Source organism: Silurus aristotelis, assembly GCF_946808225.1.
Source record: "Silurus aristotelis genome assembly, chromosome: 18".
NCBI classification, from domain to species: domain Eukaryota; kingdom Metazoa; phylum Chordata; class Actinopteri; order Siluriformes; family Siluridae; genus Silurus; species Silurus aristotelis.
In genome coordinates this window covers 8,750,245-8,874,959 of record NC_139591.1, presented here as the reverse complement: position 1 = coordinate 8,874,959, position 124,715 = coordinate 8,750,245, and the positions used below count along the sequence as shown (strand labels likewise).

Genomic DNA, 124,715 nt, shown 5'->3' with positions numbered 1-124,715 from the left:
ACTGTTATAATGACAGCTGAAACAATTAATTATAATTATTATATTAAAATATTTTTGTATATTTTTCCAACTATCGATAAAAAGGAACACACAGACAGGCTACAAAGTTTTGACTTATAGCTCTACAGAGCTGTAATACAAGCTTTTCACGTGTGTCAAGGATGTGTAAAGCTTGATAAATTAAAATTGCTCTGTGTTGATACTGGGTGTGTTCAAATTTCATAGTTAACTAATCACGACATGGTCTTGCTCATGAGAAACAAGTTTCAACATTTTAAGTACATTTGCATATACATACACACTCACACACCAGCACATATGTATTAGTGCACTTTATACTCTTTAAACTCCTATTACAATTTGACTCTTAGCCATCAGCACAAGACAGATAGTACCTTAGTCCAACCCATGTTTATTACTCAACATGTGAATTACTCAGGACAGCATGAGTAACCACCCCATACTGTAACACAGGGGACTGCTCATTCAGTGGAAAAATTTACTAATCACAGTCTAATATTTCATCCAAACCTTAGTCAGTGTCTAGAAAACTGGATTAGTAGTAATGTCTTTAATTGCAAGTGTGTTACTCTGTTACAGCAGTAGTGGAGTGTCTCTTGGTCATGTCTCCATACCAATACCTTCGTTAATTAATTAAATAATACACTCTAAGTGGTATTCCAGTACATCTTGTAGTCATTTCACACATGTATTCACACCAAGGGGAATTTGGAAGTTGCCGAACCTACCAGCATGATTGTGTGACAGTAGAATGAGCACAATGCAGAGATTAACATGGGCATGGAGAGAACATGCAAAGCTGTGAATTCTGCGAATAACCCAAGAATCGATTTCAGGACTGATATAAATGAGTGTATCTCATTTCAAGTCCAGTGTGTAATGGTAAAAGGCGTCAGGAGTATACTAACATTAATAAAAAGAAAAGAAAAAAACAAAATGACAATTTTATAATAATGTTAGCTTCAAGCCACAGAGCATGAATTGATTCCTCACATATCTAGGGTTCGGGATCTTAAGTTCACGATACTTCTCAAACTTACTAGCTGCTGTTGGAACTGGAACTGTTGAAGAAAGTGTTGATTCTATGCTATAGCCTTGACTATTTTACTAGTATGAGTAGTTTATTTTTGTGATTCAGGCAACAACAATTCAAAAACAATAATCCAGTAAGATGACAAAGTGCTGTAAAGGAAATTGTTAAGAAGTCAATAAAGAAGGCATAGACCGATCTGTGATTCTTGTGTGGACAAGGAGCATTCATCCTCTTGGCAGATGTTTTTTAAATTCAAACAATGCTACAGCCATCTGCAGCCTAGAGCCAAATTGCCCCTTCTCTCTGGGTGGGAGGGATGGCATACTCTCTGTCTTGTCAATCACTGTTATAACAGCCAACTGCAGCTGTCTGAGCTCATGTATGTGGAAGAGGGTAGGTGGCAATTTCTTTAGAGTCTATTTCGCTACCTTGTAATAACCCGTGAGTAGCAGGTCTGAAAGCTATGGCTGGCTTCACATATCTCAGAGCAAGCATGGCAAATCTTCACCATACCCAGTTACCAGTTAGTAGCTGTTTTGCTATAGGGAGAACTGGCTGTTGGATGGGAATGGACAAATTGGATCTAAAATTAGAGAAAATGTCAAATTCAAATACTACTGTGGAGGGTCTGATAATGGTTGAGTATTTCTTTATATATTTGAGTGGCATGATAGAGAATTGGGTTACATGAAATTGTTTTTTGAATATGTATGAATGCCTTAGCCATGCTAGTCCATATAACAGTGGAGGTGGCAACTCATAACCCACTTCTACAGTGCCATTTCATGTATCCAATTCTTATCTCACTGCCCAACCCTGCTTTTATTTTCTATCTTACATTCCATATGTGACTGCAAACTGAATTGCACAGTATGATTTCTAGCTGATTGTGACCACACATTGAGAGTACATGTTCCTCTTATGTATGACAAATTTTTTTTTTCTTTGTAAGTTTGCCTTCATGAACATCAGGCTTAGAATTTAGAATCAAGATTTGAGCGAATGTGTGTGTTTGCACATGCATAAAGTTTTACAAAAGCTTTGCCTGAAAGAAATGATAGTAATGTTTGAAAGTGCTTTCCTTCCTTCTATACTTTCTGTCTGTTGCAAGGTTTCTCTGTGAGGAGTTTAGCCTTAAGCAGAAAACTGCCATTAAAGGTCACATACCTTTACGCAACACTAGATGCAAACAGCTATGCAGATTATGATGATTGTACACCTCAACGAAATATAGTCGTGACATGAAGACTTGTTTCAATTGCATATGATTATAAACCATTATTTTATCATTTTATTCCGTAACACTGTTGAATGCAAAATCCTGAGTGGACAGAACAGATCTGACAGTGGCTGTAAATCATTTACAGGTTTGAATAAATTCTGATTATTTAATTTTTTCTATAATAACTGCAAATTCAGAGACTTGTATGGAGGATGCATTACAATAATCCAAATCTAACTAATAATAAACCTATCAATCTTTGTATCAATGCTATCGTTACAGTAATGCTATTTAACATTAAAGACCATGCTCATTTTGGTTTGCATTTGATATTATTAAGGAAAACTATTTTATTTTATTGTCAATGTGGTAAAGATTTGCCATAAGCATTTGTAACAAATCTGTTTCCTTTACGGGAAAGTCCTCGGAGCAGTGCTTTCTTCTTTCTCTTCATCATTAGAATCTGTATGCTTTATTCACATTTAAAAGAGAAAAAAAGATGTTAAAGGAATAATTATTTATACCAGCACCTTGACAAATGGATTTTCCATAACAGTTAATGTAACTATAAACAGACAAAAAGTATAGCATGTCATAAAAAAACATTGTTGGCAACTTGCTGTGGAATCAGAGGAATAATTATATATGAACACTAGAAATATTTTCATACACCCTGTTATTCTTTACATAAACATTAAATAGAAAGTGTGTGTGTGTGTGTGTGTGTGTGTGTGTGTGTGTGTGTGTGTGTGTGTGTGTGTGCAAGGGAATGGGAGGCCTTTTCTTTTTCCACATCATTTCTTAATGGGGTTTAATTTGTTCCTTGGACTGGAGTTGTGAGAGCTTTGATGTAAATTGCTGTATTGGAACACTATACACACACAAGCTGGGCTTTTTGCCTAATGATGCTTACCTCCTCTGTCCTTTCTTTGTTTCTTTGTTTTTTTCTGACCCTGCATTTTTTATTAAAGATCTCTCCGTGCATGAGGGGACTGAAGTGGGGTTTCCTGCTTCAAACCTTCATTACTATATTATTACACACTTATTACTATGAATGTGGCTGTTTAGGGCTCATCTGTCAGGTGTACAAAGTTAAAGTTAAAATTGTGCAATGCACCTCCATGCAGAGAAACAGATTAATCATGAATCTGTTAGGAGAGTGAGACTTAAATACAGTGGGATTTTCTACTAAGCAGTTTAGTAAAAAGCTAGACATATACTAAACAAGCCCCTCAAGCTTATCAGTGTATTATCCTGGGTATATGTATCTGCAACAAAATACTTATCTTTAGTCCCAGAGGATTTTTTTGCTGAAGGCTTTTTCTTTGCTATCTCTGGAGACTTAATAATTATCCTTTCTTGTTTGTCATTTCGGTGTCAGCATTGTCAAACGTTCCTTCTAAATTCCTCAGGAGATACGCAGTCACGCAGAAATATGAAACATGAGATTTTTTCTGAAATTCGCAAAAAGTCTATGCTTGACACTGACAGGTTTTAAACATACAAACACTTGATGAAACACTGTAATGCTGCACCATGCTGTATGTTGGCACTACCACAAGTTTTTGCATATTATTCACTGGGTATGTAACTTAGTTAAGTTTACAAGTATTGACTGAAGAGCGACCTTGATTAAACAGAGTTAAAAACCTCTCTTCCCAGTGTAATTAAAATGCAAAGCTTACAATGCTTAGTGTTCGATCCCTGGTTCAGTCCTGCACTCAGGTTATTCTGTGGTATTTTATGTCCTCACACATATTTTGGTTTCCTTCATTTTTCTAGATGCAGGACATTTACATTTTTGGCATATAGCGCTGAGAAATTGCTCAAGGGCCCAGCAGTGGCAGCTTGGTGGTACTGGAATTTGGACCCCTGACTTTCTGATCAGAAATCCAATTAGCTACATTTACATTTACATAGCTACATAGATGCCCTTATCCAGAGCGACTTACAACTGAGCAGAGGAGGGTAAGGGCCCAGCAATGGCAGCTTGGTAGTGAAACCTTTGAACCTTTAACTCTCATCAGCTACCATTATGTAAGCTACCGTTTCCTACCGCTTGCACAATAGTGTTCTTCTTATCGGTTACAACTGGACATCATACATCAAGAGACAATTCTAGATCTGTTCAAATACATATTATATCAAATCACACCACTGAATCATAACACAATACAGTGTGTGACTTTTATGAACTGCAGAAGACACATATGGCTTATATTGGAATACTGAGGTCTTTTGTCTCATGAGAAAAACCTTATAGACTCTATCAGTATCTAAGGTTTCTATAAATATAACAAGATATTATTTCAGATTTTTCTCCTTTGCATCATTTAGATGTATTTGTTTTAAAATAGTCACATTTTTTAAAATACCCTTCCACCATTACCCTTTGGAGGACAAAATAATCTATGTTCACAATGTGCTTCAAAAACATGATGTTTTTCTTTTCATCACATTCTTTTCATTTTTTTTTTTTTTTTTATGCACTTGCAATGAATCACAAACAATAGTCCCTTTTTAACCTCCAGGTGGGTCATTTATCCTTGCCTTTGGTCAAGCAGGTGATGCGTCTCCAAAATAAATATGCATGCATTCGATCCAGGTGGCCTCGGGCAGAATGAGCCAACCTTGCTCAGGGATGAAAAGGTGAGAGCAGACCTGCTAGACAGCTCACTCCTACCTGTCTGCCTCTCTCGCTGTATTTCTGTACATCCCAACAAGAGTGTGCCAAGTGTGCACGTCTGGCTGCCTAAAAGGAGTTGTGCGTTATGTTGGTCCTCAAGATAAATACACACTTCCTCACGGTAATTGGGACACTGATGGATCTGGGTGGTCAGCTGCCAGCTTAATTGAGAGGCCATGCCACGATTTGCCTTTGATCCTGTTTCCCACAGGCTGTAACCTGCCTGGTGTGTGTGTATTTGATGTGTATGCCTGTGTGTTTCGCTCTCTTTGACTGTCTGGTCATTTGGTGCTTTATCGGGATCTGTAAATGTCTGTGTTTTGGAAGATTCCAGTAGAGATATTTTTCCTATTGTATAAAAAAAGGACAAAAAGGATTCGTTATTAGATATGAAAACATTTCACATATATAGTAATACAAGGTGTGTGTGAATGTGTGTGTGTGAGAGAGAGAGAGAGAGAGAGAGAGAGAGAGAGAGAGAGAGAGGAGAGAGAGAGAGAGAGAGAGAGAGGTCTTGCAGTCTTCCTTAAAGTGTGGTTGGTTCTTGATAAGATGACAGGTAGGAGACCAGGTGTGGAAACAGTGCTATAGGATTGTACACATACACATGCATACACACACATACCCTCAATGTGCAGGCTCAAACATATGTAGATAACATTTAATACTTCCCATAAGCCCATATTTTGCACAGGGAAGGTACTGAATGTGTGTGTGTGTGTGTGTGTGTGTGTGTGTGTGTGTGTGTGTGTGTGTGTGTGTGTGTGTGTGTGTGTGTGTGTGCAAGCACCAGACACCAGAGGAGAATTGCAGCCCAAATGAATAAACCATGTCAGTCACTAGCACAAAGAGCACTGCAGACCTCAACACTTTTTCTGAGAGACAGAGAGATAGACAGAGACAGGCAGAAGGAGGTATGGAAGAGAGAAAATAGTTTCTTTTCTCGCTTCATCTCAGAGTCTCCTCAATCCACTTTATATTCATCAATAGACTATAGGCTGCCCTTTTCACCCCCCATCAGAATTATAGAGTGGTGAAAATACAGTAAGACAGATTCTGATAGAGATGCACTAATGTAGTCATTACACATGCCTGATTGTTTTGGTGGCTGCTTGAGAATTTGGACCGATGACAAAAAAAAAAAAAAAATGCATGATAACATTTGTTCTAGGCAACTATCTGTACTGCATTGTGCAATAAAATAGGATGAGGTGGACTGCTAGACAAAGGCCCACACTCAGATTCCCAGTAACATTAAGCCTGGATAGACCAAAACCAAAAAAACTATATGTGGTATAATGTTGCAAGCTTTTTGTGTTTTCTGTTTTTCCAGCAACCAAAAATGATATTACATTTACATTTCGGGTTTTTTTTTTGTTAAAGGCATTGTTATAAAATTTTTTTTTTATAAATATTAAACATATACATACAGCAGGTATGAACCATAGCATGTTTTGATGTAATCTTTAGCTAGAGTTTCCTTACAGTTCATACTGATTTAAAAATAAATAAATAGCTTTAATGGGAAAATCCAGGAAAGTATCAAGTTTAAACAGAGAGGGCATTGATTGGTTCAGATTTTAATAATAAAAAGCAAAAACATTACTGATGAAAAACAGGTCAGTATTTCTATAGACTATACTGCAAGTGTTCTGGTAATCTGCTTTATATATGTGTTCTCTCTCTTTCTCTCTTTCTCTCTTTCTCTCTCTCTCTCTCTCTCTCTCTCTCTCTCTCTCTCTCTCTCCCTATATATATATATATATATATATATATATATATATATATATATATATATATATATATATATATATATATATATATATATAGTATATATACAGTGTGTATATATATATATATATATATATATATATATATATATATATATATATATATATATATATATATATATATATATACATATAAACAATATATACATATAAAGAGTGTGTAGATATCTGTGTGCAGAAGATATGCATAGAATATATGTACAGAATGTGAAAAAGAGGTTGAGTAACAACATGCACTGTTCAGAATAGCATTTTGAAGGTAAATCCTGCAGTTTGAGTCATTCTTGTGTGTGCAAGTCTTTACACGCTGAACTGTCACTGCACACACGGAGATTGACTGGTGTTTATGCGGTGTGAATTTTAGCACTCATTCTTCAGTGTATTGTCTTTTAAAGCCAACCTGCTGGTTCAGGGACAGCTTTTTTCCATCCACCATCACACTACTGAACTCTACACTACACCGCTAATTCACCACAAAACAAACACTGTATATAACCTCTGTACTATACATGTACATATTACATAGTATATCTTTTACTCCTCATTACATCAGCACTATTTTTATGTGTATACTTATATCATTACTGTACATTCTGCCCAACATTTCATTCATTTGTGTATATAACCTGTGTGTGTATATATATTTACATATATATATATATATATATACAGTGAGGAAAATAAGTATTTGAACACCCTGCTATTTTGCAAGTTCTCCCACTTAGAAATCATGGAGGGGTCTGAAATTGTCATCGTAGGTGCATGTCCACTGTGAGAGACATAATCTAAAAAAAAAAATCCAGAAATCACAATATATGATTTTTAAACTATTTATTTGTATGATACAGCTGCAAATAAGTATTTGAACACCTGTCGATCAGCTAGAATTCTGACCCTCAAAGACCTGTTAGTCTGCCTTTAAAATGTCCACCTCCACTACATTTATTATCCTAAATTAGATGCACCTGTTTGAGGTCGTTGGCTGCATAAAGACACCTGTCCACCCCATACAATCGGTAAGAATCCAACTACTAACATGGCCAAGACCAAAGAGCTGTCCAAAGACACTAGAGACAAAATTGTACACCTCCACAAGGCTGGAAAGGGATACAGGGAAATTGCCAAGCAGCTTGGTGAAAAAAGGTCCACTGTTGGAGCAATCATTAGAAAATAGAAGAAGCTAAACATGACTGTCAATCTTCCTCAGACTGGGGCTCCATGCAAGAACTCACCTCATGGGGTCTCATAGATCCTAAGGAAGGTGAGAAATCAGCCCAGAACTACACGGGAGGAGCTGGTCAATGACCTGAAAAGAGCTGGGACCACCGTTTCCAAGGTTACTGTTGGTAATACACTAAGACGTCATGGTTTGAAATCATGCATGGCACGGAAGGTTCCCCTGCTTAAACCAGCACATGTCCAGGCACGTCTTAAGTTTGCCAATGACCATTTGGATGATCCAGAGGAGTCATGGGAGAAAGTCATGTGGTCAGATGAGACCAAAATAGAACTTTTGGGTCATAATTCCACTAAACGTGTTTGGAGGAAGAAGAATGATGAGTACCATCCCAAGAACACCATCCCTACTGTGAAGCATGGGGGTGGTAGCATCATGCTTTGGGGGTGTTTTTCTGCACATGGGACAGGGTGACTGCACTGTATTAAGGAGAGGATGACCGGGGCCATGTATTGCGAGATTTTGGGGAACAACCTCCTTCCCTCAGTTAGAGCATTGAAGATGGGTCGAGGCTGGGTCTTCCAACATGACAATGACCCGAAGCACACAGCCAGGATAACCAAGGAGTGGCTCTGTAAGAAGCATATCAAGGTTCTGGCGTGGCCTAGCCAGTCTCCAGACCTAAACCCAATAGAGAATCTTTGGAGGGAGCTCAAACTCCGTGTTTCTCAGCGACAGGCCAGAAACCTGACTGATCTAGAGAAGATCTGTGTGGAGGAGTGGGCCAAAATCCCCCCTGCAGTGTGTGCAAACCTGGTGAAAAACTACAGGAAACATTTGACCTCTGTAATTGCAAACAAAGGCTCCTGTACCAAATATTAACATTGACTTTCTCAGGTGTTCAAATACTTATTTGCAGCTGTATCATACAAATAAATTGTTAAAAAATCATATATTGTGATTTCTGGATTTTTTTTTTTAGATTATGTCTCTCACAGTGGACATGCACCTACGATGACAATTTCAGACCCCTCCATGATTTCTAAGTGGGAGAACTTGCAAAATAGCAGGGTGTTCAAATACTTATTTTCCTCACTGTATATATATATATATATATATATATATATATATATATATATATATATATATATATTTATATATAGTAGACTGTTTATTCGACTTGTACTCTAAATTGATGTCCACACATCTCTGCACTGTTAATGCCTTTGTATTTATTTACTTCACATATGTTTACATATTATCACTATAACTTGCTGTAAATATGCCATATATTTATTTGCACTTTTGCACGACTGCTACATTCTGCACTTCTGGTAGATGCCAAACTGCATTTCGTTGCTATGTACCTGTACTATGCAATGACAATAAAGTTGTATCAATCTATCTATCTATTTATGCCCCCTTTTCACATGGATATAATGCGCCTCGCGTGCTGGAATGTCACCCACGCCTAGGTGCCTGGAAGGTGTGTCTTTCTTGTCACTGTGGTGTATAGCGGAAGTGAATCTCAATCAAGCCTGGAACAGTGTACATACAGGCTGCAAGGTGGTTTCTGACTAAAACCTTGTTTTTAGAGTTCATGTGATTTTGACTTTCAGATTAGCATATGAAACAATTGTTTGTCAATAGCATGTTTTGTTGAAAACGCCCTTTTTTGGCTGCTTGTGTGCCACTGTTAATGACACTAAGTTCTGAGTTTAACAGTACCAGTCCAGCCTGCTTTATTGCCATAGAGTAAAGCTCTTTAATTCGACATGAATAGCCTGAGCACAATGTAGAGGCCTCAGACCGAATACACAAAAGTAACAGATCTAGCTTGCTTTGTCATTATAAGACCAAGGATGGCAGAAAATTATAGTCCTGAATGTAGGATAGCAATTCATGATTCCTCCATTTTAACCCTTTAACAGATTTGACAGGTCTGGGCAGGTTAAACCCAGAGTCTTTTTTCTTTAGCAACTATTTACCTTTGTTTATTTCACAGTATTTGCATTCACACTAACAAACAAAAAAGTTCCTTGTGTCTTCGTCTCTTGTGGGCAAACTGTTGTCACATGCAGATGTAGTTCCACTTAGCAACAGTTGAAGCTCTATATAAAATGTTAATGCATTTTTAATGCACAAATTACACAAACGAATGTGGTAATGCAATAATTAAAATGAAAATGAGATTCAATATAGTATTGCTGATCTATTTTGAAAGTTAACTTTCCAGCTTCATACACTAAACAGAGGCACAAATAATCTCTGCTACTTCCTGTCATAGTTTCTTTTTCTCCACAATGCTTCTATTTACAATTAATAAGAGGAAAATTGGTATATGACAGGGTATAAGATAAAACCAGTTTTATAACTTTTGCATTCATTTTTGGGGAGTGACACATTAAATGGGAATTGCATGTTTGAGTTGGAGGTTTAAAAATACAAAACATGATCTTACTTCTGTCGCCTCTGTCTTTTTTTTTTTTACTATTTGTACTTCATTTTACTTGCAACTATTTTAGTACCATTTCTACATTGTACCCAAATTGTGCACTGTGCTCTCCCAGCATTGCAATTCCACTTATATTATCTTTTATATATAGAGCAGTTATCTCTATTGATGAACAGAAATGTCCATAGGCATACCTCTGGGGCGTGTGTGTGTGTGTGTGTGTGTGTGTGTGTGTGTGTGTGTGTGTGTGTGTGTTTGTGTTCATAACAGCTAAGGGCTAGAAAAGGGTTCCCTCCCTGGAATCTTCTTTCTGTTTGCAGTGAAACTCAACAGAGTGAAATATGCTTAAAGCATTCGAAATTCTTAGCATTGCTACATCGACTGCATTACGTGTGACGTCTGTAATTGGGTGTTAATTCAGGTTTTGTCATTGGCAGCAGTCCAAAATGTCCTGCTCTCTCAGCCAACCATGAAAACAACTGATCAGTGCTCCTAGACATCCAATGGTTACTCATTTACCAGCAGTTACTGTAACAATAATAGCGTTTGTTCTAGCCATGACTGATCCCGCCAGGTTCCTGTGGTTTAAAATGCATAGGCCTGTGAGAGAATAATGTTTTCCCACGCCCTAACCATTTGGAGATAAGAAAACAGCTATGATAATGTGATCAGCTGGCTTAAAGATATCCCTTTACCTACTTGAATACAGCATGAAAACGAGGGAGGTCTTTGAAAAAAGAGGTAGCCATCCGTGAAGTGTGTCTGTATTTGTGCATGGTTTTTACCTGGATGGACCTTCTGATAAAGTTCTCTTGTTACTTCAGTGGAACAGAAGATTTTTAAATGCAAAGTTTAGTCTAAGGGGGGGAGTCACGTGATCCGGAGGCAAAGTGCCAGACTGCATGCTGGCAGTCGTTTCTCGATCCAGAGGACGTGAGACTGGAGAGGGGGAGTAAAGAAGAAGGAGAGAAAGAGGGGGAGGAGAGAGGAGGGAGGAGCAAGAGAACAAGTGAGTGAGTGAGAGAGGGAAACACACACACACACACACACACACACCCTCTACTCACCAGCGGATAGACTACTATACTCTACACATGGTTGGAGAAACAAGAGTAACACAGTGGAGATAGAAAAAGAGGAAGAAAAGGAGGAATCTCAGCTCATGGTGGAATCTACAGATTTACCTGGACTCCTGAGGATCTACATGACCTGCAGTTCTTTCTTTCATAAAAGAGGCATAGGAGCTGCAGTTCTTGGACTTGTAGAGGTACTCACAAGTCATAAATTGATTTTATTTATAGGTGCTTCCTTGGTTTCTTTAGAAATAATGCTTTTTTATTTTTTATTTTGATGTAACTATAACTACCATTTGTTTGTGAAAGAGAGAAAGAGAGAGCCGGACCACACATTTTGTTATCTTAAAACTGTTTCACATTGTTCTTAAAGCTTCCCTAATAGTGATTACTACCTTTGTTGGACAACTGGTGTCTTTGTGTGTGTGTGTGTGTGTGTGTGTGTGTGTGTGTGTGTGTGTGTGTGTGTGTGTGTGTGTGTGTGGCCAACATTGTTTTGGGTGGAGGTGCGGGTCTTTGAACCAAACTGCCTTGTGGTCGTAAAGCCCCTGCCTCCAGACGGAGGTGTTAGAGATGAGTAGAGGGGGAGCATGATCATCTGTCTCTTTCTTGTGTGCAGTAAGACGTGGATTCAGTGGAGTGAGATCTAGCATTTGTCTCGCTCAATTCCACGTGAACTTTTTCTTTTTTTTAATTGTATTGCCAGAGAATGACGGGGCTTGTGAGTCTGTACTGGAAGTGTTGTGTTTATCTGAACCTGTCAAAACTGCAGCCATCCCAGAACTCTGACCTTCAGCGTGTGTGGCTCTGGTCTAAGTTATTTCTTCCCCCTTAAAGTGGATAAGTTATTTGGACAGTTGCTTTTAAATATTTCACAATATTTCCAAACGGAATTGTAACTCAGAACTCGAACAGAGTGTGGAGAGAGAAAGAGGAGGATGAGATGATGTAAAAGGAAGTCACACTGGGAGGGATGGAGGGTTTTGTGTAGGAAACGGAAAGATGAGAAAACCGAAGATCAGGAAGGAAATAAAACCAGAGAGTAAGTTGTGGGAATAGAAGACAGGGGTCAGAAGATGAGGATCATGTGAATTCAGAGAGAAGGCGGGAGACACGACTATGCTTTTGCTGGGGTCAGTAGGTCGCTGATGTATGTCTCGGCTGTGCAGTGTCATTGCAGGCATCCAGACACCCCAAGGGCAGCGAGAGTGGGATATTTGATTTCAGGGCTATTTTTATTCGTATTTTTCTTCTGATCCTTTTATAGAGTACGAATGACAATCACAGGAAGTCACTGACCACAACTGTCAATAGTGCTTATTAGAGTTGTGTTTATGACTCCTGGGCTTACTATATCTGTAATTTCTTTGTTTTTAAACACCCATTATTAAGCCATTTGAAGTGCAAACTATGATGGGAAGAAAATGATGAAAGTGTGTGTGTGTGTGAGGGGGGTGACTATAAGACACACAGGAGTGAAAGAAACGGAAAATGAATGCACGAGAAAGACAAAAGAGTGATAGGGAGAATGTGTGGAGGAGAAAGAAAGAGGCTTGCTCCTAGACTTTAAGCATGTTCTGTCCTCGCACTCTACTTCTGAATGGAATTGCTTAGTGTGCACTGTGGTGGAGGAGAGCCAACCCAAACAAAGACCTGCTGCCTCTCTTCCACTTCACACCGAGGAGAGTTAAGAGACAATGAGCCACAATTCTGTGTGTGTGTTAGAGAGAGATAGAAAGCCTGTGTGTGTGTCTGTGTGCTAACTGTGTACTGCTGACTCTGGTTTTAGTATTTGGCTCTGTTTGGGTAGCTTCTTTTAGAAAGTCCCTTCTCTTTATCACACTACAGTTTCCCTGGTGTTGTGACACACACAGACGCATATCTTACTGTCCTTGTGAGGACATTCCACTGACATACTTATTAATGCACATCATTAGTGCTACCCTAATACACCTAACCCAACCATAACCTCAATGACCAAAAGGAAACATTTTTTTTTTCTTTCAACCAAATTGACATGCTTACACACACAAAACCGTGATCTTTGTTGTGATTTCTGGTTCCCGGCATGATAGCAACAGTTACCCACACACCCACACATATACACTGTAGACAGAAGATTACGCTCAGCAAGCACACTTCTTGCCTTCCAAATGGTTGGCGTTATCAGCTCTTTTCTATCACAGTCACAACTCATTGTGGCTCAGTCTGGATGTCTGACTCGGTGCTTTAAACACGTTTTCTTCAAATGGAGATTATCTGAGGAATTGGGTTGTATTTTATCAGAGTTGTCCATGTGACTGGTGCAAATTGAAAAGCATGTTGAGATAAGGTTAAGGCTAGATTTTTATTTTTCTGACAAACCGGATTGAACAGGCTGTCTAGAGAAATTTAGATGAATGCCAATGCATTAATGTGTATATGTTAATAATTTATTTATTTTTCTTGCTCCACATGATGAAACATGCTTGAACTTTTATTAGAAAAATTAAAAAAGGTTAAAGATGTGCTAACTCGGTTACAGTCAGGGCTGTGTGTAGTGGTTGGGTATAAGTATTATCCAGCTGGTGTAATACAAGGGTCAGTGGAAATAGCTTCCAAATATAGCGATGTGTGTGTTGTGTGTAAAAGAGACACAGATGCTCTATTCTAAGTGCACAGAAACCCTGAAGCGACTTCACTCGAGCTTTCTGCCCCAGCGGAGAAGGGTGCATTGGGGTGCACTGTGGGGGTGGTAAGAGGTTGTAGTAGCACGTGAATGTAGGTGTGTGGGTGTGTTTGTGTGAATGAATGAGGGGTTGGATAGTGCGACTTAAATGGGTCGTAGCATTGCCCCAGCATGTCTAACGCACACCTTAATGAAGTCAATGAGAGACCATGCTGTGTATGTCTGTATGAGAGAGAAAGAGACTTTATAGTGACCTAGTTTTTCACACTGCTTTTATGCCACAGTCACTCTGTATTATGTTTCCCAACTGCAGATAAATTGACATCCCGAAAGATAGACGTTGATTCTAACTATAAATAATATTTTATACAAATGAACATGCTGCAATCAAATGAAATCAATAATGCAGCCTTTATTATGTTATCTAGTTCAAATTTCCTCCTTTATCCTTTATCTGCTCCATGAATGAATGAGTTGCACATGTTATGTGCTTCCTTTCCTCCCCTGCTGCTTCCTCCTCTCTTAAGCTAATGTGTGTCTTCCTAATGCCCTGTGTCCCCCCCTGCTTAACTATTAGCATAGGGGTAGATAGCTGTTTAAACAAAATCACCCATTGGGGGGAGCAGGAGAGGAGGAAAAGGGGAGGAGGGGGCAAGAGGGAGGGGGTCTAGGAGGATGGGACCCTTTTTTGGGGGGCGGGGTGGGACATTTGAAACAGGACCCACAAATTTGTTTTCTCATTTTTTCCATGCAATGCAATGTCTAATTAATGCCCTCTCTTTACATCCCTTCACTCGTCCCTCATGTTTCTTTCTTTGTCTTATTCCTCGTGTTTTGAGAAAAGATGGTGGTATGTGAAGTCTATATATATATATATATATATATATATATATATATATATATATATATATATATATATATATATATCCCCATAGGAACAGCAAAATCTTGACGAAGACATTCATTTGTACTTTTATTGTAGTATTGTGTGAGTTTGTGTGTGTTCTTCCATTCCACCAGAATCTTGCAATGCTATTTGTCTAATTTTACTGGTACATACAAGTAAAACTATCTGGCAAGGCAGATTCACTCTGAAAGTTTAGAGTAAATGGACAACACACACAGAAGCTGTAATTGCTCTTTTAAAGAGCTATTATAACTGCTGGGATTAGTGCACTCCTGAGTAGTCCTACATTGACCAAAACAAAGACTGTAACCAATTTCTCTGTCCTCAGCTGAATCACCTTTTCATCAATTTCACACCTAAACACACATATTGGGGTGATTTTTTTCACAATCCAAAAGTAGATTCTGTATTTTTGTCAAAGTGAATATAAAAAATAATTGTGAGTGTTTGTATCAGCAATTGTTTCTTTGTCCGAGTTGCTGTTTTGTGGTTTATATTGGCTGCAAAAGTTTCATTTTGCTTCTGCCAAAGAGTTTAGTACATGCATTGAATGTAAAACTTGTCAGATGTCTGTTGACTTATCAATTGGCTACCTAATTAAAATTTATTTTAATACCTTAAAATAAAATCTAGCTCGTCAAGCAGACAACAGTTATTACACAATAACAGTTGCCTAGTAATTTGTAATATACTGATCTTACATCACCATGAGCCCTTGCTTAGTTTTTCTCACACCCCTTTGTAACAGACTTTGCATTAGCGAAGACAGGCTCAGGCGAGGAGCTTCAAACAAACAAATGGGCCATGATACTCAGGTGCTATGGCAGTTTGGTGACAGAAGTCAACGTATGACACTCACAAGAAGCACATAGAAGGGAAAAATCAGGTCTCTGAATGTGTGAGAGTGTGTGCGTACAGTGAAAAGTGTGCTGATGAGGTTCTTTTCCACTCGGCTGCCTCTCAGTACAATGTGAAATGATGAACTCCAGAGTAAAAGGTATTTAACCCACTCACACATGGGAGTATGTCTGTGATCAAGCAGCCTTCGCTGTCTTTCGTCACAATCATTTTGGTAACCTGCAAAGGAAATCAGATCACTGAATGGAAAGGTTCAAGAGGTAGCCTGTTTTGCTTCTCAGCCTACATGCTTTGAGGCATTCCTATTGTTTGTGCTCATGCACCTTTTTTGTATGTGTTTCCCCTTTGGGCTGGATCCTGCTGACCTGGGAGAGCCTTTTCTTCCCAGTGCATTATGTGTCCTTGCACTGGAACTTGACACAATCCCCCCACAGCACTGGGACTGCAGTGGGACATGTGCCTTCCATCCAGCATCCAGCACCTGATCAAACATTTTGCCAAAATTGTCATTCTGTGTCCTGAGGCAAGAGGCTGGAAGTCATAAAGGCCACAACGCCTATGTTTTAGAACCTGAAGTGGACTTCCTCATTTTCAGCCAGCGGTTTATGCAAATTATGCAAAGAACTTCAAAGTTTGATCTCTTTTTTTTTGCGCATATAAATTATTATGAAAATCGAATGCCAGATAATTCATTAGGGAGAAAACTTTAGCAGCTGTACCATTAGCAGAAAGGGTTTATCATTTTTTTAAGTTACAGTTCTGGATTTAAATATGTATCTTGCTTGGTATTTTATATTAAGTGCTTAAGGCATGTTTGATATAATTTTTATTATATTAAATCATGGGTTTAGAATTTATATAAACTACCAAAAATATACCAAATGTTTTGGGAACGTTTTCTACTAGCTATCATCAACATTACAACTCTGAGAACTTTTGGTTCCTAGAATGTTTAATCAGTCAAATGTTCTTGACTCAAAAATCTTTTTACATATATAAATATTACTGCAACATATTTAGCTTTAGTAACACAATCCTATTTTCCAATATTGTGTGATAAACATTTTAAGAGTATTGTTGAGTAAATAGATATTGAATTACTATTGTACCTGATTTCCATTACATTACATCCAAACCTTCTTAGAACCCACTGAATAAATGATAAAACTAATGGTACAGAGCTAATGTTCTCTATTAACCAATCACTTCAAACAAATTCACAAACAAATTCATGAGTTCCTTATGAGTGTATATATTTTTGAGTGTGTGCGGACTCTAACCTGTTCTTAATTTGTTGATAAAACCAACAGTGTGTGAATTGCAAGTTTTTGGCTGACACATACCCAGGATCTGTGCCTGCTGTATGGGATCACTGTTTAGAGGTGAAGTGGGAGAGGTGTGTATGTGTGCAATGATGTGTGGGATGCATGGTTTTATATAGAAATGAGAGTGTGAGTGTGAGGAGACTTTCTGTAAACTAGTGGTGTCTATTACATTGTAAGAAATAATGTATTTGCAAGCATATTGTCACTGACAATGTTTATACATCAGCAGTACAGCAAACCTAATACCGTAGTGAATTGTTGTAGTTGAACACACACACACACACACACACACACACACACACACACACACACACACACACACACACACACACACACACACACACACACACACACACACACAGAGATGAACAGATAAGTCTGGCTGCCCTCTTTTCTCCACTGGTGTGTAATGTTAGGAGGAGTGTGTTGTGATTCAAACCTACTCTTAGCTCTCGTTGCAGAATGCATTTAAAAGCATGAACCGAAAATGTCTGGCTGCCAAAACAGTTGAAGTTTGTAAGTAAAAACAATATCCTCTGATGGCTGTTGCTATTTAGGAAAAGGTTGCGTCTCTTTGAACAATGGCACACTGGATCTTGTCTTAAATTTTGTCCATAAAGGCCACTCTTGAAACTCTTAAAACTCTATAACTCTTTGAACATTTGGCTGTCTCTACGAACATTTGATTTGTGTGTGTGTGTGTGTGTGTGTGTGTGTGTGTGTGAGAGAGAGAGAGAGAGAGAGAGAGAGAGTGTGTGTGTGTCTGTGTGTGATGTGATGTGTGGGGGGGACTTCATTGTTTGTGTGTGACATTCTAAGCTTCTCCAGGGCCAAAACAAAAGGTGCAGTCTTACACCTTCTTCTCCGCCTTTTCCTCTCCTTTCTTCTCTTTTACATGCAGTTTGTTAGCAGACAGTGCATGTTGACCCAGGTGCAGCAGAACGGGAGAACCCTCATTCCTCCTCTTTAAAATGCTCCCTCTGAACCCTCCGCCCACCCCACCATCTTGTCTGGTCTTGCCAGGGCTTGTATAAACCCAGCCCATCAGCTGTGGAAAATTCTATGATCTGCCCTCAGGTGTGTTAGGTGTGTCCATGTGAACCCCCAACCCCCTTCTGTCAGTCTCGTGAATGAGAGCCTAGTAGCAAAATGTAGGCCTGAAGCTACTACAGTGTGAACTTACGTAAGTGTGTTCCTCAGGTTATGATCATTTTATGCATGAATACAGGTCCAGTGCACAACTTAGAACAAAAGAGATGAAAATATGATTAAAATAATACACATTTATTTTAGCTAGAATTTAGTCACTGAAGGCATTGGAACTTTACATTTTCTTCTCTAACTTTGCTTCCTCTTTTGAATCACAGCTCCAGGCCTTCGACATTAATCCTGAACTTGAGTTAGTGTCTCTGTGGAGTTTCGCATGTTTTCATTGTGTTTCCTTTGCGCTCTCTGGTCTCCTCCAACTTTATTAACTTGTGTGAATAAGTGTGTGAATGTGTGTACATATTGCCCTGCAATGGGAGGGTGTCCCATCTAGCACAGATTTCCACTTTACACTCTTTGTTCCTATTAAAGGGTCTGGACCCACCACTTATTACCACTTATCGTGGTAGATAAAACAGTTACTTAAGATAAATGAATGAATAAATGTTTAAAAACATTGTACGAGGTGGTGTCAAAAAGTTTAGAGACTAGCTCTGTTAGCAAGAAAGTACTTTCTTTATCTACGTTTACACACTATCACCTTTAAAATAGTCCCCTTGCACCTCTTGATCCCAGCGTTCCTGAAACTTCTGGAATGTGTCCTGGAAGTCTTCTTTTCGGAGCATGTCAACATCTTCTGCTGTTCGTGCTGGAACAGGATTGAGCTGGATCTTTGGAAAGAGGGCAAAGTCCAAAGTGAGATGTAGTTTCTGGAGAGAAACTCATGTGGTCAGAATAGCACCGGTTGCACCAGCTCCTGATGTACACACAATGATGTCTTTTGTCACACTGACTAATGAAGGTCAGTGCTCCCTGTGACTGTGTGTGCAGCCTTGTGCTGCCATCTGCTGGCTTGTTACAAAACTAGTCTCCAAACTTTTTGATTTTCAGTTATGTTACTGGCAAAAAGTTCCCTGGTGGTCTAGTGGTTAGGATGCGGCGCTCTCACCGCTGCAGCCCGGGTTCGATCCCCGGTCAGGGAACCGACCCCAGCCATTAGGGTTGCACAAGCCTTAGTGCCTGTCCCAAGCCCGAATAAGTGGGAAGGGTTGCGTTAGGAAGGGTATCCAGCGTAAAAACATGTGCCAAATCAAACATGCAGATGATCCGCTGTGGGGACCCCTAACGGGAGAAGCCGAAAGAAAGTTTTTAGTTATGTTCCTGGCAAAATTAAATAATAGTTCACTCAAAAATATAAGTATTATTCAGATTTTACTCTAGTAATACCTCTCATTGGTAGTGTGATTTGTTATATTAGTGAAACTAGAAGAATATTATAAACAGAGCAATGCTGTTTTATTACTGAAGCATAGTCTAAACTTGCAAGAGATGTATTTTAGGCATGTTTATCTTTTATCTGGTACTGTTTATTATAGAGCAGGTGTTTCAGCACTTGCATCTTTTCTTGTATCTGAACCTATATTTGGCCTAAATAGAATTTAGAATAACTTGGGAGAAAAAAAATCAACATCCTTAGATGAGGATACATCAAAACATGCAGCATTAACTCACTAACAAAAAGTTGGCCACCATTTTACCAAATTTATTATTTTATATCCCAATAACGAACCTTTACTGATTTATTAAAGGTTACTTCAGCCAATTCTGATACTTCTAAGTATTCTGAAGTAAAATAAATTAGTAGTGGCTTGCATTAGCGAGTAACTGCATGTTTTTTTTCTGCTGAATGTGATGTGAAAAGCTGCCTTAGGCATTGTCCTGAGACTGAAGCTAAATCCTATTACTAAAAACTGGCACAGATATAAACTTAAAAAGTCAAAAGGAGAGAAATCTCTTAGTCATTCTCTGCATTGTTCTTTATTTATGTTTAATCTTTGACAGTATTACTGTTGTTGTGGTTATATAACTGTCTGGATAACATGAATTACAGTAATATTTTTAAAAGCTAGCCTTTTATCCTCTCGCTGATTTGGGTTTGTTATCCAGAGAGCTGCAGTGTGCTGCGTAAACACTCATAATAGCAGCTGATTAAGCTGTGTCTGCATCATTCCCACTCATGGTCTAACTCTGTGTAAGACCTGTTCCATTTCTCCACAATTAAATTTTTTTAGCGTGTTTTGAGGTGCGTTTGACATGCTGGCTTAGTAGGCAATGAGGCTTGTAAAAGAAAAAAAAAAGAAAATAAATATATGATAATATATATCATTTGATAAAAATGCATTCAAACTAGAATCTCAGTGCTGTTGCCTTTGTTGATGTATTAAACCTGTCAGACGGCTCCCGTGTCTCAGTCGGTGTCTCCCTGTTCGAGTGTGTATCTCTGTGTGTGTATGTGTGTCTCATGCTGCAGGGCTTTGTTCAGGCGTGTCAGTGGGAGAGTGTTAATGATAAGTTCCCTTAGCCAAACTGCTTCTCGCTGAACAGCCGAAGGGCCCATCTGTGCTCCCACTGCAATTCCCCCCAACGCACACCGTGTGCACTCTTCCTCTCCTGCATATCATCACTCTATCACTCTCAAAATCAGAGGACAGAAATAATCCCCATTCTCACACCATTTCTCCCTACTTCACTGCCTGCAACCAGGTAATCATCATCTAGTCGTGTGTGTAAAAACACAGTAGGTGAATGTGTGTGCAAGGGATGTAGATATGGGTTTTACTAAACTAGGCATATTCATAAATGCTTTCAAAGCAGCTTTACACAAGTCAGGAATAGAATTAGATCAAACTATTTGGCACGATCAGTTACAGAAAGCAGAATTGAGCTTTGCATAGACATGCAGCAGAAAATAACCACCAAAAAGGCACAGCATTTAAAAGTTGATTTAACTCACTTACCCTTCAGATCTAAAGAATGAGGCTTTTCAGTACACAGACTGCACATTGACAGCACAAGGACCTAAAACAGACCTTAAATCTAGGTATCAGATTGTAAACCCATTAATTTAATTCTCTGTAGCTTAGTCTTAGTGATGGACTTTTAGCTGATGAGTTCTTGTCATAGAAAGAAGCCTATTTAACAATTGAATTGTGTCCTTTGTTGTGTTTATCTCTTTATAATACTAACAATAGTGTAATACTGGGTATACAACAATATAATTCTAAACACCATAAGTACTATAAATACATTTCATTTGTTTCTTGCCTTTAATATATATATATATACAGTACAGATCAAACGTTTGGACACACCTTCTCATTCAAAGAGTTTTCTTTATTTTCATGACTATGAAAATTGTAGATTCACACTGAAGGCATCAAAACTATGAATTAACACACGTGGAATTATATATGGAATTATATACATAACAAAAAAGTGTGAAACAACTGAAAAATTTCATATTCTAAGTTCTTCAAAGTAGCCACCTTTTGCTTTGATTACTGCTTTGCACACTCTTGGCATTCTCTTGATAAACTTCAAGAGGTAGTCACCTGAAATGGTCTTCCAACAGTCTTGAAGGAGTTCCTCGAGAGATGCTTGGCACTTGTGGGCCCTTTTGCCTTCACTCTGCGGTCCAGCTCACCCCTAAACCATCTCGATTGGGTTCAGGTTCGATGACTGTGGAGGCCACTCTCCTTCTTGGTCAAATAGCCCTTAATGCCTTCAGTGTGACTCTACAATTTTCATAGTCATGAAAATAAAGAAAACTCTTTGAATGAGAAGGTGTGTCCAAACTTTTGGTCTGTACTGTGTATATATATATATATATATATATATATATATATATATATATATATATATATATATATATATATATATATATATAATATTTAATATTTGTCATTAGCATTTACTATTTCATAAGTCATTAGATAAAGCAATAAAGAATGCATAAAATTGTAACTACTAAATTGTGCAGTGTGTGGCAGCTTTGTGACTGGTTCGATTTTGAACTCAAGCCATCCCAGTAGGTAGACTGGCTTATATAAATTGCAATAGGTCTTAATGAGTGTGTGCATGGTACCATGTGATAGACTAGTATGACAGAGTTCCTTGGGTCAAGCTTAATGCCTGTCATTATAAGCACTAAGGGAGCAGGGAGCCATGCAGTTTAATCTATGGTAAGCCCACGACTGGAGAGGTCACCTGATGAGTCTGACTTTGAAGTGCCTGCAGTTCAGTTGAATCCTAAACCCCTCAGAGGGAATATAAATCAGAGATACAAGTGTAAAGATGGGATAGAGTGCCGAGAAGTATGTTTAAAATGCTTCTTTTACTGAATGAGCACCCAGGAATTTGCATATTAGTGCAAAGATATTTAATTTTCTATATGTGACCTATGCATAAATATACTCTATTACTAAAACCCACTAAAATGTATGATTCATCATAATGTTCACGTTTCATAACGGTAAGAACTGTGAATCCAGATTCTGTAACAGGATTGCTGGGCTCAATGCCATAATACACACAGAAACATGCAATAAGCAAAGTCACACATTAATCGGCACACATTTACACCTAACTGGCAAAGTCATTCCACTGATTTGCTTGACTTTGGGAGATGGGAGGAAACTGAAGAACACCGGAGTACATGTAACATTTCACATACACAAACTGAGCTCAATAATTTATTTTGATACTGGTGATACTAGCTAATGGTTGCTGTTCACATCTGATATTAATAAGAGGTCAATGAGAGTGTACGATGACATGCATGGCTTTGAAGCAGTGCATGTGCAGACATGGAGGAGGTAGGAGTCTGCTGGTTTTATTAGGAGAAATGGACAGTTAGTGTATAGAAACCACCCTAGACCCCCCTAGTCACTATATCAAAATTCTTTAAACCTGTCCACATGCTAATGGTTTGGATTCGCTTCAATGCAAGTTTCATTTACAACAAAGATGACACAGGCTAATGCTTAGTAATCTGTAATGATAGAAGCCTTTATGTTGCCTCATGTGGTATGTACACTCAGCAAAATCCCCAATGTTTATTTAAGATAATATTAAATTGCGCAAGACTGTGGACTGTATACCCAAACAAATTGAATATACTATTAACATGTGTAGCTTGTATTAGGATGGAATTTCTTCTCCACATCTCCAAGCTAGAAAACTGTCTACTTAAGCTGGTCTTAGATTTGGTGTGTCATACACATACCACCTAGTTCACTCAGATTAATCATCTTCGGTTCCAGTTGATTCAAGATGGAAATGTTGTGGTGGTGTTGTGCCATACATAGAGTTTGCCAGTCAATGAGGCTTGAATAGGGAAAATGGAAACATTAATTCACCAGAACCAGCGCTGATAAGCTTGCTGTGAACGAGCCAAGACTTGAGATACTGGAAGCTCTCTCTTTCACTCACTCACTCACTCACTCTCTCTCTCTCTCTCTCTCTCTCTCTCTCTCTCTCTCTCTCTCTCTTTCTCTCTCTCTCTCTCTCTCTCTCTCTCTCTCTCTCTCTCTCTCTCTCTCACTTTCTTTCTTTCTCTCTTTTGCTCAACTTCTCTCCCTTAACCCCATCTTTTCTTGTCAGCTTTGGGATTTTAGCTGTTCTCATCTTTACTCTAAGCTTTGCTAAGAACAATGACTCTCTATACTCCTCCCTATTCCAAGGCTTTTGCTTAAGTTGGGAATCCGACGAGGAATGTGGGAAGCACACAAACCTGAAGGCTTTAGGTGTAACAGAGATTTAGAAGTGAAACCAGATAGTGTGAGACTGCCTGTGATTGTTACGTGTACAATCAGAAATGTTCCACTTTTCTTACCCAAAGCCCACCTTAAATAGCAATATTATTACCAATATAATTTATTCACTGATAGTATTGCAATTGCAATGTACTCTTTAAAAGGGAGTGCACCCTCCTAAAAAAAAGTGCAACATATTTAAGGGAACTTGCCACACCTTCTTCCTCTTGCTTTATTTCCCATGCCGGTACAGTTTAGTATTTTACAACTTTCACAATCTTTATCAGAGCGCACCACACCCACACCCTCACCCACAACAGCGATTTGCTAAACGTTACGGCCTGACAGTAAAATAGCAGAAGATTGATGAGTCATCTCACCAATGTTGTTTGAGGTGCCGGAGAATGGCAGTGACGTTGTGTATACACAGCACTGAAAAGATCGGGTTTGTGGGTGTTTGGATAGTTTCAGGTTAATGCTGGCAACAAGGTTAAATGCTCAAATATATGCATTCAAACCTGCCTGGCTTTCACCTACTGTGTTTTTACCCCAAATTCTATTAACACACTTAAATTATTTTATTATTGCATTTTTCATTTTCACTGTTTTACAAGTGGGATCATAAAAGTATATTATGAATGGATTAAACAGGTGACTGATTGAGCGAGATAGGCAGCTATAGCAGGAACGACTATGTTTTCTCATGTTGGGGCAGGTTTGGCTAAAGGGAAACTGCACCTAGTTGGAGTTTAGGAAACAAAAGAGCCGGTGCTGTCACAAACAGAGAAAGGAAAGAAGACGTTAGAACAGAAGGAAATAAAACCTGATACCTGTGAGCTCTGGGGGCATGGGCGTGCGCGCATGCGTGCGCATGTGTGTGTGTGCAGAGGAGGTGAAATGATAAATGTCGTTTGGGGGGGATTGTGGCAGGAGCAGTTGGTGTGTACCCTGTTCTTTTTAGGTCGTCAATGCAACAGACAAAGCATATAATGTTCGGGTGTTTAAAAAGCCAAACCTCTCATTTATTTTGTTTCTAACGTTATTATGCAGGAATTTCCAGATTCTGGACAAAAATTGCATTTGAATTGGGATTTCCGATGGACTGGGCATATGTAGGTAACTTTGCATCAGACATTCTAAAAATTCCAATGTATTCAAAAATATGTTCAATTCCTTTCCTATCATATCAAGATACCTGTTTGGATCGAAATGAATACATATGTAGTGATATGATGTTGCCTGGTGTATATCATTTTAGAGATTTTTATATTTTATTTTAATGAGATTTTATTCTAAGTTCAAAAAAATATACTGGAAACATGATTGAGAATGTTAAGACACATCAAAGACTTGGGGATCCATGAAATTACAGAGCAACAAAGGATCTTTGAGGATGGATTTAGACTGTACATAATGTCAACAATCTGCTACAATGACTCAGGTCTACAGTTTGCATTTGATCACTTATCACTGCACACCTTAACATTGTTAAACTGTAATAATTGGACATTTGGTGCCACCCAGATGAGGTTGGGTTCCCTCTTGACTCTGGTTCCTCTTAAGGTTATTTCCTTATGCCATATCAGGGAGTTTTTTCTTGCCACAGTCACCATTAGGGACAAACATACAATAATACAAACAATCTTATTCATTATTTCAACCATATTATCTGTGTAAAGCTGCTTCGAGAAAATGTCCATTGTTGAAAGTGCTATACTAATAAAAATTAATTGAATTGAAAAATAAAATAGAAAAGGATTCAGTATAATAATCTACTGTAGGTCAAAGTAATGGTATGCTATGTTCTCATATGATACGGAGGTGATTTATGTTGGTCACAATTGAGTTAAAATATCCTAATCTTTGTGTTTTAATGTGCGATTATAATGGCGCAAATTAGTGCCAAATTTGTGAAAGTAACAACCAGTAACGCATGCATATTTCTTCAAATTTCTAATTTCTTAAATTGGTTTGAAAAACACTCTCTGCTTTCTAACCTCAACAAATGATTGCAGATGAGCTTTACTTCCCAATACATTAACACAATGTGTAGTCTTTAATGACTCAGCACTATAACATGCAGCCATGTGCGTCCTGATCGTCATTTTGTCTCTGCTCCCTCAATTAGACTAAAAGTGCCTTGCTTTGTACAGACCCTGAATTACTGACTCCAGCTGAGAGAACAAAAGAACACCCAGTCTCTCTCTCTCTCTCTGTCTATCTTTCTTCCCACTGTTTTCTCTTTCTTCTGTACTAGTGGGCTTAGGGGAGTTCTCTAGCCCCACTCATTGCCTGGGGCCTTAAGCAGAGCAACTTAAAACGAAAGCCTAAGCACTTGACTAACTGGAGCTGAAGTAGATGTGGGAATATGCAGTACCGTCTTCATCTTCATCTCCCCCACAGCAATTCTTCCTCTTTCGTTTGGGCTTTTTTTTTTTTTTCTCTGCATCCTTTCTCATTTTATCACTTCTCTCTACATTCGTCGCTGTGAGCCGGCTCTTACAACCGAATAAAAGGGAGGATTATAATAACTGTGAGTTTGCAGCTTTTTCCTGGCTGCTAAGAAACCTGTCTGAATGATTCATATCCAGGGCTGTTGCTAATTTGTTTATTTCCATGCAGTTGAGGCAACTACAGGATGTAAGGGAACATTTAGGGAAGAGTACTGAAGAGTCTCTATTTTTGGCTAAGCTCTGTATTGATCCGAGGTTGCAGCTGGAGTGCAGAGGTACTATGAGGAGGAATGAAGAGCTGGAGGGAAACATTGACCTCCACTCGAGCTGGGGAGGGGCAGGGATGACCTCGTCTCAAACCCCCCCCTACATTACTCCACATGGAGTCTATTCTGCTCACAAAATATGCCATCAGATACGGGGGAGGGGCTGCTGGAGTCATTCATTTCCATTATCCCATTATCCTGCGCTCTTTCTCCCCACAGCCTGTAGAAGCAGACTGCTGAATTTTGAGTCGGGTGATCATCATGTTCCCTTGAAATGGAACCAGAGAAAGAAAAGGGGGAGGCAGAGGCTTTGCCAAAACAACAAATGACTTGTTACTGATGACGCATTTCATTTTAATTATAAATGTGCAATGCCTTCTTTTTCTTCGTGTTGTATAAGGATGATTTGGGTGGATTCCGGTTTGTTCTTCCTTGATAGGAAGGAAAGGAGGCTGATTCAGTGTGTGATGACATACTCTACAGCTCTGGTGCATTTCTGTAGGAGGTGGTAATATGTGTCTATGTCTGTTTGTGTGTGTGTGTGTGTGTGTGTGTGTGTTAATAGCAGACTTCAGATCAGCACCTCCTACACTATAAGCAGGAGGTAGGCCTCCTACTATGTGCCTGATATTAAAGTTTCAGAAAGCTACTTCATGGCTGTTTTCAGGAAAGGTAGCATACATGGCAAGCTGTCATGAAAACAGAAGATTTCTCTTTCTCTGCATTTCTCTCTTATCCTTTTTACATTCTTCTTTTCTTCGCTACAGAGCTCAGTTCAGGATTGAAGCTGACACGTTTGCCCTATTCAGACTTGATAATAGAATCCGTCTCGGATGATCGGATCACTGACAGACAGCACTAAATATAGGTATGAACAGAGTCAATTGCATCATGTGATCCAATCACTCAGACCTGTAGTTATCGCTGTCCGATTTTGATCCGATCATCCGAGACAGACAACCGCATCTCATATTCACACCTGGTATTTTCCGGCTCATTAATGAATGTTTTCAGGAAAACCTTTTTTTAAAAACAGATGTAAAATCAGTATCCCTCATGCCAAATTACCAAACGCTAGCCATTATCAAACGATGAAGTAAAATCAAGTGTTTATTTGTAGGTGTTGAATGTCCTTTCCTCATTAAATAGTCGGCAATCATATCGGCTGATAAAAGCTTTGCACCCACAGTCAGCTTTGTTGCCTTTCATGTAACTTTTGTTCATCTAATCACCTTTCATGTACTTAAAATAAATGCAGACGGAAACAACAAGCAAAATGAGAGGAAAATATAACCTAAATAAAGCTTTAATTTAGTGCCCACACAAGCGGTCCTTATTAGCAACTCTAATAAACCTTGCACAGGGATTAATACTCAAATATACTGTATACAATTACACTGTGTGCCTTTTTCTATAAACAGCCTTTTTTAGAATGGGCATTTCAGGAGTGTAAAGCTTTTTTCTAGAGATATCTTGTTTTCTGAAAATTTAGTGTGCTCACAAGTTTAGTGTGCTCACATCTGGCATTTGTCTACAACGGACTACAAATCTTTAACATTGATATTTGATGGCTATAAACATACAGATAAACTCAAAATATTATCCTTCAGCACCTTATATTGGAGCCCAGTCTCACAGCATTTTGTGTGATATAGTCACAAAATTTAATCTATTGATATATTTATATTATATAATCTATATATATTTTGGTGCCTCCGCCACTTTTTCTTTCTGCCACTGGGTACCACAGACACTGTATTGTTTTTTTTCTTATTCTCATGCTTTTCAACATTCCATCCAGTCAAAATACAATAAATATATTCGTAAACCCTACCCTACCAGTAACCCTATTTTTTCTGCCTTATTCTCTGATAAAAATGGGGGGAAAAGATTACATTTGGCATTTCTGTCAGCATTACCTATGATCCTAAGCCTCCATTGATATGGAGACAGAGCCAGACGGAGCCTGTTGTGCTGAGTGACACAAACAAGAGGGAAATTCGTGTCCATGAACACGAATCAATAGATAACATTTTGTGACTATATCATGAAATGCTGTGAGTTTGTGTTGAATATTGCTATTATTATCACTGCATAAAAAAGAACAGCATTTTGTAAATATTGAACATTATATTATACTGTTAATTATATTATTAAATAAATATTATAACAGTATATTATACTATTTTTTTTTTTTGTTTAAGTGAAGAAACAAAGAGAATTTGTGTCATGGCTTAAGCACAGGACATGTTTTATTTAGTTATACGTACATTTTCTTTTTGCTAGTGTGATGCAAACATGACTAGGAGTTGTAGTTATAGCCAGTATTTCCTGGTATGCAGAAAATTAGCTACAGTGGAACAGGAACTAAAAGCGTGTATATAAATAAAATGCTTATATATATATATATATATATATATATATATATATATATATATATATATATATATATATATATATATGCATTTTATTTCACAGGATTGTTTTTGGTCCTGAGGCTAACTCTAATATACTGAATTCCTTCTTTTTTGTCACTACTATGCGTTTTGTAAATGATTTTTTTGTAAGAACCTCTGGCAGGATAGTGAGATTTGTAACACGTTCTTGTTGTTTGATCGCACCAGAGGGACACAGCAACCTAACAGGGAATTGAGAAGCTTGAGAAAGAGAATAGTGAGAGACTTCATGTGGTTTAACTAGCATTACGTCTCTTGTTTAGTGAAATGAATATGACATTTATATGTTAAATTGTCCTTTCATTTAATCACTAAACTCTATTAGACTTTTTTTTTTTTTTTTTTTTTTTTTTTCATAAAAGGCTTCGGTGAGATATTTGATCTTTCTGACTCATATGCAAAATGATCTGCATCAAATAACATCAGTAAAAGCCTGGAGACAAACAGAATTAGAAACAGAAGGCAGGTTAAACTATAGAGATAAGGAAATTAAAAGGGGGCTGGCTTTGTGATACAGGATTATCCTCGAATATATTCATCACACCTATGTGTTTCACTGGATTAAACACAGAGGGGGGGGGGGATGTTTTAGTTAACAAAGGAATTACTGCGACAAGTGACAACGTTGATCAGTCTGTTGGTTTCCCTTGGAGATCTGGTTGAGATCTTCATCTATTTTGTTGAATATTACTTCAGCTGTTGTGACAGATGAGCAAAGACAGTAGGAAAAGAAGAGCTGTAGAGGAAATGACACAGAGGTGATGAAAGAAGAAGAGGTCGGAAAAAGAAGAGTAGAGTGCTGCAGGGGGAAGAAAAGGGGGCCAACTCAAATCTGTGTAAGGCTACAGCAAGGTTGTCTGTTTCAGACAAACACAAATAACACACACCACACATGCATACAAAGAAAGAGAGAGAGAGAGAAAGAGAATCAGACTCCACATGGAAAAAAAGCTGTTCATGGATCCTTGATGTTCTTTCTCTCTCTCTCTCTCTCTCTCTCTCTCTCTCTCTCTCTCTCTCTCTCTCTCTCTCTCTCGCTCTCTCGCTCTCTCTCTCTCTCTCTCTCTCTCTCTCTCTTTCTCTCACTCTCTCTCTATCTCTTTCTCTCTCTCACACTGTTTTTTTTTTGTCTCTCTACTCTCGTGCTGTCTCTCCCCCTCTATCTCATTCACACTCTCTCAATTAGTGACAGAGGAATAGAACATGATCCAGACTACATCCCGTCCCACTAAACACACACATTTCTTCCGTGGGAAACACTGAATACCCCATAGACAGTACATTCTCTTATGAACATGAACAAAATACAACCTCTGCTTTTTACTTTTCCCCCGTTTATTTTTAAGGTTCAAAAGTTTGGCTAACAATTAAGTAATTTTCATTATATTTTATTTAGGTTCTGCAGCATTATGTTGGATTTTGTCAGAGTTGTTTGTGGACTAATTTTATATAATCTATTTTTAGACAGTTAATTGAGCTTGATAACACATTTCCGAGGCTCAGAATTTAGCTCAGAATCTTTTTGATATATAGAAAGAGTTGTATAGAGTTTATTCAGAAAGGTAAGAATGTAAAAAAGCTCTACAGCTGGGAATTCCTTGTTGAACAGAAATAATTCGAAAGACTGTACAAAAACTCCAAAGGGGAAGAAAATCCTAGGTGATCAGCAGCTTTGAAAGGTTTCCCTCATGTTAGTAATAATTGAATAATTGCATGAATGAGCAGGTGTACAGCTGCTCCTGATAAATTAAATTGTAAGTGTATCTGGATCCTGTATTTGTGCAAATGTATACTTGCAGGTGTGTACATACGTATTTAAATTTGGACTTAATATTTGACATATTTTTATTGATTGTATGCAACACATGCCCTACATGCATGACATTGACCCCTTGTTTGTTATTATTGCCTTCTGCAAAATGATTAGGTCATGCTGGCAGTGTTGTAATTTAGTTTTTTCTTGAATACTGCAGCTGGTTCACTATAATTTTAAATAAAATATGAAATGGGTTTAATGTTGTTCTTCCCAGTCAAAACTAAAAGAATTTGTGCTCTTTTGTGTGTGCATGTGTGTGTGTTTGCTTCCATATTTCATATTCAAGTGTAATATTCAGAAAGAAAAGACCATTTATTGTTTAAAAAAACAAAACAAAAAAAAACAATACATTTTCAAGTAATGCAAGCAAGATTGTTTTCTTTGTTTTCTTTGTCCCACAGACCCATTGCATGATAGAACATGAAGTATGTGAACAGTGTCATCCCCCAGTGATGCCAGTGATGAGTTCAAATAAGGTAATGCAGTCACTTTTATACAAAAGGAGCAATCACACTAGCCCTGAAACACCAACCCTGTTCCAATTGTTCGATGCAGGAGGTATTAAAATTGCTAATGACCAATGAGCCAGTACTTGTTTTATTATTAATGGCAGTAAGCATTTACATTTATGCCATTTTGGCAGACGGCCTTATCCAGAGCAACTTACATTTATCTCATTCATACAACTGAGCGGCTATGGGGTTAAGGGCGTTGCTCAGAGGCCCAGGAGTGGCAGCTTGGTGTGGCTTGGATTTCAACTCAACTTTTGAATCCAAAGCCCAACACCATAACTACTAAGCTACCACGACCCTGTCTCCTCCTTTTTTTCAACAGTGCATTTTGATAATCTGTGTGTTTTGGTTTTTTTGTTCGAAATTGTAACCGTGGTATGCACACAGCAGCAAAGGCATCTGCTGATGAATTAATTTTATGCTTATAAAACAAGTATATGTGGAAAGATTATTATAATGTTGCTAAAGTGGTATGTAAGTAAGCTGTACTCTATGTACTCTGTGTCAGAGACATTTTTGGTCTTTAAGACTCGCATGAACTCTGCATCTCTTTCACCTTCTAATTGCTCTGTGTGTGTGCATGTGTGTGTGTTTGTAGATGTTAAGAGTTTTTTTTGCCTTCCACTGAATTTCACCTCAGCAGGTACATTGTGAGTACACATGCTCTGACAAAGCATTTCCTTTAAATGTGGTACATAGTGCATTGACTTACTTGTATGTCATTCATAACACTGTGGGAGGACTGTACAGTTTGCTGGTCAATCAGGTTTGAGTGCTTGAGAGCTAATGTGTTGTTGAGAAAGGTCAGTTCTCGGAACAACACCTTCGCTTTAAAGACAACTTTAATAGTAGGATATGTGCTAAAATTTCTAATGGTAGCTTGCTTCTTGTCTGTCTCAGCTGCAAAACCATGGGAAATATAGAGAGCCAGAATGGAGACCACAGCTTATACTTTGAAACTGAAAACCATCTATCACACAAGCACATGTCACACTCCCTGCGGATCTCCAATAAGCATTCACGGCGCCCACACATTACGTCTGGTATAACGGAGCACCATGGTTCAGAAGCCAGCACCAGATCAAGCAGCACTCCTAGCATCCCTCAGTCACTGAGCGAAAATGGCCTGGAGCCCTTTAATGAGACAGATGCACTAAGCGGACACGTTTGGGTGAAGCCGGTTGGTGTAAACCTGAGGCCGATATCATTTCATGACCAGACTGGCAAACAGAGTACCACACCAGGATCTGAAGATGGAGGGGAAACAGTAGTGGATGATGGACAAGATGATAATGGCCTCGTTGAGACAGAAAATAGACACATGGAGAAAGTAAATGATCGACCTGGTGAAGGCGGAAGCTTAAAGAACAAGAAGCGCTCCAAATCAGCTGACATGTGGCGGGAAGACTCGCTTGAGTTCTCACTTTCGGACCTGAGCCAGGAACAGTTGACTAGCACAGAGGAGATTGTTCACAACACTGAGCCTGAAAATGAACAATTAAACAGAGGACACGAGGGACACACTGGTGAGAGGACTAATTCTTTAGATGAGCTGTGCACCCAGAAAACATCCACAAACCGGGGCTCTAGGAATCGCTACAAATACAGGCGAGAAAGCAAAAGGTCACCAGCAGGGAAGATAACCAATAATATGCTGTCACCAGGGGAGGAAGAAGGCAGTGGATATGGAGCATACACATTGCCCTGCAGACGCTCTCATTGCCTTTCTGAAAGGCCTCCCAATCAACAGGGGGCACTGTGCTCCAGCATGCAAGGACGTCGTGCCCAGACTTCGCACGTAAGTACCTTAGAATACATATTACTTCTTACTAACACTATGTACAATGGTTCTCTTGATAATGTTGGATTATCCATAATGTTGGATCAGACCTCACGCTTGCTGTTCTTCACCCACTATTATAAAGTTTATTGATCTAGAAGTAATGTTGTGTTCATTAAATGTCTAATGTAATTGTAAGTGTAATATGATCCAGTTCCTAGACTTTACAATTAAGACTAAATGTTAAATATTGATGTAGAGAGGAGTAAACTGACCATAACATAATTCCATAATGGATTCTAATAACAACATTCTGCCTTCCACATATCCGCTTTCCATTGCACTTTTCTCAGGTTCAAAGACCACCTTGACCTTAATCATCCATTTTTTTAATTCTCTGCAATATTAAACTAATCTCTGTAGTTCGAAAAGGCAATGTAGATTTAAATGTTTTTTCTTTGGATGGATGAAGGTGGTAGCTTTCTAAACAACTTCTATTTGGAACCGTTTCACTGTAGCAAGCTAAAAGTTTTTAGGTTCCAACAGAGGTACATCCAAACAGCATTATATCAGACAAAGACAAGTCCAAGACACACACCATTTGGGACTTTAAAAGTCAAGACCAGCACTAAAGGCAAAAATTTACTTTACGAGAGAGAGTTGGGGTCCAAGAGACCAAACTCAGGTATAGTGGTCCAGTTATCAGGACACCAAGTACAACCAAGCAAAAAATTGTTTCGTGTTTAAAAGGGACTAAAACCTTAATGTTGCTTACAGGACATCACAGCAGGAGAGGACAGTGAATATGGAGACAGTGGCATTGATGGTGTGACTGTTGATGCTAAACCCCAGTCACGTCGCTGCAAGGCCATGTCAGCGTCTTTCTCTGTGTACTCTGCAGCTAGTGCTAGAAGCAGTAGCGGTAGCAGCAGTGGAGGAGGAGGGGACCGTGAACGACGGCTGGGTGAAGGTCAAGGAGTGTATGAAAACTTTCGGCAGGAGCTTGAGTTAAACTCACGACAGACATTTGAAAGCCTTGAGGAGGCAGGCTCAGCTGTCAGTGATGAAAGAAGCAGTGGCACAGCGAGTTCTGCCTTCTTATCGGAGGCACTGTTTCTTGAGACAACGCAGGGTACTGTACGCAAGGCAGGTGCGCTGGCTGTAAAGAACTTTTTGGTTCATAAGAAGAATAAGAAGGTGGAGCCGGCAACCAAGCGGAAGTGGAAGCACTACTGGGTATCATTGAAAGGTAAGAACACTGATTGTCTTTAAATGGCACCCTGTTGTGATGCTGTGAACATTTATCATGATTAGTCATGAACGTGTTAATAAGTTATATAAACTTAACTTAGTTAAGCTGCTTAGTTAATAGTAGTTGATTGAATTTGGGTTGTCCTGTTAACCCACAAGTTTGTTTCAAATGCATGTGGTTACTTTGTTCTCTATAAAGATCTTATCTTCTCACCGATTAAGTATAATAGAATTTTACAGTCTTCTAGTATTCTCAGACCACAAATACAAAACACATCTATGCACCTGCCAACCGGGTTGGGCCAACCGGAAAGTTAACTGGATTTAACTAATGGTTCTCACACCATATAGTGAACAGGCATCATGTTGCGATATACAACCTCCTTGTGGAGGGAGTTCTGGACTGGAGAATCCTCTCTACAACCTCGGCTGAGAGACCTAAAAGCTAAAGAGGTTAAAAGCTGTGCTCCCTTAGGTGCCACAGCCTCCACATCTCTGGGCGGGGGGTGAAAAAGAGTGCCCCCTGCCTAAGAGCGGAGATCCCGCCTGAGAGGAATCTTCCAGAGAGGGTGTTTGATAAGGGCTACCAGGTCTGCAAACCATGGCTGGCCTGGCTAGCAAGGGGCTACCAGACGAAGACGGACACCATACAGGCGAACGCTCTACAGAACTACTGGGAGCAGCGCAACAGGGGGGAAAGCGTACGGGCATAGCCTCAGCCATGCCTGCACCATGCTGTCCAGTCCGAGAGGAGCTGGGTGAGTGAGGGAAAACCAGAGGGGACAGGGAGCTCTCAACACGGGGCCCTGTGAAAGAAGCCCAGGTTTCCTCTATATTTCTAAGGCCTGTAAGGCTCGCCACGTGACCTTGATTGTGCGAAACGGGTTGCCCTTCCAGGAAAACCCTTTTGTCCTGAGCCACCACTGCAGGCGTCTCATGTGCAGGAAGCCAAGCAGTTCTACGTTTGATGCAGCTGCCATCAGACCCAGCAGTCTTTGAAACTGCTTCATGGTGAATGACAGGCCTTCTTTCCCTCTCTTTATGGCCATAAGGATCAACTCGATCTGAGCAGGAGACAAATGTGCAGGCATTGTGGTCAAATCCCACACTAAATCTAAATAGGTGGTCCTCGGTACTGGAGAAAGCACACTTTTCTTGTCATTTAGTTTTAACCCCAACTCCTTTATGTAGTTGAGTAAGCTAATATCAAACAATCAATAATGCCCTGGAGTCTCAGAGGAGCCAGCGCAGCATTCACACACTTTGTGAAAGTGCAGGGTGAGAGTGCATGGCCAAACGGTAGAACACAATATTGGTAAGCTTCGCCCCCGAAAGCAAACCTCAGAAACCTCCTGTGTAGAGGAAGGATGGGTATGTGGAAGTACGTGTCCCTCAGATCTATTGTGATAAACCAGTTCTCAGACCTGATTTGAGACATGACTTGTTTCAGTGTGAGCATCTTGAACCTAAACTTCATTAGTGAGCGGTTCAGCTGATGCAGATCTATAATAGGACGCAGTCCCCTATCCTTCTTGGGAACTATGAAGTACTGGCTGTGGAACCCGGACTCTCTGTTGGGGGGGACCACCTTAATGGCCTCCTTCCTTAAGAGAGTATAGGAGTGCTCAAGACCCATCGAGACACATTTTGGCAAAAGTTTCCAGGCTGCCAAATAGTCTATTAAGGGAATCAGTTTTTCAAGATCGAACTCTGGTGTGCCTAGAGCATCTTTCTAGAGGCCTGAGAGCGGTGAGGGAGGAATCACTGGAAGGCCGCTGACTGCCTTTTGGCCTCCTGGAATCTGTTGATGACAGCATTAACAGCGTTGCCGAACAGGCCAGTTGGCCAAGACAAAGGCTTTGTCTCTATGACAGAGGTTAAAGAGAGTCAACCACAAGTGCTTCTCAATGTCCACCAGAGCTGCCATAGACCAGCCAATAGCCCTATCAGTCTCCTTAGAGGCCCAAAGAGATGGGTCTGTGGCACGACACAACTCTGGGATGTAGTCGTTTTTCATATCTTCTTCCTCATCCAGCTCCTTTAGCAGATCAACCTGGTATGCCTGCAAGACTGCTATGGGGTGCAGGCAGCCACCGGCCTGACCCGCCGCCATGTACACTTTGCCCACCAAAGCTGAGGAGGTCAGAAGGGGCTTTGTAGGCAGCCCCATGGCCTTAAGGGAGAATGCAGTGTCTGGGGAAAGATAGCTTGCCAGTGTCTCTTCAACCCAGGGAATTGTCCTATAACCACACACGTTGGGGCTGATGAGTTGGGTTGAATAATAATTATTCCATTACCTGGCACCTCAGTGTACAGATCAGGGAAGAAAGGCAGACCCCGGCATGGAGGCAATGACCTAGGTCACAGGAAGTGCTATCTAGTTTATTCTGAAGATGCAGTTCCTGCTTTTCAGTCGGCTAAGCCGAGGCTTTGCTTAGAAACTGATACAAAATTATGCCAAAGTGCGGGCTTCTGAACCCTGAGTGAAGGTGCTGGATCTGGCATGTGAGGAAGGAGAAAGGGCCTTTTTTCCATTTTACCTTCTCACCTCTACTTACCTTTCCAAAGGAAAACACAGACACACACAGTGCACTTACTGAACAACAGAAGCTAGTGCCGTCTTCACTGCATGTGCTTTTATAACTTTCTGGTCATGATGTCATGCTGCCGGTGACCTTACCGGCCAGATTGTTTTAGCGTGTTAGCTTTACCAGCCATATAGTGTTAGTGTTACCAACTAGTCCTCGGGCCCCCTGAGGACATGCATGACACATGTATAGAACATGTTTGAGAACTATTCAGAGCATCTGGTCTTTTTTTATATCTTATAAATAAAGTAAGCACTAGATAAAATGTATACAAAAAGACTAGTCTATTCTAAATACAGCTTATTCAGAATTTGTGCAAGAATTACCTCAAAATATCATACATGACACTTCTTTTATCCTTATCAATTGAAAGCTAATAAAATAATTTGAAAGTATCCCCTCCAGACATGGTGCTTGTAATTCAACTTTGCCTTGCTATGTCAAACCAAATGACTGCTGCCCTCCCAGTCCTCAGCTCCTTTTCTCATTATCATGGGAGGGTGGAGATGAATCTTCATACTTGTTTTCCTTCAGATTCCCACTTATTTATTTATTTAGTGCTCATTACAAATCAGTTCTGACCTAGCTGTCTTGCTTTGCCCTTGAATTTTAATGCAATGTCTGCTCCAGGTTCCAAGATGTCTCTGTCTGTGGAATGTAATTCCCACACAAATCTGGTGTGATATTCTAATTAGATTTGCACTGCCTCTCTTGTGGCCACTGATGTGTGATGCACTCATGTCAAACAAATTTTAGTCAAATATTGCATATATCATTAACCTTGTACATTTACTAAGAGTATAAAACTACTATTAATTAAGAAGTTGCACTGGATTCGCACTGTCCTGCTATCAAAGAAATCTTTAGCATTTCTTCTCTTTTGTTGTCCAGGATGCACACTGTTTCTTTATGAGACTGATGGACGCTCAGGAATTGACCACAACAGCATTCCCAAACATGCAGTGTGGGCTGAGAACAGCATTGTCCAGGCGGTTCCTGAACACCCCAAAAAGGACTTTGTTTTCTGCTTAAGTAACTCATTAGGTGATGCCTTTCTCTTCCAGGTAAGTTTTCCTGATTGCAATGAATAAATAGCAATGCTCCTACCTGTCCATACTGCATTCTAAGGAAATGAAATTAGGTGATTAAACATTAAATGCTGTACCAGTTTTTGTGCTTGTTAAAAATAAAGAAAATCTGTGTCATTTCATTGTGCTGCAGATAACACATATGTTGGTTCTAAAGGGCAATCTGTCAGGTTTGATCCAACAATAACATTAAAATTAATCATGAAAATATTCTGATAGGTGAAAACCAAATTTTCTATTCCGGTCAGTGTCACTTGAAACGGAGGACCTAATAACCATTTAAATTACCCGATTCTTTGATTCAGACATACACAGCTAGACAACTGTTTGTTGCAATTGTATCGAATTCCCATTCAGTTTAATGAGAAACAGCTGTTTTTGTATATGCCTAATATAAAACATGTCTATACAGATTGCAATGGTAGGCACCATTGCAATCAGCAAAGTTTTAGCAAAAGTCTTGCTGGAACTCACAAGTGTGATAATATTTCAGTCCACTATTCAAACACAATCTTTTGTTGTGTCTGTGATCAGACGTCAGGCCAGACAGAGCTGGAGAACTGGATCACGGCAATCCACTCGGCATGTGCCACGGCAGTGGCCCGGCAGCACCACCGCGAGGACACGGTGCGCTTCCTGCGTGCTGAGATTAAGAAGCTGGAGCAGAAGATTGATATGGACGAGAAGATGAAGAAGATGGGAGACATGCAGCTCTCGGCTGTCACTGACAGTAAAAAGAGAAAGGCCATTCTGGAACAGGTGCGCTTCAGGTTCTGAGATCCTGATTTACTGTAGCATTGATGGGTTTCAAAATGTTCATAAATCATGCACTGTTTTCAGTATATAGTGGCACATATTAAAGATCAGGTTTTTGTGCTAGGTTTATTGTTTTAAACAGATATCTCACCTCAAATGTTCCATTCCGTTTTAATAACCTTTCCCTCAGAGACACTTTTGCGTGTGTGTAAAGATTTATGGAAAAAATTCCATGCTCTTTGCACAGAGGGCACAGTCCTAAATCTGTTCATCTGTTTTGACATGTGACTGGAATGTAGTGCACATGGTTAGGATTACCGGATTGCTGAAAAGCAGGTGGATTTCTGCTACTGTTTTTAATTTCCTCCAGTTAGGTCATTGTTTTCATCGAGCCACTTTTACGCTTCCTGTAGGGCTTACTCAGAACACTTATACCGAAGTGCTTGAAGTGCATTCAGCGCATTCTAATAGCTTATTTAAAATCTTTTTGCATAGGGTACAGTAATGTGCAGTCTAAAAGTTACAAAAAATGTAAGATTTTTAACTTAAATGTTGATTTTATGATTTCTGCATTATCGGGTCTGTATAAGAACATTAAATTAAATGTTACAGAATGTTTGGATGTAAATCAAGAGGTTAATATATATGGAACATTTCAAATAACTTAAAAATATCTATATTTCTGAAAGCAATTATTTACATGTGCCTTTTGCATGTGTGCAGTTTAATTCATACTTAATTTTTTATTGAAGTTTTTTTTTATTATAGATGTTTTAAGGAACAGTTGTTTGAGTGGAATTTTGATGCTTTGACTTTTGCATGGACATTACAGTTTGTGTGTAGAAGAGGTGTTTGCAGTATGTGTTTGAAAATTGCTATGCCTGAGAGTTTGTTGGGAGGAAAGGAAGGGTAGGTGGTGTGTTTGCTAGGGGTATATGCATGTAAAAGATTTTTGTTGTTTGTAGTTCCAATGACGGAGGTGTGTACTCCTCCATTGTTTTTAAATAGACACTGTAAATAATGTGTGTATGTGTGTGTATTTGGTTTCCCTACTAACTCTGGCTTCAGCACTATATAAGTATTAATAAAATTTCTTCTCACAGGATTTGTCACAAACACACCATATATACATGCATAAATACCATCTAGCACCATATGCCCTAAAAATGTAATAAGAGTAATATCTGCTTTTTTATTTTTTGCTAGTTTTTGCTATATGTTAATATAGCTATTATTTTTTTTATAGCAGTATTATACTTTATTGATTATTGATCCACAATCTTTTCCCTTCGGATCTTAAATGTTGGTAGGACCTAAAGCAGTTTGCATATAGATATTTTCTATTGAACTGTATTTCTGTGTAAAATTGTGTATGCCTCATTGCTAAAATGAGTGTTTATTGCTAAAATGCTTATTTTTTTTCCCTTTTCTTAGATCTTCCTATGGGAGCAGAACCTCGAGCAATTTCACGTGGATCTGTTTCGTTTTCGCTGTTACTTATCCAGCCTGCAGGGCGGCGAGCTTCCCAATCCAAAGCGCCTACTGGCTTTTGCCTCGCGCCCTACAAAGCTGGCTATGGGCCGCCTGGGCATCTTTTCTGTCTCTTCCTTCCATGCCCTGGTATGTACACACACACACACACACACCATACTACAGCACCACTTAATCTGTATGTCTTTAGTTTTCTTTCAGTTTCTCACATACTCACAGACACATTTACTCATAGTGCTCTTATGTAACACATCTCAGGTTTAAAATGGAAAGGTTACAGCTCTAAGAATGATTCACCAACCCACTGTTCTCGTAGCACATTCAGCATTGAAGATTTTAGCCATCATACCACACTTCTGTCGATACTGCGTTGAATGGCATTATATGATAAAGGGGTTCTTTTAAAAGAACTGCTTGGGGGATAAATTGAAAAACTAACTGAGCCTGTCAGCATTGTTCTTCCTTTCTGTGAAAAGAGAATTCAATGAGAAATCGATTACAGTTTTGAAACAGGAGATATTTCTTTTCTAAGGAAAGCTTCAGCGATGAGTCAGTAATTGGCTTTGTTTGGTTTGTAGTGACTTCCCTCCGTTTAATATATTCTTTGTGAGCATTTAACCAGATTAAGGGGCAGAACATGTCTAAAAGAGCTTTTTCTCTCACTTCAGCACAAAAACCGAATAGTAATAAGCAGTGTTCTACTACAATAGAGCCTTCAGTGCATTGGCCCATCAGCCATTGCACTTTCTCTCATATGAGAGTCGCAATCATATTTTCTAAGTGATTTAGTGCAATCATATTTTCTAAGTGATTTAGTGCTTTTCTAATGACCTGTGGGATTAGAGTTCTCATTTTTGCGGGAGAGAATCATTGTAAATGTACAGCCCAATGTGAATTAACCCAGAAACGCCAAGCAGATACTTGGTCTCGACAGGAGGTGAATGTGGATGCCCAAACATTGTGGCTATGTATTTATTCATGCTGTGACCTATATACGCTCAAGAGAACTATATTTCCAATCCTATCAGAGGCTTAGGACTTGATGTGGCGTCAGCAAGTTACATTATCGCCATTACCAAGAAATGGTAACTGTAGGGAAGATAAGCTCAGTACTGTTTATGTCAGCAGGTTTATTTGGCAGGATTGAAACTTGAGGCTATGTAATCATGTGTCGGGGGTAATGCTGGTAGTTAATGTATTCGGCTACATCTCCAGTTAAACACTGTATGTAATATAACTGATGTGTTTCTGTAAATTTGTGTGTGGCTTTCAGGTTGCAGCACGGACAGAAAGCGGTGTTAGGAGACGGACGCATGCTCTGTCCCGCTCCTCGAGTAAACGCAAGAGCCGTTTCTCCTCACTGTGGGGTCTTGACACTACCTCAAAGAAAAAAAGCAAAAGCAGACCCAGTATTAGCCAGGTATTACACATTCAACTGCACATCTACAATATTATAGCTTACAACTAATAATTAGATAATTGGAATTATTGGAATTATATTTACAACCATCTTATTCCCTTATGCAAAAAGTGTATCTACTTTAAAAGAGCTATGTAATATGGAATATGTTATGTGGAGGTGCACAGCATTTGTGTATGAGCCATTTAAACACTTCGGCTTTACAGTGTCAAAATGTGATCTACTCTGAATATGCTGTCTGTTCTAGGTATTTGTGGATAGAGAGGAACCTGTGAAGAAAAGTCTGGACGAAATGTTTGGAGATCCATCCAAGGAAATATTGGTAAGGAAAACTAAGAATTTACAGTGAAAGTAAATAATTACAATCATGTGCAAATCGGTAAAAAATAATAATGCAGAAACCAGTGATGGGCTGCGCATTCAACATCTAGGCCTTCAGTGGTGTCCTACTTGTTTCAATCTCCCTCTAAATACCATCATTATGATGCTATGGCTATAGAATCCATCAATATTATACGGAAATGCAGTATAACAAAGAGCTGCATCACAGAAAAGTCATCAAGTTTCAACCCCTGGTTTTCCATGCATTTTTTGTGCATTTCTGTGTATTTTTTTCTGAGCATTGTGGTTTTCCTTTGAATTTGAAATAAAGGTAATTTGTGTGTTTTTGTGCAAATTTTAGAGGAAAGAAAACCAAAATTATAAATGGTTCAGGAGGAAGTTTAAGAACTGCTTTGAATTGTTTTGTCCAACCTTTCCTCAGGATGTCCATCTTTTCTTAAAAAAGTCCATCTTGTAAACGTCCTTGTTACTGTATCTGAGACTAAATCTATATTATTATTGACAATATGCAGTTTACTACAGATGTGGGTTGTGCGCTCTGACTAGTGCGCTCTCTGACCTTCCATTCAAAGGACGTGAAAATGTTAACGTGGTTCCATTCTATTCTAGAGTATGGGCCAGCTGAGAAGGGCTTGCTGGCTCTGATGGCCCGCCACTGTTAGAAAAACAGGGGGGATGGAAAAACTGGAATATATTAAATAATCATGGTGTACAGTTTTAGTTTAGCTGTTCACTGGGCATTGCTTCTAGGGGTCTCCTGGGAGAGATGGGGGATGCTAGACTATTTTCCCACCCGACACATGTATAACAGATCTGAATGAGACAGATGGCTTGTGTCTTGGTGGGTGAAATTTGTTTGCATGTGTATGTGAAGAGAGCAAGAGCAATTTGAAAGAACACATGTACTATTTTATGTAGATATGCATGTAGATTTTAAGTGCGTGAGTAACTCACAGTGACTAAATTGTTGCTGTTTTCCTCAGCCTTCTACCAAGCTTCATTAGCCTGCCATCAGTGTGTTCATGTGTGTGCAGCCACAATCCTTTACATTCCCCTTAATCCCTGTGTGTGGGTTTGTGCTCCCATTTATTACATAGGCCACCTCAGTGGCATGCTGTAGCCAGATTGCTGGGAGGTAAAGGGCACAGTGAAGCCTGTCACCCGATACGGAATGATAAGATATCAGCACTTGAGCAGTATGCTGCTGCTGACAGCAGGGTGGATTTGCAGACAGGCTTGCGAGTCCAAAAGCCCCAAACCCCAGCCACAATAGCTCCCTGTTTATCAAAACCCACCTCATTGATCAGCCAAGGTTTAGCTCTATGGGGCAAAAAGAGATCAGATACCGTCATGGTTGGATGTCAACTTAATTGGATTCGGCAAATTAGCTGGAATTAGAGACAGAGCTGACTTGATGCATTTCTCCTGTATTGATTTGGACAGCTCTGTTTAATTGTGATATGGCTAAATAAAGCACAGGGTTAAAATAGTCCAGGCAGCCAAATGTTTTTTTTGTATGTGTGTGTATTGTATTGAATGGGAAGGCTAAAAAAATCTCTAGTTAATTCATTCATTTGTTTGGTTTAATAATCTAAAATGTCCAACTACGGAGCAGTCTGACGATCACACCATAATCATACATCCCTATATCCTGCATGTTGACCTTTGTTGTTGTTTGTTTTATGCAAGGATCAGACTGGGTCCATGAGGAGCCTTCCTCAGCAAGCGGTAGACAGTGACGTTTGGGTTACTGAATACCTCACACCATCCTGGGTAATTTTGCCCAACGATCAGCCTGTTCTGGCAATTATACAGCCAGGAGAGACAACCCTGGAAGCCCTGGAATCATTGTGCAAGGTGAACACGTATGCATACATGCACACACACTTACAGGTTAGCACAGGCCCAAGAATATAGCTTCAAATCTAAATTGGAAGCCTAAAAATGATCACATGTCGTTTTTTATTTCTATCATATTTCTAATAAAACCCAATTTGAAATATAAAAACCCCATTTGAGCACCTATTAATATTTAAATCTGCCATGTGTGTATTAGTGGATGAAAGTAAAATTTATTATGGATGGATTTTAGGGCAATATTTAGTCATCATTAGCCTTCTGCATCAAGCAGTGTAAATGCCTTATTTTTTTTTTAAATATAGTTTGTTACATTATAGACTATATGACAGACTGTAGTCCAATTTTCTATAACCAACACATTGTGAATACCAGTGTTGTGCTCGTTACTAAAAAATAGTAACTAGTTACAGTTACTCGTTACTTCATTCAAAAAGTAACTCCGTTACTTTGTTGATTACTTACACTAAAAAGTAATGCGTTACTGTTAAAAGTAACTCTTTAGTTACTTTTTTAAAGAACCTTCTTTAATGTTCCCATTAATGCCCTTTTATGTGTTATGATCAATACAAACACAAAACTGACTTAAACACAGTCATTTTTAAACACTATTTTATTAAAGTCAGACCAGCACAAGCTGAATATATCACAAGGATTTCTGAAATAAATAACAAAACAAGCTGAATTATATATTCACAATCAAAAACTGAAGTGGCTTCTGCTGTTGTGTTGAGCTCTTAAACATGTTCCTTTCACAGCTGAAGTATGAAAACTATCCACAATGTAGAACACCGGGTTAGCTTCTAGCTCCTCAGGCATGGAGGTCCTGGAGGTGTTTCAACAGATTGGAGTTGCTGTTTATCGCAGTAAATACGAGCTTCGAACCAGATAGACACAACTTACATTTGACTTTTAAAGTTTTTGTCTTTATACTCAACTAAAGTGAAATAATGAGCATATTTCCACTTTGAGAAACTCGTCTTGCTCTCGCTTTGACTCGCCATTACTGCCGCACAGACCTGAATAAACGGAGACACGCCCACAGCGCGTCTTCTTCGTGTTTACAGTGGTGTTTATCCACCAATCCTACAATGCGACGCTGCTGTAAGCAGGTTAGGCTTTAGTCTACACTTCAGCTGAAATTAATTCATTTTAAAAAGTAACGGGTAACGCACCATACGGTAACGAAGTTACTTTATTTTTAAAAGTAACGCGTTACAGTATTAGTTACTGTAAAAAGTAACGCGTTACTAGTAGTTACTAGTAACGCGTTAATGCCCAACACTGGTGAATACGATTGTATCGTTTAAAATGAGTGTTTACATTACATTACACTAATCTAGACATATTTCCACTGAGTTGATTTTGGAAAACAGACTCTCAATTATATGATCTGTGACTACCATAAAAAGGCCAAATCTTAGATTCCAGCACATGTGCCCAAACCAGGAATAAACTCTTAATTCCACAGTGCTGTTGTTACTTAAGCATGAAAATAGAGAGTAATCTCAATTATCTGGCCTGGATTGGTGTATTAAAGAAAGGCATATTCCTGTCTGGCAATGCTGAGAAATGAGTCTGTGTTTCTCTTTATTATTTTACTAGGGAGTAACAGTAAACCAGGGCTCAGAGAACCTGAGTTTGAATAATGACATAAAACAACATATGCTTTAGTTTTACTACAACTACAACTACAATTAGGTAAAGCACATGAGGGTTTGAGGGGATTTGGGTGATAGAAATGAATGCAGGATAATATATTGAAATAAAGAACTTTTAACTGACCCAAAACATGAGGTGTGCACATGCGAACACTTATTGCGTCTTGAAAGAAATTAGTAGCGGTCGTGGAAATAGAATTTTATATAAGTTATATTATGATGTTGGCATGCAGACCTTTTCAATGCTATAAATGGCTTTCTGTCAAATAGCGTAATGGAATACAATATGAGGCATTTGATGTTTTGTGGTCCATCATAAAAAATGCATATTTTCACTTAATAGAATGAGATTTTCTTTTCGTAATTTAATAAGTAATGGGTTTATGATGAAAAGCTATAACTACCTTATTAAGAGGGGGAAAATTGCTTATAGCATTTAATCATAGTAAGGGCACTTGGAAAGGGGCAATGCTGTTTAGTTCGGGTGGTCTAGTTTGGTGATCTTTATGTAGCCTAATTATTGGTTAAGAAAAAACATTTGTTTCCACTGTGGTTTGCCATATGCATGAAGGGAATTTACTAGTAAATGGCATTGAATTTACTAGTAAAGGGTGTTGTAGTAAATGAACTAGTAGAGGGTGTTTTTCTAGTAAAGGGTGTTCCCATGATCATTTTGATAATGTCATGCTGTGACACTTAACTGTTTTAATAGCTTTACTCAGAAGCTAGTCAGTGTTTCACAGTGTCCTTTACTACATATACACTATATTACCAAAAGTATTGGGTCACCTGACCGTTCTTGCTCTATGTAGTTTTTTCCAAACTTGAAGATCTGGTTTACATGCTTAGGAGAGAAAGATCTTGAGTGACCTGCTATAGAGCTCTGATCTCATCCCTACTGAACACCTTTGGAATTAATTGGAACGATGACTGCACCCCAGGCCTCCTCACCTAGATCAGTACCTGCCTTTCGTAACACCCTTGCGGCTGATGAACACAAATAATAATAAGCCAGTCCAAAATCTAGTTAAACATCTTCCCAGAAGAGTTGGTGAAATTATAAGAGCAAACTGGGACTAAATGTGAAATGCAATACTCAAAATATCTCATACCATACTAATGACCAGGTGACCCAATACTTTTGGCAATATAGTTCATCTGACTTCCACTGTGTGGATGCTAATCATGTATTTCCTTTTCTCTCCCAAGGCCCACAGTCTGGATCGGGCGAAGCACTATCTCCGGCTGAAGTTTCTCATTGACAATCAAGTGCAATTTTATGTCCCTAAGCCTGAAGAGGAACTCTGGGACCTGGTGAGTTGAATTACGACATTAACCACAAATGCAATATTGGTTCTGTATATTTGGAAAAGCCCAAACAATGAATTCTCATTGATTATCTGAACGACTAAGTGTGATATAGGTAGATGTGGTGTCGCTTTCAGAATTCCTGATTCCGGACTGATTATTCAAATAAACCATTTCATCTGAACAGCTTGACTCAAATGTCTTTAATAAATATGAAAGCAAGTATAAACACAAACATGTGCAGGTCATTTTAACCTTGGAATTATGCAGCAAAATATAATTTACATGCACGATCATGTGCACACACCTGCAGGTGAAGGTGTTTTGGATTTTTGGCAAAGGTTTTTAATATTTATTATAATGCAAAATAAGAATGGGTATTTTTTAGGTATTATATTGATGAAATGGACCCTATATACTAAGAACATATTCAAAAAGATATAATATATATATATATATATATATATATATATATATATATATATATATATATATATATATATATATATATATATTATACTTTTTGAAAATATATATAAATAAAATATCTGTAAAAAAAAAAATATATATATATATATATATATATATATATATATATATATATATATATATATATATATATATATATATATATATATGATATATATTATATATATTTTTTTTTTTACTACAATTATGTCCCTTCTCTTTCAGCTCTACAAAGAGATTGAAGTTTGTAGCAAAACTATCAAAGTTATCCAGTTTGACAGAAATGAATCCTGTGCCATTGGCTATGGTATAGACTTTTATTCACACTAATGTCTCAATAATACAATAATTGTATTATTAAATGTAATGCATCACACATTATTTATCAACTAAAATCGATTTCTATTTGTTTTTTCTCCTCCATAGGGTTTTCTGTAGTTGTGGTGGATGAGGATGGTACACAGCAGCTACATATTACAAATGTAAAGGCATCAGGCATGGCTTTCACTAAAGGTGAGAAGATCGAATCTAGATGCCATTATTTTAATTTGGCATCTGATGTTAAGAGTGCTGTACACCTTCAGATAAAACCTTGATGCTGGACTTTTAGTAGACTTTTAGATGATTTATTGCCTAGTAAGGTGCACATATAATTCCATTTTATATTCTTCCTTTTCCATGGATATATATTCATATTGAAGATAAAAATATGTATGTATACCCACTCTGCTGTCAGTATAGCAGGTATAGCTTCTATATTTAAATTGTACCACAAGGTTTAGTCATTTATTTACCTAGAATATATAAGTACCCAAATCAACTTTCAAACCTTAAACAGTAAGCTAAACCAGGGTACAAGACACAGCTAGAAATTCAACATAACCTTGCCATAAACCTGAGTGAAAAAAGACTTAGCCTTAGCCTACTTCATGGTAACATATTAGCACTCAATAATGACTACCAGATAGCCAAGAACTTTCGACTTGGAACTAAATCATGGTCTGATTCAGAAACTGCATCCGGTAGACACTAATCCGCACAGAGTCGCTCCAACATTGCAGTGACCAAAGCACATATTATTCTGTCTAAACCAAGAGTTCTCAGGCCCCATTGACTGTCAAAGAAATGTTCCCTCTTACCTTGAGCATTATTTAAATGTATACAATACATTTTCCTCTATTTGTTAGAGCTACAAATCGTCCTATGCCTTCCAATGTCTGGTGATCTTTCAATGAACTTTAATGTTGAAATTCATCTTCAAGTGAAGCATTTTTGTTCTTGTAAAAAGTTATAGCTTTGCTGACTAACAGTAAATGATTTACAGTGTATTTCCAACTAGTGTGTTCTAAGTGTTACCTTGGCCTTTTTGCTGACACTTTCCTGAGGGAATACTGAGCTATTTAAAACACCACAGACTAACCCAAATCTCCACTCAACTGGAGGAAATGTGCCTTAAAAGCTTTCACATGTGACTGCATCAGCATCTAAAACCTACATAATGTCAGCTCATCTCCATCTGACATAGGTTATGACTTAGTTCAAATATGTGACCTGAGAAAATGCCAAGGATGATTGAAATCAAAAGCTTAATAAAAACTTAAAGGTTCCGCTGTTCTTTGTGACTCCAGAATTTTCTTGGAACAGATGGACTCACACAGGTTTTCTGGTTATATTACAATCAATGTAGCAAAGAAAGAAAAGGAGTTGATAAATACTAAGCAACATGAGCCAGGCTAATGGTCAATAAACTAGAAAAGCAATCAATCATATGGGTAAACAAAGAAAACCTAAAACTAATCACAGTTTTATATATATATATATATATATATATATATATATATATATATATATATATATATATATATATATATATATATATATATATATATATATATATATTACCTATTTAAGTAGTGTAAATTCAAATGGTATACAAATAGTGATTACAAGTGGTCTTTAGTAATTATGTGATTTAGAGCAAGGTTAGTGTTTTAATTAGAGATTAGGGACTTATACATTTGAGCACAGCATGTTTAGTGACTGTTATAGTTAAGCCTTTATGTTAGATAAAATGCTTATTGTGTTTGCCTTTGATTATTTCTAGTTAGTCTGGTCAATCTGCCATTCACGACTACTGGAGCAGAAAAGTGCTTATGGCTAGACTCCATGAATAACCAGGCCAATCACGACAAAGCGTTGTAGATGATGTTTGCCTAAAGCCTGTGTGTAATGCTTGTGCCCCCTCTATATTGAAGCTGAAATTAAAGCCACATGCAGTCTGAGACGAATGAGCACAGGAGATATATCACTGTAGCATGTTGCCCAGAGGTCTGTGCTCTGAATCCAGGCCAGATTGCTCAGAACAACACTTCTTCTTCATCACTCTGACCTTTATCATTACTCCACTAGTTCTGATTTGTTTCACAGCCAACTGGGTCACATTTCAGGTTATGCCTGTTACATAAAACTAGAAAACCAATTTCTCGAATGATGCAAAATAAACAAAGCAATTATTTATATGTGTAATATGTGCTGTAAAATTCTCGATTCTGATTGGTCAGAAGTTGCTGATGAATGAAATAAAAAAAGCAGCTGTAACAGTGCTAGTTGCAAAACAAAGTACATGTTTAAATGAATGCACTCACACTAACATTATTATTTATATAGTCAGTTCAACCCAAATAAAAAATGGATCTAAAACACAAAGTTATTTAAAAATAAAATTTATGTTAATTGACACGGTTTTATATTGGGAGTGCTCCCAAGTGTGAGCATTTGTAATTTTTCGGCCTTTGTCTTCATGATAGAGCACTTTGTGATTTCTGTTCTCTCAATAATTTGACAAGCTGCTTCTTATTAAATTATTTATTACAATTTTATTATTATTATTATTATTATTCAATTTCTAGTTAAAAATTAAATACACGTTATAACAGAGTGAATTAAAAGGATTTAAATGTGTTCAATAATAATTTTGAAGAATATGGAATAAAATGCTTTGAAGCATGCTGCTAGGGAAAGAAATGATGAAACCATGAACATGAAAAACAATTAAAGCGTTAGTGCTACTGTAATTGTTTTGAACCGGTCGCCGATTGTGCAATCGTTTTTAACTAATTGATAATCAAAAGAATGGGGAACAACAGGAGGATGAAACAGGGGTAGGTTTTGTTTCTCATATTATGTAAGGAGTGTTTAAAAATAACTGATCTGAGAGAATTTGTGCCACCAAATGCTTTAATGGTCTCACCAAGGAATATACCCCTGTCACATGTATCTAGAATGTAGTAGCGTTTTCCAGAGAGCACCCTTTAAACGCTTTTGGAGTATTTATTCACTGATGATATTAATTCATTTTTGTCAAATTCCTTTGTAATTTTCCAATTCCCCATGGCTTGGTATGTGTGTATGTTTCTTTAGGTCTGAGAGCTGGTGATGAGATCCTGCAGCTGAATGAGAAACAGGCGAGTGTGTTGGAGCTGTCGGACCTAAGTGCTGCATTTGCCCACCCTTCTCTCATGCTCACCATCAGTGCCGTGCCCTCATCTGAACCATGCCAGCGATGTCTGCTGCTTCCCCGCCGCTCAGATACACCTCACAATCTCTGCACGGACATCTTCTCTCAGAGCCAAGGTACAATTATTAATCCAGTTCACAACACAATTAGAACTGGCTTTAGGATGTAACATTATAAAACTGAAAATAACTTATTATTTGATTATTATACTGGACTTAATAACTGTATCATATCGGCGTGTTTCCGAATCAATTTTACTAGTGTATATATCGCAAGCATGTGATGCTAAAGACAGATTGTGTACATGAGCGCAATATATCTTACGGCATGCAGTCTACTTACTATAAAAAAAAAAAAGCAGCATCCCTTGCATGAGGCATTTTTTTTATTTACTTAGTTCATGTAATATCTGGAATTAATCCCATAAATGAAATTGCGTTCCTTTGCAACAAGTCACAGCACGATAATGAATAGAGAGTTAAAAGTATTATTTTATAAATACCACTAGACTAGCAAAGGAAGGATAGTAAAAAAATAATTATTTATGCATTATGTTACAAATGCTATTATAGTGTGAGAAATCATAAATCTGGCAGAATGGAGGCCAATTGACAGTAATGTGCATGAGAAAATTAGGAGAGAAAAACAGGACATTAAAGAAATAGAATAATAAAAAAAAAGTCAAGAGATTACATTGTAAAAGGGACTGAAATTATTTGTTCAAATTAAATTAAATATTAGATAGCAAATATGCATTTTATTTTAGTTTTTTGACTACAGTATCTTCTGGTAATTATGCATGTACCAAACTTTTGGTTATAAATACTATAGATAATTAAATGCTCTCTGATTTCTCTCTACTGGCTCTGATCTCCAACTCCCTCTAGAGGACATCCTGGATGAGGCATCTATAATTGTTCTTGAGAGCCCGGACACTGAAGAAGTGGAAGAAGGTGTGCTCTTACCTGTTGAGGATGCAGTAGATGGCACAGAGGCTGATCTTGAAACTGTCTCTGAACACAAGGTAAGGCAGAGGTGCCATTAAGGTATATTTTATGTTAATGTTGCTAAACAAAGTCAGCTTCAGAGTTCTGTATGGCTCAAGTAATTAAATAGAGGTCACTGAGTTTCAGATCAGTTGTCGGATCAGTGTGGGAAAACAATGTGCTACTGGGTTTGGAGTATCATGATTAGTGTCACTGAAACCTGGCAACCATCTCAATGAGTTTCCACAAACTGTCAATTTTAGCTTTATTTCATCCCAGGCCCAGACTAGTGCACACACTAATCTGAAGCTTTCTAACAAGCTTAAAAAATACAAAATAAAAAAACATATTCATATTTGTATTGTATCCCTACTGTGGGTGCACTCATAAACAATCAGTGAGCTGTGTGCCACTGTCACTGTAGACACACAAACACACACACACACACACACACACACACACACACACACACACACACACACACACACACACACAGCAGTGTGTCCTCTATTTAACATGTCTACATGTTGGCTGCAGGACACTTGGTTTGGTTTTCATTTGTTCATGTTTAGCTTTTTTTGGTTCTACAGTTTTCTTTCCAGCGTGTCTTTTTTTCCATCAGCTCACTGACTAAAGCACAATGTGGCCATCTCCTGTTTCACATTATAACTGGCACCTATTTCTTTATTAGACACCATCTATATTAAGCTGTACAACTGCACAATCCATTGCTTCTAATATTTCTGTGAGGTTTTACTTTACACTATGTACAGTATCTGGGGATCACTGCATTGGATTTTTGTGCTTTTTGTATGAATCTATTGTTCAGCATATTCTTTTGTCATATAATCTCATAAAATGTTGAGGTTGTCATAAGACCACGTTTGCTTTAGCACCAGAGGGATGAGCTTGATCAGGAAACAGTAAAGATGATGCGTTGTTGTTATATTCTGTCAAAGTCAGTTAGGTCATGGGTGTTCTCTCTCTCTCTTAGTTGAATTCTATGAAAATTCAGTTGTTGATTTTTTTCATAAATTTAAAGTTTATATATTGATTAACTGTAGCTATGTGTGGTGGCTGTTTCCTACTTATTTCATTTACATTCTGAAATTTTAAATCCAATAAATATGATGTACACAGACCAAGCACTTTTAACTTGGTGGAGGCTCTGTGTGTGGGGCTGCATTTCTGCCACTTGTGCTGCCGATGTTGTCCGGACTGATCGGATCATGAATCCTAAAAAGTACACGGTTTTACTATATCGTTCTATCACAAGCACACTGCGGTATTTAGACGTTGTGTGGGATCACCTGGACAAAGAAAGAAATGAAAGACAATCAAAGTATAAAGAATAACTTTGGGAAACGCTGAAAGCAGCCTGGTATTATATACCAGAAGATTACTTCAGCAAACTTCAGGATAATTTACCCAAATGAGTCCACGTTTTGTAAGGGGGCAATTAGGGAGTCAAAATAAATACAGACTTTTGCCTGTAGAAGTATTTTTTGTTTTGAAAATTGTTTTTGAGACACATGCATGCTCCTTTTGTTTATATGCAACAAACTCTTTAGTGGACAGTGAATGCCTGGAAGAAAGAGAAAGTGGAAGAAAGTTCTGTGGACCAAATTGAGTCCAAATTTGACATTTTAGGCTCTAACAAAACAACTTACTGTCTGTAAGATAGAAAACAAGAGAGAAGACGTTAGCAGATTGCTTCACACCCACATGGAAGTGGAAGCTTAATGGTTTGGGGTTGTTTTAGAGCAAGGAAGGTTGGAGACTTATTTTGGGTGAAACAAAAACTGAACAAATATGGCTACCATTCCATAATTCAACACTATGCAATTCTGTTCGATTCATTGCACCCAAACTTCATCATACAACAAGACAATGACCCAAAGCATGCATCCAAACTCTGTAGGTGTTATTTCGAGAGAACGCACTCATTTGAGATTGTTTGATCATTTTTGAGATCTTTAAATCTTTTATTAATATAGTTTTAATGCAAAAGAAAATCCTATTTGCCCATATATCCTGATTCAATCTCATTCTGACAAAGATGACGAGTCGAATTGCACTGAATTTCATGTGTCTCAAGTGTCAGCGCCGAAGCCATGCTACAGTCTCCATGCTTGTCACGTTGATTTTCCATTGCTGTATTCAAAACCAATTACTACCGAGTCCCATTTCCTCCTGTTAATCATCAGTGCCACAGAGATCACACCATGGTATTAAATCTGAAATACTGGCGTATACATTCACTTAGCAAACCAGGAAAAGGTAATAAAGTGATGCTTACACGCTTGATTCAGCCTGTGTGTCTGCTGGGCTGAGATCAGATCGCAGCGCTTGACTGAGAATTAAAATTTGTATTTTATTTACTTGTTTACTTGTTAATTCTGTGTGTCCTTTCATCTTCAGATTTTTTATTCTGTTTATTGTTTATGTATATTTTTTTCTGCCATATTGATGACAGTAGAGGAGGAGTAAATAATCTTTGTCTCTCTGGCCTGTGAGCCGACACACCATCTGCTGCCGAGTCTTGTGTTTAGCCCCAGTAACTCATGCACAGCAATGCCATGCCATCTGTGTGTGTGTGTGTGTGTGTGTGTGTGTGTGTGTGTGTGTGTGTGTGTGTGTGTGTGTGTGTGTGCATGTCTGTGTGTGTCCATGTCTGTCTCTTTTTTTTTTCTTTTGACTTAGGAATTCTCATTAAACTGGCATTCTTCTTGTAGAATAGTCTTTAAACGATTCAAGGCAACATCAGCAGATTTTGGTTTAACACCTTTAAAATAATGAAATAAATGATTTATTAGCTAAAGTAAATCACACAACGAACACTGACATTCTTTTTCCCTCTTAAAGGTAATAATGAATTTCTACAAGCCATCACGTGTCTCTCACATCTCTCACCTGGTACCACTCCAGAATGAAGAGCCTGTAATTAGACCCAATTTTCCCTCTTTATACAGCTCCTATTGAAGCCATTCCTCCTTCTGTATAATCAAATGAACATCTTTACCAGCTATTCAGCTAAGTGGGACCCTTTAGGCCCAGCCATGCTTTGTGTACCCAGATCCCTTTGAATCACACTGCTGGCCAATGGTATAATCCCTTTGGCTATTTATTTTCCAAAGCAAAAAAAAAAAAGGTGAAAGGAAGGAAGGAAGACACCTTGTTTTAAATTAGACCTTTATTCTAATTGCACGATTACAATTAAGATTGCTTTGTGTTGATAAATTGGGGCAGGTGCTGGAGGAATGGACAGCCGAGCCACACAATGAGGAGAAAGACTTCATTAGTTTTCCCAATGAGTAAAGCCTGTGTGCTTTTCTCCTCCTGGTGAGATGATAAGGGTCATTGTTTAAGTACTAGACCAATTAGAGACAAGACTCAATGCTTTGCAAAATCACACTGGAAGGGAAAGACCAAGATGGGGTTCGATAAAGTCAAGTTAATTTCACATTTATCACTTTGAAATTGCAGCGTCATGTATGTAATAGCTCATGCAAATTGCTGTGGAATTATAGTGCGTTTCTTTGTTGTTGTTGTTTTTTTCTTTACTATTAAGTTAATCTATTGCAGCATCTAATCTTGCTCTAACATGTTATGGGACTGTTAATTTTTGCAGCCCATCGGACTGTTGATCCCAAACCTACAACACCCAATAACTACCCCTAGCACAGCCGATTTAAACTAGTCTAAATGACAGATAGACTGATATCAGACTCTCACTGGTCTTGTAATGTATGTCCAATACTGACAACTTGCCACTTTTTTGACTGCGTCCACTGCTTGCAGTGTATTTTTGATTCTGCTTGCTTAGAGCACTAGCATTTTTTGGTCTTTGGTCTGTGAGTTTGTGCTGCACAAAAGTTTATTTGGCATTTTCTGTGTAGCAGTGTAAAAGAATTGAATTGTAAATTGATGTTTAAGGCGCATTTCATGCACATGACAAATGAATCTAATCATAAACAGTGGCATGAATTAATGTCAGGTTTCAGTATTTTGATGTATCGAAAATGATTCTTACTAAACCAGATCTACTTTTTCTTTTCCTCTGGATCCAAATATGCCTCAAATTTTGCTGGCTTTCAACTGAAGGCAGGGTTCTCATGATACTGGTTAATCCTGTTTCTCACTACAGCAGCTGGAAACAAATACAATTATTAAAAATTCACTAAGATTATCATTATATTGTGCTGCTGTTGAGCCTCGCTGAATGTGTAGAGTACTTGTGTACTGTATAGTATGTGTGATGGTGTGCACTAATAGAAGAAGTGCACATTTATTTGTTTTCCATTTGTCCTGGATTCTGTTTGTATTCTCAACATGAACAGAACAATCATCATACAACCGTTACAGGTTTCCTTAACAGAAAGGAAACCTTTCTGTTCGTTGTGAAACAGCTCGCTGTGCATTTGTCATTCAGCATTGTTATGGTAATAGAGTTTAAATGGAAGAGGGTGATAAGAGGACATCATTGCTCACTAGGGAAGGAAATGCTTGCCTTCCTGTCCCATGAGTCACTTCTCTGATAAAATGAGTCTTCCTTAAGTGTTTGGCTGTGCTATGTGTGTTTAAGTTGAGAGGTGGGTACTTTGGTGTACAAAGCTACACCTAAAACGCAGTGTCCTAGTTCAGATTCCTTTGGCAGCGAAAGAGACCGTTAACAGGTTTGGACTTGCTGCTTATTCGTGCTTGTACTTTCGACTGCTCCTGTTTTCACCTTATTTCGGTTGTACATGTGCATGGATGGAGGTATGGCTCATATTCCGTTGTAACAATTTTCTTACTTTTTGTGGGCTTACTGATATGTTTTATTCTGATTAATTCAATTTTGCAGTTTATACAGTAGGGTTAGTTTTACATGATCAGCTAGTTATAATAAAAATGCTTCCAGTTCTATGCTTTAAATGTCTTTTTGGAACTATTGGTTTGGATGTTTTGTGCAGCGTTTTAATGAGAATCTCTGGGTTTTAGTGACCATAGTTGAAAATCTGTATGTTTGAGACCTTGTTTATTTGCATTTCCTTCTGTATGTCGAGATCCACAGCACTTTATTTGCTATATACAGTAGTTGCACTGGAATTCGGTCACACTCGTTCTCCAGGGAAAAAAAAAAAAGACAAAGAAAACTGAAAAGTATCACATGTGCATGCTGATCCCTTGTTTTTTAATTTTCTTGTTGATGTTGACAGTAGTATTGCTGGTGTTAAGCAACACTAAGCTGTGCATTGCTGGGCAAGTGGGGGCGAGTGACATGACGCTGCTGAGCCTCTCCTTTTTTCCCCTCCCCTCCAGTCCCTCTCATCCTGCTCCAGATGGGATTATTATTGTTATTATTTTCTCTCGCTTTCTCCCTGCTCACTCTCTTTCTCGCTCTTGCACGAGAACTTGTGCCATCTACCCAGAAAACAAACGAGTCAAAATAAGAGAGGAAAGGATGCAGGGAGGAAACCATTTCGTGGATAAAACACCGAACTAACGAAGGAGACAGACTTTTTTGTCTCATCACACTGGGGAAGCTCTTTAGAGGAGATAAGATCAAGCTCAAGCTGAAGGAGCTGAATTGGGTTGGGTCCTGTTTTTAGCCATCATTCTGTTGTGACTTTCATAAACGTTAGGATAAGCATGTCTGTCCTGTGGAGGAATAGGAGCTCCAAGCATTCCGCCGAGTCTGTCTATGACATGTTGCAGCTGGTGAGCTAACCTGTGTGAGTGTGTGAGTGTTTTTGTATACATGCATGAATGAACATGCGTGTGTGCTATGGGAATTATTCCATAAACTCTCTTGCTATGTGTATGATCTTTAAAGTTTAATTTTATTTAACATGTTGTATATGTATTAGTGTTTTTCTTTTTTTTAATTCTTGATCACTTCTGTTCAGGGAAATAAATAGTTAGTTCCAATAGATGGTGCATGTTAATTCTACTCTTTAGTGCTTGTCTGAGCAGTTTAAAGGAGACAGTGATGAGCTGTCATTCTGTCTCTGTGTATTAGGAGAAAAGCCAAGCTGCTGGCAGCCACATCTGTCCTTTCCACTTGCTGTCCTCGGGGATCTGTTCCACCTCTGCTGTTAGTCAGGTTGGGAACACCAGGATCGTGCAGGGTCCAAACACTTTGTCATAACTTAATAATGAGCGAAAAATATAAATCTGTCATAGGTATTCATTTTCAAGACAGCATTAGTTATTACAGTGCACTGAAGTTTGCATGGCAACTATAAATTTATATATTTATTTACTATATATTTATGCAAATGATATGATCTGTGTGAAATTGTTTGTGTTTTTGTAATGATATCTGTGTAAAACATTTTTTTAAATATGAATTTTAACCATATATAGCTGATGCAGCACACGGTGAAATGAGACAATGTTTCTCCTTAACCCTTCACCTTTAAGTCCTTCTAAAGAAGATTTTAATAAATACACCATGCACGGTCACTTCATGAATTGGGAAATGTGAAAATAGTTTTTGCTTTCTTAGTCTTATTTAGACAAAGCAATTTTATATATATATATATATATATATATATATATATATATATATATATATATATATATATATATATATATATATATATATACAGTATATATACAGATCAGGCATAACATTATGACATCATAATACCAGTGAAATGAAAACACTGATTATCTCTTCATATATATTATGGAAAAGAATTGGGCAGCAAGTAAATATTTTGTCCTCAAAGTCGATGTGTTAGAAGCAGGAAAAATGGGTGAGCGTAAGGATCTGAGTGAGTCCAAATCTTTTGGGCTGTTCCCAGTCTGCAGTGGTCAGTACCTATCAAAAGTGGTCCAAGGAAGGAACAGTGATGAACTGGTGACAGGGTAATGGGTAGACAAGGCTCATTGATGCACGTGGAGAACGAAGGCTGGCCCGTGTGGTCCGATCCAACAGAGGAGCTCCTATAGCTCAAATTGATAAAGAAATTAATGCTGTTAATGCTCGATGGGTCACGACTGTTTTGGCAGCAAAAGGGAAACCAAACACAATATTAGGCAGCTGGTCATAATGTTATGCCCGATTCATGTATACAGTATTAATACTCATGTGCTGCATTTCCTTTCAGGTTCTGCAAATGCTCTAGATACCTCATCTAATCTAATCATCTTTTATAATTTTTTTTTTAATCCAACTCATCAGAAAGAAAATCAGTTTACTTTTCTAAATACTTTCTTTTTTCTACATAATCTTCATGTTGTTGTTATTGTTGTTGCGTAACCAGAGCAAAGATATTTAGCATTTTTACTGATCTGTGGTGGCTATTTGTTTTCATCGTTTAATGTACGAGACTGCATGCTGAGTTAAAGTCGTCTCAAGTTCCATTGTTGCTTCAGAGCTGCTCCTATTTTTCGGTTGTTTGCGAAGTTTTCTGCTTTAACGATAATTGTCTATAATTAACTGGAGTCGGCAGTATATTTGTGTGTGTATGTGGGCGTAAGTGTGTGTACGTGTGCGTCTATAAAACTAAAGCGTTTCCAGTAAATCCGGCTGCTCCACATTTTTGTCTTTGAGCTTCCTTCAACACATTGTAACCCAGTTAACAGTGAGCTTGAAAAATAATTCTTAAAATCACATTTGTATGAATCACTCATGTGAGCGTGATCAAGCACTAGAGCAACTCACATTCTCATGATGTTCAGTGTGTTTAAGAAGCAAGGCATGCTGCTTGGTTTCTTACACAACTTACAATTAGAGGACAAAAATAATTAAGCTGAGTTTTCCGTTTGATGGATAAAGTGGCACTGGGTTCCAAGTGGCAAGAAATGTGTTTCTCCTATTAAATCTCAAAATTACCATCCACTCTCCAAGAGAGCCAAGAACGGCTGTTGTGTCTGGGTGGAAAGGATGGTTTTACTCTCTACCCTTTCTAGTGAAATAAACCATCTTTGGAGCTCATGTATGTGGAAGGGCAGATTCCACTTTCTTCTGAATAGTTTGAGCTGCAGTGGGACATAGCATGACTGGAAAAAAAAAGTGACCTCAGTGACCACACATGTTTCAGAGGAAGCATGGTTTTCTACCTTTCCATGTTGGTGGCAGTGATAACTTGGTGGGAATGAAGTGATGTATGGTATTTAGCCCAACAACAATACGTTTTAAAACAAACAAAAATAACAAAAAAAGATAATTGTCCAAAACACTTTTTTTTAAGAACAAAAAAAATTTAAATAGATTTTTAGCTGTGTGGGAAGACTGTAGAAAGAACATTACTTATAATCTTACATTCCAGTGCTCATGTTAGTTTTTTACTCTCCAGTGTTCTGTATTGTTTAACGAATATATTCACACTCTTAATATCACCCAAATGAGGATGGGTTCCCCTTTTGAATCTGGTTCCTCTCAAGGTTTCTTCCTCATGTCATCTTGCTCATCAGGGACAAATACACACCATTCACCTTAACTCCTAAATTCTGTAAAGCTGCTTTGAGACAATGTCTTTTGTGAAAAGCTCTATAGAAATAAACTTGACTTCACTTCACTTCACTTGACTTTGTATCATAAATCTGAAGGGTCTGTTTTATACCATTTGCTCTATTCTTTTGAAATCCTAAATGTTTAATTTGAATGCTAATGTATATTCATAACATAAAATCACAGAATTAATACAGAAATCGTTGGGATTGTGTTTTGAGTTATGTTTTAATCACCATGTTAATAGTAGACCTTTTGTCATCTGATCTGTTGACCAGTATTAGCATTTACATTGCTTCCTCTAGTGTGGTGCTCTGTATTATTACTGACATTATATAATGGTTGCCTTTCTCTCTCTCTCTCTCTCTCTCTCTCTCTCTCTCTCTCTCTCTCTCTCTCTCTCTCTCTCTCTCTCTTTCTCTCTACAGAGCACAGAGCAAATGACTGCATTCTGCCGCAGCCTTCATGACATGAATCCTCCAGAGCCTGTTGCATACTCGCCCTCGTCCTCCTCCTCCTCATGTGTTCCCAGCCCTGTCTCTTCGGGACTTGTTCCTTCCACACTGCGTCAGCTCTCCGATGCTGACAAATTGCGCAAGGTTATAAGTGAGCTGGTGGACACAGAGCGCACCTATGTTAAGGTCGGAACCTGCTTGAGTTTAACTTTTAACATTAAAGCAACTAAAGTAGTTGCGTAGTTGCATAGCCTTGATGTGTGTGACACATGTACACATTGGGGATACGGCTATCATGTCAAAAAACGACATTTTTTGAATCTATTCAGTGAATGACTGAAGAATAATGGACTTGATGGAGTCCCTTATTTGAATACAATACTTCATGTTCTGGTTGCAGACAAAGACAGCTACATTCTACTTAAAGTTATTTCTATTAAAAGTTTGTGTTGAAAATGCAGATGAAGTCTCTTTTGTTTTCTGTAACACCTCACTTTCTCTTTTCATAGGACCTACATTTTGTGATCGAGAGATACCGGACTCCGCTGCAGAAGGAACATTTTCTGTCACAGGATGAGGTGAGTTCCAGTACTGACTGATTTCTGTAGAACTGTGATTCATAACTTGTTGAATTTTGTTGAACTGGATGTACCTTTAAAAAAATTCAGAATCAAAAGTAAAATGTAATTTTACTGTAGTTTTTGGGGCTTGTTAGTAAAAGAGTGTAGAAAGAGCTGTGCACTGATATTCATTAAATGGCAGAAAGGTCATTGCTGGGTGCTAATGGGTTGTCTGTGTGTTTATAGTTGGATGTGCTTTTTGGGAACTTGCCAGAGATGGTTGAGTTTCAAGTGGAGTTTCTCAAGACTCTGGAAGATGGAACACGATTGGTTCCAGACTTAGACAAGCTTGAGAGAGTGGATCAGTTCAAGGTGCTGTTATCAAACCATAATTGTTTTACCAGTGGAGTGGAAATCAATTGCCTGTAGAAAACCTATTTTAATATTAATCCTGTTTTGTATAAAATTTCCTTCCTCCATAGAAAGTGCTCTTCTCTCTTGGTGGCTCATTCCTCTACTATGCAGACCGCTTTAAAATTTACAGTGCTTTTTGTGCCAGTCATACAAAAGTCCCAAAAGTCCTCACCAAAGGTAAGCCCAGGCACCATTTACTCTCTTTTTCTAGTACTTTGATCACTGTGCCAGAAAACCTGGCTGTTTTTGCATTCATTAAAGTATGGGCTTAGGGACCAAATGAGAATAATGAGAATGACTGTCAGAATATCTGAGCTTAAAAATACAAATGTAAATACAGATTTATAGGCATTTAGATGTCTGAAAAGATCCATTAGCAACAGTTTAAAATATGTGATGGCTGTTGGAAGTATGTTGCCTTCACCCTGGATCGCCTAATGACTAAGATTTAAAGGTTTATAATCATCAACCCAAATCTATGTAAAATGCTATTTAATTAAAGGCAGCAGAACATGTATGGTCCTTCCTAACTGTTAATTCATGAAGTGTCCCATAGTTGGTGTTTTTCTGAGTCATGTTTTTTGGCACATTTTTCATTGCATAGCAGTTTGCTTGGCAGTGTGTGAAGTACTTATGGAGAGTAGAGCAGAAAAATGAACAGTATTCAGCCAAGTGTTTAGCAACCCCCAACACACACACAGACACACAGACACACACCCACACACACACACACACACACACACACACACACACACACACACACACACACACACACACACACACACACACACACACACACACACACACTCACTCACTGTAAGTAAAAGGGTTATTGTTTAATGCATAGACTGGAGTAAACATGTGCTTTTGGAAAAACTGGACCCCTTAACTTTAAAAGAAATTAATATTATATTAAAAAAAGCATTAAATATAGCACTTAAATATCTTTGTTTAATAATTGTTGAACTGTGAACATATGTATCAGTGAATAGATCAAAACGCAAGAAAGCATAATTACAATAATCATTGATTAAAGAGATCTTTATATCTATATTTTATATATATGTTTTACACTAAGATACACACCATCTTGGAAGCTATTTACATAAAGGCTGTTGTGACTGTTCCCTTGTTTGAACATTTTTTTTCTCCCTCTATCTGGGTAAAAATAGCTAAAACAGACCCTGAGTTTAAAGCATTCCTTGCCAAGAGAAACCCGAGGCAGCAACACTCATCCACTCTGGAGTCCTACCTGATCAAGCCAATCCAGAGGGTACTGAAATACCCTCTGCTGCTCAGAGAGCTCTACTGTCTTACGGACCCTGATAGTGAGGAGCACTACCATCTCAATGGTAAATACAAAAAATAATGTGTCTTTTATAGGACTAACAATAATCACAATTCATAATATTCAATATTCATGAATAGGCTACTAAACTACAGTGATTTCCCATTTACAGTTTTTATGAAACAGCAAATGCTTCCACAAAGACCAAAATCTAAGAAATCTTTTATTTTATTTTATTTTATTTTAAATTCTATTAGCTTTCATTTTTGATAACCACTGATGCAAAGAAACCACTGGTCCTGCCTACTCTACACTCACTGTCATTGTTCCATATTCCATAAGCTGATGGCCAAAGCAACCAAATTCATCAAAAGTTCATAAGCTATAACTCTGATAAAATATCTATAATATTTTGATCATCTTTTGGAAGACCACTTGAGATTCCATATAAATACAGCATAGTTAAGTTATCAAGAGCAATATGTATTCCTTCATAGACTGACTATTGGCATTGTTTTTTTCATATCCAGTTGCTATGAACGCAATGAATAAAGTAGCCAGTCACATCAATGAAATGCAGAAGATCCATGAGGAGTACGGAGCTGTTTTTGACCAGCTCATCAGTGAGCAGAGTACCGAAAAGAAAGAGGTAATTTAGCTGATAAAACCTGTTTAAAATTATTTTGGCCAAAAAGCAGTGTTATACATTTACTTATAAATTCGTACAAAGTAAGATTCTACATTATGTGTGTTTCAGGTGGCTGATTTATCTATGGGTGACCTGCTACTGCATGCTACTGTGGTTTGGATCAATCCTCCATCTTCCCTTATGAAGGGAAAGAAAGACCCAGAGCTTGCTGCCTTTGGTTAGTATTTCTCTCTCTCTCTCTCTCTCTCTCTCTCTCTCTCTCTCTCTCTCTCTCTCTCTCTCTCTCTCTCTCTCTCTCTCTCTCTCTCTCTCTCTCTCTCTCTCTCTTTCTGTTCATGTCTGTATGATATGAAGGGAGAGAAAAAGTGGTACACCGCCTCCTGAAATAGAATCTATTCTTTTATTTATTACTTTATCTTTGCACTTACTGTCACCCTTTCTGGAAAATGACTTGTGTAAAAGTTAAAGCAACTCATAAAGAAAGTATTAGGTTTGAAAGCATTCTACTGATGACCTACATTTCTGCTTTTAAACATTATATAGTGTTCATCTGTAAAAAGACTCTCTAAGTGTAATGTTGACATTTTGACAGCGGAGGGATTAGTGTTAATTTTATCGTTAATTTAGTGTTATATTGATATTGATGTACTGATTGTTTAGCTAAAGAGTGAATTAATTACATTATCTTATTATTCAGTGATGCGATTACAGTTTACATAGTTTATATCTGTCTCAGGATTAGAAATTAGTTTATTAGAGGGACAGTGCATGTAGGACATTTTGGGAATAAAGTGAAAGAGGCCCGATTGAGATGGTTTGGACATGTGCAGAGAAGGGACATTGGGTATATCAGTAGGAGAATGCTGAGGATGGAGCTGCCAGAAAGGAGGAAAAGAGGAAGACCAAAGAGGAGGATTATGGATGTGGTGAGGGAAGACATGCAGGTAGTTGGTTTGAAAGAGCCAGATGTATAGGACAGAGTAGTATGGAGACATATGATCCGCTGTGGTGACCTCTAATGGGAGCAGCTGAAAAAAAAAGAAGAAGAAGAAGAAGCATGTTAACAGGACTATTTCTATCCATGTACAATTTTAGCTTCAAAAATCTAAAAATGTTTTCTACATAACCAAAAAAAGGTATTTTTATTGATCATGGTTGTAATTAGTGCAGATTTGGTAGCTATTAAAGAACATATTGAACATTATCATTTGTTAGATAGTTTACTGTTTTGTTTGTCCGAGTCATATAAGCTTCTGTAGATGCATACAATGTTGACTGAAAATAAAAAACCCAAATTAATAAAATTAAAGAAGATAAAATAGCTTTTGCACTTAAGTTATAGTTATTCAATATTGACTAAAGGTAAAGGACAACCTAAAGTTTAATGTGGGATAAAAACTATTCTCAAAACATAGGGGGATGGAAGCACAGTATTTCTGCTTTGTTATCATATACCACTGCCCATGGCTGCTTTGGAATCACAGCTGGTGCTATGCACAATAATATTGCTTTTATTAGTCTTTAAAGAAAATCTGAAAAGAAAGAATGTACATAGCCAGGTAACATTAAAGTTGATTTGCCCATAAATCTCGGTTGGAGGTTATTCCTTTAAATGCAAAACTAAAAGGATGATAAAAAAAAAAATAAAGGAACATAGAGCCCCAAGTGCCTTTTAGTCAACCATCTGTGCTGAAGAATTCTATTACATTCTGGCATGCTTTCTGATTTCCCATGCCTAATGCCTTTCTCTCTGCTTTTCTTTTTCAGTTTTCAAGACAGCCATAGTTTTTGTGTACAAAGATTGCTCCAAGCAAAAGAAGAAAATTGTGAGTGCTTTTGGTGCTTTTTTCTTTTATTATACAATAAGAGAATTACAGCATGGGCAATACAAGTCTGGTCCTGACAGCATGATTACTGTTAACGCATGTATGCTTGGCCCTTTGTGCCGTACTTTGTGTACGTCTGCAATAAAAATGTCAGAGGAGAAAACTCTTTAAAAGTTCTCATTAGTTGTAAAAACAGCTATAGATAACCAGGACTTCCTCTGACCTTACTAACTGCAGACTTCGGCACAGTATGCAAATTATTTTCTCTGAGAAATTTTTCCAATTTATGAGAAATATGTCTCATCATACATATGCCTGTTCTCCTGAAGGTGGCCAATAATTATGAACTGGACCCTTTCGTCTGTGACTTTATGAATTGTTATAGTTTATACTATATATGTCTTTATACTTTTTCTTTCTTTCACTGTAGGGAACGTCTCACAAAGGCTTTGTTTCTGATGAGAGAGACCCATTTCGATTCAGGCATATGATTCCTTCAGATGCCCTCCAAGTCCGCAATACTACCAGTGAGTCTACCATATAGTGTCTTTCATTCCACCACTTTCCTATTTAAAAGGCAGATTGAGATTTTGATTATGTGTTGAAAACAAATTATTCAAACAATTTGATGTTCACTCAAGACGCCATGTGAGCTTGACAAAAAAACAAACAAGTGTGTCTCCTACTGTGCTTGTTATATATATATATATATATATATATATATATATATATATATATATATATATATATATATATATATATATATATATATACATATATATATATATATATATATATATATATATATATATATATATATATATATATATATATGGCTATTAATTATGTTTGCAAACCTTGTTTAAACATTTCTATTGGAAGATTCAACAATCCTATGAAATCAGAGTCGCATAGAGATAACTATTCCATGCAATTTCTAAAAGATATAACATATTCAATTTTTTTATACACTGTCAATATTCCATATGTAGATGTTACACGGACAATTGCAGTGCATGTTTTTCAGTAAATGGGAAAGTAGTGGCCTCATGCTCTGCCTTTTATCATTAAACAAAATCTCTTAAATCCCTGCAGTCTTCCACTTTTTAATTTGTAATTTATTTTTGCACCATTACATGTGGTGATTCTGTGTTGAAAGTTGACAATCTATTAAACAAATGTTATTTTTTCCCCCTATGTTTTCAAGATTCAGATGGAACAGCAGTATGTGAGATAGTTCACATAAGATCTGAGTCTGAAGGAAGGCCAGAGAGAACTTTTCATCTGTGTTGTAGGTAAGACTGGAACCATGTGAACATCACATGGTATGTGTTTTCTAGTGCAAGACTATTATATGATTTAATAGTAGGTTATACTCTGCTAGGGTCCGCTGGTGGTCTAGTGGTTAGGATGCGGCACGCTCACCGCTGCAGCCCGGGTTCAATTCCCAGTCAGGGAACCGACCCCAGCCATTAGTGTTGCACAAGCCAGTGCACTCTTAGTGCCGGTCCCAAGCACGAATAAATGGGGAGGGTTGTGTTAGGAAGGGCATCCAGCGTAAAAACATGCCAAATCAAACATGCAGATCATGAAAACGGATGATCCGCTGTGGTGACCCCTAATGGGAGAAGCTGAAAGAAAGTTTATACTCTGCTTAATCACAACAGTGTAATACTACTACACACTACTAGTTTTTCCTCTGATCATTGGTGTCGCTAAAGAATCTTTTACCAAAAGCGTCATTTGACGCCAGAAAATAAATTTCATTATTTAATTTTTATCTTTGAAAGTCATGCGTTGTATTTACAATGGAAGACTGGGATTATGTTGTTGTTGTTTTCAGAAATATTAATTAATTAACTGCATATTTGTTAAAAGCAGCTATTTTGGGGCTACATAGATTATTCTTTTGCTTAGGACATGAACCTGTTGTATCAGCTATGCAACAAACATGTAATGATCACTTCGCTTTTTCTTTTATTCCAGTTCCTCTGAGAGTAAAAGGGACTTCCTGAAAACAGTGCACTCTGTCTTAAGGGACAAACAGCGTCGGCAGCTGTTGAAGACAGAGAGTTTGCCTCATAGTCAGCAGTATATTCCATTTGGAGGAAAACGCTTTTTCGCACTGAAAGGAGTCAGGCCCATAAACAGAGCAGGTAAACCTCCAAATCCTTTATTTTTGTGTTAGACCTGCATAGCTACTGATCTACTGATCAAGTCAAGAGACCTCAGTGCTAAAACTGTTTAACAGTTTTTTCCCTTCTCCTTTCAGTTTCAGCTCCACCTGGAAACCTGGGCCGAAAAAGACTTGTACGCAATCGCTTCACCATTAACACCGACATTGTCTTTGACAACTGCACCAGTCAAGACTCCACAGTTTTTCCTCAGAGAGATCATGTGTCTCCATCCCAGAATAATCATAGGACGGATGGAGACACCGACCACTGGGTGGAAGAGCAGTTTGACTTGCAGCTGTATGACAGACAGACGGACGTAAAGGAGACAGACATCCTCAGCGATGATGACGAATACTGCGAGTCTGTCAAAGGTTCTTCTGCTGAGCCTAGCCTGGAAGAGTCTTTCGAAGCTCTTATAGCCGAAGTAGAGGAGGAGCAAAAGAACGAGGACAAGAAGGACAAAGACATAGCTCCCAGCAAAGGTTCAGAAAACAAGCTGCCGGAAAAGTCCCTTGGCCATCTAAGGTTGACTCCGCTACGTAAGCAGTGTGCTGTAGAAGACAATGTGCCTCAGAGGGAGGTGGAGGTTATCTGGGTTCGCAGAGACGATTTTAACGGTGGCTGCGGCACTGATATCTTCTGAAGTCGATTTTACAAGTCCTTTGTCTTTACTGTCAGACAAAATGTCAAAGGAAATGGTTGCAGGTGTAAATACATTCGACAGCTGCTTAAATAAGCAATATGGGTCAACATCATAAAACCCAAGTCCCTGCACATCTTTGGATGAAGTTACACGATATCTGAACTCTTCATTTCTTAAGCAGTTTATTGGGACTGGATGGGATGACTTAAGATGCTGAAAAACATCTGAATGGGATCACACAGTAATTGGGGACAGCCATATGTTTCTAAAACGAAAACACACTGACATGCTGAATAATGTGCACTCATATCCTGTAGGCAGCTACACTTCCTTTTCAAACCTAGTTGCCAAAATAATTATTTTTGTAAAACCGCTAGGAACGTGGGTCAGTCCTGTTTTCATAGCTTATGACCGCTGTTCTTTACTCAAGGGCTGTGTGTGTGTTTGTGATGTCCAGAACCCCATGGCTAAACTCAAGCTTCGTCTTACTTAACAGCACCATGCAGATCACATTGTCCAGAGCACAAAAGCATATCGTTGCTATTATGATCCTCTGAAAGCCACCGTTTACGATTTCTCAGCGACATCCTTGATCTTTCTTTTCCTTTTGATTTTACAGCATGCCCTCCAGTCCAGTATTACCCAGCCCTAACCACTTAAAGGGATATTTTAAATTATTAGCATAGATCCTGCTGTACTTGAATTTTCTATCACAGTTGTTTTGGGAAGGTGTAAAGCCTTGACCTTTTAGCCCTGCACACTGCAATGACCTGAGTGCTTTTGGTTCCAAGTACCAAACTAGTCACAATTTATCTTTATAAAGGTATACTACTGAATTACACACCCACGTAAAGTCGTCACTGACAACTATTTGATATAACATCACCAATCTCACTTGATATCATGAACTACACTTGAACAGTTCGAAAGGCAGTGAATTAGAATTAAATCAGGTGACATATAAGGTTTTGATGAATTCGGACGTTTTGTTGTGTTTTTCACAACGATTGTTTTGAACATGGTGGACAGAGCGTATTTCTGAAAGAGAAGTTATATTTTTTAAATGTATGTGAAATGATGTAAAATGCAATCACTTCCTGTATATGTGCTTTTGAAAACTTTTGGCTGAGATGCGTTGTAAAAAAACTGTAAATATTCTTCAACTTTTACATTGTTCATTTTTAAAATGTACGCTCACAGTTTCGTGAACTATTATTATTGCGCTTCTTAAATAAAAGTTCTTTATTTATATCGGCATTTTAACATGGATTGCTTGAGTATAATGTGCATTATTGATGAATACACACATAAACTTGACTTAGTAATAAGGGTGTCACAGCAAGTGAATAGAGACAGATGCAAATTTATTGAAAACAGTCAGACAAACAAATCCCAGTAAAATTCCCAAATCGTTCCTAAAAAAGTATGTGCAAAGTTCAGTCAAGGTGCAAACAACAAAGATGAGACAAATCCAACAATCAAAATCCAGAAACAAACAGATAAAATCCAGAGTCTTGGTAAGTCAAAAGTGGAAAAACCTAGAGCTGGTACAACTTAGGCTTCTTATATAGTAAGTGTGAGAAATAATTGCTGACAAGTATGTGTGGTTAGTAGTCAGGTGACTGTGAATGTAATAGAGTCAGTTGTGGAAAGTGTAATTTCTGACTGCCATATTTGTAAGCTGTGGTGATTTCTGGGAAACAGAGTTCACTGAGGTTGTTTGACAAAGGGAGAGAGTGAAACAAACAATCGAAGAAAAAAAAACAACCAGATTATAGACCAATTTAATATCAAGTATAAAATTCTAGTTTCAGTAGTGTCTTAAAAAATGTCAATTGTTGCAACTATATACAGTGCATCTGTCTAATAAAACTTTTACTAAAAGCATTTACCCTTTTTATAGTTATGAATTAGATGCTTATATTTATAATCAGGAAGTAGCACCTGCCTTTTGTAATCTATGTGTTCCAGTGAATTAATATCAAACAGTCATGTGAGACTGCATATGGATGTACTGACACTTGTAATAACACTTATAATAAAGTAATGTAGCAATTTGGATGTAAAAAAAAAGTGGTTGAGTGAAGAAACGGGGAATAAAAATAAGAATAAACAAAGTTTTTAGATAAAAAGGAACTGTTCAAACAGAGCTCTTAAAACAAAAACAAAAAACTCTTCCTGTAATTAAACTTGTATTCAGAATCTGGTGAATGCTCCACTTAGAATTAATTGTGCTTTTGGGAAAAGAGCATTTGGTAAATTATATAAATAAATGTATTGGGCCTAACCTGACTTAACCTATAGTACTTTACAGACATCAAAAATACCCCAACATATCGTTCGCCCAAACAATATACTGGATGCCAGCAACTGCCCCAATCTGGTCTTCAATGCTTTGATGGGTGTATTGTGTCTTGTGTAACTGCCAATTTGCACATATTTTCCAATCTTGCTTCAGTTAAGTAGCTACCCAGTTGGCACACTTAATAAAAATGGTTATAATTTGATGAGTAAAATCAGGTCTATCAGCTGCATTCACTGAACCCCAGTACAGCCTGTGTTGACCTTTAATTTGGGTCACTATGCTATATATGAGAAAAGGGAAAAAGAAAATATGTTGCTATTTGAAAATAACTTTTGATTAAAAAAGACCAGCCTCATGTCGCTCATTAGATGTCACTGAATAGATGTATTACGCACTGAAGTCTATAGTGCAATAAATTGGATTGTTTCTTATTGTACTAAATATTTTACCGAACTAGAACTTTGAAAATAAATCTGAATTAATTAAACAGATTACAGAAACATGGTCTATGTCTTTATACATTTTTAAATATTAGTAAATCATAAGTGAAAGGAACCATGGCATCTTACATTTTTTATATAATGTTTGGTACAATGCAACATTTATTTTTGTGCCAAGGCCCTTCATAGGAAAAAGTTTGTGTACCTCTGGTTTGCTAGAGTACATTTCACTGACCTATGGGGTTAAAAAAACTTGTGTTCAGAATGAGAAAATAAAAGTTCACTAGATGGCGCCATTCTACACCTTAAAAAAATTGTTCCGTAGAGCTCATCTTGGGATCTTATAGTTAGTTGTTAGTTGTCTCAAATAATTATTTTTCTTTATTTTTATTGTTTTTAACATTGTATATTAATACTGAAGACAATACAATTATTACAAGACAAATATAGAATTATCAGGTAAACAATACATGTTAAATGTTAAAGCATGTGGTCACCTGGAATGGTTTTCCAACAATCTTGAAGGAATTCCTGAAGGTGTTGACTACTTTTTGGCTGCTTTTACTTCACTATACAGTCCAACTCAGTGGATACTGAATAGTGGCTGTTTAAATATGCCACTTCTTCTTCTTCTTCTTCTTCTTCTTCTTCTTCTTCTTCTTCTTCTTCTTCTTCTTCTTCTTCCTTCTTCTTCTTCTTCTTCTTCTTCTTTTAGCTGCTTCCATTAGGGGTCGCCACAGCGGATCATCTGTCGCCATTCCACTCTGTCCTCTACATCTGCTTTTTCAAACCAACTACCTGCATGTCTTTCCTCTCCATATCCATAAACCTCCTCCTTTGTCTTCTTCTTTTCCTTCTTACCAGCGGCTCCATCCTTAGCATTCTCCTACTGATGTCCCTCCTCTGCACATCTTAATCGGGCTTCTCTCACTTTGTCCCCGAACTGTCCTACATGCGCTGTCCTGTCCATCCTCGTCACTCCCAATGAAAATCTCAACATCTTCAACTCTGCCATTTCCAGCCTCCTGTCTTCTACTCAATGCCACTGTCTCCAAACCATAAAACATCGCAGGTCTCACCACAGTCCTATAAACTTTTCCTTTCACTTTTGCAGATGCCCTACTATCACAAATCAATCCTGACACTCTTCTTTACCCACTCCACCCTGCCTGCACTCATTTCTTCACTTCTCTAACACACTCTCCATTACTTTGCACTGTTAACCCTAGGAACCTGAACTCCTCCACCTTCTCCACCTCTTCTCCCTACAACCGCACCGCAGCACTCCACTGCCCTCCCTCTCATTCACACACATGTACTCTGTCTTACTCCTACTGACTTTCATTCCTCTTCTCTCCAGCGTGTACATCCACCTCTCCAGGCTCTTTTTAACCTGCTCCCTACTCTCACCACAAATCACAATATCATCTGCAAACATCAAAGTCCACGAAGACCCCTGTCTGACCTGGTCTGTCAACCTGTTCATTACCTGCAAACAAGAAAGGGCTCAGAGCCGATCCTTGATGCAGTCCAACCTCCACCTTAAACCAGTCTGTCGTTCCTACTGCACACTTCACTGCTGTCACACTCTCCTCATACATGTCCTGCACCACCCTCACATACTTCTCTGACACACCTGACTTCCTCATACAATACCACAATTCCTCTCTCCTCCCCCTATTGTATGCTTTCTCTAGATCCACAAACACACAATGCAACTCCTTCTGACCTTCTATATACTTCTCCATCAACATTCTCAAAGCAAATAATTAATCTGTGGTGCTCTTCCTTGGCATGAAACCATACTGCTGCTCACAGATTGTCACCTCTTTTCTCATAGCTCCATGGTATGACTGATCCTCTTTATTCCCCTGTAGTTACTGCAGGTCTGCACATCTCCCTTATTCTTAAAGATCGGTACCAGCACACTCCTTCCCCATTCCTCAGGCATCCTCTCACATTTCTTTTTGAACAACCTGGTTAAAAACTCCACTTCCATCTCTCCTAAACATCTCTATGCTTCTACTGGTATTTCATCTGTCCCAACCGACTTTCCACTCTTGGTTTTATGCTAATTAATTAATATACGGAATATCTTCTGTACAAAATGTCACAGTTGCGATACAGTGATTTAACCCTCAGAACAGTTGGATAAATAAGTGGAAATGTCCACGAATATTCCAAAACCCTTATTTCAACACTGATTATCACCCAGCCTGTGCTTCCTGACCCGCACGGACCCTCTGTGGGCTGCGCGTTCACAACGAGAGCGCACGGTGCACGCGCCTCCACACCGACCGCACTAATAACACGGTCACGCGCTCAGCCAGGTGTTCGTTATGTACAAAGTGCCATTTGGGATTGTTTCTCAAGCTCAGCACACGGACTGAAACAAGAACATAAAAAGGAAAAGAAGATAAAGAAATGTTGAACATTTGACGTTCGAGTCTGGAAAGACTTCCTTTACCCAGTTTTTCACGCAGGTATCAGAAAGCAGGGGAAACAGCGCGGAAGCGTATGCGCGTGCATTTGACCCGAAAGCGTCGTCCCTGGACGTTGAGGAAGATGAAGATGAAGTTTGGGAGCAGTTTCCAGATCGGAGCTATGCAGAAAAAAGCCCGGCTGCTGCTCTGGCTTTTCTTCGTGATGTCGAAGTTGTGTCTCAGTGAACACCAGGTCCTCCGAATCGGTACGTTTCCTGGCAGCCTTTATTTCAGTGTATGTGAGATGCTCCATGTTCACTCTCTCTGTGTTTAAACTCAGTGGTGAACCTACAGGTCTGTGCACAAGTGTCTCTCTTCTGAACCTTCTATCCAGCAAGTGAATTAACAGACTGTAGGAAAAAACTTGTACTACGATGTAGAGTTGAATGTTTATTCAAACCAGTAAATTCTGGGTATACTGCCATATGACCTTAATCATACTTATATATGTGTGTATTTATATATATATATATATATATATATATATATATATATATATATATATATATATATATATATATATATATATATATATATTTATTTATTTATTTATTTATTTATTGCTGCATTGTTTTTAAAAATGATTGCTTTGGAACAAAATTCTATTATTCTTCTTTCTTATTTTCTCTCTGATTTACTAATTTGCAAATTCCTACATGCGTTCCCTCCAGCAAAGGAGGAGGACATACTTTTTTAAGACACAAACTGCTGTTTTTAAAAATAGAAGTGTTCATTATTATCGTTGAACAAAATGGAAAGTTATTGAATTGAAGAGAAATGCAAATTAAATCAATATTTGGTGTGACCACCTTTTGCTGCAAAACAGCATCAATTCTTTTAAGTACACTTGTATCTAAAAGATCTACAGGTCTGTAAAATGGTTTCTCTGAAACTTATATCGAGAAAGTGAATTAACACCCTGTGAGAAAACAAGTGTTTATATGGATCCTTTATACACCCTAAAGACATAAACCGACTCTCTAGACTTAAACGTCTGAATGTTATAAAAGGAAGGAAAGAAATGAAGGAAAGAAGGAAAGATTGGGGGAAATAAGTGAAAAAAAGAAATAAATACTAAATACAGATATTGTTCGGATGACCGATTAATATTAATGTTTGGTATTAACACCAATATCAGTGTCAATTTTGTTGAGGCAAACGATTCATAGACTATTCCAACTATTCAATCTTTCTCATTTAGATGTTTTTTTCAGTTCTTCTTAACCTCATGCACAATCCATTCTTATGAATCCTCCTTGCAGAAGTGAGTCTGCTGTAGTATTTGTTTTGCCATTATTGTTATACAGTATAGTAAAATATCTAGTTTGGGCTCTTGTACAGGTTATTTATTTATTTTTTTTACATTGCTACATTCGGTTCAATTTATTTTTATTTGTATAAAGAGTTTAACAATGGATATTGTCCCAAAGCAGCTTTACAGCTTTTTCCTTATAAGTTTATGCCTAACGAGCATTTTATGCCTAACAAACAGCCCTAAGATGGTTTGAGGAAGAAACCTTGAGAAGAACCAGACAAAAAAGAAACCCCGTCATCATCTGGGTGGCACCGAATGTCTATTTGTTATAGTTTTATCATTGTTGTGGTGAACTGTGCAGAACTGCAAACTGCGGTTATAAGCCATTGTAGCAGACTGTTCATATTAATTACCATTCAAATACATCCTTGTAGTTCTTGAGTTCTTGAGCACATCTTCCATGCCTTTATTTGGTCATGTATGCATTTTGAATCCCATGTCATCTCTGCAGAAACTGTAAGGGAGTTTCGATTTCTGTGTTGTGGACGTAATCGTAATTGATTTAGGCTTGTGTGCATTTCACTGTGTCACATAACCGACAACCTGTTCAAAGTGTGACATTTATTATGTGAGGAAAACACAAACTAGCAAGTCCTGTTTCCACCGCTGTGTATGTTTCACTTCATTCTTACATAAAAATTGCAAACTGAATTCAGAACATTTATATTGTGTGTACAGACTCCTAAAAAGTTCAGGTGTATATATTCTTTGGCTGTTTCTCAGAATTCAGTTGAATTTTTTTGTCCTCCATCATGTTCAACATTTGGATGCTGCCATTGTATGTAACTCTATTCAGAATGTAGGAAATGATGAAAGTTTCTTAACATACATGACCAATAGTACTTTTTCTTTGCTCAGTGGTCAAGGCTTTGTGCTCACTTCACCAAGTTACCTGGAAGGTTTCTGATTTCAAGCTCCAGATTTGGGAGCATATGTTGGGTGTCGAGACTTGGAGACAGAATGGTGTTATATTTTGCTGTAAAGTGTCAGTTTATTTCTGTTAGTGAGCTTTGATTTGCAAACACTGTCCCTTTGTTTCTGCTGTTTTCCCATGTTTGAATTTTGTTTTGGTGCTCTCATTGAAACACGTATTAAGTTTAAAATTTTTTTTTGCTTTTGTGAGCAAAAAGGCCGAAACATTTTTGTTGTTGTGTGGATTTGAAAGATGTCTCCAGTAGGTAAAATTTGTCAAGTTTGCTGTAGCTTGTGCGATATGCATGAAAATGTTTGCTACTTTTTCTTGATAATGTGCACCAGGTGTCAACACTTGATCTTAAAGCATAAACCAGAGAGCATCGGAATACCAATTACTGCGAGCTCACATGGGAAGCCCAGGGGGAATGTTTAACTGCATTAACACCTATTTATTTATTTTTATTTATCCTTTTTTTTTTTCTTCATAATTCATATCGGTGTACTATTGATATACTGCTTTTTTGACTTCGTCATGTGTCTTCTGTTGTGTGAAGGCTAGATCAGTTCCTGGTTTGAGCCCTGACGTTTAGGCATGAATAAAAAAGGAGTCTAGACATACTACTATTTCACAAATAAAAAAATGACCTGAATGACTATGTAGACATTTATAGCTGTGCTTTGTCTGAGAAATGCCCCCTGCCTGTGTCTATCGTTTGCCAGTGCCATTCAGGAAATCCTCAAATCAGTTTTAACAACTTCCATTAATCCTCTTTTCTATCTAAAGCTTGATTTGAGCCTCCTCTCCAAAACACCGACCCTGATTTGGACTGAAGAGCTTGACATATTGCTTGAGTGACCTAGTTTTTGTCCCAGCTGTTTCTTTACTTCTTTAGAAATCCCATCCACATTTGACCCTTTTTCTGTTCTGTTTAAACACTTTGTATAAACACTTTGTTCAACAGTTTTTTGACTGATACCGATCAATTACAATACTTGAATATTGTTTTCTGTGTGCAAGTGCACCATGTAGGCAATGAAATAGTAGGTTTTTTTTTCCATCCGCTGTAGAGTTTAAAGTTAATCCAAAACAGAAAGTTTTAGTATACTGCCATGTGACCTAAATCACGTTTCATGCTAATATATTTTTTAAAATATTAATATAATGTATTGCTGCATTGTTGATTAAAAAAACTATTGCTGTGCAACAAAAACTAGGGGATTGAAGTGAATAAATATAACAGTTCATAATTAACAATAAAAGTGTAAATGGTTTATTTTAATCAAGTAGTAAAATAAAAAGCGAATGAATGGAAGAGAATCCAATTCAAATCAATATTTTGTGTGACCCCAAACAGCCAAACAGAATCAATTCTTTTAGGTAAACTTGCACACAGTTTTTAAAGGAACTCAGCAGGTAGGTTGTTCCAAACTTCTACTTCTTCTTCTTACAGCTGCTCCCATTAGGGGTTGCCACAGCGGATCATCCATCTCCATACCACCCTGTCCTCTACATCTGCCTCTTTCACACCAACTACCTGCATGTCTTCCCCCACCACATCCATGAACCTCCTCTTTTCCTCCTACCTGGTGGCTCCATCCTCAGCATTCTTCTACCAACATAATTTATGTCCCTTCTCTGCACATGTCCAAACCATCTCAATCTCGCCTCCCTCACCTTGTCACCAAACATCCTACATGCGCTGTCCCACTAATAAACTCATTTCTAATTTTGTCCATCCTCGTCACTCCCACCGAAAATCTTAACATCTTCAGCTCTGCTACCTCCAGCTCCACCTCCTGTCTTTTACTCAATGCGACTGTTTCTAATCCATACAACATCGCAGGTCTCACCACAGTCCTATAAACTTTCCCGTTCAACTCTTGCAGATACTCTTCTATCACAAATCACTCCTGTCACTCTTCTCCACCCACTCCACCCTGCCTGCACTCTTTTCTTACTTCTCTAACACACACTCCATTATGTATGTACGCAGAAATGCCGCCCCAAACTTGCAAGGAACTTCCACCATGCTTCACTGTTGGCTGCAGACATTCATTATTGTACTGCTCTCCAGCCCTTTGGCAAACAACTTGCCTCGTGCCACAGCAAAATATTTTTTATTTTAATTTATCACTCCAGATCACCTTATTTTTCTGAACCCAGTTCCTATGTTTTTTGCATTAAGTCACTTAGCATTTTTTCCATTTTGGAGGTGTGGCTTTTTGCCCACAATTCTTCTAATTCTTCTACCACTTCTGGCCAGATATTCCTTTATACAGTACATGGGTGTACCTGGGTCCCACTGGTTTTCGCCCGTTCTTGCTGATGGAACTGCTGGACATTTTCCGATGTTGGCGGGAAGTAGGCATGATGTGTCTTTTATCTGCTGCATTAAGTTCCCTTGGCTATGGTCCTCAACATTTCCCGGGTTTTTTTTGCTTTATGCTTTAAAATAGCATGATCAGCAAATTTTGAAATCCGGGTCTGATTTGAATCTTTGCCTGAAACAGACATTGCTGATGCAGTGTTTTGTTGCTCTGGTCAGTCTTGCCATGGTGTGTGACATGAAGCTGTCCTCCACAACCCCACATTAGTAGCAGAGTTTGATTGTTCCTCACCCAGTTTTAAGCCCCATACACAGCTGATTCGCTTTTAGTTAATGAGTGTGTTTCAACCTACATATAAAATTAATGATCATTAGGACCTGCTTGGCTTAGCTTTACAAAGTTGCATCTGTACAAACCACAAGACTTCTGGAACACTGGAGAGATGCAAACTAGAGATGTTTTTTCATTATGCACAGTGCCACGTTTGGCGAAAACCAAACACCTCATACCAACTGTCAAGCATGGTGCCACAGCAACTTACAGCCAGTTGCTATTACACTCCTCTGTATACAAAAGCATTCTAGAATAAAAGTGAGGCGATCTGTCTCACAGCTAAAGCTTGACCGAAACAAGCCATGCAACAGGACAATGATCCCAAGCACACTAAGAAATCTACAACAGAATGGCTGGAAAAAAATAACAGAATCAAGGTGGTACAATGGCCCACTCAACATCCAGACCTCAATCTGAAATTCTGTGGCAGGACCTTAAGAGAGCTGTGCATAAACAAATGCCCACAAAACCTAATGAACAGAAGAAACAAGTAGTAGTGGACCAAAATTATTTCACAACGATGTGAGTGACCTATAAAGTCATACAGAACACAATTCATTCAAGGTATTGCTGCTAAAGGTGGCTGTACAATCGATTAAATCATAATGTGTACTTAGTTTTTTATGCATGGTTCCCCTATTTCAGCTTTTTGTAAAAATAAATAATAAAACGAGCTGTTGTTCATCTGAGGTTGTAATTATTTAGTTGTGAGACCTGCTAATGACTTAATGATGTATGTATACTATATACAGGTGGTACAGTATGTGTCAAAGTAGCATTCCCGAGAGTGCCAGGACTACACACGCAACTTGTCATCCAGGTGATGTAAAAAGAAACGTAATTTATTAGACCAGACCACAAATTTTCCATGGCACTGTGGGCACTTTCTGAGGTGGGCAGGGGTCAGCATGAGCACTTCTAACTGGCCTGCAGCTATGTAGCTTCATGCACAGCAAGATGCACTGTGTTTTCCCCCTGCAGTATTCGGTATAGTATTAATATTTTGTGACTTCTTTCTATGATATTAGATTCCAGTAAACTAGCATCATACAGTAATTAGGATGTACCTAACTTACTACGATAGCGTGATTACTACAGATGAATGATGATTCAGCTGTTTGTTGTTTACTAATTACATGTAAATGTGTTGTCACATTTTAACTGAAATGCTGAAAATGTCTTATGTCAAATGTTTTGTATTTACATTTCATGAGGCAGTGACAGAGGCAACAAAAGTACAAACATCCTTTTATTAAGTAGAAGTACAGATACTCATGTTTTAAAATACTCAAGTAAAAGTTGAAAAGTTGACCTTCACTTTTTTTACTCAAGTTAAAGTAATGAAGTTTGGGTTTTGATATGTACTTGAGTAAAATTATACAATAATGTATGTATTTGACGTGAACTGGTTTATGTAGACATTTTGAGCTTTCAATACATATATATGTGTTTGTAAAGGGAGATGACGGTGATGGCAGAGAGCCCCCCCTGTCTGTTTACTTTATTTTACAAAAGCACAGCGTTTTGTTGTTGTTATAATTGTATACAAATAAAAGAGGATCCTTCAAGGATTCGAATGATAATATAGGTTTGTTTTGGCATTATGAGGGGAAAAAAAAAAACACAAAACCCCCCAGCGTTTGTCGCCCCCCAGAGGGTCAATTGTGTAAATCATAGTGGATTTTGGCGTTTGATTTAAAACTTGGCGCATCAATAAAACAAATGTTTAGTGGAGTTTATTTATATAGTTTATATCTGAGTAAAAAAAGAACGTTGTGAATAAATGTATGTTTTGCTAAAGGGTTGAATTTTTGCTTATTTTATATTTAGTTGTTTATTTATGTATTTATATTTTTAATAAAAATGGTCAAACAAAAATGCTTGCTGCACTGATGGCACGTTAATAAAATTTTGTGCTGTTAAAAAGGAATTTGCGTTTGAATTTTGACAGCCCTAATTAATAATTAATAAAACACATGCAGAGAAAAGATAATAATTAGGTGATCGGGAATGTCTCTGTTCTCAGTCATGTTAACATCACTGACTCCCTCTGTCTCATCCACATTAGCTATACTATTGTGAGCTTCATAAACTAGTCTAAATCCGTGGTGTGTGAGAGCCAAGACATTATACACCAGTGGTAGATTGAAAAAGAAGTGCAATGACAGGAAATAGGTTGATGGGCTGAAATCAACGCGCAGTGAAAAGAAAAAAAATGTACATTTTACCAAATTAATCGATTAAAACTAAAGTAACGAGCCTGTTTCGAAAATGTAAGAAGTAAAAAGTACAAATATTTGTGTCAAAATTTTATGAGTAAAAGGAAAAAGTTAAAATAAATAAATAAATAGTGAAGTACAATACCGATACCAAAAAAATCTGCTTAAGTACAGTAACAAAGTATTTGTACTTCGTTACTTCCCGCCTTTGGGCACTGATTTAAGCCAAAATGTTCAGAGATATCTTTATTCTAATGCATTAATAATATTGTGATTGCTTTTATTCACAGCTTGTGCACAAATAATCCTGTTCCTTCTCAGAATGTGCAGAACATCAATCACAGAACACATTTATCAGAGCAAGTTGACATTTATCATTAAGATTAAGATTAAGATTGGCACATAGCTGCAATGTAATTTCTATTTAATTAGTTGGTTTTGTTGTCTGGTTAACTATTTACTGCCTGTTACTGAGTGTTTTTAAAATAAGCCTGTATTGTAATTGAAAGTATAGAAATTATGAGCATTATTTAGTATCAGGTATAACTATATGGCCATTAATCAGAAATATTATTTATGACCAACCTGCCTAATATTGTGTTGGTTCCCCTTTTGCTGACCAAACAATTCAATTCAATTAATTTTTATTTGTATAGCACGTTTAACAATGAACATTGTCTCAAAGCAGCTTTACACAGATAATGTGGTGATTAAAAGTGAATATGTTCTTTATAAGTAACTTTGTCCCTGATGAGCAAGCCGGTGGCGACTGTGGCAAGGAAAAACTCCCCGAGATGGCATAAGGAAGAAATCTTTAGAGGAATCAGACTCAAGAGGAAACCCATCCTCATCTGGGTTGCACCGAATGTCCATTTATAGCAGATATACGATGTTGCGGGGTACAGTGATGATGATCAGAAGCGACAAGTAGTCCTGAGTCAATGTAGCAGACTGTTGACATTAACTACAGTCCAATCCATCCTCAAAAGCGCCCATTCTTACTCTGGAATTTCATGGAACCACCCAAGGCGTTGATGAAAAACCGTCCCAAGCTGCACAGAGTGGCCTCCAGGCCAAACAGTCCTGGCCTGTTCAGCATTAACAGCATTTATTTCTTTAGGAAACGGAGCTACAGTACCTCATCTGTTGGATAATCCAGCTTTCACTCCCGACGTGCACCTATGATCCTAGCCTGCCCATGACCCTGTCTCCAAGTTCACCACTATTCCTTCCTGGTGGTGAAAAGATAGTTTTATCTACATATTATATTATATATAATATGTACACATATATACAATATATTTATCTACATATTATTGTATATATGTGTGTGTGTGTGTGTGTGTGTGTGTGTGTGTGTGTGTGTGTGTGTGTGTGTGTGCTAGGGCTGTCAAAAATAATGACTTTATAACTTAACGCAAATTAATTTAATAAAAGAGGCAAAATTAAAACCTTAAAAGCATCACATTTATTTACGACGTCCTTTCTTTACTTAGATATATGAAAAATAAATAAACTTTACTGGAAAATAATTTTTAATCACTAAACATTTGTTTGCTGATGTCTCAAGTCTAAAATCAAGCACCAAAATCCACCATGATGCTCACATCAGGCAATAAAACCGTCCGTGCGGAAACATAGCAAAAGTTCCTTTGGGTGTCCTAATGATTTATGTAATTCAAAACACCATAATTACTTTTAAACATTAACTAGAATATTTTGTCTTCATGTTCTATGCTGAGTTTGGTTTTACTTATAATAAACATACATTTGCACAAAACATCCATATTTGTCCATGTTCATGTTGATTAAAGTATTAAAGACATGTAACAAATTAATTTAAGGTACATTTGAACAGTGCGTGATCAAGTTGCACAAGCCAGTGCACACAGTGCAGTGGAAATAGCAGTAATAAATACATATTTGAAAAAGAAGGAGAACCATAGAGTGACGTGCAAGAATGGAAGAAGGTGCACACAGGTGGACTATATTCTATGCAGGAGAGGCAACCTGAAAGAGATTGGAGACTTTAGGGTGTTAGCAAGGGACAGTGTAGCTAGATAGCATTGGATGGTGGTCTGTAGGATGGCTATGATGATGAAGAGGAGGAGAGTGAGAACTGAAAAAATAATTAGATGGTGGAAACTGAAAGAAGAAGACTGTAGTGTGAGATTCAGGGAAGAGGTCAGACCGGGGCTCGGTGGTGATGAAGAGGTGCTGGATGATTGGGCATCTACTGCAGAAGTGATAAGGAAGATGGCTAGGAAGGTTCTTGATGTGACATCTGGTAAGAGAAAGAAAGACAAAGACGTGGTGGAATGGGGAAGTGCAGGAGACCATAAGGAGAAAGAGGTTGGTGAAAAAGAATTTGGCAGAGAGATGAGAAAAGTAGGCAGTAGTACAAGGAAATGCGGCAGCAGGCACAGAGTGATGTGGCAAAAGCAAAGGAAAAGCCATATGAGAAGCTCTACACTAAGGAAGGAGAAAATAAATTAACATTTGGTCAGGCAGAGGGACTGAGCTGGGAAGGATGTGCTGCAAGTTAGAGCAATAAAGGATGGAGATGGAAATGTGTTGACTAGTGAGGAGAGATTTGTGATAGAAGGGTATCTGCAAGAGTGAAAGTTTATAGGACTGTGGTGGGACCTGAGATGGTAGCAGAGCTAAAGATGTGACGAGGATGGACAGGATTATAAATTATTTTATTAGAGCATGTAGGACGTTTTGGAGACAAGGTGAGGGAGGCACGATTGAGATGGTTTGGACATGTGCAGAGGAGGGACATGGGGTATATCGGTAGGAGAATGCTGAGGATGGAGCTGCCAGGAAGTTGGAAAAGAGTAACGCCTAGAAGTAGGTTCATAGATGTGGTGATGGAAGACATGCAGGTAGCTGGTGTGAAAGAGGCAGATGTAGATGACAGGGTAGTGTGGAGCCGGATGATCCGCTGTGGCGACCCTAAAGGAAGAAGAGGAAGTATAAGAAGAAAAGCGTGTGAAAGTTGCGATTATATGGCTTTGGAATATTTCACTATGAGAGTTCTTAAAACAGAGATGGTAGCAGATGGTAACAATTGGTAACAATTCTGCTGTCTGTTAAAGTTTATTCAGTTGTTAGAATGATGCTCAGATTTCACAGATTTGATTCAAAGATTTCACAGATTTGATTCAAAGATTTCACAGATTTGATTCAAAGATTTCACAGATTTGCTTGTAGTGTAGGCCACATTTTCATGCTTTATTTTTGTAACCTTGAAGTTATTGTTCAGCCATTTAAAATACATTTGTCAAATGATTTCAGCAAAATATTAACGCATATGGATAAAAAAAAAAAAATTGAATACTACTTTATGATCACTCATAAGGCTAGGTATAAGGATTACAGTATAACTAACTTCCACTCTAGTAACGGGTTCACCCTGCACCTTTCACTCTGGCAAAAGAGTTAGTTCTCAGCCATAATAAAGACCATTTATTTATAGGAGTTATTTTCAGCAGCAGTTCATTTATAATTTACAGGCATATCATGTTGTAAATAATTTCAATTTACGATGGAATAATGGCTAATTTATGCTTTGAAATCAACGAAAGATTAAACATTCTGTACTATTACATTTCCTTTCAAAGCCTTTCATAAACTAATGAAAGTAAAATAAATCTTTTCAAAAATAGCACAAAAAAAAAGTCTAACAGCTAAGGTGTTAATAGAAGTCTTCCATTTAAATTGTTCTATAATGATTTCACCAGGCTTAGAATACTTTTATGTGATTGAGAAAATATGTTGAATGTGAATATCTTTGTCCAATTAATTTAATCCAGCATATACTGTTTGTATATGAAATACTTTTGTATGTCACATATAGCAAAAAGAAATATCATAAAAATATGTTCTCTTGTTCTTAAATCACTCAACATGAAATTTTCTAGTTCATTTTCAAATCATAACTGGCACAGTTATTACATGAAATTTGTTTTTTAATTTTTTTCCAGTTATTACTTGCAACATATGTAAACAGCTGTTCCCTGATCATATTTTCTCTCTTGATGCTAATAACACAATAAAATACTGCTTGTCTTAGTAAATGAAAACCAGAAGGTTCAGAGTAGAATATATATTTTCCTGTTGCAGAAAATCTTACTGACTATTACAAGGCACTGGCACCTGAGACTCCTTCCATAAATGTTAAATGAGCATCTCAGTGTATATAGGTTTCTTTTTTAAACAAACAAAACACAATTAAATTTGATCTGTGTCATGCAACATGAAAATGGCCAGATGAAAGTGCAGATAAAACAGTTTTTATTAATATCTGTTCCAATCGAAGAGAACACTAGCCAGAGGCAGGCCTGGACGAAGTGGGAAGAGCCACGGAAGAAAGAGGGGCAAGAACAGTGGTCACTGGAACCCCAGGAGCATGCTTATCCTGACAGACACACACACACACACACACACACACACACAGAGAGAGAGAGAGAGAGAGAGAGAGAGAGAGAGAGAGAGAGAGAGAGAGAGAGAGAGAGAGAGAGAGAGAGAGAGAGAGAGAGAGAGAGAGAGAGAGAGAGAGAGAGAGAGATTGATTATTAAGTGTCCTTATTGTTGTATGAAAGTTAATATCACTGTGCAGTTTGGACTCCGGCAAGACTCGCTATGGCAGCATAACTAAAAGGGAGAACCAGAAGGTAACACCAAAATGAGGGATCTCTGTGATAAGAGATGACCCACCACACCACCGTCAACAAACCTGAGTGAACGTGTGAGAGTGAGGGGACGACAGCATACAAATATCCCAGTTCACCAAACACTATATCCATGAACACTGATTGGAAGGTTGTTCCATAACTGTGGGGCTTTATAAGAGAAAGATCTGCCCCCTGCTATAGTCTTCATTATTTGAGGGTCTTACAAATAGCCTGCACCAGTAGGCGTGGGGGGGATCATACTGGTACAAGAGTTCACTCAGATACTGTGGTGCGAGACCGTTAAGTGCTTTAAACGTCAGTAGTAGTATTTTATAATCAATGCGAGATTTGATTGGGAGCCAATGTAGACTGATTAAAACAGGAGTGATGTGGTCATATTTTCTAGATCTGGTGAGGACCCTTGTTGCTGAATTTCGGAACTAACTGAAGCTTATTTATGCACTTACTTGAACACCCAGACAGTAAAGCGTTACAGTCACAGTCTAATCTAGATGTAGCAAAAGCATGAACTAGTTTTTCTGCATCCTGAAACGACATCATATTTCTAAGGTAAAAGAAGGCAATCCTGGTAATATTATTCATGTGAGCCTCAAAGGAAAGACTAGGGTCAATTATCACACCAAGATCTTTGACTGCTATACACGCTGAAACAGAAACACTATCCAGAGATGCTATGTAATCAGAAAGTTTGCTTCTAGCTGCATGTGGCCCTAGTAAAAGTACTTCTGCGTTATCTGAGTTAAGCAGAAGAAAGTAATCAAGCATCTACTGTCTAATGTCCTTTACACCCTCCTCAACATTAAGCTGATCTCTCTCATCTGGCTTTGCTGAAATATACAGCTGTGTATCATCAGCATAGCAATGGAAGTGAATACCATGTTTATGTATAATTTCACCCAGAGGCAGCATATAAAATTAAATTATCTCATATTTGAACGAGAGCATTAATAGTGGGAGTGGGAGTGGTAGCTCAGTGGTTAAGGTGCCGGGTTACTGATTGGAAGGTCGGGGGTTTAAGTCCCTGTATCACCAAGTTGCCCCTCTTGGACAAGGTGATGTGTTATTGTTAGTGGTCAGATATCCCTGGATACCAATCCGGGCCAAAGAAAAGCCTGACAATTTAGTCTGCTGAAGAGTCAAAACCTTTGGCTATATAGTGTAGATTTCAGTATCAAGATCATATTATTTCATATCATCAGCTCAGCAACTCTCTCGCTCACGCTCTCTCTCTCTCTCTCTCTCTCTCTCTCTCTCTCTCTCTCTCTCTCTCTCTCTCTCTCTCGAGCATGCGCGCGCGCACACACACACACACACACACACACACACACACACACACACACACACACACACACACTATTTAGTACTTAAACTATAAATAGTCCTTATTAGCACCTTTTGTTGCAGTAACACAAAACTGCCACATTTTAGACCTGATATCCACTGTGTTCTTTTGTAGTATGAAACTGCAGGAAGCTGTAATATTAGCATACTCATAATGTGAGCAATGAGCATCACCCTAACCCTGCAAGTGTTTGAACTTTCAAAACTGCATTATATCACAGACTGATATTGACAGTGGAATATATATACTCTGTGTGTGTGTGTGTGTGTGTGTGTGTGTGTGTGTGTGTGTGTGTGTGTGTGTGTGTGTGTGTGTGCGTGCGTGCGTGCGTGCGTGCGTGCGTGCGTGCGTGCGTGCGTGCGTGTGTGTGTGTGTGTGTGTGTGCGTGTGTGTGTGTGTGTATATATGTATGTACAGTGAGGAAAATAAGTATTTGAACACCCTGCTATTTTGCAAGTTCTCCCACTTAGAAATCATGGAGGGTCTGAAATTGTCATCGTAGGTGCATGTCCACTGTGAGAGACATAATCTAAAAAAAAAAATCCAGAAATCACAATATATGATTTTTAAACTATTTATTTGTATGATACAGCTGCAAATAAGTATTTGAACACCTGTCTATCAGCTAGAATTCTGAACCTCAAATACCTGTTAGTCTGCCTTTAAAATGTCCACCTCCACTACATTTATTATCCTAAATTAGATGCACCTGTTTGAGGTCGTTATCTGCATAAAGACACCTGTCCACCCCATACAATCAGTAAGAATCCAACTACTAACATGGCCAAGACCAAAGAGCTGTCCATAGACACTAGAGACAAAATTGTACACCTTCACAAGGCTGGAAAGGGCAACGGGGAAATTGCCAAGCAGTTTGGTGAAAAAAGGTCCACTGTTGGAGCAATTATTAGAAAAAGGAAGAAGCTAAACATGACTGTCAATCTCCCTCGGACTGGGGCTCCATGCAAGATCTCACCTCGTGGGGTCTCAGTGATCCTAAGGAAGGTGAGAAATCAGCCCAGAACTACACGGGAGGAGCTGGTCAATGACCTGAAAAGAGCTGGGACCACCATTTCCAAGGTTACTGTTGGTAATACACTAAGACGTCATGGTTTGAAATCATGCATGGCACGGAAGGTTCCCCTGCTTAAACCAGCACATGTCTTAAGTTTGCCAATGACCATTTGGATGATCCAGAGGAGTCATGGGAGAAAGTCATGTGGTCAGATGAGACCAAAATAGAACTTTTGGGTCATAATTTCACTAAACGTGTTTGGAGGAAGAAGAATGATGAGTACCATTCCAAGAACACCATCCCTATTGTAAAGCATGGGGGTGGTAGCATCATGCTTTGGGGGTGTTTTTCTGCACATGGGACAGGGCGACTGCACTGTATTAAGGAGAGGATGACCGGGGCCATGTATTGCGAGATTTTGGAGAACAACCTCCTTCCCTTAGTTAGAGCATTGAAGATGGGTCGAGGCTGGGTCTTCCAACCTAACACAGCACACAGCCAGGATAACCAAGGAGTGGCTCTGTAAGAAGCATATCAAGGATCTGGCGTGGCCTAGCCAGTCTCCAGACCTAAACCCAATAGAGAATCTTTACATCTGCCTCTTTCAAACCAACTACCTGCATGTCTTCCCTTAACACATCCATTAACCTCCCCCTTGGCCTTCCTCTTTTCTTCCTTCCTGGCAGCTCCATCCTCAGCATTCTTCTACTGATATACCCCATGTCCCTCCTTTGCACATGTCCAAACCCTTACAATCTCGCCTCCCTCACCTTGTCTCCAAAATGTTCTACATGCGCTGTCCCTCTAATAAACTCCTTTCTAATCCTGTCCATCCTCGTCACTCCCAACGAAAATCTTAACTTATCTTCAGCTCTGCTACTTCTAGCTCCACCTCCTGTCTTTTACTTAATGCCAGTGTCTCTAAACCATACAACATCTCAGGTCTCGCCACAGTCCTTTAAACTTTCCCTTTCACTCTTGCAGACACTCTTCTATCACAAATCACTCCTGCCACTCTTCTCCACCCACTTCACCCTGCCTGCACTTTTTTTTTTCACTTTTCTAACACACTCTCCATTACTTTGCACTGTTGACCCCAGGAACCTAAATTCCTTCACCTCTTCTCCCTGCATCTGCACCACTCCACTGCTCTCCCTCTCATTCACACACATGTACTTTGTTATACTCCTACTAAATTTAATTTCACTTTCTCTCCAGTGCATGCTTTCACCTCCAAGCTCTTCTCAATCTGGTCCATACTCTCATCACAAATCACAATATCATCCGCAAACATCATAGTCCATGGAGACTCCTGTCTGACCTCGTTTGTCAACCTGTCCATCACCACTGCAAACAGAAAAGGATTTAGAGTCGATCCTTGATGTAATCCATCCTTCACCTTGAACCAGTCTGTCGTTCCTACTGCACACTTCACTCATTTCCCACTGTCCTTGTACATGTCCTGCACCACCCTCACATACCACAACTCCTCTCTTGGCACCCTGTCATATGTTTTCTCTAGATCCACAAACACACAATGCAACTCTTTCTGACCTTCTCTATACTTGTCCATTAACATTTTCAAAGCAAATATTTCAGTCGTAGTGTATTCCTCGGCATGAAACCATACTGTTGCTCACAGATGGTCACCTCTTCTCTCAGCCAGGCTTCCACTACTATTTCCCATAACTTCATGGTGTGACTGATCAACTTTATTCCCCTGTAGTTACTGCAGGTCTGCACATCTCCCTTATTCTTAAAAAATGTTACCAGCGCTCTGCCTGAGGAATGGAGAAGTAGTGTGCTGGTACTAATTTTTAAAAATAAGGGATATGTGCTCCTCTACCTATAGCTTGAGGATGTCCCACAGCTGCCCAATAGTGTTCAGGTTTGGAGACTCCATTACCTTCACCTTAGCAGTATGTTTAGGGTCGTTTTCATGTTGGAAAACTGCCGTTCGGGCCATTTTCTGAAGGGAGGGCATCATGTTCTGCTTCAGAATGTCACTGTACATGTTGGAATCCATGTTTCTCTCAATGAACCGCAGCTTCCCAGTACCAGCAGCACTCATGCAGCCCCAGACCATGATGCTACCACCACTGTAGGCATTGTAGTATTGGACTTATTCATTATGAATGAACTTGTGAGCAGATTAAATGGTATTCTGCATGTTAATTTGTTTTAGAGGGGCAGTGTAATTTGCAAATTTCTTATTAAAAAAGAATATTGAAAATTGTTGTCCAGTTATTTAATGACATTATGACCAACAAATGCTTCTTTACAATCCCTTCTGAAATTACTGGAAAGGTAGGCCCAAATCTTTTTTTGGCATACTCTGGAGACATTTGTATTTAAGATCAAAAGATTTATTTGAGATGATAGATAGATACCAGACATTTCAGCTTTCATGTCCTGATATTTTTATCTGAATGTATTAAATAACTTAGTACATGGGTCCTTTTTTTAAACCCACCCATTTAGCAAAAAAACGCAGAATAATGTGTGTGTGTGTGTGTGTGTGTGTGTGTGTGTGTGTGTGTGTGTGTGTGTGTGTGTGTTTTTCACTTAATAGAAGGAAGCACTGAATGTACCCCAGAAAAAGAAAGAAAAAATAATAATACAGCGAAGTGTGTCATGCTCTCTAGAACCTTTCTCCTTCCTCCTCTTCAGTGGTGTTGAAATTTAGGTTTGCGGAAGTTTATGCCATGCTAGAGTCCTCACCCTTGACCTCATCCAAACCCTTGCCAGCATTCAGAAAAGACAGTATAAAGCCCTCCTGAAGCTGCATGCTGATTTATAAGGTTAAGGGGCTCTTTGCCAGGCACAGACTGAGGATTAGCAGGTGCTTTGGAGTTTAGCTCCACCAACTGAAAGTAATTGATGGTTAAACTGGGGTTGTTGGCAAGCGTTATACAGCCTATTACAAAAAATATCAGCACCCTAAAAGCACCATGCTCCCTAGCAGTAATCAAGGTCCCTTTTATAAGAACTGTTGTGGATGTCATCGAGCCATTAGAACAGAGTACATGGGGAAATTTGCTTTGTGTTAGCTTTACAATTGTGTCAAACTCAAATTCGGCCTGGACCAAATCAGCATTTTTGGGAGACCCTGAAGGGTCATAATCGAGGTTTTTAGGTACAGTATATAATACATTTATTTAACTGCTAACATTTCAAGTATTCAAATTATTCTGCCACCAATAATCATGGCTCTGAAATTTGGAAAGGATGTTTCTATGAAAATAAGATCAATCTATTTAGTTTAGTGAATGTACAGTACTTTTTGTGTACTGATATTATAATAAATAAGGAGTTTACTGCTAAATAAAAGTAGACCAGAATTTAGACCAGAACCAAGTAGACCCTTCCTCATCTAGGTTGCACCGAATGTCCATTTATTACAGATAAACGATGTTCAGTGATGATCAGAAGACAACTGTAGTCCTGAGTAAATGTAGCGGACTGTTGACATTAACTACAGACCAAATCCTCAAAGCTCTTACTCCGTAATTTCATGGGTTTAATTTTGGCACTTTTATATTTATAATATTTATTTATTCATATTTTTAGTAAAAACGGTGAAACAAAAATGAGCTGCCTTAATTGCGCAATAATAAAATTATTCATTCATTCATTTTCTCCCCCTTATCCGTTATTCGGGTCGCGGGGGCAGCAGTCTAAGCAGGGCCCCCGCCTTCGACTGCTGCCCAATCCTCACAGCACTGTCCCTTACGGTCCCTCCTGCAGGTGGTGAGCCCACGGGAAGATTAAATAAAATTAGTTCCGGTAAAATTCATTTACCTTTTGACAGCCTTAATTAATATATTTATACAACATGAATTTCTTATTTTGTTACATAATCAATGTATCCAGGCTGAACAACCACCATATAAAACACAAGCAAAAAAAGATTATGATGATTAGGTGATCGGGAATTTGATTTGTTCTCAGTCATGTTTACTATTGTTGCCTTCTGCCTTGTTCATTGTTATCTTCATAAATTATTCTACATCTGTGGTGTGTAAGAGAAAGGAAATTATATACCAGGGGTTGATTAAAAAAATACCCAACAGGAAATAGGTTGATTGGGTTGTTACTTCCCACCTCTGGTATTTTCTGAAAAGATCATAAAAACAATTGTAATTTTTGGTTACACCATTGCCAGTATGTCACACAATGAGCTTCTGAGTTGTTTTTAAAGCCAACTCTTAATGTCAGAGATTACCCCTCGCTCTGTTTATGGCAGCGTGAAGTGCCTACTCAGATGGCTAGCATTGCTGAAACAATTCCCCATTTTAGTGTTTATAGCCATGTGTTTTAGTTCTTTCATGTCATGTCCCTATATCTGCCCCATCATTGGTTTTCTTGTGCTTGTCTCTTTCACTGCCATTTTTGTGTTTAACCAATGTCTGTATATATACCTCTTTGTGTACATTTTGCGTTTGTGGAGTCACTTGTTCAGCATGCTACAATATCTAAGCCTTTTCTTTAATGACTCTCGGTTTCTTTCTTGTTCTTGTTCTGCCCAGTTCCTGTTGTTTTAATATCGCTTAACTTTAGCCTGGATTACATTTTTATTTTGCTTATCGATTTGTATTTGTTTGGCTGTTTTACAATAAACTCTGTTACCCTGCACTTGCATCCGCTATCATGCATTCAACATATTACATCACACATGAACAGCAATAAAAACCTGAGTGCATGTATATATTCTGCCAATAAAAATAAACTGCCCCTTGGTTTTTATTTCAGCACTGTGAGATGGTTTCAGGCACAGTAAAGTTTGCTCCAAGTCTACTGTAAAGATGTTGGATAGCATAGACCTACTGCAGACATATCTATTGACTCTTGAGGAAAATATGGCCTTTTCCACTCTGTATGGATTAATTGTGTTTAGGGTTATTTGAAGACCAGACCATATTTTAATGACTCATGGACTCCACCTACACACTGTTACATTGCTGCTTATTTGGACATAATTATTTATAGTGATGACTGGCATTCAAGTGCTACCTAGTGTTTCATACTTAACAACCACACAAAAAACAACCTCAAAACTTCAGGGTGAGAGTGATGGTGTTAATTAATGAATATTTGTGTTGTTGTATTGATGTCCTAGATTATACTGTAAGGTAAGGCCACAAACAAGTCTCCACTGACAAATTAAACTTATTAAAGAGGACATGTGGCAGGTTCATGTGATATGTTGTAGTCTGTCAATGCTGACAGGAGTGCAATGTGGCAAAAAACAGCACTGACCGAATGTGCATAAAGCAAGGTCCATGAAGACATTCTTTGCTAAGGTCAGAGTGAAAGATTTTAAGTGACCTGCATAGAGCTAGCCTGAACACTCCAAGCGTCAATGCCTGACCTGGCTAATGCTTTTTTGGTTGAATGGGTACAAATCCCCTCTCTAAAATAGCATGAAAAGCCCTTGCGGAAGACTGAATCTTATTATACGAGCAAAGAAGGGAGGAAATCTGGAACCTGCTGTGTACACAGCAAGCAAGAGGGCATGACACTGGCTAACGTTTGAGTGTGTTAGTTTTACACCGTTTCTGTCTATTTAAATTCTTATTAATTTGAATGTTATCCACAATGATTTTCATACAGCATTGCATTTATATTTATAGTTACATTTTTGCTTTATAGTTTTATAATGTTTTATTGTATCCAATTTCAAAATGGCAAAAAAAAAATAATTCACAATTACAAATTTGTTTTTTCTCTCTCTATTTTTTGTCTTTATTTATCATCATTTGCAGGGGGTATATTTGAAACTCGGGAAAATGAGCCAGTGAGCGTGGATGAGTTAGCCTTCAAATTTGCTGTTACCAGTATCAACCGCAACAGATCACTAATGTCAAACACCACACTGACCTACGACATCCAGAGAGTGAACTTTTTTGACAGTTTCGAAGCCTCTCGAAGAGGTCAGAATTCAGATTATACTGTATAGAAATATAATGCCGTGGACAAAGGGTAACTATTTAACAGTTCATTTGTTTCTGTCTTTTCTCCTCTCTTTGTCCTTTGTTCTCTATTTTGATTGTATGCTGTTTCATCTCTTACTTTTATGTGTACTCATTCTCTGTGTTTATTGTGGTTATGGTCCTTGGTTCTCTCTCTTTTTTTTTTCTATTTTAACTCCATATTCATTTTTGTTACTCATTTGCATTCCTTTGTCAGTGTGTGACCAGTTAGCTCTAGGTGTTGCTGCAGTTTTTGGCCCTGCTCACAGTTCCTCAGTCAGTGCTGTTCAGTCCATCTGTAATGCTCTCGAAGTCCCACACATTCAGACCCACTGGAAACATCCTTCTGTGGACAACAAGGACTCCTTCTTTATCAATCTTTATCCAGAGCACAGCTCTATCAGCAGGGCCATTTTGGATGTTGTGGCCTACTATAAGTGGAAGACTATAACTGTGGTCTATGAAGATAGCACAGGTGAGTTACTAAGACAGTTTAAAAATGTTTGTGATTGTATTCTTGTATTTATCACTTTTTCACGTTTCATGGTTTAATTTTCAATATAAATATGCATATTGGTTCAATGCAAATGAAAAGTGTTACAGTAGCTCATTGGTTAAGACTGTAGCCTTCTAATCAGGTCAATTTCAGCACCACCAAGCTGTCCACACTGGGCCTTTGGGCAAGAACCTTTACGCTCAATTGCTCGGTTGTATAAATAAAAAATCGGGTGTTGCTCTGGATAAGGGCATCTGCCAAATGTCAAAAAGGTAATGCATACTTGACAGCAACATGAAATACACATAGTATAATAACAAGTGCATCACCATGTTTATTTTTTTAAATATAAATTTAAAGAATGGGTGCTAATTTTGGCTTTAAACTTTTATTTGCAATCTTCCTGCTATTAAACAAAACTCTGGTCATGCTTTCATTTTGTGTTTGCTGATGCATATGTCATTAAAAAAATAAATTTGCATTTAAAAAAATGATCAGTTATAAAAGCAGCTAACTGTTTTGTTCAATGACTCACTTCACAACAGTTTTCACTTGTTATTTAATGATAGCGAACATGGCAAACATGACAGGGTTTTCTCAGAGCATTAAAAGCTACATTTGTGTTTGAAAAAGCATGACCAGAATAACAATCATTCTAATCATTGCATTTAAACCAGCAGCTGGTGCAACATTCAGCTTTGGTCCAATGTTGACGTGAGACTTATACTACTAGATTGCTTTGCTGTGCTAAGCTTCTTGTAACAGCTGGACCACTGAGTGGATTTTTTTTCTTCGAATTAATGCTTTAGCATATGCATTAAATGTATACGCAGTAGCTGATCATGAACTTTTTGGGAGTAAAACTAGTAAGATCCTGATTAAGGGTATTACATTGGTATTAAGAAGTTCAGAAAAATTCGGATTTAATAGCTATTAGATATTTTTTAGAGGTGAATTGGGTGAGCAGGGTTCATCATGGGTGAGGAGGAGGAATTGCCTGGTGAGACAGGGATTCAGGTTGTTTAGCTACTACCTCTAATGGGCAACTTACTCCATAGAAGCTCAGACAGGAGAACTGGTAAGATCTTGAGATGTAAAAAAAACTTGTTATAAAAAAAATTGGAGTCAAGTAAAGAAGCTTTCATTGTCATTTCAACCATGTATAGCCAACGCAGTACACTGGGAAATAAAACAACAATCCTCCAGGAACCCTGGTGCTACATAAAACAACACAAAGCTACATAACAAAACACGGAGCTAAGGACTAGTATGTATCCTCATAAAGTGCATCGTGTGCAAACTGGTGCAAACAGTGCAAGACAGACAGTGCAAGACAGTGCAAGACAACATGATCCAGTTCACCAGAAATAGTTTTCAATTAAAATTATTGTTCATTGATTGGTGACTGAAACTGTGGAGCTCTTGTAGTGTCTTAAATGTATAGTATCTTAAATGTGTAATATCAAAAGGCCTAAACTCGTATTATTCTGCAATGGTGACATTCCTGGAGAGGCCAAAGTTAATTACTGAACCGCCTGGACAGATGGTTCTCTGTAAACAAAAGTGTAGGGGGTAGACTTAATGTTATCTTAAGACTGGTGAGAGATACGCGCTCTCACCAGTGTTGAGATAATGTTCTTAAAACAAATATGGAATGTGGTCCAGGATGTATATCTTCTTGGGAGGCGACCTCCCCGTTCACCATATACTTCGAGGTACAGGAAAAAGGGATGCGCTTTATGTTTTATGATCTGGGAATGTAAGCCCTGGTACATCTGGAACACATCAGTCTGGACAAAGACAGGTTTCTTTTTACGTTCAACATTATTGCATAGTAAGCTCATATGCATCTCATTTACATTAAGAGGTGGACCCAGGAAACGGGCAAGCATTTAATGTGTGTGTAAACATGGATCTGGAGTCAGACTTTGAATCAGAGCGTGCTGACTCCAGGCTTGACCGGAAGGCCTGTAAAGATGCTATATTTCTGTGCTGAATAAAAATCATTATTTACACGAAATACGGTGTCTAAGGAGAGTCCTTCCAGCCGACAACTACACCTCATCAAGACGACGAAATATACAACACTCTTGCGATGAACTAATTGCATTTTTAGGAGCACTATTGTATTTATTCATCTGTGTGAGGTTTGGTTGGCCTATAACAAGGTTACTCATGTTAGTGTCTGGATGTTATTTTGTTGAGCATGAGCACCAAAAAGCTGACCTTTTGAAAAAAGCGTGACATGAGAGTAATAAATGATTGTGCAGATTTGGCAGGCTGTCCATCACACCCGCATGTGGGTCTTCTCTACACTGTTGTTACAAAGTTGGAACCATGCAATTATCTTGGCTCAGATGGTGGCACCATGTGTGGCAATGCCCTGATAAGGAGTACCAAAAAAAAATTGTGTCTTGCCTACAGTCAAGCATGGTGGTGGTTGTATCATGTTCTGGGGCTGCATGAGTGCTGCTGCTACTGGGGAGCTGTTGTTAATTGAGGGATTCAAACATGTACTGTGACATTCAGAAGCAGAACATGATGCCCTCCCTTCAGAAACTGGGCTAAACAGCAGTTTTCTAACATAACAACCCTAAATACACCACCAAGATGACAACAGCCTTGCTGAGGAAGCTGAAGGTGAAGGTGATGGAGTGGCAAAGTATGTCTCCAGACCTGAACCCTATTGAGCACCTGTGGGGCATCCTCAAGGGGTTGGTGGAGAAGCGCAGTATGTCTAACATCCAGCAGCTTTGTGATATTATTGAGGAGTGGAAGAGGATCCCAGCAACAACCTGTGCAGCTCTGGTGAAATCCCAGGAGGATTAAGGCAATATTGACACTTTGGACACAGTTTTGACATCTACACTTAGGGTGTACTCACATTTGTTGTCCGCTATTTTGACAATAATGGATGTATGTTGAGTTATTTTGAGAGGACAGTAAATCTCTACTGTTATATAAACTGCACATTGAATACTATAAATATATCTAAGTTTCATTTTCATAGTCCTGTCTCTTCAGAAGATATACTAAAATGGTTGCTGAAATGTGAGGGGTGTACTCACTTTTGTGAAATACTGTATCAATATGCATTTTTAAGCCACATGATTCTGATGAAGTGAGTAACCCAATCTGCATGAGATGAGGGCTAATGGATTTCCACAAATTAATGACTGATGTGGCCTGGTCTCCTGCTTCTCAATCATTATTTAATGAGCTCAATTATGGTTGTTTCTAGAAGATCTTGACCAGGTCAAAGGTCATGTATCATAGCATAAAAAAATAATAAAATTTTAAACTGTGCCAATAATGAATTAATTCTGGTATGAGGAATGAACTTAAAACAGTAGAAAGGGAAGAAAAACTCAGAACAGGCTGCTTTTGCTACTTGATTCAAGACTAAACCAAATGTTCTTTGACTGGGATGTAGGATTCATGAACAGCAGTAAGAAAAAAACGAGGGGGTGGTAACATGTAAAAAATTTTTGAAGTAGCAAACAATAGTGGCAGGTGGGGAATATTCTTACTCTGAGGATGTTTCAGGCAGAGCCTTTTTAGTTATCGTACAAAAATGCTTGTTGTCAAATAAATCCATTTATATAATTATAAAATAAGAAGGCAAAGGCAGACGCAAAAGCTGACTGCTGTCAAGAAAATGTGCGTGGGCAATGGATAGACGTGTTTTAATAAAGTTTTTTTAGAGGTGAAATCAAGCGGCAGTCATACAGAATGCAGGTGGCAGAATGCAATGATGGTTTTTGTTTGTTGTTTTCCAAGCATTTGGCCCCTGCTATTAAGATTTTGATAAAAAAAAACTGTAAGTTGCTAGTCATTAATTAATAGGAAATTGGAGTGATGGGCAGATAGGTTTAAATAATGCATATCAAGTGAATAAAAATGAAGATCAAAAGATCTTCCAAACAATGGTTACTAGATAGGCCAGTGGGCTATTAAAGCACACATCAAACACAGTAAACAGTATAAATAAGCAAAAGTTGATATAAAACCAGAATCATGTTTTATATACAATGCAGGCATCATATATATATATAATTTTATTTATTTATCCATACTCATACACAGTACAACATAGTGAAATGCTTGTTACTAATGCTCCATTACATACAATGAAATGAAAACTAAAATCTTAGAAAATTTAAATAATAAAAATAGAATGCAGAAGAATTGACAAAATAGAATATGGTTGCAGATATACAAATAAAATAAAATATAGTATATACAAACATGTAGCAGAATTGTAGAAGCAGATAAAATGTCAAATCAAATAGCTAATGAAGTGCAGCTGTTCAGGATGTGCAATTTGAAATGTGTGGGTGTGTGGGTGTGTGGGTGTGTGTGTGCACGCAAAAAAAGATGATAAGGTAATAGGAATTGTAAATGTGAATCCAGGCTCTATAGTCTCCTTGGTGGTCCCCTGGTTGTGGGCTGGAATTGCTTGAGGGAAGAAGCTTCTCATTCTCTTCGTATTGGCCTTAAGGTCCTGGAAATGTTTCCCTGAACTCATCAGTAAGAACAATCCATGGTTTGGATGGCTGAGATCCTTCATTATCTTCCTGGCCTTGGTCCATCACTGCTTGCTGAAGATGGATTGCAAGTCAGGGAGCTCAGTGAGGATGGTACACTCAGCTGATCGCACCATCCTCTGGATAGCTCACCTGTCCTTCTTGGTGCTGTTCCCAAACCTGGGTGTAAAAGTTCCTGAACATCTCTGAAGTGTCTAAGTCATTAAAAGGACCTTAAGGCCTGCCAGACAGGACATTTTAAAGAATATATTTTACTGTTTTTATTAACCATTTAATTTTAATGCATGATTGTACGGTCTCAATCTAATAATGCAATTCAGTAAACATTGTGGCTTAAACACTAAAGGTTTACATGCCCCCTGTGTGGTTCTGGGATTTTTGTGATTATTTTGGGTTGAGATCTTGTGAGAGCCCCAGATCGAGGGAGATTATCAGTGGTCTTGTATGTCTTCCATTTTCTAATAATTGCTCCCACAGTTGATTTCTCCACACCAAGCTGCTTACCTATTGCAGATTCAGTCTTTCCAGCCTGGTGCAGGTCTACAATTTTGTTTCTGGTGTCCTTTGACAGCTTTTTGGTCTTAACAATAGTGGAGTTTGGAGTCTGACTGTTTCAGGACAGGTGTCTTTTATACTAATAACGAGTTCAAACAGGTGCATTATACAGGTAACAAGTTTAGGACAGAGGAGCCTCTTAAAGAAGAAGTTACAGGTCTGTGAGAGCCAAAAATCTTGCTTTTTTGTAGGTGACCAAATACTTATCTTCCACCATAATTTGCAAATAAATTCTTTAAAAATCAGACAATGTGATTTTCAGGATTTTTTTTCTTCTCATTTTGTCTCTCATAGTTGAAGTGTACCTATGATGAAAATTCTTTTTAAGTGGGAGAACTTGCACAATTGGTGGCTGACTAAATACACCCCCCCCCCACCCCCACTGTGTGTGTGTGTGTGTGTGTGTGTGTGTGTGTGTGTGTGTGTGTGTGTGTGTGTGTGTGTGTGTGTGTGTATATATATATATATATATATATATATATATATATATATATATATATATATATATATATATATATATTAGGTAGATTTTTTTTTAAGCCAAAGTGTATCTAATGAATGAGCCTATGGTTTAGAATTTTTTGACTGGTAAAGGATAGAGAAAGTGTGAAAATTGGATAGTAATTTACATGAATACATTAACAGAGCACAGTGCTGTAAAAGTCATTTAACAAATCCTAAATATTTTGGAACCATGCTGCAGTGTAATGTTAATAGCAACATGTTGCTATGTGGGTTTGTGCTCTCCATCAACTGCATAATTGGCGTAGTTATTGGGCAATTTTCTTTCCTTTGAATACAAAATGCGATAACACAAGAATTTCCATAATGATTCATATCTACATAATATGGTAACATAAAATATAAAATTTCAGCTAATCCCCTAATTTATCACTTTTAGGTCGTATTGTTCGTATAAAATAAACATTAGGTAATCATTACATTTTTCCTTAACAAACCGGATTGATTTTGTGTGTATTATTTTGGGTGAAAGAATAAATAAATAAATAAATAAATAAATAAATAAATAAATAAATAAATAAATAAATAAATAAATAAATAATTTTCAGTCAAGTCTTTTCTTTATTTAATCTATAGATTTGATGTTTTTTTTGTGTAATTTTTTTATTCAAATTAATACTAAAGTACAAGATGTGCCTAATTGAAGATTGCTTTGAATGAAACCTGTTAATCTCAGTCTTACACCGCCATCAATTATTTTTAAACAGGTAAAGCAATTGTTTCAATTGTGGATTGTGTACTTTGCTTACCCTCTTCATGTATTTTCCAAAACCTACTGTTAAATTACAGGGAATCAAACTTACGTTTCCAAACTTTTTTTATGCTACATTAAAGTGTGCTTAAAAATTAAAGTGTGCTTAAAAAAAATAGACAAGGCAGGAGATGATTTGGGTCCCAGTTTTATTGATTCAAAGCAGCACTATTCTCACACTAGGGAAATTCAAAAAAGTCCATAAAATAAAAAATACTCCAGCAAATTTAATCCTAAATTTCTTGTCCTTCATTTGAGTTCCCTTGTTTGTTCACTTTTCTCAGGCCTAATGCGCATGCAGGAGGTGATCAAGGCACCCTCCAGGAATGGTATGAAGGTGCGTATTCGCCAGCTGCCCACGGGGAGCACTGACGCTCGCCCACTTCTCAAGGAGATGAAGAAGGAACAGGAGTTCTATGTCATTTTTGACTGCTCCTACCAAATGGCCTCTGAGCTGCTTAAACAGGTACCAAATGAAAAAGAAAAAAAAATTAACTCTTTAACATTTGAAGGTCTTTCTATTGTAGAATGTCCATAATCCAGGGTATTCAAGTTGTTCCATTTTTCTTAATTCCTTTTAAAACATGGAATTTTTTATATTATATTTTAAAGTTATAGAGTGTTCTTGTTATTTTTCTGTATATATAGCTAATGTCGATGGGAATGATGACAGAGTACTACCATTTTTTCTTCACTACTTTGGTATGTATTTAAAATTGTTGACTATTTTGGTAACAGCATTTTAAATGTAAATGGCCATGCAAATATGATGTGGGCCTACTGCTCAGACTGCATGTTTTATATATTCAACATATATCACATAAGTTAATATGTATATAGAAATAAGTTGATGCTTCTCTGAAAACTCTCCAAAAGGCTTCTCAGAAATTCTCTTCATACCATTAAAGTATTGAGCAATCCAGTATAAATGGTGAGCTAGTTAAATGGTAGTCTTATACAGTCTTTTCAGGGAAGCAGGGCATTGATGATGAAAGTCCTTCATTATCCCTGCAATCAAATGATCAACTAGTCTTAACCTCCTACGGCCTCAGAAGCACTTTGCTTACACAGCTGATGAAGGGCTTTTGTCCAAAATGTCTAGATTTTCTGGAAACTATAAGTACTTTGCTGTTTCCCCTGTCTGCTATCTCTCTTACAGTTTTGCACAGAGGAGACACCAGCTTCTATCAGTCTAAAAAACCTTCTTGCCTACTTTTAAGGATCTCTTTGCACTTGACCTGGAGCCATACCGATACAGTGGCGTGAACATGACGGCTTTCCGCTTGCTAAACCTGGACAATCCAAATGTTGCATCCGTTGTTAAAAAATGGAGCGCGGAATGGCAGTTCGCCCCATACCGACCTGAAAGTGGCCTGATGAGTGGCATGATGACTGTAAGGATCGATCTATTCCACTTGTCAGTTACCCATTACAGCACCGTTTTTTCTGTGTCAGTGTAACCGTAGTTGTAACAGATCTTTTGTAGAATTTGTTTATTAAATTAAAACCATATTATATCTCGTATATCTTATTTATTATATGTACTCTGAATAGAACAACTTACAGAAATGACCGCACTGCTCACTAGGTAGAATTAGTCATGCTGGTTGAGATTGTTTAAAACAGATGGAGATCTATTACCTTTATATTCCAGGTACATTTTTACAGTTTGATGATGGCTTCATTATAACATTTTCACAGATATAGAAATCACATCTATTGAACCTTAAACTGTGACTGGGTGCTAAATTACACAATCATTTATGTATATTTTAACAAATACAAATAAAAAATAAATATACACATAAAACTTGCTTTTTACTACAATAAACCTTATAGAAAATCTTTGGGTTTTATGGCTAGATTTCTTTTAACCTTGAGTTCCCCCATTTTGGCCTCAGGTAACCCTCCTTTTGATCACCCTCTGTGCCCAAGCCCTAGGCTCCTCTCTCATATTTTGACACATTAACAGGGACACAGCTCTTGTCCTGGGGGCTGACTAACACCTACTGTACCTCATAAACAATTTTTGAGTTAAATCATATGTCCTTGAACAGATAAATGACCAAACTACACTGAACAGCATCCTGTCAGCATTTAAACTGTGCTCTAAGCTTTGCTACTGATATTGCTTTTAGTAACTGTTGATCATCCTTTATATATTGATGGGAGCACTTAGATTCATGTCTGCCCTGTATTGCTGATCAACTTCTGTGATAGTCATACTGAGGTGTCATTAAATATTTTAGGCTGGATAGATCATAATTTCATCATTTTACTTTTCTCTTCAGACATCAGCCGCTCTCATGTATGACGCTGTGTTCATGGTTTCTGTGGCATCACAGCGTGCCAGTCAGATGACTGTGAGTTCTCTGCAGTGCCACAGGCACAAACCGTGGCGGTATGGACCTCGCTTCATGAACCTGTTTAAGGAGGTGAGGGCTTATAACAAACACTTGCTGCTGGCTGGGTTAGGAAAAACACAAATTGAAAGTGACACAGTCATATCTAGTTTGGATCTGAGACTGTGTGTAAAACTGAAAATCACAACCTAATAAAATAAAAAATAAACAATTAAAAAAAATATCCACACTTGTTAGCTGATTGATTTTTCTCTTATTTAATAATAATTACCTGTGTAGAATTGTGTTTTACAAAATATACTATATACCATCATTAAGGATTACTGCTAAATTTATAGACGAATTTAGTTTTGTTGTTCGGTGCATGTTGATGTTAGAAAATAAATCAATTAGAGAAACAGTAAGCTAAAAGCTCTTTCTGCAAAAACTAGCAACAAGGTGAAAGTCATCAGTTTCCTTTGTATTTTATTTTTTATTTTCTGGAAACACTACTGAAAATTGCCTAATATTTTCTCCAGTTTAAAATATATGGTCTACCTTTACACTTCCTTTCACTGAGCTTCAAGAATCTATAACTACACACTCTTGCAATATCTGATTTTCAGCACTTTTTCACTATTAATAGGTACCCAAGAATCTTTTTGTCAGAAAGAAAGGTCCAAGATGCATTTTCACAGTACGGAATAAAATTAGACAGTGCTCTCTAATGAGGGCCATACATTTTGTAGTACACCACTAATAACAGAACATTGTTAACTTATAATAGAATATATTGTATAAAATCAGAAATAATAAAATTATATAACCTTTCCTGATTGTCGTTGTAGTTACATAAGTATTTTTTTTTAAATAATTAATTAAAGTTGAGGATACTCCTGGACTCATCATCTATACCAAAATAATGTATATTCATGATAAGAATATAACATTATTACAGTTCATACAGTACAAGGACATACTGGCACAGCTCTATTTCATCTCACCCAACACATAATTGCAAACCATTGCTATTTTGGATCTTTTGACTGCATTTTAAATCTTGTATACAAGTAAAATAAGCCTTGTTTATTTAATGTATCACAGGTTTATTCACTCTACCAGAAGGTTTTCAAAATCATATACATAATTCTAGAGACTTTTTCAGACCAGAATATAGGGTCAGTTAATGGACTCTGATAAATGTGTAGCTTGATCCTGTTAAGCCTCGATGCACTCTGAATGCAGCGTAAATCACTAGCCTAGCCCGGTTTATAACTTGTGTTTACAGTTTTTGCTCCGAGAATTTATCACACCAAAGATTAAATGTGTTCCTGGAGGTGCTTCAGGCTAGAGTATTCCTTCAACCCAATTCAAGTTAAGTTCAGCCTCAAAAATGCAGTTCTGTATATACAAGCCCAGAACTTTGACTTGAATGTAGCAGCATGATTACAAATGAAAGTGTCACTTGACTGTTTGAAATGTATGCAAAATGGTACATCAGTCTATATCAATACGAAATATAGTCTAATATAAAATACAATAAAATATCATTTGAATTGATCTCATTTGACATGCTTATTACACTTGAAGTATAGTATGTAACATTTGTTCATATCATGCAGTCTGGCAGAGGTAAATATTGATTATTTACATTTTACTCGCACTATTTTAATTGAGTAGTTTTTGCGTACTTCTATTTTTTATTTAAATCTGCAATTTTACTTTTATTTAAACATGTTTTGTTTGAAGTATTGTATCTAACTACATTTTAAATCATATTTGTTATGTTGAAAATAAATAGAATGCAAGGGAACAAAGCAATCGCACTCCAGAAACTACTACACTGATTGATTGATTGATAGGCGGGAGAACAAACACGCTAAACTCACCAGAAAGAAAGATAGAGATGGACAAGACAGTCGGCAGTAAGATATAAGAATCAGAATCAGTTTTTTTTTTTGTTTTTTTTAGTTTTTTTATATGCACTTTAATTAGAATCCCCAATTCTTCATCTGCTGTTTTTCCAGACACTAATGATACTTCATGATTGTGTATGACTTGGACAAACTTAAAGAACAGTATTTGCATGTAATTGGTCTTATCGCTTTCCAATTGTGTGTGTAACGAGAATAAGTGGTTTACATTCGAAGCAAAAAGCCGTAAAACTTTAGCAAGTGACATTAAACTAATGAAAGAGGAAAAAAAAAAAAAGACCAAGCTTGGTTGAGTCTTAAATGACTCCAGATGCCATGTTTAAATGACCTATAAAAACTCAATTACAGCATGATTAAGTCATTTAACTGTGCAATTGTGAGTTTTTTCCACAGTTTATCCAACAAGCTATAATACTAACCAATATACTGCATCTGATCAAGGGTAGAAGGACTTCATCATATGCTCACTGCTGTGAAGATTATACTGTGTAGCACTTCAAGGCCACATTTGCTGCTGAATCTGATATATCTTACCTCAACAGGACTCTTATTTCACAAGCCCTGTGAAATAAGTGTCCTGCAAAGAGTAAGGTCATGAATTATACCCTCCTTAGGTATTTTAGGAAAATCCGAGCAATATACCTGAGACTATTTAGAACTTTTTTTATGTATGTGAGACAGGTAATAAAAAAATGTGATTGACTACAGTGTGTATTTAAATAATTTCAGATTTAATCCCATGTTGATGGTAGTTATATATTCTGGCCCAGGGTCACCTTCTGTTTCACGGTCTAGGTACCACAGTTGAATGGCAGCATTTTTCTCTGTCTCATTACTGTTCATAGCAGGGGTGCTTAAAATCCAGCCCTTGAGGTCTTGGACACTGCTGTGTTTAGTATTTTCATTTCTCTAACCTGCTAATTATCAAATCCCTCATGAGCTGAATTTGGGGTTTTGTTTCTTAACACACACACACACACACACACACACACACACACACACACCACACACTGCAGTGCTGTCATCCTAGACAGGATTTGGACTTCCCTCCTCTGAATGGTAATGAGATAAGGAAGTAAAACTGTGATCATCACAGAGATGGCTGGAGAAAAAGTGTAATAGCCTGGTGATCTGGCAGAACATGTTCAGGTTTTATGACAGGTAGAAACTATGCTTCTGTGAAGAAAAATTATTTCTGTGCTTCTGATCATTTATAAGGGCTTCCTGGCTATACCAATATATACCCATTCATTTCACATATATACCCATCTGTTTCTCTTCACAAGCTGTTCTACTGTTAATGTATCTTAATGAACCCATAAAAATATGTGCTTTAATATACAACACTTAAAATATTTAACAGTGGAATCACAAAAAGTATTTACTAACATTCAGCCTGAGAAACATCAGAATATCAGCCTTGACCTGGCTCAAATATGGCATTCATGCCATTGGCTGCAGGTAATGCCACTTATCAAAAAATTGTATTTTGTTGAATAAACATCATTTAATGAAAATTGTAAAGCAGGTAAGATTGTCTTATGTATTATTAAACTACAATGCCATAAGCCTTAGGTGATTTGCAAGTACTGCGTTGACACCCACCCCTTGAAATCTTTTCACATTTGGATCAGCACCTCCATGTGTGGTTTTCTTGCAGATTCATCTTGTGCTCAAAGTGCATAAATCCTTTCAGTCTGTATGGAAAATTCATATTGGAATAATAATAATATCTTGTAACAGATTGTTTATTAGATCGATGTCCAGGTATGCTCCATTACAGATCTCTATTATTGTTTAAAAACAGTCCTGATTTCAGCCCTCCATTTTAAATTTAAACAAGATAAACCATCTAAGGGAACAAAAAAGAATCCATTCTAAAGCTAAGTAAGGGGGGAAATCAATCAAAGCCTTTGTACAAACATTGACTATAGTTAATACATCAATTTGATTGTACAGAAAAAGAAAGAAATCACCAATATACTAAGAATCAGACAATAAATGAGAACTTATAAAAATAACAAAGATTGTACATTTTGTGAAGGACGTCCAAAAAACAACAGTAAATGACATCACTAACAAACTCAACAGAACAGTCACCCTTTCTAAGAAATATATTTAGGTCATTCCACAGATGTAAAGATGTAAACCATTTATTTGTTTTGTAAATATTGATCAAGCATGGTGGAAGTAGTCTCATGGATTGCACTTGCCTGACTGTTTAAATGAGCTCACATATCTATACTGATTATGAAAATCTTGATAAAAGAAGCAGAATTTACAGAAAGATGTATTAAATCTAATAATCATCTCCTTCAGGACAATGACCCAAAACATCATGGCATTATAAATGGGAAAAAGTGGAATGTTTTAGAAAGTAAGTCAGTCACCATAGATTAACACTGTTGAGCATGCATTTAACATCCTGAAAAGGATGCTGTAGTAAGAAACCTAAAAGTTATTAAAAGTTATAACTAAGGGATAAGCAACCAGTTATTAGGAGTTATTTGCTTTTATTTACGTTAAGGCTATTTTCTCATATCTTCCCACCAAAATATTGTGTTCTGCCATTAACGGTGCCATCTAAAATGTTGATAAGTTTAAGGGGAGGTGAGGACAAATGACACAAATGACACATTAATTATTGTACAGTGAGTAGTCATTTTAGTAAAAAAGCTATACAAAAGAAAGAACTAGAAGCACTTACTTTTAATTGTTTAAATATAGCCAACCTATCCTGCTGAGTACAGCTGACTGCGATGTAACCTAATGATTCACTGTGTATCTAATCTAACCATGTCTAACCACCTTTTCCTTAATGTGGCCAATGCCTCAGGCGCAATGGGATGGCTTGACAGGACGCATTGTCCTAAACAAGACCGATGGACTAAGAAAAGTCTTTAATTTGGACCTCATCAGCCTTACGGATGAAGGTACAACAAAGGTGAGTTAAACAGCTCAGTTAAAGCTTCTGACAGAACAGTATTTGAATTAATAGATCATTAATAGGTTTGCTTAGGTTTGATCCAATGTATTTATTTTTATTTTATTTGTATGTCCTTTTAATGGTAATCAAAATCTAATGTACAACCCCAATTCCAAAAAAGTAGAGCTGCTGTTTAAAATGTAATCCTATGTTTTCTTCATAATAGAATATAGAAAACATTATAGAAACAATATAGAAAACAGAATTTTTAAATTTAGATTTGTTTGACCACAAAACAGTTTTCCAATTTGCCTCATTCCATTTTTAATAAGCATTGGCCCGGAGAAGATGGTGATGTATCTGAATCATGTTTACATATGGCTTTATCTTTTGCATGATAAAGCTTTAACTTGCATTTGTAGCAAACTGTGTTCATAGACAATGATTTCTGGAGGTGTTTCTGAGCCCTTGCAGTCATTTCAATTACAGAATCGTGCCTGTTTTTAATGCATGGCAGCTCAATAGACCAAAGATCACAGGCATCCAATATTAATTTTCACTTTTGTCCCTTGCACACAGAGATTTCTCCAGATTCTCTAAATCTTTTGATGTTATGTAATGTAGATTACATGATATTCATTTTTATGTTAACAACCATTATTTTGAAATTGTTTCGTAATGTATAGATGCAGTTTTTCACAGATTGGTGAACCTCTGCCCATCTTTATTTCTGAGAAACACTGCCTCTCTGACAGTCTTTTGTATACCTGTTGACAGTTAATCTAATTAAATGCAAAATTTTCCGCCAGCTATTTCTTTTCAATAACACTTACTTATATTGTCTTTTTTTCTGAGCCCATCCTAGCTTTTTTGGAGATGTGTTATAGGTATAAACATCTTAAATTGCAAATATGATGGTAGAAATTTTACATTTCATCACGTTAAAAATTTGATACGTTTTTTTATGTTGTGTTTGGAATAGAACATGGGTAAGTAATTAAATCAATTATCATTGCATTCTGTGTTTATCTACATTTTACATAGCATCCCCAACTTTTTGGGAATTGGGGTTGTACTTTGGTATTCCAATCTGAGATTTTAAAATGTATTTCATTTACAGTCCCCTCCAAAAGTATTGAAATATAAGGCCAATATTTTGGTGGCTTGTATCTTGCCTTTAATTCCTGCTTCAGCCCTGTGACCCACTGACATCAACTGTTGAATTCTTCTTTCAAGGTGCTTTCCCAGACATGTATTGCAGCTTCTTCCAGTTGTTGTTTATTTTAGGGGATTTCCCTTCACTCTTCTTTTCAGGTGGAGATATACATGCTTAATCGGTTTCAGGTCTGATGATTTACTTGGCTAGTCTGAAACCTTTTTCTGATAATCCTTTATTGTGTTGATCATGTGATTCGGTTCATTGTATTTTTTCACACATTATTGAATGTATTTGCCTTTGTAAATTGCAATACATATTTCTGTAGACTTTTAAATTTATTCAGTTGCTTCAACCATGAGTTACATAATCAATATCCGTGCTAGTGGTTCTTGTTTCCAGAACTTTTGTGGCTCATCTCTGTATTAATTTGCAAACCAGCCTTTTAATTCTTACTGTTGTGGTATGTCCTCTATATTTCTGCCCTTAAAGTATTCTTTAAATGGCTTTGAAAGTTGTTGGTGATATCACTGATTGTTGTTTTGGGGGTTTTCTTTACGGCTCTACCAATGTTTCTGTTATCAAATTTTGCTGTTTTCCTTGGCTGACTGTTCCATGGCTGATTTTTAGTATACTGGTGGTTAATTTCTTTTCAGAACAAAGATTTTGTATTGGTTATGTCCAGTGCTTGTTCAACAAATGTAGTCTTTACAAGTGAAATTCAGGGCTCACACTAAAGACTAAATATTTAAAACTAACTGTTCACTGTAACAAAGCATATGATATGATATGTCTCGTGTAGAGCAAAGCAATAGATTTGGTCTTGCCATTCTTGCCATTTTTCCAAGTTCTATTGGAGAGGACTGTATGTTGTCTCTTAAATCCTACTGGGGTATTACTATTAAAAGTATGTTTGTCTGTTTAAAATAGATTTGCTAAAATAATACTTTTATTCATTTTTTTTTATTCATTTTAATAAATAGTAATTCTAATTGCCACCTGAGAAGTCCTTGTTTCAGAAACCTTGTTTATATGCTTACTTTTCGAAAGCATGTAGATGATGGTGCACCGCGTCGTACAAAATTGTGGACAAAGGTTTGTTGTAGTCTTTTTTTTTCAGTTCTTAAACAAAATAGCCATTCCCCACAGTCATCTTCCTATATCAAACTTTCCTCATTAAGTTCCTTCACTGATTATCTCTGAACTTTATATGGGTAAAGCACAGCTGTGATTCTGAAATATGCAAGTTATAATTAATGCCACTAATTACATTTTATGTTCTCAGAGTAATGAAAATCTCTCGGATTTTCAGCACTGAATTCTTTGAAACAATATGTTTCTGAATGTGGCTTCAACACAGACACAGTTAATCCACTGGCAGATCTTCGGAGAGAAGTGCTAATTCATGTTTGAACACTATTTCTGGAGCCTTTGCATAGAAAATCCATAAAGGGATGTATGACATACAAAATACTTAAAGTGGTTTATGGCACTGTTAATAAAGACATTGTCAAACAGAGGTAGACTTGTCATTTTATGTAGCTTTTTTCTCTAATTCTCTTATTGCTTACAGCTCTGTTGATTCACCAGCACGTCACTAGAAATGACAGCAATGCATTTTTTTTTTTATTGTCATGGTGAGTGTTTCTGTGTATGTCTTGTATTAGCGAGTCTAAGATTCAGGCTAGAGAGCATGAGGGGAAGAAAAATTCTCCCTCTTTAAAGACATTTAACTCCATTTATACTCATTTCTGCCAGCTCCCTATCACACTTCACAGTAACTCTCTTGTGTTTAATACACAAAAATGTTTCTTCTGTAAAGTGTATTATTTAGCTTTTCCAAATATTGCAATATGTAATCCATATGTTTCACAGTTCTGCCTCATTCCTGTGTGAATACCATTTCCCCCTTCCTCTAGTATTAGTGCTCTCTTTCACTCCCTATTTCAATCCAACAATCCTCTTTTTCATTACAAATGTCAAATCTCATTAATACTGCTCTAGAGTACTGATAGTGTTTCATTACATTTTTCATGTAATGCAAATAATAAAAATGTCTACCAATTACGATTAATTGAATATTTAACATAATATTGTTATTAACGGTTAATTCAACAAAAAACATAGCCCAATGTGTTTATTGTTAAATTACAGTCATTTTGTATAAAAGTGTTGTTGCATTTACCAAAATACTACCACTGTCTTACTAGGATTCTTAAAAATATAATAATAACTGTTTTAACTCTTCATGACAAGACAACAGATCTGATGATGCATTGTGATTTTACAACCCTAATTCCAATTTGTACATGAAACAGTATACAATGATGTGCAAATGAATTTTTTATTTATAATAGAACATAGAAAACATGTGACATCAAAACATTAAATGTTTAAACAATAAATGTACCATATTGAGGGAAAAAGGTCATTTTGAATTTGATGGTCACAACACCGTCTCAAGAAAGTTGGATCAGGGCAACAAAAGGCTGAAAAAATTAGTGTCATTAAAGTCAAAGTCTCTTAGAAGTAAATAGGTTCACCAATAAAAAAAAAAAAAAACTTTGTCTACAAATTGTGGAACAATTGGGAAGAATTTGAATATCCCATCATCTACAGTAAATAATATTACCGAAAGATTCCGAGAATCTGGAGAAATCTCTGTGTTCAAGAAACAAAGGCAAAACGTCATATTAGATGCCCGTGTTCTTTTGGCCCTTAGGCAGCACTGCATTAAAACAGGCATGATCTGTAATGGAAATCACTGCATGGGCCCAAAAACACCCCCAGGATATGGGTTTATGTGCTTTCCAAATCATTGCATATCATTTTTGGAATTTTATACAATTGCGAAACACAGCGTAAACAGAAATCCTTTAAAGAGCTGCATAGTGGTTTATAAAGTATTTTCTTCCAGTTTATGTTCTAAAAAGAAAATAAGAGATGAGTGAACTAGATACTCTCTCTCTCTCTCTCTCTCCCCTCACAAGCCATAAAACACAAATATATAAATCTAGCGAGCATCACTGAAGCAAATAATTTGGCAAAAATCACATTACAACGTTGTGCTGAAATACTGCCTATGTTATATTAATTCAAATGCTTTTCAGATTAATTTTATTCAATTCACTTTTAAATATGTACATTGTCCTAAAGTAGCTTTACAGAAGTAAACAGATTGCATTTTCAAATTTCAGATAAGAGCCATTTTATATTAGCGAACATATCAACATGATGTATATCCTATTTTTTTTTTGCCATATGTCGGTAATAGACCCTTTACTGAACCATAAACAGAAACTTTAAATACATACAGCATATCTAGTCATTTATGGTTTTTATAAAAAGGGGACAATGTACCTGAAAACAGTTTGTGCATACCTGGTGTAAAGGTGTGCTTCTGATAATAACAAATAGATGGCAAATACAAATGTACAAATCCACTTTTGTACGTCGCTCTGGATAAGGGCGTCTGCTAAATGCCACAAATGTAAATGTAAATGTGAATTTGAACTATCAAGGCAGAAATCTTTCATGCAAACAAATAATCATAATAGAAATTATATTAAGACTTGAAATATAAAGAATTCTTCTGTTATTGTATTAAATACTTAACGTCCCCTTATTTTTTTTTATAATTAGCTGCGTATGTTTCTTAAGATGTATTTAATTTGCGTTACTCATAGATTGGAGTGTGGAAATCATCTATTGGTTTGAACCTGACTAAAAAGCGGGACAGCTCTAATAACATCACAGATTCATTGGCCAACAGAACGCTGATTGTTACCACAATTCTGGTAAAGTTAAAAAAAAATTTCTGTCTGGTATAACTATGTAATTAACTACTGTTACTTTTAATCTTTTGTATGGCTTTTAATGTCTTTTAATAAGGTCGATTTGTTGGGTGTTTGCAGGAAAACCCGTATGTAATGTATAGAAAGTCTGATAAGGTGCTTTATGGGAATGATCGCTTTGAAGGCTACTGTTTAGATCTACTAAAGGAGCTCTCCAACATTCTGGGATTCAGCTATGAAGTCAGGCTGGTGTCGGATGGAAAGTACGGTGCCCAGAATGACAAGGGGGAATGGAATGGAATGGTCAGGGAGCTCATTGACCATGTGAGTCTCAATACTCTTACTTCTTATATACTGTATATAACTGGTACAGAATTTGTGCTTAGATAGGATTTATTTATACAGAAATTATTATTATTATAATAAAAATGATAGATAGATAGATAGATAGATAGATAGATAGATAGATAGATAGATAGATAGATAGATAGATAGATAGATAGATAGATAGATAGATTTATTCAACACTAATTTTCAGTGTTTTATCATACACCTAAAACATAAATAATTTGGTGGAAGCAAAAAACAAAAATTACATTTAAATGCAGACAATTTGTAAATACCAAAGACATATTAAAGTCTATAAATTTCCAATAAAACAGTAATAGAATAATAATATGATCGTTAATATAGTAATAATTATACTTTATGTGGAATATTGATGCTCATCAGCAGTCATTGAGAGTGTGAACTACAGAGATATTTCACTGTTTGAAAGCTGTTTTAAAGATACACACAACAATTCTGCTATTAATTTGTTTTCAATTATTTTCCTCACTGAAATAGTTTGCAATCATGCTCTATTCTGGAAAACAGCTCTCTTGCTGGATTCTAACAGACATGATAAAAAACAAGATCAAACACAGTTACAATCTTATCTTGCATTTTGTGACCATTTGTATTTATTTTAGTGACACTTTGATACAATCCCCTGTTTATTTCTGAACCAGCACAAAAAATAAACAAAAAGAAATTAGAGATATGTTATTGATTGCATTTAAAGCAGGAAGTTTTACTTCTAATAACATTAATAATGTTAACAAATAAATGAGACAATGCACTGGCAATTTAGAAATATCCAGACAGTTGTTGTATTTACTGGTCTTTAAATAATCTTGGTCTGAGACCCAGACAAGAGTGAGACCTTTAAAAAAATAATCTTGAGTACTACAACAGTAATGGAATCTTATTTTATGTTGGAGACCTCAAAGCCCATTGTAAGTAATTCTGGAGAAGGGTATCTGCAAATGCCATAAATGTAAATCTAACACTAGTGTGCAATATATAATTAACTACATCTTCTTGGTCTGAATAATTAAATAATTAACCTAGTGTGGGTCATTTTGTAAATAACTTAATAAGTTTTGTTATTCACAATAATATTAGTCTTCCAGGTTTTAGTTTTAGAAATGCTTCCAGACTGTCACCTATCACAGTGCAGATTACCAGTCAGTTCATGATTTTGTTTTCACCCACCTATACTTTTTTCTCATCAGATAGCTGATCTAGCTGTGGCACCTTTGACTATCACTTATGTGCGAGAGAAAGTCATAGATTTCTCTAAGCCATTCATGACCCTGGGGATTAGTATCTTGTATCGTAAACCCAATGGCACCAATCCAGGAGTCTTCTCTTTCCTCAACCCCCTCACCCCGGACATCTGGATGTATGTGTTGTTGGCGTGTTTGGGAGTCAGCTGCGTGCTCTTCATTATTGCTAGGTATATTAAGAGATTTGTCTTCTAATGGGGCCCAAGTGCACCAAACATTTAAAGTAAAAAACCTGGCTTAATAAGAGAAACTGATTCCTTGATGCATCTCAGCAAATAATTTACTGAAGGAAAATCTACTGTGTTTTTTCACATTGAAAGATGTTAAGAATGTTTAAGGTTATTTATTGTGCATGTATTAAATAAATTATTATTACAGGATATGTAAATTGAAAACACACATTTGTAACAGTCTATTATTCAATGTTCAGTTTCATGATAATACATGTGAATTAATCTGTCTACTAAACTCATTTTAACCTTGAAATTATCTTGACCTTGTGTTTGCACTAGACAGTTCAGAAAATGATAATGATGTCCTGGGGTCCCATAATGAAATCTGTGGTTCTTCTTAATTGCTAAGTTTTACGAGCATGTTTTTGTATTTCTTGTGCATAATTCTCTTGTTCAAACTCCATAAAGGTTCACTCCATATGAATGGTATAACCCTCATCCTTGCAATCCTTCATCAGAAGTGATGGAAAACAACTTCACATTGTTAAATAGCTTGTGGTTTGGAGTTGCAGCACTGATGAGACAAGGTAGGATATAAAAAAACTGTTTTATATGAAATAGTTTCTGTTATAAAATAATATATATAAAATGCGCAATATGTTATAACAATTATTATAGTTTATCTCTTTAATAAGATACAAAGTTATTTTTTTATATATATTTTGTATACTGTATATATTTTGTATATATATCTTAATGGAGACCAAAAAATAAGTTAAGACCCTCACCCTCCACTGTATTAGAAACACCACCTGATAATGTATGCAGTTATCCAATCAGCTACACATGCAGCAGAAGCACAATTAAAACAATAATGTAATTATACAGTTCAAGATATACTCCAATATAAGGAAAATATGGGACACAGTGTGAACTCTGTGTCTTGAATAGTTGAAGTATTTCAGTATTATCTCCTATGTTAGTCTCTGGGGTTTATACAGAATGGACCAAAAAAAACCACAGAAACATCCAGTGGGTGGAGGGTCTGCAGGCTGAAACGGCTTGTTGATGAGCATCAGAGATGAGATCAGAGGAGATTGACCAGACCTCTTTATAACCTTAGTAAGCAGAAAAGTAACTCAGAATGCACAATACATAAAACCTTGAGGTGATTGAGCTACCACAGTAGAAGATCATATCGGCTTCCATTTCATCAGCCAAGGACAAGAATTTGAAGCTATTGTGGGCAGTTGAGGACTGGAAAAGGACTAGGTGATCTTTTTTCTAATATTGAACTGTCCAGTTTAGGTAATTCTGTGCCCATGATAACCAGATATCCTTTTGAGTTGCTGTAGTTTGTCCACCACAAGATTTGAGGCTTTTATGCTCAGCAGAGTTGGAGAAGTGCATAAAGAGTGTTTAATTAAGTTCCTATATTCTTTCTGGAAGCCCGATTCAATGGCCATTTTCTTCTCCACTCTCTTATTAACAAGGTTTTCCACTCACAAAATGTGGTTTTTTTTTTTGTTTGTTTGTTTTCACACCATTCTGTATAATCTTTATGGACTGTTGTGTGTGAAAATGCAAGCAGTTAAAAAAATACCAGCCCATCTGTTACAAAATCCATTATGTTGAGTCTGACCATTATGTTGAGTCATAGAGATCACACTTTTTCTTAATTCTCAGTTGGTTAACATCAAAAAAATCGAATTAACAGCTTTTTGTTCAAATTATAATTAGGTATTCTTATTTTTTATTTATATATTTTAATTTATAAAATAGCTATAGTTTTATAGAAATGTAATGCCTGATTTAACTTTGACCATTTTTTCTTATCCTTCTTGTTTTGTAAAAAAATAAAAAAATAAAAAAGTGATGCACACAAAATGGATGATGTATCAGATGTACATTAAAGTTTGCATGATTTTGCTTGAAGTGTGGCTTTAATTAGAATAGGAAATAATAGCAATATCATTCAACCATATATTATAGATAGCTAGGTGTGGTATGATACAGGGTTTGGCCAGATACTATAAGGTCTAACAGATCCATAAGCACATACTGTAGTATATGTGTGTCCATAATCTGCTGGCTATGTAACAGTCAGTGCTAATGGTATATGTTGTTCTGTCTATAAACCAGCACAGTGTAATTACATCTGTGAGTTGCTGTTTGCTTACTGCAGCGTGCCACTAAGCACAGGTGTTTAAAGCACTTCTTGAATCATAGGTAATAGTTATACCTGACAAGCCAAAGGAAATTTCTAAGCCCAGTCAAAGACCACCAGCTGAGTCTGATGTTCTGAAACACTGTTTTTTTTTGTTATTCTCATACTGGAAGCCTTCTGACTTCCTAAGTTTTAACTGTTATAATTTACCCCATAGTGCAAGTTTGAAATCTTAAAAACGGGACAAACTTTGATGAAGCAACATTCAATATTAACCTTATACTAACAAAGTCTCCCTTAGAGTGCTTTCTGAAGCGTGCAAATATCTGGTAAGCAAGCTGTCATATCCATATGGTATTTGACAGCCCTCACCTGACACAGGGCTCACTTGACACATATTTAGATCCCACTGTGACCATTGTTTTGCATGGTCACATTCATTTATGCATTCTAAAAATCCAATTCCAGATATAGCCCACTTTTGCTGTTATGACAACTTTCAGTCTTTTATAATAATAATAATAATAGCTAATCTACTAACTTTAAATTGTGGAGATTAATCATAATTCATTGTATATTCCTATAGTGTTGCTGCTTTGCTATTTTACTGCCCTGGGTTTGATCTTGCACTTCGGTCAGTGTGAGGCATTTAAGGCTTTATTTTAAGGATGTCATGTAATTCAGGAGAAGGTAAATGCAAGTGTTGATTTTATTTAAATGGATAGAACAAAAAAAAATTAGGTAACATGTAGTGGCTGATGGGTGATGTAGTCATTTTTGACGATTTCAGCATAATCATGACAATCGCTTCAAATATACATTGCTGACTATACAGAAACCAATTCCCTTATGAATGAGAAATATACTTACTGGATATTTTTCACTGTACAAAGCAACAACCAAAGAGAATAGACCTACAAAAAGAATTTACTTAATTCTAATGCATACATTGGTTCCAAACAACGTTACTGCAACCTCAGTTTTTCTTTTACACTTATTTGCTTAACTTGGTTCTACAGTATGTGAATTTATTTTGCATGAACATTAAATGCAGCTTTCCAACTTTGTTTTTGTCCAGCTTATATGGTTATTATTTAAAATGATGTGTAACCCCGCACAGAACCAAGCTGAGTTTTTAAACAAAGCAATTGGCACTGCAGAGTGGACCTGCTGCTCTTCTGCTCCACCATCCCACAGACAATTATAAAGTTATCTCTGGAGCAACGAATAACACACTTCATGTAAATAAAGATTCTTTGGTGGCCTCTGCCTTTTTGAGGTAGAACTGCACACAAGATCTAATTAACAAAGTGTTTAGTGATAATAGGTCTAAATTCATATTGATTTACGAACGAGTTTACTTACTGTGATAGTTATGACAGTTTTCAAAAAGCCTGTATATTAATGATTGATTTTATGAATGAGATAATGAAGTACTTAGTGGTAAAAATGCTTCAGTAAGACCATGTTGTAATCAACATAACTGTACTCCAACTAACCACCTTGTTTTGTTCCTTTGCTATAAATATAAGCGCTAGCACTATGAATGTGTGTACAGCTAGTGCAGCACAGTTAATCAGTTTCTTCAGTAAGTAATTACAGTCTGTCTTCTTAGGTTTTTCAAAAAGAAAAGCTTTAGAAATAGTTTCATACCAATTCCCAGATCTGTTGTGTTGATGCAGCTGAATGACAGAAGTCTATAGAGAGTTCCTTGGATTCCATTGCTTGATATGTGGTCTGACATGCACACTTGAATGTTATACAGAGGGAAAAGTTGTGTTGCCTTTCTAAATAAGTTGCCACAGGTAGAGTCCCAACATGTCCTAGATACTTCTAAAGATAATAAAAGCTAAAGGCCAAATTTGCTCAATTTGGAGTGCCATTGTGAACGTTTTAAATACTTATCTTGATGATCTTATTTTCAGTTTCTAATTTAGCATTTTAAGATTTGCAAAGAAAATTCTAAAAACATGCTTTGTTTTGTCAGTATGTCTTACTGGAGTGGAACTGCACATGTGGATGAATGAAAAATCCTTAAAACCATGGTTCAGAGTCAACTGGAAGGACTTCTTAGGAGAGTGGAGGCTATTATTACAGCAAAAGGCTATAAGCACCATTGGTGCATAAACAACAGATTTTCAACAGTTACACTTTCATATTCAGTGAAATTATATTATATAACTTACAGTTATAAACATAACATTTTATAAAAATAATCATAATAAGAATACAACAGCAAATAACTTAAATACAAAAGCTTAAATAATAATTAAAAAGCTTAAATTGTTGTAGAATACAAAGTAATTATAACATATGACAGCTATAGTGATAGATCAGGATAAATTGTTGTTAGTTTGCATGGTATTTTTTAATTAGTGGGTCTACATGAGTTTTTTTGTAAACTTGTATGTTTACAGTATGTGTTCTTAAATTGCACTGACTAATGCTTTAATGTTTTGTGACAGGGTCAGACCAGATGCCCAAGGCTTTATCCACCAGAATTGTTGGAGGGATTTGGTGGTTCTTCACACTTATCATCATATCATCATACACTGCAAACCTGGCCGCTTTTCTCACTGTGGAGCGGATGGACGCTCCGATTGATTCAGCGGATGATCTGGCTAAACAGACTAAAATAGAATATGGAGCAGTGCGAGATGGTTCCACCATGACTTTCTTTAAGGTATGTGTTCACACAACAGGGTCTGTATATGTGCTGTCTCTCAGCATCTTAAAAATAATTGCAACATTAGTATGAATTGCGCTGAACTAAAATGCCCTTGAATGATTTTAAGGGGGTTTTTATAAGGCCACATTTTTCATTTCCAGTATTCAAGCAATATTTCTGCTTGCTTTTAAAGACAAATCGAGCTATTTTCAAGTGCAAAAAGAGAGACAGAGCTATCAGTAGAGACCTATGCTGAGGTCAGAAGAGCCATCACAGCCAGTATCGGTTTATCAAGAAAAGATTTAAGCCCATGATTATTGCTTTCTGTAGCTGATAAAGCAGTGACATGTAGACAAACAAAACAAATTGAATCAGCCCAGAAAAACTCCTGTCCTATTTTGTTTTTTATTTTTATTTAAAGACTCTCTGCACACAGACTGCATATCTGTGACACCGTGCCTTTCTTGCTACATCCTGAAAGGCACTGGGTACAATGTCAATGCACATGAGTTGCACAGATCCAATTTACTTTTTATCATTGATAAGCTGACATTGAGACCTACATAACAAGATCTGAGAAGTGAAATGCACAGAAAGGATTGCTCTTCCATTCGTAGAAAGTTTTAGTCGGGAGCAACTTTGCTTTGCTTTTGTTTGCCTTCAGAAGTCAAAGATCTCAACATATGAGAAGATGTGGGCGTTCATGAGCAGCAGGAAGAACACCGCTCTGGTGAAGAACAATAAAGAAGGCATTACACGTGTCCTCACCACAGACTACGCCCTTCTCATGGAGTCCACCAGCATAGAATACATTAGCCAGAGAAACTGTAACCTCACTCAGGTCGGTGGACTCATAGACTCCAAAGGCTATGGAGTAGGAACACCTATAGGTAAGGCAGCTGATGGATTCTAAGATTCTTGATAAGAATCTTCAGTGGTTCTCAAATATCATAAAACATTTTTTTTTATGTTGTAGATTATGAGTGCACTAAGCAAATGGCATATCATTAATATTTAACATATAATATATTCAAAATCTATTGGACTATTCATTTATACATGCAGTTATTTTGCAAACTTATCTGGTAAGATTTGTGAATGAGTGCAATACGGTATAACAGTACAAATGTATATTGTAGTTTGTTTGTTTTTTTATGTATGAGATATAGGTTATATCTCATATATGAATTTAAAATTGAATTTGAGTTTGATTTTACTTTATCATTTTGGAGCTGAGAGGAACATTTTGAATAAATCAGTTCACACAGTGAGCCATTTTTTACTACAAAATGCAAGTCATCAATGGCCGTAAGCAGCTCCATTGTTTGTGATCCTATGCACTGTGCAGTTGAATGTGCACATTATTCAGTAGCACTAGCTGCAACATAATAGTTGTGTTTTTCCCCAGGCTCGCCTTACCGGGACAAGGTGACTATCGCCATCCTGCAGCTGCAGGAGGAGGGCAAGCTTCACATGATGAAGGAGAAATGGTGGAGGGGGAATGGCTGCCCTGAGGAGAACAACAAAGAGGCCAATTCCTTGGGAGTTGAGAACATTGGTGGTATCTTCATTGTGCTTGCTGCTGGCCTTGTTCTCTCTGTTTTTGTGGCAATCGGAGAGTTCATCTATAAATCTCGCCAGAACAGTGACGTTGAGGAGGTAGGATAGGATAGAATATGACTGTGTTTAAAGCTCACAGCTTAAATGACCTCACAGATTTGGAATTCATTGTTCAGCATCAGAGTTTCAGTACATGCTAATAAATTACATGCTTTGTATATGTTAATATTGTATCTCTATTATTAATAGATGCTTGTTTCTTTAAAAAATATATTTCCTTATTTCATTACATTGCTTTTGTATGTTTCCATTTGCACGATTCCACTTATTTGTTTATGTTTTGTGTCTTTCATCTGCAAGGCTTTTTGTTTCTATTATGGGGTTCAGACACGGCAGCTGCAGAGACATGATTCCCCCACGCTCACTGGCACATCCAAATCCACAGATTTAGAGAGTGGGCACCTCCTTGAGGATGATGTATGCTCCTTAAATTAATCACTCCCACTCTCAGCTTGGTAGCTATGGAAGGGGTGCGTGCAACCTTGTTAATCACCCATTTCCTGTGACCAGACCTTTTTCCACTTGTTACTTGTTGATTTATTCTACATACACTCGCTAAATATATCCCCATCACAGAGAAATAATAGACAACAAAATAGTGTGTCTGTTGACTTCTATTCTATGATGGTTAATTCTTTAAATTTGACATTTTTCTACTTTAGATTTTTGACTTTTGTGACAGTCCTTTTATTGCTTGTTACAAAAGGGCTGCTAATTAGCTGATTTGTTTGATTAATGTATTGGTGCTAAAAAAATACCAAAATATGCAAAGAGTGTGCCCATGCATAGGATGTACTGGCCATTTTAAACTCAAATAGCCTTATTCATCATAGATAATCCAAGATAGGCCTAAAGGTCTATTACATGCAGAGCAGTAGGTCTCTGCTCATGGCTTTTGTGGTCTGGAATTATATGTATTATATAAATTTGCTGAATTCTTGATGAATAGGACCAGGTGAGATATTCTGCCATAGTCAAAAAAACAAGGCTGTAGGAAACAAGTGCCTCTGTAGTCACTGAGCAAAAAAAAGATCAAGTTTTGCATCCAGCAAAGAAAATTGCTGTGCCGGTTATGTGTGCTATGTAGCCTTTTCACAGTATAGAAATACAAATGTGTGTAATCCTGTTGTCATGTATCATCATTCATTTATTTGTCTTTTATCTAGTGAGCTGAGAATTTTATTTTATAATTTTTTTTATAATTTTAATCATTTTTTTATTTACTATTTAGCAAATAATACATTTTTAGTAAGACTTGAAGTTTCATTGCAACTGCCAAACCTTTTCATTTATATTAAGAGGCCTCATGCTATTTTCACTTATTCCTGAAAATGTATAACGAAAATGTATAAAGAATTTAAAGTAAGACAATGGAGCAGTGTTTCTCTTTCAGAATGCGAGCTCACTTCTGGCTTCACCTTCTTTTTCAGTGCATATGTTTTAGCGAGTTAATGGAGGAGCTAGGATTCTCCTTCAGGTGCCACAAAGCGATGAGGAAAAGAAGAAGACCACGAGGAAAAGCAGCACTCACAGGAGTCTTATGCAATTCCAAACGCTTCCCAAGGAAAGAAACTGTGACCTAAAGGGAAAAAAAAGCTTTTCCATTGATTTTGGCAAAGCATTTCAATTTAACAATTGAGTTGCACAATTGAGTTTGTTTATTTATTTATTTGTTGGAACATGGGCATAGTGTTCATATCAAACTTTGTGGTAGTGGAAAACATCTTGGGGTAATTGTTTAGTATGTGGAATTATTGAATGAAAATAGAGTGGGGTCATAATCAGGAAGATATCAGTTACTCCAATGTAGCATTTCATGTGCCCATTCGTTATTTTTCAAAATAAAAAGATTTTGTATATTTTAAACAGAACTATTTTAGTCTATATGAATTAACAGATGTTTACAGGTCTTGAAAATATTGCAAGTATTAACCAGTGATACAATTTCCTGAAGCCAATGTCAACAAAAACATCTATACATAAACAGTGGCAAATGAAATCTAAATACAAGCCATTCGAGCCACATTATCCATCATATTGTTGAAGCTGAAACAATTCAGTACATTTTCCGATACAAAACACATCCCTAATGTATTGACCAGACTGGTAATATTTTTAAAGCTCAAAGACTCTCAATAAATGCCAAACATTAACTGCCCTCACTTTTTTGCCTTACTGAAACCAAGTGAAAAGCACTCATAAAAGCTTTTTCAACTGCAACAGCTGTTAATAAGTCAGCAGAAGAAATGAAAGAGCACAAATGTTTGACATTTACTGCCATTATCATGATTACAGATGATTTTTTTGTTTTTTTTGTCAAAAAGATTCCAGAAGGTACACATATTGTTCTCATATAGCTCAAGTAGAATTTCACACCTTCAGACAATTACCTTTAAAAGATTTGAGAGAACCTTTGGGCTGTTTTTTTTTTTTTTTTTTTAGGATTTACGTAGGTTTGCTCCAAATGCTAAGAGAAGATAAGAAAATGCTTAAGGCAAAATAAGTCAGAACCAGTCGCATGTTTCAAAACTAGGCTAAACACACTAAGAAAAGGCTTCAAGGAGACTTTACTTCATAATAAATATTATTTCAGTTTAAATATGTTTGGCTCTGCTGGGGTTCCACAAGAGTTTGCATTTTTAAAGGATGTTAGATGGAGGCAAAATATGAAATTTCATATAGCATGCTAAATTATTCTGTAACAGTCCTGTCATTGCCAAAGGTCAGTATATTTCCTCTGATAATAAATAAGATTGGCTTTAGCAAGTAGCACACTTGGACTTGAATGACCTTTCCAGTGGCCTAACTGGAAGATTCCATGCAGAGTAAGGGTGGTATTGTATAAGTCAGGCAGTTTATACACTTCATGGTGCAGAGAGAAAAAAAAAATCAGCATTTTAGGGTTAGTGTGAACAGATTGTAATGCCTAGACTAGCAGCTCCTGCTAGAGTTTCCATCAGTAAAAGCAGTTATGGCTAAACCTGTACTGGTAAAAACTCCAGATGGTTGTACATTATAATCATTTAAACATAATCTTTATCCAAAAGCTTTTCTTCAACTTCGTCATTGCTGTCAGGCTTTGCAGTTAGCTCAAAGCCATAGGCAGCGGGTCTCATTGGTCAAGGATCTATCTTATTGAATGAGCCATGGCAGGTCTGTAAAATTATGCAGCTCAAAATTACTCAGATAGATTCCTCTTTGAGTCTTTTCCTTCCCAGGTTTCTTCCTTATATCGTCTCTAAAGAGTTATTCCTTGCCACCTTGTCTCCCTTGGCTTGCTCACCAGGGATAAATGTAAAATGTATATCCGCATTTCTATAAAGTTCCTCTGTGACAATGTCTATTGTTAAAAGCGCTCAGGAAATAAAATGTAATTCATTATGTGCAAAACCCTTTTTTTACGCTTATTGAGTAGACAGATGGGAACTCTGTAGTGGGCAGATGTTAGGTTTTGTTTTAGCATTTTCCTGCTCTATGCAATCATACGGTCTACTGCTTTGTGAGCTGTTGTAGCTCGTAGATGCCTTTTTATCATAATAACATTTACAGTTGATCATGGCAGTAATTTGTGTTAAAGGTGGCATCCAATACAAAATTC

General features: G+C 37.4%; 2 protein-coding genes across 7 annotated transcripts; both read left to right on the top strand.

The window, feature by feature from the left end:
* The first annotated feature begins 11,303 nt into the window (after window positions 1–11,303).
* Window positions 11,304–69,738, top strand: tiam1a (TIAM Rac1 associated GEF 1a). Of its 3 annotated transcripts, XM_083569010.1 has the most exons (28): window positions 11,416–11,651; window positions 31,408–31,482; window positions 32,117–32,168; window positions 32,419–33,316; window positions 34,076–34,547; window positions 38,029–38,201; window positions 38,760–38,984; window positions 40,416–40,601; window positions 41,746–41,892; window positions 42,140–42,214; window positions 43,924–44,091; window positions 46,962–47,066; window positions 47,754–47,835; window positions 47,955–48,041; window positions 50,949–51,161; window positions 51,933–52,069; window positions 60,906–61,118; window positions 61,442–61,510; window positions 61,739–61,864; window positions 61,975–62,083; window positions 63,079–63,258; window positions 63,725–63,843; window positions 63,952–64,060; window positions 65,611–65,669; window positions 66,100–66,196; window positions 66,877–66,964; window positions 67,656–67,825; window positions 67,942–69,738. In XM_083569010.1, exons 4-28 carry the CDS (start codon window positions 32,429–32,431, stop codon window positions 68,487–68,489), a joined length of 4,845 nt encoding a protein of 1,614 aa, XP_083425136.1. In that variant the 5' UTR covers window positions 11,416–11,651; window positions 31,408–31,482; window positions 32,117–32,168; window positions 32,419–32,428; the 3' UTR covers window positions 68,490–69,738. The 3 variants fall into 3 exon arrangements, with proteins under 3 accessions (XP_083425134.1, XP_083425136.1, XP_083425135.1); XM_083569008.1 differs by lacking the exon at window positions 32,117–32,168 and having other exon boundaries at window positions 11,304–11,651; XM_083569009.1 differs by lacking the exons at window positions 11,416–11,651; window positions 32,117–32,168 and adding an exon at window positions 19,003–19,223.
* Window positions 69,739–73,492: 3,754 nt separating this feature from the next.
* On the top strand, window positions 73,493–122,988 carry grik1a (glutamate receptor, ionotropic, kainate 1a). Of its 4 annotated transcripts, XM_083569061.1 has the most exons (18): window positions 73,493–73,923; window positions 93,650–93,817; window positions 94,074–94,331; window positions 101,012–101,193; window positions 101,376–101,429; window positions 101,948–102,121; window positions 103,019–103,162; window positions 107,840–107,947; window positions 110,136–110,180; window positions 112,772–112,882; window positions 113,000–113,203; window positions 114,436–114,659; window positions 115,131–115,249; window positions 119,295–119,512; window positions 120,162–120,387; window positions 120,906–121,156; window positions 121,418–121,587; window positions 122,548–122,686. In XM_083569061.1, the coding sequence occupies exons 1-17, from the start codon at window positions 73,752–73,754 to the stop codon at window positions 121,550–121,552; spliced, it is 2,793 nt and encodes a 930-aa protein (XP_083425187.1). In that variant the 5' UTR covers window positions 73,493–73,751; the 3' UTR covers window positions 121,553–121,587; window positions 122,548–122,686. The 4 variants fall into 4 exon arrangements, with proteins under 4 accessions (XP_083425187.1, XP_083425186.1, XP_083425188.1 ...); XM_083569060.1 differs by lacking the exon at window positions 121,418–121,587 and having other exon boundaries at window positions 122,548–122,988; XM_083569062.1 differs by lacking the exons at window positions 110,136–110,180; window positions 121,418–121,587 and having other exon boundaries at window positions 122,548–122,988.
* The last annotated feature ends 1,727 nt before the right edge of the window (window positions 122,989–124,715 follow it).

Bases quoted from the DNA above. Each gene is read 5' to 3' on its own strand.
- tiam1a (XM_083569008.1), top strand. From the start codon at position 32,429: ATGGGAAATATAGAGAGCCAGAATGGAGACCACAGCTTATACTTTGAA. The intron at 47,836-47,954 runs GTATAGACTTTT...TCTCCTCCATAG, and splicing joins ATCCTGTGCCATTGGCTATG to GGTTTTCTGTAGTTGTGGTG. The intron at 61,865-61,974 runs GTGCTGTTATCA...CTTCCTCCATAG, and splicing joins AGAGAGTGGATCAGTTCAAG to AAAGTGCTCTTCTCTCTTGG.
- grik1a (XM_083569060.1), top strand. From the start codon at position 73,752: ATGCGCGTGCATTTGACCCGAAAGCGTCGTCCCTGGACGTTGAGGAAG. The intron at 101,430-101,947 runs GTATGTATTTAA...CCTACTTTTAAG, and splicing joins ATTTTTTCTTCACTACTTTG to GATCTCTTTGCACTTGACCT. The intron at 110,181-112,771 runs GTTTGTTGTAGT...CGTTACTCATAG, and splicing joins GTACAAAATTGTGGACAAAG to ATTGGAGTGTGGAAATCATC.